Below are 144,179 nucleotides of genomic sequence, written 5' to 3'. Positions count from 1 at the left end.
CAAGGACTGAGTCAGGGGCTTGGCCTTTTGCAAGGCTCCAACTCTGAGGAGACTGGCGCCTGATTAAATACTTGTTTGAAGAGATTTGATTTAGAGATGTGGGGTAGGGGCTTTAAAAGTACCTTTTTCTCTTTCACAAGTGACTCAGTTGGTTTGCAGCCTCTTCTGGAGAAATGGTGGTAAGCAAAGGGAGGAGAGAGAGAGAGAAGCAAAGGGCCATTTCGGAGTCTTTTCTATCTCTAGTTCTTTGTTGTGGAATGTTTCTAACTTACCCAGAGCAATAAACCCAATGACACAGAAGAGAGTATTTGGGGCTGCTGTGGAGGACGTAACATACTGTAAAGGTCCCAACACTAAACGCCCTTGACACATGGAGCTGGAACAGGATGTTCCCAACCAGTGTCTCAGCTGTTCTCACACAAGAGTTACTGTGCAGGACAAGGTGTGGATAAGGCCCACATGTTCAGCTGGCCCCTCCTGCTGACACAGCTGGGCTGGAAGCAGAGAAAACTCTCAGGAAACACCTGAACTGAAAAGAATGGGACAATATGCCCATAACAACTGACAGGTTTCTCACTCCTCCCCTCCCCAAATTTCTAACCAGAATGAAGACTAGGCATGAAGAAAGGTTGAAGAGGATATCCCTTTTCCTAAAGGGTGGCTATCTGTGAGCAAATGCAATGCATGCCTATAAATCCCGTTCCCTGTTCTATGCTGAGCACTCACCATTACCCAAATGCATGTTCAAATTCAGGTGCAAGACAGCAACAGCATTCAGCTTTGTGCCTGTAGCTTCTGCCTGGGCTGGAGGAAGGAGTTTTTAATTAGGGGTGGAACTTGTTAAAGCAAAGCTGCATTCCTCCGGCTGATGTACAACATGGAGGTTACCCTTGATCCAACAGATTCCAGCTGTAAATCCCAGCCAGAAATACTAGTAGAAGGCTTCTAGTAATGCCGTTGCTTTCTTGGCTAGTCTCCCAATATTGGGAATTTAAAAAACTAAGTGTGTTGTGCAATGAAAGAAGCACAGGAGAATAAGAGAGGGAAAAAGAAGCAATTGTGACAGGGCCACAGACCCAAACTTCTTCTGCCCTCAGGTGGCCGTTTATATCTGTAGCAACGAACTAATGCTCCTCTGTTTAATTTATTGTCCTTTTTTGCTTCCCTCCAGAAGGTCTTTTTTATTTTAGGGCCTGGCCTTACCCCTTTTCTCAGGGCATTAGTGAACGCTTGATGCTTCCTGGGCCAGGAGATTCTGACCAAGTAGATTACAGGCAGGCAGAAGGCAATTATTTTCTCTTCCCTTTGTGCTGTCCATGTAAAAGTACTTCCGGTCCACTTCTGGGTTCGCCTCTGAGAACGCGGAGGGCCCCTGCATTCCTTTGGGATGCTCCATGTGCCCCAGCATCGCAGCATTCACAGGCCATGCTGGGACCTTGAGGTATGTAGAAAAAACTTTTAAAGCTGTGTCTATGTCTGAATAGCTGATTCTCCGAATCAGCATTGAATCTTCAGATCTGGATTTGGCCGAATTGAATCAGGGATAGTGATCCAAATCAATTACTCGCATCACTGTCCCTGATTCTGGCTGAATCTGAATCGAATAGGGCCTACTTCGCACACCCCTAGTAAAGACTTAATGGAGCAATGGCTGCTTTGCAGGGTAATTGCTGCTCTACTCATACTCTTCACCCTTCCCACTGAAGGGTAAGGCACCTCAGGTTCCCCTGGGGGCCAGGAAGACAGGGAGCAAAGGGTCTGGGGTCCACACGTTTGGTTCTTAGGCAAGAAGTGCCCTCTGCTTCCCTTTCTTCCCACTCTGGAGCAGTGGTCAGGCTGCAAGAGTGCAGCACATGGCACCTTTTGGAGGTTAAAAAGGAAATCCTTTCCTTTTGGAGGTTACAGCTTTTGGAGGTTACAGCTCTGAGGTTGTTACTTCTAAGAATTCTTTACCAGGGCACCTTGGGATTTGACACAGAACTCGTCCAATTTGGTATCAAGCAAGCTTTATTCACAACCCCCAGGCTGTATACAAATATTATATATATATATATCAGACCTGACAGGCAAGATAAGAGCTTTACAGTAATGGCCGTCAGTCAGCTGAACCTCAGATCCCTCACTGGGTGTGTGATGTTGCTAGGTGTCTCCTGACCCAAGTTTCAGAGGCAGGAAACACAGCAGCTGCATCCATCTCCCCAGGTTCGCAGCATGCTTACACAACCACACATACCTGATCCCTTTTCATACTTGCACTTCTGCAGCTTTTTGGTTGCCGTCACCAATGATCTATTTTTACTATATAGAGAAGATGCAAAGAAATCACTGCAATTGTCATCTTAGCATTTACTTCGGTCTTGGGCCTAGTCTTGCTCAAAACCTTAGCATGACTCAAAAATCTCACTTTACAGAGGTCAACTTATTCACCTTCTTTGAGGAGCAATACCTGAAAGGTCAGTGGGCTCACACCCTTGGGTGTGGGAGGGCTGGGCCCCTAAGAGATGGGCTGCCGTGTCAGAACCTCCCAGCTTGGGGAGATTCTGTGTTTGCCACCTTCAGCACTTGGAGGAGGGGATGGCTCTGAACTTTCACACTACCACCCCACGAAGAAGGAAAGCTCCTGTTGGAGCATGCAACAGTAATGCAGGAAGCTGCAGGGCTGGGGTGGCAGGGTGCCACACAGATGATTTGTAACTCCTAGCCATTATTTAGATATTGAACAACAATGCACAAACCCTCCTCTTTGCTGTGTTAAACGCTAAATAGCAGTGGATGGGCACTGACACCTTCCAGTGGATTTGGCTTAATACAGCTATTGTCCTTCAGAAATGTACCATGTGCAGTGAGATGGCCTCCCTCTGGCAAGTTAGAGGAACAATAGGGATTTAGAAATTATACCCCAGGTAAAATGCAGAGAAACAGGGCTGGGCACAGGTGAGACAATACAGCAGTAACACTAACACCACCTGGTCTGGGCCAGGTCTGGAACGCTGACAAGACACTGCCACCTCGTGGTGAGCTACTGCTGGCTAGGCACAAACATCTCAATGCAATGCAACCCCTCACCATGGCTTGGAGATGTCCTGCAAACTCTGCTGTAAGGGGTTGCCTAGAGACATGCCATTAATTCAGAAACCCCTTCATTGGTGCAGAGTGAGGGGTCCTCGCCATGCTGGTTTGGGGAGACTATCAGAGGATGTGTTCGGGTCTTCTCATCCCTAGCAATTTGATTTAGGAATTCAAAAGGAGAAAAGACCATCCATAACCTTCCTCATAGAGCCTTACCATGGCAAAGAACCTGTCATGCCCTTTCCTGTATCCCCCAGGGCCAGGGCAGGACTGAAGATGCACTGAAAGGACCAGGGATTTTTGTGCAGCCTGTTTCAATAGCTGGAGCACTGGGAATCACCTCTGAGGACCCATCCTGGCTCATATCAACCTTGCTGGGCTTGTCCACGCCACAATTGTAGATCTTTGGCAGCATGGCCATATACAGACATTCAAAAAACCCCAAGCCTGAATTGATTCAATCTTTGCAGGCTAGTCTAAGCTGCGTAGATTGAAGTGGCGAGGAAGTGAATAGACATTCACTTTTTTGAGTCTGGGAATACAGCCACATGCCTGTAGTGGCTCAGGCTAGAAGTGAGCCTTCCCTTTCCTTTGGCAGCAGCCGCAAGGCTGGAGGGAAGCTGAGCTGAAGTGAGGTGGCCAGTTACTGTGCAGGACTAGGTGTGGATAAGGCCCACATGCTCAGCTGGCCCCTCCTGCTGACACAGCTGAGCTGGAAGCAGAGAAAACTCCCAGGAAACACCTGAACTAAAAAAATTGGGACAATATGTCCATAAAAACTGAGACAGGTTTCTCACTTCTCCCCTGCCCAAATTTCTAACTAGCTGTAGGCCAGGCATAAAGAAAGGCTTGACGAGGATCTCTCTTTTCATAAAGGGTGGCTCTCTGTGAGCAAGAGCAATGCATGCCTATAAACCCTTTCCCTGGTCTATGCTGAGCACTCACTGTTATCCAAATGTGTGTTCAAATTCAGGTGCAAAACAGCAACAGCATTCAGCTTTGTGCCTGTAGCTTATACCTTGTGTCTATCCATGTGAGTTTGCTGACACGCTCCAGTGCAACCAGTTTGCCCAAGGGACTACTCTGGGCTCATCCCTAGCACCTGTTCCTGCGTCCTCAGTCCTTCAAGGCATGAGAATGACCACTGGAGACAGGTCCAGAGCAGCCCTAGTTGCAAACTTGTAGCTCTGGAGGACATCCATGGACTCAGATAGGCAGGTCATGCTCAGCCCTGTCCCGTCTGACATCTATACTGCAGGACTGATAAACAAGCCCGTTGCATTTCCCAGAGCCTTCACCCAAATTTTAGCTTATGCTGGACTCCATCCCTTCGTAATAGATTCAGTCCCTCTGTAGGCCCCTCACAAACTCCAGTCTCTGCTTAGAATTTGGACTTTGCAGAAGAATACTGGAGAGAGAAATTAAAGACTGCATGTTGTAGTCTCTCTGGGAGGGAACTTTACTGGGGGAACTTCTGTGTCCAATCCCACTGGAATGCTTTCTGGGATCCCTTTCCATTAATTTTATACTAATGAATGGAAAATACTCATTGCCACCATGCATTCCATTAGTGAAAAATATTGAGTTGCAGATGGGACTTTTTTTTCTTTCTTTTTTTTTTCTGTGGTCATAAGGTCCTTGGCTGCATCTCCGTTAGAGTTCAGACAAAACACACAGTATATCAAACAACAGAAGTACTAGCATGACGACATCAAATTATACATAATCACCATCCTAATACTCATAGACATGTTCTACATTATGAAATAAGTGTACAGCTGAAGCAGACTTTGCTCAGCCTGAGCTAAAGCATATGTCCTGGGCTGAGAGCAGGAAGATCAGGGTTTGCCATTAGCCTCCTGTGAGATCTTGAGGAAATCACTGCACATGTATTTGTCCTATCCATCCTTTGTGGGCTTCTTTGGAGAAGGCATGCCTACATTATCCATTTGTACAGTACCTAAAACTGGGGTTTGATCTGGGTAAGAGTCTCTAAGTACTACTGTAATACAAATGAGAATATTAGTGCCCCATTCCTGTTTAGAAGACCTTACTTTTTACAAATGAACTAAAAAGACAGTCTTAATCCATCCCATACAGATTCATCTCCTTCTTGAAAACCTTTTAAAGAGAAGAGACCTCAACTTCCTTGCATAGCTTGTACCACTTGCCCAGATGTTTTTGTATCTGGGAAGCTTTTTTCTCCAAGATCCGAGTAAATCATTGCATATGCTGTTCTTGCTCCATTGTCAGAATTACAAGACATCACTGGAAAAGTGGTTGACATTAACTTTAACAGCAAAGCCTGCAGAATTTGCCATAGCTTGCCACATTTTCCATTATTGTTGGCAGTGGGCTGCCAACAGTCCCTGCATTAACTAAAGAGTTGCTTTGTGGTGCTTTTTGATGCATCAGTGTTTCCTGTGTATTCTTACTAACTCAGCTCACCTCCAATTCAGTTAGTCTGTAAGGTGCAACTACATCCTGCCTTCTGCTTGACTTCAGATTAACACAAGGGCAGGCAAAATATGGCCCACAGGCTGATTCCAGCCCACCAGGCCATTCTATCCAGTCTGTGGGGCCCCTAGAAAGTTTAGAAAATTAATTATTATCTGCACGTGGCCACCTGTCAAAGATGATAAGGTGCCAGTGGCACCAGGACCCAAGAGTAGCTGGTGGCAGGACCCAGCCTGTACAAGAGTAGGACTGTATAGGACTGTATTTTGAGCTATTATGCAATTGCCTCTAGATACACAATGCAAGCACACATAAATCAGGACAAAAATATTTGTATAGAAAATTAAAATAAGTTATAGTAGATGTTTTATTTTTTAGTATATGATGGGGCGGGGGGGGGGTTCGATTTCAAGATACCAGCACCCTCCCTCCCAAAAGAAGTACTTCCAGGTCAAGGGGAGGGACTTCCAATGACAAAAGTCAGGAGTTAGAGGTGGGACTTCTGGTCCCACAATGGTGACCAGTGGGCGGGGGTGACCAGTCCTGCTAGAAAAGGCCCTGCCAATGCTGTGCTGCCCCCTTCCCCTGCAGGGAGTCGTTTTGGGGGGGGGGAGGAGTGGGGAGCTTCACCTTGTGCTTTGACAGGAGCTGTTGTGTCCCCTGCCCCCCTTTGCAGATTTAGTCCCAAGTTGGTTGGCACACCAAAAAGTATTTCTGCTGCCAGAACCACCGCTCCAGATCCAGCATCTGTGCCTTGGAGAACAGTACTCACCGCTTCTTCTTCTTGGTGGTCCCTGGGCACACCCCATGCCTCTCTCTGCACACCCATCAAAGGGTAGGGCTACCCATGAGGCCCTCAGCAGCTCACCAAAACTTGTTAAGCATCCCTACACTCAAAATAATTGCCTGACCCTGGACTAACATGATTACCTCCCTCAGCTTATAAAATGCGAGTTATTGCTAATTGCTCTTGGGTTTTGAAATATGCATGATAAACAGTTAATAAGCACAAGGAGTCCATTCTCAATAATCCTACAAGGACATGAAAAATGAAGAGCACTTGCTCTTTTGAATGATAAGCAGCAACTTCAAAGAGGTTTGATTCAAATACAGCCAACCACAGCCCTTGCTCTGAATTCCAAAATCAGCCAGAAAAGTTAGACCCATTGACATCTTGCAGGGTGTTACTGTTCCTCCTCTTATCCAAATACTCCACTTTCATCTCAGGAAGTGGAGGCAACCACTTGCTACTCTTTCTTGCTGAAATTGCACACCAGCTTTCCTCAAATCATATGCATGAAAAGGCATCTGCCACTACCACCCCCTCAGCTACCTTCTGTCCTTCTAGACCAGGTGAACTCATCAATTCTGAACAACTACATACATGCACAAAGATGATTTTAAATTTTGTCATGGTCTCAATTCTGGTCTCAATTGCCATAAGGTTTGTGACCATGTTTTTACTGGCTGCTTGGTCCCTGCTGTGACATATTTAGATATGAAATTCTATGCTTGAAAACTTTTCTGTTTTTGAATCTGCTCATGGTAAATAGTTCATCGTTTTACCTTGTGATTACAGTATATTCTGTGCTAGCCAGTATGGCAGCATTCTTACCCACACGAGTAGTTTGAGTTCTTATTTTGCCCTCTATTTGGGAGAGTGCCCTTCCCTTCCCCCATCCCTTTGTCCCCCATTTCTATAGAAGATTCAAGTCCATTAACTATCTTGAGCATGTCTTTATCAAATACAAGTTGTCTTTTTGGGGGGATTGAAACGGCAATATCATATACCACACTTCTTTTGTTAACATTTAAGAGCAATTTCTCATGCAAAGGCCATGTATGAATCAGTATGGTTCCACCTTCACTCCCTGGCTGGCGCTTGCAGTGGGGGGCATCAGCGCTCCTGCTTGCCCCCCTGCCCATTGCCTAAGTAGCAAGTGGGGCCAGTCAGGGGTGCCCTGGCACTCTCAGGGGGTGCATGTGCACCCTCTACATGTCGCCACTGCCCCCAAGTCCCACTCAGGCTAAATAAGCCCAGTTCCCACAGCCTGTCCTCAGAAATCATGTGCCCCAGCTCCCCATAACCCCCTTCTGATGCAGCCTTGGCACCCATCTACCTCTCCCCAGTGCTGGCAGGCATCTTCCCTCTCTCTCTCTCCCCCATCCCCATCCCCTCCACACACACCCTGGACAGTCCCGAAGCCCTGGATCTCCAACCTCTGCTCTCCATGCACTTACCTGCATGCAGCTTCTGGGGCTGACCCCACAGCCCTGCCTGGCTGAGACTGTTAGCAAATTAATGGAATTGATTTAAGTGGATTTTCCTTCAAGACTGTTAATCCATTGATAGAAGAGAGTGTGTGATGGATTGTATAGAATTGAGTCACACATGGGCTTCTAATTAATTGATCAGAAGGACCTGGGTGGGATCACAGTGGCATAGGGAGGACTGCCCTACTTGTTACAAGGGTTATGAGTCAAAAGAAGAAGAAATCAAATAACTTTTAGAAAGTGGTAAGGGTGGGGTGCAAGGCAGGGGCGGACAGTTATTTCAGGTGGAGGGCCGCTTACCCAGTTTTGGAAAGCTGTCAAGGGCCACATGAGTAGACCTGCCCCTTCACAGATGCCCTGCCCCCTGGTCACCATCTTGGGACCAATGTCCCAGGGCCAGTGCTGGCGGGGCCCAGAGCAGGGCACAGGCTGGCAGGGTCAGTGGAGCTGGGCTGGGCTGCACCAGCAGGGAGAGGGGGGAGCTGGCCCAGCTCCATTGAGCCCCTGCCAGCCAGGACTCTGTACTCCTGCCACCCTGCTCTGGGCCCCGATGGTGCTGGCTCCGGGACACCGGTGTGGGCCCACACTCCTGCTGGCTCCCATGCATGCTCACTCCAAGTGACCCACTCAGCCCCACAGTACAGGCAGGGGGCAGTACACCGGCAGAGCTGGTGCAGAGTGCATGGGAAAAGCAGCCCCTCCCCTGTCCCATGGCTGGTGCTCCCTGCTGCAACAGCAGCAGCAGCAGCAGCAAACACTGCCAGCATGGGAAGCAGGGGGGCCTCTTCCCTCTGTGCTGAGCAGCTGCTGCCGTCACGGCACAGCCCCAACAGACGAGCCTAGAGCTGGTGTGGGGCCCAGGCTGGCAGCGAGGGCAGGTTACAAGCTGGTGCTGAGTGAGGGGAAAAGCAGCCCCTCCCTTGCTTTGTGGCTGGTGCCCCAGGCTGCAGCCACTCACAGCCTGCATAGGGCTGCCTGTGCCTGCTCAGGACAGCCACCTGAAGGCTGAGAGTGGCTGCAGCAGGGAGCACCGGCCATGGGGCAGGGGAGGGTCCACTTTTCCCAGTACTCAGCACCAGCTCATTCCCTGCGCGCAGTCCTCCCCTGCCCTTCCCCCCCCCCCCTGCCCCTGCCATCTTACGTGAGTTTCCCATGCCGGTGCAGCCACGAGGATCCACGTGGTCCCAGGCCAGAAGCCCCTGTTGTGCAGGGGCTTCTGGCTGTGGGGAGGGGCTGGGCAAGCCCTGCTGTTGCAGGAGCCTGCTGGGGCTTCCCATGGGTCCTACTGCCCCTGTCTCCTGTCATCTTTGACAGGAACCAAGGACAGATAAATATTAATTTTCTAAATATTTTTAGGGGCCCTGCAGGCTGGGTAGAATGGCCTAACAGGCCAGATCTAGCCTGTGGGCCATATTTTGCCCACCCCTGGTGTAAGGGGAGATGGAGCCCCATGAAGAGAATCATCTGAGGGACAGGCCCAGATTTATCAGCCAACATAACCAGCTCCCAACCTTAAAGAAGATCAAAGTCATGGCAGGAAAGAAACATAACATCAGAGAGTGGCGGTGATAGTGCTGATCTTCATTCTGAAATCGTCCTCTGGTAAGATGTCAGGCAGGAGAGGGCCTAGGCCATAGAACACCTATCCCCAACACTAATATCCAACTTAAACTTCCCTTGCTGCAGCTTGAAACCACTGCTCCTTTTTCTGTCATCTGTCACCACTGAGAACAGCCCAGTTTTATCCTCTTTGGAACTTCCCTTCAAGTTCTTGAAGGCTGCTATTAAATCCGCTCTCAGTCTTCTCTGCCTCAGGCTAAGTAAGCCCAGTTCCCTCAGCCTCTCCTCAGAAATCATGTGCCCCAGCCCCTGAACCATTTTCATTGTTCCCTGCTAGACTCCATTTTGTCTACATTTTTTGTCTAGTGGGGGACCCAAAACTGGACACAGGCCTCCACATGTGGTCTCAGCAGTGCTGAATAGAGAGGAAGAATCATTTCCCTTGACCTGCTGGCAACACTCCTACCAATGCAGCCCAGTATGCTGTTAGCCTTCTTGGTAATGAGGGCAAATGTTGGCTCATATTCAGCTTATTGTCCACTGTAACCCCCAGGTCCTTTCCTGCAGAGCTGCTGCCTAGGCAGTCAGTCCCCAGCCTGTACCAAAGTATCAGATTGTTCCATTCTAAGTGCAGGACTTTGTACTTCTCCTTATTGAACCTCATGAGATTTATTTTGGCCCAAACCTCCAATTTGTCTAGGCCACTCCAAATCCTGGAGAAGATGCTGGAAAGTTGCAAGAGAAAACAGGATAGGTCAGCCTGAATAGGCCCTCTACATATACTCTTCCCCTTAGCATCCACTCTATGCCACTGCATGATACAGGATACTGGGATACATAGACCTCTGGGCTGACCTAGTCTGGCAGCTCTTATGTTCTTAGGCAAGGTCAGTAACTTTCAGCCCATGGATTCAGCCTGTGAAGAGACTAGATCCAGCCCACAGTAGGTCAGGGGATTGGCAGCATGCTGAAACCCAGGATAGGGTCCTACTGTCTGTGTTTTTCTATTTATTCCCTGCTCAGGGTCTGATGACTGCCCAGCCCTCCCTGATCTATTCCTACAGTGAATTAAACCCTTTCTATCACTGTTAGCCACTCGAATCAATGGCAAGGATAAGCACAGGCAGTTTGGGCACTTTAGGGGTCAGAGATTTGCAGCCCACAGGAGTATTGAATGTTGCAAAGAGGTTGTGGCTGCAAAAGTTTGCTGACCCCTGTTCTTAGGTGTGGTCATGTATATGCTGGCATACTGATTTGGACCTATTCACTACTTGCCTAAGCAACTTACCATTCACTTGAGACCTGAGTTACCTAACTACCTGCCCTTAGCTCAGTTCTAGCAACTGCCCAGCTCCATGGGGGACATTGGTGTTCTTTCTATAGTTCTGTTTTTTCCCCTTTTCTTTTCTCATCTGCCTGTAGCCTGACTCTTCTCCCAAAGCTCTCACAGGGTGAGTGCAATGTGGACGTGGGCTAGGTTCTCTCCTTGGCCTGTCTGATCCAAGGCCAAACCCCAACCCACATTGCACCCAGCCTGACTGGGCTGAGCTAAGCAGAGCCCCCAGGAGCTCATGCCACCTCTTCCATGGGCAATTTCCAGCAGGGAGGCCAGGCACTTGCCTGGGACAGATGTGGGTGGAACAGGAAAAGCCATGCCAGGTGCTGGGGGCAGAAGCAGTCCCAGCCCACCTGCTGTCCTGGGTGGAAGCCCCAGGTAGAACTCCTGTGGGCTTCTAAGGGCACCTGAATCTTGGGCAGACAGGGAGGTGTCCCACCTCTGCAAGGCTGCATTACCTGGCCAGCATACCCACCCCAAAGGAGAGGCACAGGGGAGCTGCTAGCAAAGGCCCTGCACATGCTGTGTTGCCCCCTTCCCCTGCAGGGAGTTGTTGGCGGGGGGGGGGGGGGGGGGGAGTGGGGAGCTTCACCTTGTGCTTTGACAGGAGCCCTTATGTCCCCTGCCCCCTTTTGCAGACTTAGTCCCAAGTTGGTTGGCACACCAAAAAGTATTTCTGCTGCCAGAACCACCGCTCCAGATCCAGCGTCTGTGCCTTGGAGAACAGTACTCACTGTTTCTTCTTCTTGGTGGTCCCTGGGCCTCTCTCTGCACTCCCCAGCCAGGAATGCACTCATTGTTTGTTCTACCCCTGACCACTTTCCCAGTGTGACACCTGCCCACTGCCCACAGTCCCTGGCATGGTTGTGCATATGGGGGGCTGTCCAGGGTGCTGCCCAGCGCAGGCTGCAAACCTATTTACCTAGTGAGCAGTGCTAAGGCTCCTGAAGACGTGCACATGTAGACGCACTCCTAAATCACCTTAATGCACCTTAGGCTAAAGTGCATTAAGTTTAGGCACATGTAAATTAATGTGTAGACACAGCCAGAAATTGGCTTGAAAGCTGTCTATGTTTTGAAGCTCCCTTCTACTTAAACTTTTATTTGTGAATAAAGTGGAAGTTAAACTTCCACTTTATTTGCCCAGGATGATCCATCCCTCCATAGATGATGTGCTTTAATTGGATTATGGTCCTTTATAGTATAAGACAACAAAAGCCAAACAAGCAATTTATATGGTCCTGCTTTGAGCAGCCGGTTGGACTAGATGGCCTCCTGAGGTCCCTTCCAACCCTAACTTTCTATGATATGATAAGACACTGCCTGAGCAGCCAAGCTGGGCTGCATGCATCTGTTGTTGGAAGTTAAACAAGGTCTAGTACCTGAATGGGAAATGAACTTTGAATCCCAGGCAACATAGATTCAAGGTGCCAGTTCAAACATTTAATGAATACTAGACCATTGAATATGAATGAATAACAAGGCTTCATTCAGCCCCAGTGTGGCTGATGGATGGGGAAAAAAAACCCCTTATTGATTAGGAATGAAACATGAGAGGGATTCCAGAAACAAAAGGAAGCATTTACTTAAAGTTAACTCCTGAGCACAGCTGCATGTACTGGAATGAAATGCTTTCATGGTTTAAGGATGAATTTCTTAGAGACCAACAGGTCTGGGAATAGGAGAACCTTTCCAGAGGAATCTCCGAGCAGAAATACCTTTGCCAATTAGGTCAATTTTTGATGACAGATCATTATATTCCTATTTAAATATCCCATACAGTGGCTTTGATGGCCCTACCAAGGATGGGGAAGCACTGTTTTCCAATATACAGATGTTCCAGGCTGTTCTTCAGATACAAACAGCCCACCACTTATCTCAGAGAGAATTCCCGCCACAGTTAACCCAGAGGTAATCAGATATAATTGTTTATGTCTACATAAGGCAAGGAAAACACACACACAGGCAGAATCATAGCTACAATTTCTTGCCATCTCAGAGACTAATTAATAAATTATACTTGAGCCTTATTCTTCATTTAATCATTTTTTGCTGCTATTAAGCTGTGGTCACTGATAAAGGGAGATACACTGCCTGTAAATTCATGGGACTAATCTTAATAGGTCATGATGTCCCTTCCAGTGCTATGTTCTTACTGACATTTAGATGATGACAGCTTTACATCCCTTTCCTTCAGCCTTCATTCTTATGTGTTGCCTTGATATTTCTCCTCATTTTGACATTCTTGCTTCAGCTGTGACTGGCTTGGGGCTGACCAACATACAAGTGCTAGTTGGTTTAACAGAAATACCGCCTCCACAGCAGCAGTCTCCATCTATCAGCCCCTTTTATCCCTATGACAGTGATGGTGCAGAAAGGTAGTGGTCCAGATGGCTAAGTATGGTAGAATCTAGTCCAAAGTGAGGTTCCTAATCTGATTCCAAATTGCTCCTGTGCTCCAAAAATGAAAGAAGGCAGCATTTTGACATTTTAGAGAAGAACGACCCAAGCTGCAAGGATGTAAGTTACCTATTATTTTGTTCTTACAAAGGCTTGCCATCCAGCTAATTACTCTTTTGAGGGCTCAGAGAATTCATTTAGTGTCCTCTGCAGTTTCTCTATATTTTTGGCAGCCTTGGGCTCGGATAAACTGGCATAGATCAACATCATCCTTCCGGGGTAAATATTGGCCTTCCTTCATGTCCAAGGAAGGTACTGCAGGAAGGAATGATGCCTAGATTGAAGGTGGACTCTGGTCCTTGGTGTTCATGGTCTATCCATGAACAACCATGGCCTTTATATCTTTGTGCGTGGTGTGTAGACAGGTGTTTTTCCCTGTGGGACTGTGCCTATAATGGATATGACATCATCATCACTTAATACTCTCAGCCACAAACCAAGCACTACCTCCTCATGAGGATGGGATGCTATGCACACATGAGGCTCTGCTATTGACTGCTTCAGAATATTGTCAAGTGTTGGACTCGCACCTACATTTAATTTATACTAGAACAGGTGAAATTTAAGATTAAGTCTTGGAGTTGGCCATTCTTGCACAGGTAGAAAAGGGAAGGGAAGCTAAGGAAAGAGGAACTAAGTATCTGCAAGAGGCCTCATCCATTATGTATGGGTACAGAGAGATAAGATTCTAGTTTATTGCATTCCTGGGACAAGAGGAAGAGGTCAGAACTGCTGATCATCTGACATGAGCTGAAGCAGGGTAGAATCCATTTGCAGCTGGCCCTGACCACTGCTGAGAAAGTGTGTGCGTACACCTTCTGCTGAATGCTCTCTCTAACAGGGTATAATAGTGGCTGACCCTTTCTGTCCTCCCCCAGGGTGCCTGTATCCATTCTGCCTGCCTATGTTCTCTCCAGGTAGAATGCTTCTGTGGATTACACCCCTTCCTCTCCCCATCTGTGCCACAGCATCAATAAATCCACAGACTGACCCTTGAAGTGGTTCTCAAAACCTGTCAGCTTCCTCCAAATGACTTGCTAATTATTAAAAAGCCCTCCCTTGTTCTCTTGCCTCATATTTTTTTTAAAGTGAAGTTTACCATTAAGTGAATTGACTTTATTGGCTCCTACTTACTTCAGTGGGAGCTCATGAGATGCTGATTTGCAGTGAGAGCAGGCAGCATAATGACAGTGAGTGCAGAGAGCAATACTGCTCTCTAGTGCCTAAACCAAAGAGAAGCTAAATGACTTTCATTTCATTCCTGCCACTGGTTTCCAGTGTTGTGGGGGTAACTGAAGAGACTTGCTCTCACTGCAGCTCTTCAGGGTTAGTAGGGCTTTTGGAGCTGTGCTGTAGGCTGCCAGGCACAGGAATTCCTTATGGTATGCCACCTAATTGCTGTTTGAAACTCCTGTGAACCAAGGGTGATACTAGGGCCTAGTGTTACAATACCTAGAGGGGATCTCTACCTATGCTACATAGAAAGGGGTTACATTCCTTTAAGGTTGCATGCACAGAGCAGGAACTCTGCCTCCTTCTATATAAGAAGCCCAGCCAAAGGGCTAGGTAGATGAATGGGAGACACCCTGGAAGCAGGAACGTTGCCAGGAATGAATTCCTGGGGGCTGGGGAGAAAAGAGAATGGCTACATTAAGCTGTGTGGGTGAGCCAAGCCCTGTAGACTGCTTTGTGGAAATATTATCAGTGGTAATGGAGGTAGTGGGTAACTGAGTGTAGGTCTCAAGGAGATACAAGATGACAATTTTACACACAAGTGACCCGAGTGAGACCAGCCCTTACTTGGCTGGGACTACAGTTTGGTGAGGCCTACTCCCTGGGATGCATGTAGAGAAAGCACTCACAATAACTGCTTCACAATTGAACTGAGGGTTTGTAATGAACTAAAACACCAAGATATGGCAAGTGAGAATATGGGCCATAGGGTAGTTGGGGAAGTCAGATGTACTAATCTTAAAATAGAGGGCGATAGTTAGGGGGCACAGGATGAGGGCCATCACAGGGGCACAACAGAAGAGGTCTCACAGACTTTTTGAACCCCAACTTATTCTTCTCCAATCAATTACTCCAGTAACCACAGGTAGAGTGGCTGTGGTTGATAGAACCCACTTTCAACCCAGCAGAAGTAATAACTGGCAAACCACAAACACATTCACTTCGGATGAAGCACCCCAAAACAGCATTTATACAAGCTACAGTGCTAGAGCATCTTTGGCCTACAGATTTAATTGGGAATCTCATGACAGAAGCTTCTCTCAAGATTCCCTTGAGTTTTTGCATCTACCAAGGCCAGACATATCCTAGCAAATTTGTTTCCTTATGGAATTTTGACCTTTGTGACAGGGACTCTGCCATAGGAAAATGAGATACAGTGAAAGGAAAACTGATCAGAATGCTAGCCCTAGCTAGAAAGGTTTAAGTTTAGGACAAAGATCTATATCCTTTATTCCCATCTTCTCTTTCAAAGCTGTTCATGGTCTATACCTAGGCCAATGGTTTTCAACCTTTTTTCATTCACAGACCCCTAAAAATTTTGAATGGATGTTCAGACCCTTTTAAATTGTAAGTGTAGGCATTCACATATTTTTGATTTATCACAGTCATCTTTAGACATAGTCTGTAGATCCCCAGGGGTTCACAGGTTGAAAACCACTGCCCCAGGCTATTGACCTTGTAGACATAGGATCATGTAAGGCTGGAAGAAGCCTCACAAAGTCATCTATTCTAGTCCTCTGCATCTTGTCAGCAACCCCTCCACTCAAGGATGATCTCTACCATGGCTCATTGATAGGTCTTGAGATTACTTAAGAGTCCAGCTCTTGAGCCACAGACCATCTGCAGAAGTTGCTGGTCTTTTCACAGGGGAGGGTAGGCCATAGGCCAGGATTTCTCTCCTTTTCCTTCCTCTGATCTCTCCTTGCTTCTAAGGTGAGACACTTTATCTTAAAACAGTCAGCTGCTTGGTTGAAGTTGCTGCACCATTGGAGTCGGTCAGCAGTCAACTCCTCCCAAGTCTTGATGTCAGAATCCATTTTATTGAGGTATGCCTTCAACGTGTTCTTGTAGTGTTTCCTCTGGCCACTCAGGCTATTACTAAGCTGGGAGTAGTGCACTTGTTTTAAGAGTCAAGAGTCAGGTATCCGCACACAATGTCTGGTCCAGCAAAGTTGGTACTTGAGGAACACTGACTCAGTGCTGGTAACATCGACTTTGGCAAGGATGTTGGTGTTTGTGGAATCTTCCTATTCGATGTGGAGGATTTTTCTGGAAGTATCACTGGTGACACCTCTACAGGCTCTTGAGATGACAACAATATGACAATGGTCACTCATGTTTCACATCTGTAGAGGAGAGTGAGGATGATGACTGCATTGTAGACCTGAATATTGGTGTCTTTCCAGAGACTGCAATGAATAAAGACACATGAAAGCAATTTCCCAAAGGAGGCACTTGTGCACTGGATCCTGTGCTGGAGCTCCTCGCTGTTCACTGTGAGAGAGGTGGCTACTGAGGTTGGGCAAGAGCTTGACTACCTTCAGGGTCTTTCCCTTGATGGTAATTTGTGGAGGGAAGGTCACATTCATGGATCCATGGCCCAGAGCACTTTAGTCTTTTTGAAGTTGAGAGAGAGGGTCAGAAGTTCAGCGGGCTTCTCCAAAAAGATCCAGCATGGTCTAGATGTTTTCCTCAGTGTGTGCAAGGATGGTACAGTCATTGGCATATTAAAAGTCAAGGATGGTTGTTTTTGAGTACTTTGGTCTTTGAGCAAAAATGTCCCAGATTGAAGAGCCCTCCATCCATTTGGTATTCTGTGTCAATTCCAGAAGGAAGGTAGTCCTTAATGAGAACCAAGATGACTGTCAAACAATGGACAGAGTTGAGGCAATGACACCATCTTGCTTGACTCCAGGTCAGAGGACAAATGGATCTAGCTCCAGTCTGCTACACAGAATGGTCGCAGTCCATGGACCATTTTGGAAAAGGCTTAGGATCTTGATGTACTTTTCCAGACATCCAAATCTGGCCAGTACTTTCCACAGGGCTTCACGACTGATGGAGTCAAAGATCTTAGTGAGGTCAATGAAGGCCTTATGCTGGTCTTGGTGTTGTTCCTATCACTTTTATTGGACCTGGTGGACAACAAAGATCATGTCAATTGCTCCATGGGATGGTCTGAAACCACACTGAGATTCCAGCAGGACTTCCTCTGCAAAAGGTAAAAGACAGTTCAGGAAGATGTGAGCAAGGACTTCCCTGCTGTGGAAAGGAGGGTGATATCTCAATAGTGCCTACACACAGACTTATCTCTTTTCTTGAAGATAGTCATGATGTTGGCATTTCTCAGGTCCCCAGGGATTTCTTCATTGTTCCAAATGTGTAGAATAAATTTGTGGGGTCTCAGTACCAGTTTATTACCACCAGTTTTGTAGAATTCAGTAGGTATGCCATCTGGTCCAACGGCCTTGTTGTTCTTGGTTTCCTCTGACACACCAAATTTCTTCTAGGATAGGAGGTTTGGAATCCTTTTTCAGGGTAATGGGGGATTGATTTGATGGTGGTATCTGCCACAGTGGACTCACAGTTCAGGAGTGTCTCCAAGTGTTCTTTCCATCTAGCTTGGATAGATTCATTGTCTTTGAAGAGCATTGAGACATCCTGTGATTGCAAGAAAGTAGGACCGTGAGAAGCTGGGATATATGTGGCCTTCATGGCCTAGAAAAAGCTATGCATGTCATGTGTGTCATCATAGAGATGGATCTCCTTGATTTTGGATCTCCAATCCATTGTTGATTTTTGATTTCCCAGACCCTCTTTTGAGCTTTGGCTTTAGCCTTAAGAAGCTGATATATCTCCTTCTTCTGTTGAGATAGCAATACTAAATGCTCCCCTCTCAAATTGGTTCATCCACTTCACTTTTGAAATGAGTTGCAGAAGAGTGAAACTGCTACCATCAATTCTGTAGATTCCAGAATGAACAGCAAGTAACCAGCCAACAGCATATTCTTCAGCTTCTGGAATACTAATAATGAGAACCCTGTTCATGCAAAAAATGTTGCAAATCCCTCATTACTCTTCTGTATTTTGACTTTTTTTTTTGGCTTGTTGCACATTGAACATTGGCTTCAAATAAATCAGTTGATACTTGGTATAATCAACTTTCTGCTTGCCAATTGACAAGGGACTTTATTAGGAAAAACTTTCTTGTTATTAGAGTTATTACACATTGGATGTTTTTTACCATTAATTTTTCACTGGTTTACAGCAAAATAAAGCTATTAATCTCTTCATAGATTATAATAAACTAGGCATTATTTTTGTGTTTTAATCCACTTCCGCATTCCAAGTAACATGTACCATGTCTCTCAGTAATGTGGATTAGGTCAAAGTTTCTCTAACTAGCCAGGGGATCTGATGGCACCGTGTGTTAAGGCATGGCTAAGAGGTCTAGAGGTGTGAATTCAAACCTTACTCTGGACCTGTGTCAAAGGCCACCCTCAGTTGACTCATTAGTAAGAAGGTCCCTGGTAGTCAGAGTGGGGAACATAGGTGTCTGGACACCTTAACCACACTAACTCCATGAACAGCCTAGACTCAAAGAGGACTGTAGCATGAAAGAAAGGGGAACACATGCAGGCATAGTTTGGGTTGTAATCTAACCCACCTGCAGGAGCTGTCCAACCCTTATTATCACACCTCTAGTATTGTCCTATTGTTCTCTCTGGTGGGTGTGGAGGACCAGGACTCCACAACCACATGAACATGGATCACCATAATCTGTCCTATATCTATTAAACATTCTATGCAATGAATGGGAGTTGGTATCAGCAATGTCATAACCTCAAGGAATGCCAAAAATAAAGGTATGTTTGTTTTGGTTTCATGAGCCAATAACAGCTGCTTAGGCAGCTACTTAGCACTTAGACCTGGGCTTGCAAAATGCACCATCTCTGAAAGTGCTTAGCACAGGGATGGGCAATTATTTTGGGTGGAGAGCCACCTAACAAATTTTAGTGGGCTGTCAAGGGCTGCAAGGGTAGCCCCACCCCATGACAGGTGCCCTGCCCCCTGGCCACCATCTTGTGACTGGAAGTCCCACCTCCTAACCCCTGACCTTTGCCACTGGAAGTGCCCCCCACTTCCCCCCAGAAGTACTCCTTTCGGGAAGGTAGTTTGCCATCTTGGAACTGGAAAAAAAACAAATTATATACTAAAAATCAAACATTGACAATAACATATTTTAATTGTATTTTTAAAAATATTTTTGTCCTGATATGTGTGTGTTTGTGTGGTGTCTATACAGGTGATTGCATAATAGCTCAAAATGAAGTCTTACTCTTGTATATTGTAGGGGAGTGTGGAGGGGTGGGGGGTATAGGGTTTCTGGGGGGTGTTTGTGGGGATGTGTGGGAGTGGGGTTTGTGGGGTGTGGGGAGGGGGAGGGTGGCTAGGGGAGTGTGTGGGGAGGTGGGTGCATATGTGGTGGAGTGTGTGCACACAGTGAGTGGGGCTCCCCTTAGAGGTACATGGGTGTGTGTGTGCGTGTGTGTGGGAGTGCATGTGGGGAGGGTGTGGGTGGGTGCAATGCTGGTGGGGTGTGAGATTGTGTGGGGGAGGGTGTGGTTGTGAGGTTTGCAGGGGAGGGTTTATGGGTATGGTGGGACATGCATGGAAGTCTCCTGTGTGTGCCCCCCTGAGCCAGACAGCACCCACCCCCACCCTGCAAACAGCCAGGAGCCCATGCACCCCAGTACACCCTGTGCCTGCTCTGGACTCACCCCCATCAGAGCAGAACAGCCAAAACCCACACACAGCCCCAACCAGGCTTGCCCCACGCCTGCTCTGCACTCCCTGCCCATGGTGCTTCCTGTTGCTCCCTGGGCACACACCAGGGCTGGGGCAGCTCTGCAGCTGGACTGCCTTTCTAGGCAGCCCAGGTGATGGCAACTCCTTCCTGCTGCCGCCACCGCTCCAGCTCCGTGGTACTAGCAGGGACCCGTGTTGCACAGCCCTGACCCCTGTAGTGCGCAGGTTTGTCATTACCCTGAAATAGAATAGTTTTCTGAAAGCATACTGTTAGGTTTACAATAATTTGGATTTTTAAGAAGTATTAGCTTTACAGCTGAATACAAGGCATGACCTGTGGCCTAGTAATGCAGCTAACCACAAGGCAGAATGATAGCTAGGCCTTTGCTTGTGTCAAATAATCATTTTAACTGCAACAAGCATTTTCTGAGTTAAAAAGTAAATCTGTGTCTGTGTGCTAAAAAAAATCAGCTACAGCTAAAAGTAAGATAAAACAGAGAAACCATTGTTTGAGCTTACTGGTTGTGTCCTTAAGAAATATCTTCTACTGTGTAAGGTTTTGCTAACATAATGTTACTGTTACTTAACTTTTAGCTTTTAAAAAGTGCTAGTTCAGCTTAATGGAAATATGCTGTTACAAAGATTTATAGAGCACCGCCCCAAGTATTGCTTTTTGTTAACCATATAGTCTTGCTTTGTTATAAAAAGTATAAAAGATCGCCTCACCCTTGAGGGGGGGCCATTTTGCCTTTTGCTGGCTTTATGGTCTTTGCTTGAGCAAATAAACAGCTGTCTTTCTTTACCCGCGTTGTCTGTCAATCAAATTACAGCTAGACAATGGACCTTAGGGAGGTTTCTCCCACCACACCCCCTGTGCCCCACACCTGCTCTGGGCTTACCCTCTCAGGCTGTGCAGCTGTGGCCCAGCACAAAAGCTGTTACTCAGTGTGGGGAGAAAGCAGCTTCTGCCCTTCCTGCTGCCAGCAGTTCCCTGCTGTAGCCACCTGGAGCTTGCGCAGGGCTGCCCTGTATCTCTGCTGCTGTCCCCACTGCCCCCAGGTTGCCCCATGAGGCAGTGGTGGCAGTGCAGAGCAGATGCAGGGCAGCCCTGCATGGGTTCTGGGTGGCTGCAGAAGGAACCTGGCAGCAAAAGGGGGAGGGAGAGGGGCTGGTTTCCCCGCCATGCTGAGCAACAGGTTTTTGTTCTGCTCCACAGCTACTGAGCCCAGATGGGTAAGCCAAGAGCTGGCGCAGACCACACCAGGTCAGGGCTGTGCAGTGCGGGTCCCTGCCAATACTGCCAGGCTGGGGCCAGCGGCAGCAGCTGCTGAAAGGAGCCACCTGCCACCTGGGCTGTTTAGGAAGGCAGCCCAGTTGCAGGGCTTCCCCAGCCCCAGTCCCACTGCATATTCAGGGGGTAGCAGGATGCACCACAGCTAGACTGTGCCTGTGCCAAGGAACTGAGGTACCCACTGCAGGCTGAATAAAGACTGCTGTGGGCCAGATCCAGCCTGTGGGCTGTATTTTGCCCACCCCTGGCTTAGCACTTTCAACTGCTATGGAAATTGTTGGTTGCTGCAGCTGCACAGGAGTTTTGAGAAGTCATTCAGCATTGTGCACAGTGAAATGGTGTGGCTCAGTTGGACCATAGTAGAAGCCCCAAGACTTTGTAGAACTTCAGGCATCCATGCTTGCATCAAGCAGCCAGCAACTACAGTGAAACAGTGTCATCCCAGAAAATACATTCAGTTATGGTTCAATCCTAATACCCCTAACTCCCACTGGAGTCTCTGGGCACATACAGATGAGTGTGCACGTGTGGTATGCAATGCTGCAGACCTGTCTGCAGTGCTGCACACTGCATGTACCACACATGCAGGCATTTTCTATGCTGCTAATTTGCAAGGGGGGGGGGAGCTGACACTGGGAAATCTGTGTCAAAAAAACCTGCGCCTAAAAAAAGCAGGGCAGTGCAAATGGTGGCAGCATGCACTACCCAGAACTTGATCCTGGCTGGCTGGAGCCACTCTGGATCATGGCAGCTGCAGCCACCGGAGGCCCCCAGGATCCCAGGTAAGGCTGTTGGGGCCATCCCAGGTGCTGGCCCCAGCCTCCCCTACCCCACCTGGAGCAACATGACATGTACCAGAGTGCACGTGTATGGGAGTTCCCTGGGGACAAGTAACAGCTGTACATATTGTCCCTGTGCTGTTTGTCCCCAGGGAAACTCACTTTCCTGTTTGTGGAGATGCGCTCTCTGGGTGTAATGATAGAGTAAATATCCAATGATGCAGCCCTCCATTAGGTGGTGGCAATCCTACTGGGATTCATCTGGGATGACAGATCATTTTTTCATTTGCACCTCCTGTATTAGAGTTGGTTTGAACAGTCTGAGGCTGTGCTCACAAAAAATGCACTTCAGTTCTGTTCTGTGAACCACTGGTTAAGGAACGGATGTTCTTTTACATGTCCAAAATAACATACCAAGAAAAGGACTTGGGTTTTTTTGCTATTCCTCTGGGTAAAACATTTCAATAATTCAGTCAGAAACAGGAACAAAACCACATGATGTGACCAATCACCAGGGATTCTGGTTTTCTCTGATAAAAAAAAAAATTCACAAACTCTCTGACAAAAATCGCAAATTCTCTGATAAAATCCCCAAAATCCGTTACTAAAATTAAAAGCCCCCTGCAGCCCCCCTAGCCCTGCTGGTGCCCCTCCCCTCCCCTCAATGCTTTCCTCAGCCCTGGTTGTGCCCCTCACTTTCCTCCCCAATGCCTCCCCCAGCCCTGCTGGTGCCCCTCTGCCCCCACAGCAGACTCCCTGCCGTACTCATGCCTCTTGCCCCACCACCCACAGCCCCTTCCCCCTAGCTCTGCTAGAGGGGCCCCCCAGCTGCCAGGCCTATGGGGACAGGGACCCAAGTCTGTAGCTATCTGCCCCCAACAGCAGGCAGCTGCAGCAGAAGCAGTATGGAGACGGCTCCCCCACTGCAGCTGCCTGCTTGGGTGGGGCTGGGGCTGGCTCCCCACCAGCCCAGCCAGTGCCCTCAGCCATGACCTGCAACCCCCCAACCCTGCCAGAGGGACCCCCAGCCCCCTACAAGCCCCACTTACCTAATGCTCCAGTGAAGCTGAGCTGAGCAGACCTGTGGCTGACTGAGAGCCTCAGGCCTGCCCTTCCCCTGCCCCTCCCCTTCTGGGCAGGGCTGGGAGTTTCCCACCCTGTTTGCAGATAGCTCTTGCAGGCTAGAGCTCAACCAGTCTGCAGAGCTGTTTGCAAAAGCAGGGAATTTGTGGGTTTCTCTGCTACAAGGAGAAATCCATGTATTCTCTGATAAAAAAGGAAAATCCGTGGTTTTCTCTATTCTTCCATGGTAAATGGAAAACCTGGATCCCTGTCAATCACACACCACAGACAGCAAAGACCCAAAGTGAGAAGGCCAGGAGCAGCACAGACATTATTAGTAAACAGTTCATCAAAAGAAGTATAAGCAACATATACATTTGTAGCTGGTCAAAAAAATCTTTCTGAGTGGTTCTGATTATACTAAAATCTTTATAGAAAAAATAAAATTTACATTATGTTAAAATAAATAAGTCATCAGCATTTTCATAGGAAAAAAAATTTAAAACCTTGAAACCTAAACATTTTTGCCATGGAAAACCCAAAACATTTTTAGAGGAAAAGCAAGCTTTCATGAGTGGGAAAATCCTTTTATAACCAACAGTTAAAGCCTATTTTCAGAGACTCCAGAGGATTCTCAAACCTCAAAAAAGATTGCTCAAATAAGTTATGTTACCAGTATGTTGCTGAGATCATGTACCTGAGAGCTCACAAAATAGTCCTGGTCACTTGTCACAAATTTTTATAACATGTGAGAACAACTCTTCTGTAGGCAGCAGTTACTGTTGGAGGTTGGTAGGATGCCCAAGAAGGGAGTGACACTGTCAGAGGAAACTGATATTTAGGGACCCATTCAGTTTGCTCAATCAGGTAATTTTTCTTACCTAAGAAGAACTTGCAGTCTGAAACTAGGAAGGCACATTTGGTTTATTAGATGTCTGACAATCTGGCATGGCAGTAAGACCAATGGAGCTACCATCTGCTCCCAGCTACACTGAAACAGCTCCCTGGAATTCAGTTTAATTGTACTAGGGCAGCAGTTCTTAACCAGGTATTGTGACACCCCAGGGTGCCACAAGAGCCTTTTAAGGATGCACCACAATATTAGCCCTGTTAGGTGTGCAAAAAACACTTATACGTGATTCACAAGATAAACCCAGAGATTTCAAGTAGGAATCCATAGCCTCAAAAACATTCTGGCCTATTGTGGTATTTCTGAGATCTCTGCAACAGAAAACTGGCTCTTGGTATTTTTCTGTAGTCAAGAAACGTGAAAGCTAACAACTGGCATTTTCCAAGGGGTGCCTTGAGTCTAGCAAGAGGTGCCTTAACCCTCTAATGGCAATTCCAGGTTGTAGCTATATTGGCCTAGAAGAAAAGGCAATTCTAGGTTGTAACCCTTTAATAGTTGACAACAGCTGTCCTAAGGGAAGAGAACAGGTAGGAAAAGGGCTCCTAGAGCAGTTAACTACCTCAACAACAGAAGAGTGCAGGCACTTCACTGCAGACATAAGCTATTACGCTGCTAAGGATTTGCACAGAATGGCACTTAGATCACTGGGAAGCTTGTGAACTCCAAGTAAACTCACAATTAACAGGCAGCCAGCCTCATGAAAGACACCACTAACAATAAGAGCAACAGATAAACATGACAAGAAATAGGATAAGTCTAGTTAGACTGAGGCATTGCAGGAATTCAAGTAATCCTGGAGAGATGCTATTTCCTCTCACCTTCTTGGTTTTGGTTTTGTTTTGATTGTGTTTCAACAGCTTATCACACACACACACAAACACAGTTTGCAGTTATGCATAGTGGGACCCAAGCATACAACACACGCACAGGACTCCCATGGATACTGATATGCAACAGACTCTCACAGAATTCACATCAGGATGAATTCCATGAAGACTTTTAAACCTGTAACAGTTTCTAGAGAATTTTCTAAACAAAAAGGAAAAAAAAAAAAGCCTATAAAACTTCATGGTCTCTAAGATTTTGAGCTTTCCTGGAGAGTTGTATTAGGGAAGAGCTGGAGAAATAAAGACATGTTCATTTTCTTTAATGAGATGCACTTGTTTCCTTTGTGGATTTACTGCAAACAAAAAGCAAGCCCATATACCCACTTTCTCTACAGTTTTAGTAAATGAGGGTGGTCAAAGTCCAAGGGAAAAGACCCAAAAATATGTCCTGGAGTACTATTCTTACCTGAAGAGACTCAGAGGCCTAGTTCATAGCAATCCTGGAGAGAGGCGTTCAAAAGACCCTGCCTGTCTCCTTGTAGCAAATCCCTCTGAAGGCGAGGAGATCAAAAGCCTATCAACTGTTGGCTTCTCTGACTTTCTCTGAGCATGAGGAGATGGATTCAGCAGAGAAAGAGTTTTCTGGAGCAGGCTGAAAACAGCTGACTTACTTGGGGGCTTGAAAATCTTTATCTGAATGTGGAAGAGTCAGTCATTTGTGGTCTGGAGGACAAATAGTTTATGTGCTTTTTCCTGTGTGTTGACAGAAAAATATCCTCTTTCCTTTGAAACAATTGCTGTATTTTTACCTCATTTTCTCTGTGATGGGCAACACATGCTTGCCCATGTGACCAACTGTCAGGGGTATGCCTGCAATGTGAATGGGAGGGGCTTGGTCCCCTGGTATCAGGAACAGACAAGATCAGAGAACCAAAGGTCTGGACTTGAGCTAAGAGATCAAGGTCAGGCAGGTTAGGAGGCTGAGGTCTATAAGGGACTAGGGTGTAGGTGGTTAACCTGACCAAGTGGAGAGGGTCAGGAACCTGGAGGGCATGGGTCTAAAACTGGTGTCACTAGCCAAGGGGTCTGGAGCAGGCTCCTTTAGCTGCATGGGACCAAGACATGAGCAATTGCTTGGATAAGTCACATGCCAGAAGCCAACTGTCTGAGGACAGGGATCTGGAGCCACAGGGGTCAAGGCGCCAGCATGGCAATCTGGGAACATGAGGGTCTGGGTTAAAGTCTAGAATCAGGAATAGGTAGGCGGGAACCAGGATGAAATCATGAAGCAGGATCCAGGGCACAGGAAACCAGGAGTAGGGACCCAGAGGCCAAGGGCTAGAGAGACCAGTATCATGTTTTGTTGAGTAGCCTGCTGGGCACTGAAAGGTGACTGGGGCCAAGTGAGAGCAGTTAGGCCACTAGCCACCAGGCCAACTGGTAAGTAGGGCCAGCTGGTGGCAATTTGGCTAGCCTGCTGCCCTTACCTCCTGATACTAACCATCTAAGCCTATTAAGTTCTACCAGCTCTGCCTGTAGGTTGCACCGGGTGACTGTAGGACACCACCTATGACATCCCTCTCCAACTGACCTGCAATGCTATGTCCAGAAGCCCTGTGCAAAGTCTATCTGCTTGCTTCCTTTTGTCACATTCTCCTGGGCTGTGCTCAGACTGCACAAGTAGAAGTGCATGGGGGATACAGTGGTTGGCTCCCAACAGCCTGGTGAGTGCCCTTCAGAGGACACTTAGCCAGATTCTTTCACCTCAGGGTCATGATCAGTTTTTGCTCATCAGTTGCTCCACAGTTACTTTCCACAGGAGTCCCAGAACTGTACTCCATTGGACACTGCATACCTACAGCCCTCATCTAGTTTCGGTCAGATTCAGCATGGTTTAATTCCTGTGTCTGTGGGACAGTGGGGTGTATCGGGTAAACAGCTGATATCTTTCACAGTAGTAGTGGCCACATTTGGTGGCAGAGCGAGTAAATTGGAACCACCAGGCTCCTCACATGTAGGATGGCTGTGCTTGTCTTCCCAGGTGGTGGTGGAAGGTGGGTTGGCTGGAACAGCAGCACAGAGATGAGATGGGTGGCGATTCCCTGCACACACTGGGATCCTCCCCTGCACAGCCTCCATAACAACTTCCTTGCCCCATCCCTAGCATCCCCGACACAGCCAAACTTCCTACCACTGGAGTAAAGGAAATGTGGAGACTGGGCAGCATTCAGGAGGGACAGTGAAGGCTGGTCAGACACCAGAAGTCAGAGAATTGGATCTAATAAATCTCTGATTTCTGACACTATGCACTGGGTGATGAGAGCGGAGCTAACTCTGACAAGAATTGCTTTTCCCTTACTAAACCAGGATGGAGAAATGGAGAAACCTTAATGTACAATAATACGTATTTATGTATATATGTATATGTGTGTGTATGCAGACTCCCTATGCCTGAAGAAGGGTGATTGCACCCAAAAGCTTGCTAAGAATTTTTTTCCAGCTACTCAGTTGGTCTAATAAAAGATATATATATGGGAACACGGGGATATATATATCTTTTATTAGACCAACTGAGTAGGGGGTATTCTGGAATTTGACACGAGGGGGTGCTGTCATGCCAGAGTTTCCCAGTATTCATGGGTTACTTAATGCTCTCTAGCCCCTTCCACCATTTCTCAAGGTTTCTCCAGCTTTGCCATCCTCTTAACTGCAGGGGTGGCTGCAGGGAAGGAAGAAACCAAAGCGTGAAGCACTTCCAGTCTCCTTCCTTCTTGGCATCTGCAAATGGGGTGTTTTTTACTAATGCATCCTCTTGCTGAGCTTCACTGAAGGATTGATAAGGGGAGGCAGAGTTCAAAAGAGAGAGGCTGACTGGACAGCAGCTGCTGCTGCCACTGTGCACAAAGGAGCTTTGTCTGCCCAAGCAATGGGTGCTTGACACCTGCTGAGCGATGCATGTGGGCAAGGTGTGAGGAGTCCCTCATAAAGCAACTGGTTGTAGCTATAGACGCAAGTATTCCTGGACAACCTTGATGGAGTGAGGCCATCCAGATACTCTGTGGGCGTATTGGATGGAGCTGGTACTGGGGACCTGATGTATACAGTGCACCTTATGTTTCCTTCACAGGGTGAGAACCATGAAGGAAGAGATGTGCTCTGTAGGGGGACTGATGTGACCCTGTCTGAGGGAGCTCTGAGGAAGGGAAGAGGGTCTGGAGGTGAGAGGCAGGGGGAGGGATCTGGAAGGCAGGAAGCATTGATAACCTGTTGCCACTGGCACCTTCTCTTTGCTGTGGAAACTCAGACTGTTAAGTTGAGGGATATTTCTATGCTTGGTGGGTCAAGAAGAGAGAACAGAAGGGAGAGCTTTAGGGGAGAAAGCTCAAGAGGTCTGGGCCTGCGTACAGAGGAAACTGGCTTATGAGAGAGAGAAATTGGGTCTTTCAAGGAGTGACTGGCAGGAGGAAAAGTGGAAGGAGCTTGGAAAAGTGAGGGAAAAGAGATAACAGTGGTTTTCTATCACAGTGATGGCCACATGTCCATCTCAAGGAACTCTGGGCTGGCCACTGGCCACCCGAGCCCTCTCTATTGCAGTGATAGCCACACACCCACCTCAGTGATCTTTGGGCTAGCCACTCTTCACCCCAGTAACAGCAAGAGCTCCATGCCCCCCAAAAGTGTACAAGTAAATGAAAGGGTGTATGGGCCTAGAATGGAGATCAGGCTGTGTAATGGGCACTGCCAGGAGATCGTGTCCCTGCCAGGAGAGCTGAGAGGAGGTTTCTCATTCTGAGTACTTCAGCAAGCTGTGATCCATGCAGGAGGCAGGAAAAAGCCCATTTTATTGTACTCTGAGCCAATAAATAACACGAGCAGCACGACACCAAAACAAACGGTTACCTCAAAACTTGTTTCCTTGAAACACTGGGACTTTGCTTTGAAAATAGTGTTGGGTATTGTAATATTGAACGTATTGCTTTGAAAACAAAATATAAGCGCTGGACCTCGTAGCAATTCTTCTGCTGTCTTTTACCGCCTGGAATGACAAAGGGACCAAAAGCCAAGAAATCTGTTTATCCCTTGGCCAGCTGGGCAGAGCCAGAGGAGCAAGATACCTCTCATGGCAAACATCTTCACTGCATGTGCTGTGTGGCACTGGGAAGGGTGGGAAAGGCAAAGGTAGAGAGCTCCTCTCCCCTCCTGCCCTCCCAAGGAAAAATCTAGGGACAAAAATCAACAGGGAAGACAGCAGAGGAGAAGACAAAAACAAGCAATTGGACTGTTCAATGCAATGATCTATTAAATTGTCTTTACAGAGAGGTGGAAGTTCTGTGGAGCTGCAGATGGAGCATTGGAAATAACAATACATGGTGCTCCAGCAGAAACTTCCATCCAAACACCTCTGCATTCCCTAGATGTGCTCAGTCCTCTATCCTTTCAACAAGCTGCTGAGGAAAGTAGAGATTAACCCAGTTTAAAACATCAGTGTGGGGAGACACAGAGAGGTGAAGTGACATGCACATGGTTACAGAGTGGGTGGCAGCTCCTTGCTCTTGCCACTAGCTCATGCTGCCTTTGGTTTAGACATTACAGGACTGACCACTGGGGGGGGGGGGGGGGGGCTGTGCTGCTCTGCCTGGTGGCTTAGGGGGTTGGATGGCAGTGACTTCAAATACAGATGGCACATGGCACTGTCTTGGCATGTGGTCTTGGTCTCTACCCATACCCAGCTGGACTCTTCTGTTTCATGATGCACTTGATCACAGTGTCTGTGGAAGGGCAGGAAGAGCAACCACAAGCTACAAAAGGAGCTTGGGGTATGGGCGGGACTGGATGGGGAGGCACTGGTAGTTCAGTCCAGGCAGAGCACAGGGTTCTCCAGGAATACGATCAGCTTGCCTGCCACCAGGTCCAGGTCGCTGGTGTTGGCATACTGGAACAGGTTTGCATCCCTGAGGAAGTAGTGCTTCAGGAAGTGCTGGCTCACACACTTGTGCAGCTTCCGCACCAAGCGCAGGAAGCCCTCCCGGAAGTAGCGCCAGTCCTTGGCACGCGGGTACTTCTCACAGGTCCAGAGCAGCACCATCTGTGTGGGTAGAAGGGAACATTACAGGGCTGTTGCCAAGGGCCCACTCACCTGGGGAAATGAGCTGGGCTTGCAGCCCTGGGGACTGGAAGCTGTGGCAGGGTGTGCTTCCCTGTGGATAAGCCTGGCTCCTGGCATGGACAGCTCACGAAGACAAGGGAATTAGCTCACGAAGACAAGGGAATTAGCTCCATTAGGCAGCCAGCCTTTACCCTTCTCACTGCTGAGCAGGCCCATCTGGGTGCTGTAATGAGTGCTGCAATGTGGACATTGGTGAATGAAATCCAATGAGCCCTTTTCATACCGTGGCCCCAGACAGTCATGAGAGGAAAACAGTCACTACTGGCACTGGCTAGCATGGAGCCAGGGACAAGCAGCAGTTCCCTGAGTGACTCCAAAAGTGTCCCATTGCCTTTCAAAGGCTGTTCCCTTCTTCTGCTGGCCTCTCTGTGCCACAGTAGGTATTGGGAGGATTTTGGGGCTCATGGTGGTAAAAGGCTTTGGCCATACAGACATTTTCCTGCCAAGCCCTGGAGAACCACCAAGAAACACCTCTGCCCTCTCACTTCTGCCCTGCTCTCTCCTGAGCCTGGTAAGTGAGCAGCACATACAACATGAAGCAGTCCTCAGCATGTGCCCAGAGCCACTCTTAGACCCTCCTGAGACAGAAGGTCGCAGAGCAGCACTCTGGTGTGCACTGAAGACCCCTCTAGGTTGTCTACTTTGCTGAATGGCTGGACCCTGGTGTGTGTGGAGCAGATGTAAGTGGGAAGGGCTTTTTCCTTGATGATAGCCCAGGGTTTGGCCATGCAGACCTAGCCTCTGTGATCCTCAGGTGGTGGCATCTGTAGAAACTCCAAGTGCGTTTGTGTTATGTACAATGTTAGTCAAGAACTAGCAGCTGATCAGGCAATTACATGGGGCAGTGTAAGGCACAAGCAGCCCTCTTTCTGGTGCTGCCTGGATTCTGGATCCTGCCTTATAACTGTGCAACTGCTAATGCTTGTAGTTGTGCCTATGGGATGTAGACAGATGGCATCTGGGTAAGGGAAATGGAGGGTAGCACAGTGAGGGGAGCTCCTGGGAAGGCAATGAGGAAACACAGTAGCCATTTCAGCCCTGCTTATTTGTCCTATAGCAGAACCCAGGTCATTCATAACCAGGTGCTTCCTAGCCCCCTTCATTCAAGGCAGATGGCTGGATGAAGGATAAGCTGCTCACCTGTTCATTGTGGCTTTAACATCAAAGGATGCTGCTTCTCCTCTCAGCTGGAGCCCCTCAGCTGAGGGTCCTGCACAGCTCATTAGGGAAGTGGCACCCTTGGAAATAAAACCTTCAGCAAACAGCTGGAGTCCCTTCAGGAGTCCCACACAGCTGTTTGCTGTGGCTAGATATACCCACAGCCCCAGAGGCTTTGCAAACCTCCCTCTTTATAAGGCAGTAAGGAACCTAATCTTGCCAAGTATCTGGGTTCTGCTATCTTTTATTAGACCAACTAGTAGTTGGAAAAATGTTATTTGCAAGCTTTCAGGCACAATCACCTTTCTTCAGCCATTGGGAGACTCTGCTGCTGTTATGAGTTCTTCAAGGTAGAAGAGAAGCTAAAGTAAACAGACTTCTTGTTTATTTTAGCTTCTTTTCTACCCTGGAGAATTCATAAGAGCAGCAGTCTCCCTATGCCTGAAGAAGGGTGTTTGTGCCCAAAAGGTTGCAAAGAACTTTTTCCCAACTATTTAGTTGGTCTAATAAAAGATATCATGTCTACCCAAAGAACCTTGCTTGCATATGTCCTTAGACCAATGTGGCTACAATCAACAGCCTCAGGTTCTGCTATATGTTTCCAGTCGGGAAGAGGTTCCTGCAATGAAGACACTGTTCACCTGCTGCTGGCAGGATGGAAGGCGCTCCGCCCTTGCCTCCCCCATCACTGTGATTGCTGTACCTACTTGGAGGTGGTAGGAAGAGAGAACAGGCTTGTTTCCTTTGCACCAGACGTCTTCCTTCATCTGCCTCATGACCCGGAAGCACTTCATGCGGCACCCTCCATCCTCATCAATGCCCTCCATCAATAGGCGCTCAGCTCGAGAGAAGCCCAGCTGCCAGTGGTAATTGGAGCGGGCCAAGAGGTTAAAGCCAAATGACTGCAGAGGAGAGGGGAGGGAGACAGGATGAGATGCAAACTTGTCCCCAGAGCAGCACAGAACAGGGTAAAGGGAGCTCCCATAGCTCCTGTCTGCCACCTCTCGAGGTGCCTGGCATGGCACCCTGGACCAAGGCACAAGAGACAGACACAACAGACACCCTGATTCCTAGCAAGTGTATCCCCATCTTGGCTGTTTAAACACAGAATTACACAACAGTTTCCTGTACTTGAGCTGCAGGATAGACAACAGGTCAGTGCTGACCTGACCAAGCTCAGCCCTGGCAGACCTTGGTCAATAACAGGACAAGACCAATAGAAATGGGATAGTACGACAAGATGCTTTGCAGAGAAGAAATATGAGAGGAAGAGAGAGGAGACTAAAGCGGCAAGGGATGGTGGATATCAGACTTTGGTGGAGCTGAGTGCACTGCCTCCACCTCTTCCTACTCATCCCTGCTCAGCAAACACTGGCCTTCCTGCAAGAACACTTTGCAAAAACTAGGCTCCTGCCACACACTCCATATATTTCTTGATTAACTGGTTAATCATGCAATACATTTAGACCAGCCACACATGCAAAGTAATTATCATCCCCTGCTCCAGTCAGTCTGGGGCCCAGGCTGTGGGACTTTCATTTGTGGACCCCTAAAAAATGTCGAATGGTGGTGCAAACCCCTTTGGGAATTCTAAATGATGGTGCGGGCCCCTTTAAATTGTAAGTGTGGGTATTCACATACTTTTGATTGCTCATAGTCATATTTTGCAGACCCCTTAGACATAGTTTGAGGACACCCGGGGCTCCACAGACCACAAGTTGAAAACCACTGTTTTAGACAAGAAGGCAACACCCTCCACTACGCCACCAGGCCTCCCATTCCCCTAACACATGGTACCTTCACACATTGCACTTTCTCCTGGGAAGGCCAGCGCCTGAGGCAGCGAGGCCACTGGGCCTTCTCTGGCCAGCAGGTTAAGATCTCCACTGTAGGCACCAGCTCCACCTCTACTTGAAGGTTTGATGTTTCCACAGCAACTCGCACCACTGAGCTGAAGCTCTCCAGAAGGCTGATTTTTCCTGGGAAGGATCAACAAAAAGAAACAATAAAGAGAGGGCTGGTGTTCTGCACAAGCCACCCCAGAAGTGGTTTGGTGCTCTTCATCTAGTATGTGCTCTGTAAGTCGTGGACCCACCTTAGTTCTTACTTTCCAACTGTGGGACCAAAGAGCAAGAAGAGGAAGAGCGCAACACCAACTGTGCCCCTCAACATCTACTCTTTGGCTGTGTGGGATCCAGAAAATCACAAGACCAGCTGCTACTGCTGTGGCTTAAACTTCTCCCATAGCATTGAACCCCAAGAGACAGCAAAGGAGATGACTAAGCCTCCCTAATTTCAAAACAATCCAGAGAGAAGCCTTGCATCCAGAAACCTCCAGTTCCTTATGGACTGTCTAGATCAGTGATTCTCAACCAGGGTGCCTTGAGATCCTTAGAAGTGAGTTGCAGAAAGTGTGAGGAAATAAGGCTCCAGGTATGAGGAAATAAGCAGACAAGAGCAAGCTCAGGTTTCTCCCTGACTGTCTGCTCCCCCACCCCCACAGGTCCTTCTGCAAGGAAGTAACACTGTAATATATAAATCAGTTTTTGAAATGGGGTGCTGCTCAATTCACCAAAATTATGGAGGGTGCCTTGAGCCTAACAAGGAGTGGCTTGAGTCTATAGACATAGAAAACTACTGGTCTAGATCCATACATGAAATTTCTTGTGGGACCTATCATTGCCCTTGGTGCTCAGTCACACTGAGCCTCATGGCCATGTCAGTGCCACAGGGGCAGGGTGTCAGTCGCACCGCTGAGGAAATAAGCCCTGTCCATGCCTTCCTGCTCCACATACACCATGACAAAAAACAGGGTGGTGAAACAAGCCTGAAGAGCATCCTTGGCACTGTGTTTAAGACCTGGGTTTCCAACTGCTTCAAGAGTAGTGGGTTGGGGGACCCCCCCCCTCCTCACACACACACATACCCATCCTTACTGTCTCATTTTTGGGCTTGATGGTCTAGAGATGGACTGGGTGGACAGGGCTTATTTTCTCAGTGGTGTGACTAAGCTCCTTGCTGCTATGCTGTAGACATACCCTAATGAGTAGCTCACAAGTTAGGTGCACTCATATGTCTGGATGGGAACTTGCATACAAGTCATCCCCAGCAGTCTGAGGTGTCTTGGTGTTGCAAAACAGCCCCTCCAAAAAGGGCTGATCCTCAAGTCTGTTTGAACCAGCCACTGCTAGGTATCAGAAAGAAGGAGCTCCACATGGCCAAGGGTTGGTGATTTGGGGACAAGAGGATGGGGGCTTGGTCCCAGAACCAGTGTGGTGAGAGGCAAAGGGAAGAAAGGAAGGGACACTGCATCTACAGGGATCAACGGTGGCATTTCAGATGGGGGTGCTGCCAGTGGAATAGCTCAAGTGCAGCTCTGCTGTTATTTTTGCCACCTTGCTAAAGATATGAGACTGGTGCACCACAAGTAAATAAATAAAGCATGCATGGAAATACAGCAAGGTCATGACACCAAATTTTCAATCAAATGAGACACTGCAAAGGCCCTAAATTTACTACCATGCCAGCAAAGAGGCTACAGTGATATCAGGGAAGTGTGTCAGCAACATTAACTGTCTTTGGTAGGAGAGGAGTTTGTCCTGTTTGAAGCAAGATAATCTCACTGTTTAATTTTATTTCTTCTCTTCTACCATATGCTGATCTCCCCATAGCAGGCTGCAAGAAGGACAGGTCAGCACCCTATGCCCAAACATTTCTTCCATAAGCATAAGCATGGACCATAAGCCAGTGGTCCATGGATCAGCAGCTTGGGAGATTCTGTTTTAAAGAATATCAGACTTTGTCCTTGACATGATGCCTTCCATGTGACCAAAACAGGTGAGGCAAAAAGAGGTCAGTACATTTGACTTTTCTGCCAAGTCACAGCATCTGTTTGGTGGTGCTGAATTTGCATCTCATCACTCTCCTCAATAGTAATCACAATTTTCTAGAAAAACAAGTTGCTAAATAAGCTTGATTTTAACAAGTCTTTCCACTACGTTGCAAAGATCAAAATCTAGAGTTTAAGTTGGGGAGGGAAAATGGCCTTTCTGCATTTGCAGTCCTATGATGGAATGTCATTCTGGACAAAATCCTTTGAAGAGAGGCAGCCTGGTCTGGCTTTGGTTTAGGACAGGGGTGGGTATTTTGGCTGGAGGGCCACTTAATGATTTTTGGTGTTCTCTCAATAGCCACACTTCTCTCTCCCTCCCCACCCCCATGACTCCTGCAGCTGCAGCATGCTGCAAGCCCCGCCCAACCCAAAAACTGCTGGCTGTGTCCTCAGCATACACCAGCACCCCCTGGCATGGCAGAAGCAGCCCTGGCTGGGTTTCAGCATCAGCTGTGGACACAGCCAGCAGGTTCCAGTTGGAGATCAGGGCATTCGCCAACGTCCACAGCTGACGCCACCACATCAGCAGTGGGTGGAAGCAGTCCTTCCCACCTGCCCAGCATGATGGAAACAGCCCTGCCTGTCCAGCACCATGCAGCAGCTGGACCCACCGGCTGCCCACAGGCCAAATCTCATGGGTTTGCAGCCATCCACCCACAAGTTGGATACCACCAGCTGGTGGACTGAATCCAGCCCACCTCTGGTCTAGGAAAAGGCACAAGCTCTGTCCTTCAGTTAACCCAGATGAGAAAAAGGAAATATTTGCCCACCTCAAGTTATGTTGTGCATTAACTAACTGATGTCTATAAAATGTTTTCAGGATTCTAAAAACTAAGCATGTTGACTATTAATAAGGTAGCATCCTTAGCTCTAAAGGAGGGTTTAACACACAAACTACATCCTATCAATGATCACCTCCTCCATTCATTTTGCAGGGAAGGTTGGGATATCAACAATGGCTTTGAAGGTGCTTGTAGCATTGTGGGTGGGAGTGACACCATATGGCATTACCTAGAATTAGGTTGAGAGCATCCTGGGTACAGGGGAAAAGCCAATATTTGAATTAAATCCTAGAAAAAAACTTTCTAACTGTAGAATCAGCAAGACAGTGAAACAAGCTGCCAGGAAAGGTGTGGAATTTTCTTCCTTGGAGGTTTCTGAAAAAAAGGTTGGATCAGCATCTTTCTGGGACGTTTTAGGACCATGGAATCCTGTACATCACTAGATAACTCTCGAGGTTCTTTCTAGTTCCATGATTCTATTTGTCTAAAGAATTAAAGTAAATAACAAAAATAAAGAACAGGAATTTGCCCAAAAGGAGTGTTGCCACCTGGAAGACTATGGACAGCTCAGACTTCTCTAGGGATAGTCTCTTCTAAGTTTGGATCCAATGCTCCATCCCTTTCACAATATCCTTCTGGCTAGTCCAGGTATATCCCTCCTGGGCTAGCAGAAAGACAACTTACTTCTTGTAATTTCACAGCAAAAAAAAGGTGGCTGAATTCTTATGGCAGTAATTCCACAAGGTACTTTGGGGTGTTGCACAATATTAGCACTGTTAGGTATGCAAACATCTACACATGATTCACAAGTTAAACCCAGAGATTTCAAATAGGAATCCACAGTGGCCAAAACTACCATGTTGTGGTCTGAGTTCTTTGCAACAGAATTGCTCTGTTACTAGGGCTGTGTGAAATTTTGCTGTGTGTTTCGTTTTAAAGCTGTTTTGACACATTTCAAGCTCGAAACAGCAAAATGGAAGAGAAACAAAAAGCTTTGAAACAGCTTCAAAACAAAATGAGGGCACTCGAAACTTTTCGAAAATTTTGAAACGTTTTGAGTTTTGAAGCAGCTTGGTGGTAGGAGGCGGGGAGACCCAGGGCTGCACTCCACCTCCTGCCACCTGACTGAGCTCCATGGGGCTGCAGAGCCGGTCGGAGCGCAGCCCAGCGGCAGGAGGCACGGAGAGCCAGGGCTGCATTCCAACTGGCTCCGCCAGCCCCATAGAGATCAACCTGCCCTCCCAGCATTGCCGGACTCCTCCCAGCAGTGTGGGCCCCCGGATCTGTGCGCCGGATGACAGGAGGCTGCCACTGCTGCCTAGGGCCAGCGGCAGCAGCAATCTTCTGCATTAGTGCTAATAGTCCAATTCCCTTCATGTCTCACTACACTCACTGGAGAGATCACAGGTTATAATCGACTTCTCCACCAGGTCCCGGAAGACAGCAAGGACTTTGGCTGGAACAAGATCACCTTCGAAGTTCATATCCGTGTCATGCCACTGCTGGAGGCTCTTTGAAAACTGCTCCACCTCCAGCCACTGGTGCAACTCCTCCGGGTTCCTCACCGAGGAGAGGAGCTTTTCCCCTTGCACAGTGTAATACCGCCAGCGCCGCACCTGGTGCTCCTTGTACCCAGTCAGGCCACGCAGTGGGACAGTCATGAGGAACTGGCTAGGTGTTAAGACCTGGAAGAGTTCAGAGAGATTGATAGAGGAAGTGAGGGCAGATTAACCACCCTGAAAAGAGAAACATGCGGACATGGAGGGGAAAAGCCGAAGTGCAATGGAAGCAGCTCAGAACAGGCAGGTCCCACCGCAGGCTGGTTTGTATGGGAGTCTATGTCATGGTTCCCTGGAGCAGCTTGTGAGACTACTTCTAGAAAGAGAGAGTTGTCATTAGAAGCAAGTCAAGGTGAGGGTCATGGGCAATGCTACCAGAATGGAATCTGAACATACACTGGCTGGTCTATTACTGCAATCTCCATCCTTCCCACCTCACACTTCGTGGTTTCCTAGACTTGATGGGTAATTGCACAAGATGGGATAACTAGCTCAGCAGACAGAGAGAGAGACCAGATTTTAAAATCCAGCAATGGAAGGCAAAATCAATGCAAATTAATACCTTAGTATAATGAATAGGGATATACCTTGAGATTATTAGACGTAATAGCCAATTGATATTGATGTACATTCTCTAGTCTCTTTCATCCTAGGAGCTGTATGTTCTTTAAAGATTTAAAAGAAAAAGTTTTTCTTTTAGTAAAAGAAACTTTTCATCCCTCTTTGTGTGGTTGGGGGAATGCTGGCTGTTCTTTACAGATGGGGAAACAAAAACAGGGGGCACTTCTATGCGAGATGCTTTACTGCACAGTAAATTCATCTACTATGCAGTGAAGCATCACTATGTAACCGTCCACTGAGGTACTGCATAGTAAAATAGGCAAATGTGCAGTAAATCTACTATTTGTATTTACAGGCAGTAGATTTACTGCACATTAGCTAATGTGCAGTAATGCACTAGTAGATGCTGATCAGGAGCAAATTTGCTCCTAGTCAGCCAGACCAGCACAGGGCCAGCCTCTTGCCAGGGGCCAGACCAACATGGCTGGGAGTCCCTCCAGCCATGGGACAGGGACAGCTCTTTAGCTATCCCTGGCTGACCTTTAGACCCTGGGCTTGACCCTGGGGCCTGAGCCAGCTGATGCCTGCCCCTAGCCACTGGGTGCTAGGTGTGGTGGGCACATGCTGATTGTAGCAGCACTGCAGAACCCCAGCCTGACTCCCCCAGACCTCTGCCAGCTGCTCCCTGGCCCCTGGGCACCATGTCCCTGCACAGTGGCACTTGCTGGCTCTAGCAGTCCTACAGGTCATTGTGCATGAGCAGGAGAGGGACCAGGAGGACTATAGGCGAGGTGTGCCTCCTAAGGCTGGGGGGGCATGGCAACCACTCGCAGGTGGTGATGCAGCCATCAGCAGCAAGGGCGGGCTGAGCAGGGACCTGCCACGGGCGGCCACGGCCGGGCGGGGGGGCGGTCCCCCTTCAGTCAATCACCAACTGGGAGGGGGTGGGGCCCGCAGCCAGATGCTGAACCTGGAAGTGCCAGCAGCACTACTTGGGGGAGGGGAGGGCAGCAGCGGGGCACAAGGCTATATAGAGTGCATCTATACATTCATTAATGCACTGTAATTATGGTATATTAAGTTCAGTACCTATAATGAACATGGGTTTTGCCCTGCACATTAGCATATGTTTTGCCTTGCACATTAGCACAGGTTTTTGGTTGCTGCCCTTCTGCACATCGTTTCATGTAGGTGCATCCACAGTGAACCACTCGCAGAGCCAGGAATAGAATCCAGAAGTTTTGTCACCTATGTCATTGGAGTTGATTCTGCTCTTTGACTGGATGAAAATCTTTTTTTAAACATAAGAATAACAAACAAGTTAGACTCATAGGAAAGGAGGGCTGAAAGGGACCTCAAGTGGTCACATCTAATCCAGGCCCATGCTCAAAGCAGGATCATCCCTGTCTAAACCACCCCAGCCAAGTATCTCCATAACCTGCTCTTAAAAACTTCTGAGAATGGAGAATCCACAGACTGTCTGAGCAGCCAGTTCCAATGCTTAACCACCCTCACAGTGAGGAAGTTTTTCCTAATATCCAATCTAATTTCCCTTGCTGCAATTTAAGACCTCCTTGTCATCTCCCCTGTGGGACACAAAAAATGGCTAGCTTTATTTGTATGTTAGTGGGGTCTTCATATAAAGAAAAGCCCTATTGCAATTAAAATCCTACTGGGCATGTCTACACATGCACTTTAATGCATAGTAGCCTATTTTACTGTGCATTAAAACATCACATAAAAAACTGTGCAATTACACTAATATGCAGTAAAATAGACTACTGTGCATTCAGCATCACTTAAAAAGCATGCACATTCATTACTGTGCATTAAGGCAGCCTAACAACCATTTCTTTAGTACCTCACATTTCAGGGCACTTTTACATGTGCTCCAGGGGAGGAGGGTGGCACTTTAATTAAAGCAGCTCCAAGAGCCACTCTAATTAAAGTGCCACTGGATCTCATGTATCAGAGTCCCTGTGCTTAAAAATGGCTCATTTGATGAACATTAGTTCAAGCACCCACACCACCATTATTAAGCATGGGGATGCTGATACACGTGATGCAGAAGGCTGCTGGAGCATAATTGCCATGGTGTAGCAGACTTGTTTAATCAAGTTTGCTCCAGCACACTGTAATTACAGCGTGTTGCAGCCACCTCCACACTTGTGTACTGACAACCAGAGGTACTAAAATTAATGTGCATTAGAAAAAGCATCTTAATGCATGTGTAGATGTTCCCACTGAAAAGCAAATGAAAAGGGGTTCAAACATAAGCAGACCGCATAGCTATTCAACCTTGGTTTCAAAATGTTTGGTCATCTCCACCCTATGGGTTCAAACAGTATAACTAAACCATCTGAATTCTTAACAGTCTGAATTCTGCAGCTTTTTTACTACTTCATCATCTGTCAGAATTTGCTTTGGCATAACTCAGGGACAACTTACTACATAAACTGAATCTAAGCAAACAGCAGTTGCTATTAAATAACTTGGACACCGTACCGTTCTCCAGCAATGCTCCAGAACATTGCAGTAGCACTACTGGTAGTGGTCTAGCAATTCAGCATGTTGCTGTTGAATGCTATAGGAATTTTTTGTATGAGATTATCAGCAGGAAGCAGATAAATGGCAAATACAATTCCAAAAACCCTTCAGTGAAATCCATTCACAGTTTTTACAAGAGGAGGCTGGGAAGCAAGCATTTTAGGAACTTCCAAACAAACTGGCCTCATGATGAATGCATTTTTCTTATTGGTGTTGAGAAACGAGCACGTCCTAATGCAATGAGCACGTATTAATACATGCAATAGTCAAGAAGAAGTGAATACTGCAGCCCTCATGGGAGTACCAGTGGTTCTCACATAGTTTTGTGTTACATACCCCCTTGTAAGTTTGTAATGCTTCTATGTGCTCCTATCATTGTGTTATGGATAGGTATCTACCTAACTTGCAGCAAGAGAAAGCAATTTTTGTAGCTTGGTTGCAGCCCAAAGAATTGATTTCCTGGTCATTTTGCAGTGGTCCTGTCTCTTGGCATTGATTGGTGAAGAGGCCCTGCCCATCAGCTCTGATTGGCAGAGGCTCCAGGGGGATGCAGGATGAAGGGATGACCACCATCTTGACTTCTGCCTGCTCCTCAGTGCTGATTGGCTGAGAGGCACGATGGGGCAACCTCCATCTCGGCTGTTGCCCTTTGTGCTGCCCCCCACAACCAGTGCCTTTCTTTCCTGGGCAGCCTGCAAGGCTGGGCTGCAGTGTTAGTGAAGACTGGGAGCCAGCATTTTATTTTTATTTTGGTTTGGGTTTTTTTGGTTGATTTCCTGGGAAGTGACAGCCAATGCCATTTTTCGCGACATCCGTGGCAATGACCATTGTTCATGGTTTCCATTAAAACTGTGAAACCATGATTTAAGTAGGTCCCTAATTATGTATAATAAAAAGCCTGTTTGTCACAACAACCATACTGTAATATCTGCATTAACCTTGTCACAACCCAGTTAATCAGTGCCCATGCCACTAGCAAGAGATACCATTCAAGTAGTCAACTAAGGGTTAAAAAAGAAATCCTTGCCAGAAGCTCCTGAAACAAAATCCTGGCGGAGAGCTGTATATAATTTATGACCACGTCACAAACAAGAAACGAAACTTAAGACTGGTCAGGGTGAAAGGGGATAGCCTTGTCATAAATCCCTGCAATTGGTCAAGAAACAAGCGTAAGCCCCTCATCGTAACCTCATATGTAACAGGCAAAAAACCTAACCCACTACCTTGTAACCTGATAGCAACCTGAGAGCACAAAGAACTGCTGCTTGCCAGAAAATTAAAGATTCCACATAACGGTTCATCATTGGGTATCTCCATCAGACACCTCTGCCTATAAATAGTTTAGCAGTTTCCGCCCAAGTCGGAGAACCCTGGAAAAATCTCTGAGGAGAAACCTAAGTCCATCACCAGAGTAACTTGGTGGTCTGATCAGCTGTCAATGACTCCCCGTCATCGTAAATCTTGACGTATCAAAGCCCTGCAGGCACGATAGCACGTTTTCGGCGCCACGTCCGTCATTGCTTGGCTGTAACCCGTACGTTTGACTATAATCGATGCAACTGTAACAGAACAAAGGCTCAGCCTGCGTTGCACGTCACTATCTGGGCGACGTAAGTAAACAATCTCCTGTGACCAACACGTGTCTGTGCCTGGTTAATTTCACCCCATCCATCACTACCCGCCTGTCAGGTGAAAGTTTTACTGCTCCGGTGGGGGGGGTCAGAAAGCAGCTGCCGGCCGGCTGCTCTGATGCCCGACAAACCTAAGAGGAATTGTAAAGTTGTTCTTCATTTCCTTCCTCCTTTCCTCCATCTATATTTCCCCCTTCCCGTCTTCTGCTTTCCTGTTCCTTCCTCTCAGGTACCTTCTAGAAGTCTGCCACCAACACCCATCTGAGAAACACTGTCTCAGAGCAAATCTCCTCAATCTTAACCATAAAGCAAAAGCTACAGGGCGTTTTTTTCTTAAGCACAAAGAAAGAACTACAGTTCTTTCTCGGCCTCGGTCCATTCCATAATTTTTGATGTTCTCCATTCTTTCCTGGCTGTAAAGATCCTTTTCAGAGAGAGCTGGCAGATACAATTGCTCCTACCCCAAAGAACTGCTGGTGATCCTTAGGCTAAGAAACTTTGGACCGAAGTGTTTGCCATGGTGTGTTTCAATGAGACATTAAAATTCTTACTTTTTCCAGCTCTCCTGGCCATGGGTTCATGGCTTCCCAGAAAGACTCCTTTTAGGCCACATGGCCACTCCTGCCTTGAAAACTGGGCTTCAGATACCAGCAGGACCTCACTGAATTACATACCAGTGTAACTCAATCCTAATGAATCTGTGCTGACCAGAGTAAGATATTAATCTCACTCCTCAGAGCATACACTTTGTACTGAACAACAACATTGCCCTCCCCACTTCCCTTGCCCAAACTTACAGATATCATGCTAGGCTCCAAAAAGAATGGCATGTTAAAAAAATAAATAAGATGAGGGTTCTTTGTATTTGCCTTCAAGACTGTAAGCCCTGGGAGTGTATTTAGGTCATGCTTTTAAGCTTTTCTCTGCAACCAGGAATACAATAGCAACTTTACATGTTTCCAGTTGAGAGCTGAGCCATTCCCGTAATCACCAGATTCCTGCAGCTGGGACTTTAGCAGAAACTGCCAAAGATTATAAGGTTTATAATAACATTGTGAGAGCTGGCAACAGTGAAACAGGTGCATTCACATAGCAGCCTGCAGGCTAAACAGGGTCCCTATGGACCTTTGTCTTTAATGTGGAGAGACTACAAGCACTAGTATGTCACGTGCTAATTTGTCTGAATCCTTGGAGCCAAAAAAGAGCATTGGATGCTGGGACCTGTGGTCTGTCACCCCTCTATTAAGAACAGTCCATACCAGGTTATGTAAATTAGATGCAGCCCAGTCCTTGGGTTCCTGCCAAAATGCAAAGCATCTCTTAGTTAGGCACGTCAGTCTAGCAAGAAGAAGTTGTAGGTTAGAAAGGAGGGTCTTGTGCCCTGCACATGTACAGAAACACCTTGCAGGGAGGATAGAATAGTCGCAGGGAGACTGGCACAGAGGGTGAGGGATGTGGGGTATGGAGGGAAGGGGTGGGAAAGGCCAAAGCAGGCATGGCAGTATTCGGAGGAGGCTATGGTAGGTTTTTGTACCTGAATGGATGGGTGGAGTAAGCGTTTTCCCCGAAGCAGTGTTGACCATTTGGCCATTAAAGCAGGCTGATCCTGAGAGAAGCAAAGAGGAAGATAAGAAGTGCAGAGAACAGAGAGAAAGCATGTGTTGGACAGGTAGTTCAGAAAGCATTTAGAAGTTTCCTCTGAACCTAATGGTGAAGAATAAATTACACAGCTGTCATCCCCAGTGACTCTAAGTCTAATGCTCATAGGTGGTGCTGGGAGGGTCCATGTTGGTGATTCTGGAGAGACAAACTCAGCTTTCCCAATACATCTTATACACCCCGCCTTACCCAGGACTAGCCACCTCAGCCCTATAAAGAGACCCATCTCTACAGCTGGTTGGACCTTGGCTGCCCACATGCTGACAACTGGGTTTGACTGGGATGGTTTTTGTCTTCTACCATTTTTTAATCTTTTATCTGGAAACTGAACTGTTTTCTAGGACCCATCAAACAGCTGTTAGAGGAGAGTGACTTCGTTCAGCTGTGTCTGAACCAGTGATGTATAAAGTAAAAGGTTTTAGACCTAGTTAAATCTCACCCTACACCAGCCTCGACCTGGGCAGAAGCTATTTGTTTGGCCATTGTGAAAAAGTGGGTGGGATTTTTACATAAAAGATGTAGCTACTAGACTTGTTATTTTCTGATGATCATTTTGGGTGGAAAGTCTCCTTGTGATCACAGTAAGAGGCAGTTACTCTCCTCCATTTTCTGTTTTGTTTTTTTATGTAGATAACCTTTACTTGTGTACCTATATAAGAAACCTTGAAGAACTCTCACTGGCAGTCACATGACTTAAACAGTATGAATACTGGACATGGGAATGAAAGTAAGGCCATTTTATAAAGAAGAAACCCTAGCCAGGCTGGAGCATCTGGTCACCAGACGCAGATGAGATTTTATTTGGTAAGAACCTTTAAAAAACTGAACTGAACAGTTGCTGGACGGAGCTGATAGGGATTTTTTTTCAATTAAATATTTTCCCATTTGCCCATTTGTGAAAACCAGTTTTATAGAGGTTTGGCTTTGATAATTTCCTGTATCCAAAAAGTTTTAGAGAAAACTTGCAAAATTACTAGAATGTCACATTTTGATCTTTTCAGAATAAAAGGGTTTTTTTTTTACAGTTCAAAAGGGTTTTTTGTTAGAAATTTAAGGTCATTTACAATATTTAAAAAAATAAAAACATTCAAAATCATATCAAAACATATGGAACATATGGAAATTATCAAAAAAGAAATATTTTGTTTCACATAACTGAATTTATTCTGGATTATTGCTTTGCAACAATCTTGGGGTATGTCAGTGTTCTGTCCCAATGCAAGATGTGAAAGATTTTCAAAAACTCAAACATTTTCTGGAAATGGGAACATTTTTTTCCTATCCAACTCAGTTTCTGAAAGAACATAGCTCAGAGTACTTAAGGGACTAATAGACAGCATGGATGTGTGCATCTTCTCAAATAATGTGGAACCTCACCTCTCACCCTTACCTTAAAATTCTCATTGTGAATGCCAGAGTTGGAGATGGGCTGGAATCGTATGTCCCTGCAGCTAACTTCTGTGGTCAGTTGCTGGATCATCATCTGTACTTCATCCACTGTTTTGGACACCAGGAGGTGTCGCTGTTCCACCTGTTGATACCAAGGAAGTCATGTCACGTCATAGGTGGCTACAGATAAGCTCCAGCTCCACCCAAGAGATTACCTGAGTAGACCCAACAAACATGGGGCATCTTGACATGTGTGTGTATGTGCATGCATGCATGCATGTGTGTGCACATACATGTGTAGAAAAATTTAAGGGAATAAACATTTCTGGTTTTCTTCCTGACACGTGCCAGCTGATCCTATATGATTTCATAGATTTCATAGACATTAGGGCTGGAAGGGACCTCGGGAGATCATCGAGTCCAGCCCCCTGCCCCAGGGGCTGGAAGTCAGCTGGTGTCAAGGGATCCCAGCAAGATAAACATCCAAATGTCTCTTAAAGGAGTCCAGAGTAGGTGCTTGCACCACCGCTGGTGGCAGTCTGTTCCAGGCCTTGGGAGCTTGGACAGTAAAGAAGTTCTTCCTTATGTCCAGCCTGAAATGGTCTTGGAGGAGTTTGTGACCATTTGACCTTGTCATGACTATGAGCTCTGGCTAGCCTGTATTGGTAGAGCCCCCTCTGCCCATTTCCACACACTTCCATGTCGTCTGTAGGGTTATTGCTGTTTATTCCAGGGACAGGCCAATCAGGCTGTGTGCTCTTGCTTGGCACCTACTGGCAGAGGAACAGCCATGCAGTTCAGAAGGGCTATGTGTGTAAATGACTGTGCTGCTCCTGTTTGTATCTGGCTCAAAACCCAAGACAATCAGGATCACCTCAAATGAGATGTCTCCTTGTAGCCTGGTGTGGTAACAGATATTCTGTGCTGGGGACAACATGATCAGTACTTAGCAATGTTAAAAAACATTTATTGGCTTTGTATCCTGGAGACAGAAGAGATTTCACTTCTATAGGATTATGAGTTTTCTTCCTTGGCTGATCTCAGTTGGAACTACGAGATCCCCTGGAAAGAGCTTGCCTTACTGCATATGTGCTCTGGTCAGGTAGTATCCACTTAGTTACTCATCAGTCATCATTAAGGCTAGGGACAGAAATTACACATAAACCAGCATAAATGATTAAAAACTGGTTTAAATCTGTAACACAACAGAAGTTCAATGCATATAAGCTGCTTTCAAAATGGCTGAAACCAGTTTAAGATAAACCTGGTTGGACGTAGTATCAGATTTAACTGATTTAGGTTAAATCAGTTTATTGTACTTCTATCCCAGATCCTCTCCAGATTCAAGTTAACTCACTGTCCCCCAGTATCCCAGGATGCTTTGCACCTCCCCTGTAAAGCCCCCCTCACAGGGGGGGTTAAAAGGCTAAACTTGGCCCAAGCTGCCTGCTCTAGAAGAGCAGGAAGGCATGCTCTAGCACCCCCTGGCTTCTGCCCTGGGCCACTGCAAGCTTGTGGCTATATTTCTAGAATCAAAAGTAAATGTCTGTTCACTTGCTTATCGGTTCAATCTACGCAGCTCAGACTAACCTGCAAAGAATGAATCAATTCAGCCTCTGGCTTTTTGACTGTCTGTACTTAGCCTAAGAGGTTCAGTGGAACCTGGCCTGTGAGGGACTGAGGTTGGAAAAACTAGATAAAGAACAAGCTTAAATCAGGAACTTCCCATGTGATCAAAATTGCAAAGATCACATGGGGATTATACAAAAATCCTGGAGGAGGCAACTATTCAAGGTTTAATAGGAGAAACATGCAAGGATCACACGTAGTGAAGAATATTTCCATATTCTAAAAAGGCTCCTTATACATTTACCATAATAGGATGGAGGCTTCGCCAAGCCAAACTGTTCTGAGAACAGGTCATTAACACTGCTAAATAAACTAAGTAATAGGTGGCTAATTACTCCTTTGTCCAAGTACCCTTATGTAGGACAATGGAGAAGTGTTGTTCATAGCAAGCCTCCTTGCATCCCCCAGTGCCTCACCCATTTTGGCTGAGATTTTTGCTGCAAGTTCCGATTGGCTTATGTTTTTTCTCACCCAGTGAAATAATCCCTAGCTGGATGGAACAGCAGAAAAGAAACCCAAAAACTGGTAAGTAGAATCAATGGAGCTTGCTGGGAGAAAATGAAACCTGACCACAACCTACAGCTAAAACCCCAACCAAACCACTTAGAGAACTGAAATAACAGGTTGGCTACAAAGAACTGAGTGGTTCAATAGAGATAGGAAATTACCATTGCCTGCATTTCAGAGATGGGGAGATATGAACTGTTTACACTATACTGACCACTGTGGCTACCTTTTATGTGGAAATATGCAAGCTAGCTTTAAAACAGCTTTCTCACACTCTGATAATAGTGGCAGCAAAGAGCTTGGCACCAAGTAACATCATCATCTCTTCATCTCTTTAACATCTTCATCTCTTTAACCAACTAACCACCCAAGTATTTACTCAGCATCTCAGGTGGATTTGCAGCCTATGCTGAACTCTGTGCCTCCCCAGTTACTCTGCTATTGGCATCCGAACCAGCTCATTTGAAGCTAGCTCTGGATGAGCTTCAGTGTGGACATGCCCTGAGTTGCAGTGAGTTACCAGCTGAGGCAAGAATATAATCAGGTCTCCAAATTCCCACCCTGCTATGTCAACCAATGCTACTCTATCACCCTTCATTAAAGGTCTTTTTCATCTGCATGAAGCAACTCACTGACCAGGTCAGACAGAATGGATTTGAGCACCAGTGACAGGCAGCTCTGTTCATTCTTTACCACACATGAACCACTGCTACCACCTAGTCATCGCTTCGCTAGACTACAGCAATATGATGCACATCAGGGAATGAAACCTCAGCACTTAGGAGACTCCATACTATACTGATTTCTGCACATGTCACTCTTACAATAAGGGAAAGGTTGTCTGGATGGGATAAAGAGCTTTTTGGGGGCTGATCTGGGAGCATAGAATAGACTTTCTCAGGAACTAACCTCACCACCTTCCTCTTCAAGTGGAAGGTGCATTTCTTTAACGTATACATAGCAATTGGTACCAAACCAACAAATAATTAAAAAAAGCTCATCTTTATCAAAAAGCACACACTGTTGCCTATATTTCTCTCCTTGAGATGAGGCTGAGAGAACAAGCAACACAAGGATGCCAGAAATGTGGCTTGATACTATTTGTATTACCACACTGATGAATTGATCACACTATAAACATCTTCATAGAGTAATAGCACTTTGTGAATGACTCTTCCTTCTCCAGTGCCATGCAAGCTTTTACTACATCTAGCAGTAGGCGAGCCCCAGGTACCAGAATCTTTGGAGTTTTTAGTACCAGGACAGAAGTTTGGTTGAGAACAGGCTTCCCCCTGATATCTCTAAGGTTATAGATACTGTACTGAAAAGCTGCTTTTATGTAGGCATATAAAATTATAACATTTATATTACAAATTATAATGAATACACTATAATATGTATAATAATGATAATAATATCATAAGTATGTTGAATATCAAAGGAAGGGGGTGGTTTGAGATCTGGGAGCAAGTTTGAGCTGGGCCTCTGTTCAATGTTTGCTTGGGCTTTCTCTGCATAAGTGGAGAAAGGCAGGATCTTAAGGATCAAGGCATCAGACAAATCAGACCATGAATCAGATACTGGAGTGAATCTAACTTGGGAAAATCAGGCAGCAGCTTGAAGGCACAGCTGGTGGCTGGCTGGCTGGCTACTGGCTGCCTTGCCTGAGAGGAAGACCTATGACTTAAGAATAAATAGAAGACAAGAACCCATCAGAGCCACTGAGTTACTGCAAATGGGAACCTGCTGGAAGTATGGAAATATTCCAATGGGACTGCAATTGCTGATGGCTCTGAACCTTGTTTAACTAAATCCAGTTCTGTGTCTTTGTACCCATTGCAGGCAATAAGGCAGTACAATTTCATTAGTCTTTGTGCAAAACTGTTCCCTCTGCCTCCTCAATCATTCATCTACACATAGGGAAGTACCGATCAATAGCTCTAGTTGGAAATTTTTCAACAGAGCATTTTCCATCAGAAAATGTCAATTCATTTAAAGTGAAACATTTCATGAGAATGTCAGTGTTGAAAAAACAATCAGTTAGGGAAAGCAAACACCAAAGGGTTTCTAGGAGGTTGAAATGTTTCCACCATTTCACAACAGAAGGTTTCAGATTTCCATTTGAAAATGACATTTCCATTTTTCCTGTGGTCTAGAATTATAGAAAATTAGGGCTGGAATGGACCTCAGGAGATCATCTAGTCCAAGCCCTTGCTCAAGATAGGATCATTCCTGTCTAAACCAGCCTAGATAAATGTTTGTTTAATCTGTTCTTAAAAAACTTCCAAGGATAGAGATTCCACAACCTCTTTAGGTAATCTATTCCAATGCTTAACCACTGTCACAGTGAGGAAGTCCCTTCTAACATTCAAACCTACATTTCTCTTACTGCAATCTAAAAGACCTTTAACCCCTTGTCCTGTCCCCTGCAGCCACAGAGAGCTGTCTATCACCATCCTCTTTATAACCACCCCTCAGGTATTTGAAGACTGTCATCAAATTGCCCCTGTGTCTTCTCTTTTTCAGAATAAATAATCCCAGGTCTTCAAACCTTTTCTCATAAATCTCATCTCCTGGATGTCTAATATTTGTCTCTTTTTGCTCTCTGCTGGACTCTTTTCCAATTTGTTCATGTCTTTCTTGAAGTGCAGTGCCCAAAACTGGACACAGTACTCCAGATGAGGCCTCACCAGTGCTGAGTAGAAGAGAAAAATTATGTCCTTTACCTTGCAAGCAACACTCCTGTTAATAAGAGTCCAGTATGCTATTAGCTTTTCTTTTCTTTTCCTTTTTTTTCTTTTTTTGCAACAAAAGCACACTGTTTGCTCAGTGTGTGGTCCACTTTAACCCCCAGATCCTTTTTTGTAGCACTTCAGCCTAGCTAGTCATTCCTCAGTCTGTATTTGTGCATGTGACTTTTTCCATCCGAAATGCAAGACTTTGCGCTTGACTTGTCCTTATTGACTTTCATTTAATTAATTTCAGATCATTTTTCCAATTTATTAAGGTAATCTTAGATCCCAAACCTAGCTGCCAGAATGTCTGCAACTCCACCCAGCTTGGTGTCATCTGTAAATCTGCTAACTGTGCACTCAATCCCATTGTCCAAATAATTAATGATTATATCAAATGTTATAAAATAAAGTTGAAATTGGAAAGAAATGTTTTGCTTTTGTGAGGGAAAACTAGGATTTACCCCAGATAACTTTTATTTTGGAATATAATTTCATTAGATTTTTTTATTTTTTTTTGTTTTGTTTGTTTTGATTTTCTGGGGTTTGGGGGGAGGGTTTGTTTGGGTTTTTGTTTTTTAATACCCCATGAAACAGAAAGTCTGGTTCCTGCCTGGCTGTGCTGATAAAGCCAATGCTAATTTACTTATCTAGCACCAATGCTGGGCCAGTTTCAGAAAGTAAGTTGGTTTTAGTTTAGAGAAGTATCCAAAGTTCAGGTAAAGGATTGGTCAGTTTTACTGTATCCACCTCCCCCCTATTTCCTAAACATAGGCACTGTCCTACCTAGGGGCAATCCCAGCAGCTATTTTTTTTTTGTCCTGCTCCTGTTAAGGCAGGACCTTTCAATGGATGGAGTAAGACCCTAGAAGATCTCTTAGCTGTAATCACATCTGAAAGTCCATATTTTAGAGCTTAACTCCCAGGCATCTTTGGAAGAGGAACTGGATGGCCAGTCAGGGAAAAGCTAATAGGCCACTGAATCAACCTCTTATATGGTGTTCAGAACCCAAAGCACTTGACACTCTTATTAGAAATCCTTTTCCCATGAGTGCAGGCCAATCTTATCTCAAGATCCAAGGGCTCAGGAAAGCATCCTGTCCTTGAGTTCTGGATATTTCAAGATCATCCCTGGTTCTGGAGGCAAAGAAAAGACACAGGGGCAAAGTCTTACCTTGGTCTGGAGGTAATACTCTACGTCTTCGTCTGTGAACGGCTTCATGGTAGGATGTCCTTCTGTCTTGCCTTCCTTGTCAGAGCTCTTCCTCTCTTGACTGGCTGGGGCTGTTTCAGAACCACTTGCGCCTTTCTGCCTGCTGCCTTTCTTGTCTTGTGGCTCCCAGACATCTACATCCTCTGTGGATGAAGAAGAGGGGAGACAAACTAGGAAGGATGCCTGTTCTGTCTTGCTCTGCTTTACAACAGTCATTCACAACTCACTAAGAAAACCCCATCCAGCCATTGTTTACAAGCTCTGTGATTACTGCTATTATTTTCAAATAGTGATTCCTGCATAGAGGCATATCTAGAAAAATCCCAAATACTGCCTGGTCTTTTGGCTGAGTTTGAAGCACTTTTCAAACCTTACTGGGCATAGAAAGCTTTCCAGCATTATCGTTTGTCTGCCTGCATCTTATCGCTTAACTAGATCATGTATCAGCCCTTTCCAAGCACAGGGAAGTGCTCCCTAGTTGATCTCCATCCACCCACTTTGTTTTGTTATCTCTTCTGGCATTTTTATACTCAGATCACTCATGTGGGCTGCGGCCTCTGCTCCTTGTTCCTTATATCTCCTTTCTCTCTCCAGCTGTATTGACAGTAAATGTTCAGCCGCCTGTCCCCAGCCGGCAGTTTGCTTTGCTTTCTTTATAGTAAACAGATAGAAAACTGCCTCTTGTTAGCGGCCAGATAACAAACTCACCATGCATCAATCGAAGGGAAAACAATTGATTGGGTTTTATCGACCCAACAAGGCTTGGTGGCTTTTGCAAAAAGGGTATGTCATCCCAGGAGAGGGAGGGGCAGTGTCCTACAGAGATGTGCTTCCAGGCTGCAAAATGCCCCCGGTCAGGAAGGATCAATGGGACCCACTTTAGAACAAAAATAGTCATATCCCCCATTCAGTCTTCACCAAGTCCTCTTCTGTATACTCATATTTTCACAATGCCTTGGCAAAGAAGGGCTGAAATCCTGATTGGGTCCTGAGTGTTACCACAATACTGTTAATATTAGTGTTGTTTTATCCTGGTTATGTATTGATTGTGCACTCAATACTGTACAAAACCCAGCAGAAGATAGGCCCACTAACTCCAGGAGCTTTCTTGTGTGAGACTTTGCCACCCACCTAACCTTTGACCTGGTCTTAGTGTTAGACAAATTATGCACTTATCCCAGAAGTAGAACATGGTAATACACTAATAGCTAAATAATTGAGTATCCTCATGTAACAGATGGACAAAGAAGACTGAGAAAGGAGAAGCAATTTGTCCAAACCAGGCAGTGTCCAAGCTAGATTTGCTGACTCCCAGGCCCTGCTGAAGCCACTACCTGTTGCTGCCTGGTCATTTGCTTAATGCTTGTGAATGCCACTGGGCAAACAGAAAGAGCAGGGGAAAGGGTTTTCTGAGAACCAAATCCCAGTTGATTCAGTTGTGCCTGTTGTGGAATCATGTGCTGCTGTGTGAACAGGCAGGAAACACCATGCACAATAAAGGGAGAGCTTCTGATCTTGGCAGTAAAAATAACAGCAAGCACGGGAGTTTCAACAGCTCCTGCAGAGGGAAAGGATTTGTTTCTTGCCAGCAAGTTTTGCCGTTTGTTGTGTGCAGGCTCCCTGCAAGGATCAACGTTACAGAAGCCAACCAAAAGAAACTTATGATCATCAAATATGTGAAAGAGGGAGAGTCAGACAGACGGAGGAGAACTCTAGGCAGAGAAAGCCCAGAGACTTGGAGGTCAGAGAGTTGAGAAAACTGGCTAGAGAGGAGACTCCTTTTGTAACAAGGCATTTAGTAGAATTTGCAGATTTGTTGGAAACCGACAGGCCGCCCCACGAGCACTTCTGCTATGGCAGGGGTGGGCAATTATTTGGGCTGGAGGGTCACTTAGGGTGTTTTAGTGAGCTGTTGCAGAGTGGGTCAGCACCCTCGCTGCCCCCCTCCCCACCCTCCAGCAACGGCTCATCAAAATACCCTAAGTGGTATATTACTAGATTTGGGAGCAGATCGTGGCTGTGCCCTGGGCCCCAGCCCTGTGCTCTCACCACCTGGTGATCCTGGCCCTGGCCCCAGGGTCTCCATGAAGACCAGTTTGGGACACCCGCGGGCAGGGTGTGCTTGGTTGGGTGAATGAGATGGGGCCACGGGTGAGCAGGGAGCAGAGTCTGGGAGCGAAAATCGCAGGGTGGTGATAGTGTGGTGCTGGGGCCCAGACACAGGGCAGAGCCAGGATCTGCTCCCTGCGCATCCCTGCCCACCAAACTGGCACCTGTCACAGAGACATCCAGGCAGCAGGTCGTGGCTCGGCCCCAGCCCTGGCTCTGCATGGTCACTGCCCTGCCCACATGAGCCCACTGCCCCTGACAATCAGTGCAGGGTGCCTGGGCAGTGGGGCTGGGTCATGCAGTGACAGCAGCTGGAAGGAGCCACTGCCGCTAAAGCTGCCAGGAAGCAGAGTCTGGCTGCTGTGCCACCCCACCCCACCACATGCCCTGGGTGGGGGACCAGCTGCACCTGGACCCGGCAGGGCTGAGGGACCTGCTGTGAGCCAGATAAAATCCCTTGGTGGACTGGATCCGGCCCACAGGCTGTATCTTGCCCACCCCTGTGCTTGGCCTTCAAACTTGCAACCTCTTGGCCGTCAGCTGTGACTCAGCACCTGCGCCACCCCAGCCCCTAGTGAGGAGACACAAGATAAAGGAATAAAGAAAGAAAGGCAGGGGAAAGAGAAACAGCTCAATACAGAGAGAGGGGATGGGGACACAGCCAAAGGGCCTACCAATAGGCCAATGATCTTCAATGCTCTTTCATGAGACCATGCAGCAGCTTCTGTGACAGCAGCAAAATCTCCACCAATCTTCAAGCAGTGACCCTTGCTTTGACTTAGCCTGAATCTGGTCAGAGGCTTTTTTTGTGCCTGGCTAACCTTGGGGGGAAAAAAAAAGAAAAAAAGAAAAAAGAAAAGAAAAGAAAAGAAAGAAAGAAAGAAAGAAAGAAAGAAAGAAAGAAAGAAAGAAAGAAAGAAAGAAAGAAAGAAAGAAAGACTTTTGACTTTTAAGAGACCTTTATTCCCCGGAGGGTGATGACTCGGAGCCAGTCAAAAGCATGTACAAGGACGACCGAAGCTCTGGGCCTCATGGACAAGGCCTGGGCTCGTGGCCTGCAAGGCCTGCCCGTACACGCTAGACAAAAAAAAAAACAACCAACACAACGAACATAAGGACTATTTACAGTATTTACAGTTCTGCCAGCAGGGACAAAGACTTTTGACTTTTAAGAGACCTTTATTCCCCGGAGGGTGATGACTCGGAGCCAGTCAAAAGCATGTACAAGGATGCCCGAAGCTCTGGGCCTCATGGACAAGGCCTGGGCTCGTGGCCTGCAAGGCCTGCCCGTACGCGCTAGACAAAAAAAAACCAACCAACACAAAGAAACATAAGGACTATTTACAGTATTTACAGTTCTGCCAGCAGGGACACCCATGGAGGCCTCCGGGGTCGACCCGCACGAGCAAAAGTCCAGGGCCTCGGCCCGCTTGACGCGTCTCTGCGGCTTGAGCAGCCGGTGGCATCACAGAACGAGGATCAGGCGTCCCGCCTCGACCCGGCACAGCACCCCCTCGAGGGCCCAGCGCTCCTCAAAGGCGGGCACCGTCCGCCGGAGGACAGCGTGCTCAAACTCGAGCGAGAGGCGGGCCCGCACCAGCAGGCGGAAGAGCTGCAGGGCGTCGACCATCCCGGTGCCGCTGAGCTGGTTTCGCCGGCTCTTCAGGGTGGCCATCTTGGCCTGGCCCAGCAGGAAGTTGGCCAGGCTGACCGTGGCCCGCTCGGCCGCCCGGTATGGAAAGGAGTGGACGTAGGCGTCTTCGGAGAGGTCTCGGCCCAGTACCCGAAGCAGTGCGCCCAGGGCGGCAAAGAGAGGCTGCAGCCGGGGGCAGTCGAGGAAGGCGTGGAAAATGTCCTCGTCCAGCACCCCCGGGCAGAAGGGGCAGGCCGCCGAGGCCGCTGGCTCCAAGTGACGCACAAAGGTGCCGGTGGCCAGGATGCCGTGCACGAGCCGCCACTGCAGGTCGCCGGTCTTCTTGGCGATGGGCGCTTATACAGCGTGCGCCACGCCGGGGTCCCGGGCCGCGCCAGGAGCCGCCGCCACGCGGTGTCAGGGCGGCCGGCGAGCACCTGGGCGTGCCGGGTGCGCACCACCCACATGTAGAGGCCCTTGCGGGGCAGGGTGCCAAAAGGGCAGCCCGTATTGCTGCTGGGGGGCACCGGGAGCCTGAGCAGCGTGTTGGGCCGCTCGGCCAGCTCGCCGGGTACCGCTGGGATGACGGGTAGCGGTGGGAAGGCGTCTTCTGCGGCGTCTGCGGTGGGGAGGGGCCGGCGAGTCTGGAGATGGGCTTCCAGGGCGGTCGCTGCCTCCGTCGGGAGGGCGGCCCTAACGGCCCGCAGAAGCCGCCCTGCGGTGCGGACGGAGCGCATCGCCAGCCGGGCAGCCAGGGCCTCGGGTGACAGCCAGTCCGACCGAGCGGGGTCCAGGAGGTGCTCCAGGCGGGTGGAGCGTGCCTCGACGAGAGCTGCCACAAGGCTGGCGGAGGCCAGGCTCGGCACGACATGGTGCAGGGCCGGGTTGTGGACCAGGGGCTCTCAAAGGAGTTGAGGGAACCGCAGGTGCCTGGCCTGGGGACAGAGATGGAAGGCCGCTCGCCAGGCCCGCACCATGCTGCGGTAGAACGGGGCTGACAATGGAACATCACAGCGAGGAACACGCCAGTGCAACTGGTGGAGGTCTCAGCAACCAGGCCTCAGGCTAGAGCCCAACATTTAAGAGTTAGAGAAGTTATATGTAGGAAATACCTATTCAATCAGATCTAGCCCATGACTTTGGCACAGAAGGATCAGGTCCTATACTACTGTCTAGGGCTAGACTCACTGGTTTTAAATATCCAAACAAAGAGGTATCCACTGCTACCTTTGCCTCTTCCATCTAACAGATCTCTCTATCAGGATATGTTTCCTGTTCAGTTTAAATGTTCCCTATGTGAATTGCTTTCTATTTTAGTGCACGTGAGATGCACAGTTCACCATGGTTGTGTGAGAGCCCCTTCTTCTGGGAATAACACGGCCATCAGTCTGACTCTAAGGCAGGTGTTGTACTGCTACTAAGTCACATCACACATCATTGGTTCAGAAATGGGGACGCCAATGGCTTTGCAGTATCAGGGGCTCTACTGTGACAGTAGATCAGGCCTTACCTGAGACCAAAGCATCCTTCTGCAGCTATGCCACATCATAGCTCCACTTTTGCAGCCCTCAAAGGTAATCTGCTAATCCAGGAACAGCATTGCTTACCACTGCTCCACCAAAGCAAGCATGGGCAACAGGGTGCGTTTACAGTGGGGCTAGCCATCATACCATGGCTAGCCCATGGTATGATCCCATCCCCCATCCCCTCCCACTGTCTAAACAGAGAGCCACCGGTGAGTTTCATGGGTGCTCAAATAGGAGACCTTCAAGAAACATGAGTGCTGCAGATAGTACTGCTTGTATTTCCTGGTTAGTGTTTTTTCCTGTGAATTGGTGTCATCATGAGTAAACAAATGAGTGGGGCATTGCAGTTGAAGGTGCTGCCTCACAAAGGATGCATACCACTAAGTATGTAATCATCACTAAAGATGACAGCACTTCTTGCAAAATTAGGGGTGTCAGCTCTGGTGTGTTGGCTAAATTTCAACGTGTGTAATTAGCTGAACTATACCAGTCATTCCTATAGATTGAAGACATAGTTATCTTCTTGCCCTGTCCTTGTTGTGTACTGTTGCTGCACACTGTTGAAGACCTGTCACGCTTCTCCCTGCAAAGGAAAAAGTGATCCGTGTGTGTAATTAGGAATGGAAACTTGCTAAAAATCAGTCCCTCAGGAGGTTATCTAGTTCTCTCTCTCTTGATTAAAGCAGGGTCCGTCCTGCCTGAACTGTCCCTGACAAATGTTTGGGATTCTTTGCAATGTTCTGCAAAGTCATTACTGTACATTTAGCAATGATTGCACAAATGCAGTTTGAACCTTTCCCTACGTCAGGCAGGCTTGTATAAGAACTGTATGCTTGATCGGTAAAAGTGAAAGATCTGAACATTTTGCCTGTTTTATTTAAAAAAACCTCAACCAGACTTGGTCGAAGTGTTGTTTCAGTGACAGTGACCTACAGTCGCTTAGAAGGAAATGGAAAGCTTTTTATTAGAGCTACTAATTCATTGTGACAGCATCAAAATCATAAACAGCTGTCCAGTTGAAATGTTTCTCTTGATCCTGTTCTTTACAGATCAATACTTAACAGCCTTATTAACTCGTTCAGTGTTTACTTTGCTTATTATTTCTGTCTCTGTCCAATACACACATCAATCTACCTCTGTACCCACCTGTTCACATACACATATGTGCACACATGCAAAAACATAAGTGCACCAGCCTGGGATCTGGATGTCATGTGAAATTAATCAGCGATCAAAGACCTTCTCAAATTAAATACTGTTTAGGAAGTGTTGCTGTAGCTGTGATGGTCCAGGGAATATGAAGAAGTCAGATTTATGAGGTGAGGTCATGTCTTTTATTGGACCAACTTGATAGCTGGGAGAGATGTTAGCTAAATGCAAACAACAATGCAACACCTGCCAATGCATCTCCACTGCCACCACAATCAACACTCCTACAGCAAAACCATCAGATTATGTGGATCCTATATATGCCTCTCAAAAAACATGATACACCCTATTCAGTGCATCAAATGCCACAATAAAAACTGTGTAGCAGAAACTAAACTACCACTATGTTCCAGAATGACCCCTCACAGACAAATAATAAAGGATACAAACTCAATCACCAGTGGTTGATTTTAACAAAACCACTGTTTCATCTCTGACCACAGTCTTTGCTCTCAGAGGTAACCTATAGGATACCTTCAGAAGGCAAGTCTGGAAACTACAATTCATCATTTTTCTTAACGCAGATCTGTGGACTTAACACAGGCAGTGGTTTGTTGACGCATTATAATGTACCTGGTCCCTATACTGACTTCCCCTTGATCTACAGGTGATAATAGCCCTCTTCCCCCTCAACTGGTCTCATTCCTTTATACTATTAAGCTTAACTATAGCAACTGTTCCTTCCTTCCTTGTAACCCCCTTCTCATTTTAGGTGATTACATTCAGTAATATAAAGATGGTAAGCAACAGCAATCCTTCTAACTGCTGTTTAGCTTAGGCTGTTACCAACTTTTTCCTAGACCTGAGGAATGGCATTTTGTGTCCAAAAGCTTGTCTAATCCTCTGCTGGTCTAATAAAAGATATCATATTACGTCATTTCACAAATCTTGCTTCTCGCCAACTAAACATAACATAGATCATGTTGTGTCAGACCTGAAAAGTCCAGCAAGTCTAGTATTCTATCTCCATCCATGGCCATAGCTGATCCTTTAGTGGAAGGTGAGGAGAGTGAGGCAACAACCAGTTTGCCTACCCTGGAAAAAGACTGGAGATTTCAATTTTTCCCCCATTTTCACCAAAAGGTAAAAAATGTGAAACTGCACAGAACAAAAAATAGTACAAAATTTCATTTCAGAAACACTGAAATACAGTGTTCCTCACATGAAACATGCTTCCCAGGATCCTCAGCCCTTCATCTGGCAGGCTGCAGAAGAGCAGGATTGTTGGGATGTGAGGCAGCATAAAACTGACATAATTTTTTTCTATAAGTTTCACAGTCGTCTCCTGCTGAACAGTGAGTGTGAAGCTTAGAGGTGGATCCAGTGGGATGCACTTGCACCCACCTGCCTTTTGATTCCTGTTCCACCCAAAGTTTAAAACCAAGCACCTGGGAGCGGCAGCAGCATTTCTGATCAGGCAGCTCTGTGGAAGTCAATTGACTTTATGGCTCATGGTAAACTACTCGATCCCTTCTAAATTCTTTGTTCCGCAGGTGTTAACAACCTTCTCTTCTTTTTAATGGTCTTGATGTTCCACCTGTCAAGCTATCCTTTGGTCTTCAATGCTACTCTCTGTTACCTGCTCCTGGTAATGATGCTCCTATTTCACAGCCCTGCAGATTGTTTTTAACTCATTCCAATGAAGTTATATGCACCAATGCCAGCATCCTCTGTGCAGATAACATAACAAGCATTCAGGCAAAGATCATGCAACATTAACTCTGCTGGTCTGGCCATTGTGTATGGGTGGCTGACACTCATCTCCTGAAGCAAGTCCTCTTTTCTCGACTGAGTCATGGTAAGAGGACCCATGGAGGACAGAGGAAGTCCTACAAGGACACCCTGAAAGCATATCTTAAGAAGGGTGGCATCAGCCTACAAATCAGGAATTGCTGGCTGGTAACAGATCTCAGTGGTACTACACCATGCATCAAGCTACAGCTGACCTCAAAGAGAACCAACTTCCTCAGGAAGACGAGAAACAGCAAAGGAGGAAGGAAAACACGCAACATCCTGGCCAACAGTTGTGCTCCCCCCCACTTCTACAGCATCACTTGTCATGTCTGGGAAAACTTGCAAAGCACAGATTGGACTCCTTAGCTACCTTAAAACTCACCACTAATCCCCCGTGGCAGACATCATCCTTATATTGAGGGATAGCTGCTGCTGCTGCTATTTTTTTTGTTTCAATCTTAAAATAAATTATGCAGTCCTAGGCCCTTAGAATATTAGTAAGGCTTCTAGTTTATATTTACCTGGAGAAAAATGTGTGTTGTTTTAAATGTGATGATGCACCTCACCATCCGCTCCCCTCTTTTCAAAATTCTACATCCGCCCCTGGTGAGAGTGACCAGACTTGTCAGGTTCACAGAGGTCGGGGCAGCATAACCGCTGTTCGGAGGTGGGCTGGTTGTAAAACTGACAAGGAGCAGCTGCTAGACTAGAGCAATGGTGCCCAACTCTTTGGCCCTGAAGGCCAGATGAGTGGTATGGAGTTGGTCTGCAAGCTGGATCTGGTCCTTGGGCCTGATCTGGTGCATGAGACCAGCACAGCTGTAGTAATTCCCTTATACAGAAAGGAGAGGAGAGAAGCATGAAGGGGCTACATTATGCTGAGCCTTGAAGGCAGGGCACTGAGTGGGAGAAGATGGACACAGGGAAATAGCAAACAGATAGTAGCAAAAAAACCTCAGCTGAAAGAGTTAGAGAGATGCTCCATTAGCAGTGCTACAACTGCATCAAAGAGGAGGTTCAGCAGTCAGATTACCAGAGTGCCAGGCATAGTTTAAGCACCTAAATTAACTGTCCAGTCTAGGTTGGTTGAAAAAGGATCTAGCCAGGCCTTTCAATAGACTTCTGAAAGAACTTGACCATGATCTGTGCAGCTACTAATTCCTGCCAGAAGATACAGTTAAAATAGCTGTGGGATGTACTAACAGCCTTCAGCTCAGACAGTAGATGGCAAACAATTAGCAATAATAGCAGTTGAGCAGCCTTTTAGAGCAACCTGCTGTCAAATCAGTAGATGGCAATGGACAGGGCCAGGGTGTTTTTATATGAGCAGTTCTTCCTCCAGCTCTGACAATAGACCATGCAACTTCTAGCTGATGCCAGTCATGGGATGTTCATCCCCTCCCACTTTTATTGACAGCTTTGTGCAGTCACAGCCAAACAGCCTGGGGACACTGCTCAATACTTTTGCACTGCACTGGCTTCAGCGTGGTGACAGAATGTAGGGTAGGTGTCTGGGACCAGAGACTTTGTAGCCATGCCACTGGGAAAGGGATGAGCAGAAAGAAAGGGAGCACAGAGTTTGTGATGAAGGAGCATTAAGAATTTGGAAAAATAGCCTCACACCATTTGGCTGGTGAAAACTAAAATCCGTCTCCTTCAAATAAGTGAACAGCATGAGGAGGTACCATCTCCCAAGCTTACAACAAGAAAGCTAGGCCACTTTCCTCTCATCCATGTAGAGAGTTTGGGTGGGATGAGAACTGAAATACCGAATCAGGGGAAGGGCCAACTTCCACTTCAAACTAGTCAGAATAACAGAGAACTAGGGACATGGTGCAAAACACTTGTCTCCTCAGGTTCATGCTGCTCATAAGAGAAAAGTCCTGTGATCTCAAAAGATGAGCCATTCAGGTGTTGACAGCAGCTTTTGCTTCAAAGGCTGCTGCTTCTCCAGGTAGCTGGAGTTCATTCATGGTTTCGTCAAGCTGATCAGAGAAGTGATGTCCTTTAAAATAAACACCACAGCAAACAGGTAGAGTCCTTCAGTGGTCCTTGGCAGGTATATGCTGAGTCTGTATCACCTCAGACATTTCACAAACGCTCATCTTTGCAGGGGGCCAAAAAACCTAACCCTGTGAAGTCTCTGCTTGCTGAGAGATGTTACAGAAAAGCAATCTCAAGGAGGGGAGATTGCTGCAGTGAGGGCATTAACCAGGGACTCGGACCACAGGATATTGACACTTCATGGATGAATAGGAAAAATATTGCAGACTGAGAGATGCTCAGATCTGATGGGAACAAGGGCTATTGCCTTAGACAAAGATAGCTTTATACATTGGAATTCAGTGTCCTCAGCTGCAACACAGGAAAATAGTATGGGCACCATTTTATATACTAGGAAATTCAAGTGTCAGAAAAGACATGGCAAGGATTTTTGTGGGTGATTTCTCTTATTGGACCAACTTCATGGTTGAGATAGACTTAGACAAGCTTCCAGATATCACAATACCCTTCTTCGGGTCTCTGGGAGAAAAACAGATGCAAAAAAGCTACGTAGCAGATGGAGCAAAGGCTCGTTAAAAAGTACATATATAAATAAAAGAGTTGGCAGAAATTAGCATCAGGGAGCCAACAGAGAAGAGAGATGCAGTAGAAATGGATAAGGGGCAGAGAACAAGACCTCTCAAGACCATTGTTATCACCTGTGATAGTTTAGCCAGGATCAGGTAGATTATAATGGGCCATGAAGTCATCGTCTCTTTAAACCTTGGTTCTTAGTGTCCAATAGGCTAATGGTTTTTTGTTCCTAGCCCTTCTTTCAAAAGTATTTAGTAAAATCTCCCTTGAGCACAAGAAATATGAGGTTAGAAAGGGCGTGACTATTTTGTGAAAAGGGCTCTCCTACCTGTGTTCAACAGGTTCTGTCCTTTATCTTTTCTCTGTGATCATTCATTGTGATGCAAAATTTTTGTCTGGTTTCACCCACATCACTTGCATGGGAATGTCCCCACATGCAGGAGAATGCATTTGCAGTAGCAACTAGTAGCAGCACAAATTTGTGCCACTTTTTGCCCCTGCACGTGCACTTTGGTGTGGGACACATTGCCCCATTTCAGATTTTCTTTTCCCCATTTATCCTGGCTCCCAGTGTCCTGGAGGAGCTGGGGCACAACTAAAGGAGTGGAGATGCTCTGGTCAACAGCCAGTGTCTCCCTGGAAGATCAAGTCTCTGTGTCTGCCGGTGCATGCTCCTGTTTGCATGTGCTGCACCACATTTTTTTCCCCTCGACAATTTTTTCCTGCCAGGATTTCTGGTTAGTACATTTTGCCACCACACTGCAAATTTTCAGTGCAGGGCACTTTTTAATGTTCTGGGTGTGTTGTTTGTGGTGCCACAAAAGGGTTTGCAGTGACACAGATCACATATGCCTGCACATCTAGACGCAGTCCATGAGGGCATTTGGTGCACTGGATGAGGTATAGTATACCACTTTCTGGGATAGACATGTGTAAGGACTGTGGATTCTGGTGGTTTTAACATGGAGAGTCTCGATTGTTGTGGCAGCAGAGAACTAGAAAAGATAAGGGAACCAGTGACAGCTTCAGGCATATACCCTGGAAGCCATTTCTTACCCATTAAACTACCCTGTTCAGTGATTGCCATGGCTGCAAGGCCTTCTAAGATCGCTGTATTTTTCTGTTTACTATTAGGAGCAAGTCGTAAGTGCAGCACAATGTGTTGGGCTCAAGTAGAAAAGGGCTTTGGGAAACATAAACCCCTTCTGCTGCTGTTTAAGAGAAATCACACATTACTTGGCTGTTTTTGTGCATGCTGCTGGTGTAGTCTTGGCCCAAGGTATTAACAACCAAGCAACACACCCTGTGATGCATCTCAGTGAAAGCATAAAAGCAGAAACCCTCAAGCATGTGCAAAATCATATTACAGAAAACAGAAAGGGAGACTATCCTAACAGCAGAGGAAAGATTTCCTCAAGGAGAAAAATGAAATGGAATATAAGCCAAACTGGAGGTTTAGGGCAGAAGGTTAGAGTATTGGCTGACCAACAGCCACTGAAGAAATGAAGCACCCCATATTGAATAGCTTCATCTGTTGCCACAGCTGCAGCAGGTTTTACTCATGTGCTCTTTTCCAGTGCACCATTTATATTCACTTCTCTTCTTTCCCCAGACACAGTGGTGGGAAAGCTTAGCAGCAACGCTGATGCAGGTGCGGGCAATTACTTCTGGTGGAGGGCCGCTTACAGTTTTGGTGAGCTGTTAAGGGCCACATGGGTAGCCCTGCCCCGCCCCCAGTCACCATATTGGGACCAGAAGTCCCACCCAAACCTTTACCACTGGACGTCTGTCCCCTTGCTACAGAAGTACTCCCTTTGTGAGGGAGGGTGCTGCAATCTTGAAACCAGAAAAAAACCAAATCATATACAAAAAAGATAAAACATCTACTATAACTTATTTTAATTTTATTTAAAAAGATTTTTATACTGATTTGCGTGTTTGCAAAATGTATCTAGAGGTGATTGCATAAAAACTCAAAATACAGTCCTACTGTATATTGTGTGTGGGTGGTAAGGGGGTGTATGTGAGGGGGTTAGGGAATGGGGGTGTGTACTGGGGTGTGGGTATGGTGGGTGGGTGTGGAGGAGTGTGGGGTATGTAGTTGGGGTCTGGGCTGTGAGGGGGGGGTTATGGTGGATGGGGGGGGGGGAAAGAGAGAGATGGGGCTGGGCCACTGGCTCCATCATGCATGGCTCTCACAGACTGTGCGCAAACCTCACATAACGCAGCCAGACAGGCCATACACCCAGGCTCTGTGCTCCTGCTGCCCCAACCTGGATCCCCACCAGCCCCAGGGAAGGCAGAGGCTCTGTGTTCCTGCCCACCACCACCACTCCCCTGCCGCTTTCCTGCTTTCCCTCCCGCATGCCTGCCCACCACAGCCACCACTCCCCCTGCCACCACTTTCCACGGCCCCCCTGCCACTCCCCACGCTGCTGCCACTCCAGCCTGGCCTGGCAAGCACCATGCGGTTCGCTGTGGTTTCCCCCACTCCACCCGATCTCATCTGCCTTTCCACTCTGATGGAGGGAGGGTGGGGCACAGTCCCAGGATCACCAGGCCAGAAGCTGCAGAGGCTTCCGGTTGGGGGCTGGGGACAGGGCAGGGGGACATGGTGGAGCCACAAGAAACATGCAGTGCACGGCAAAAGGTTCACCATGCTGCACATTTGCAGCACAGAGCCCAAATTAGATACTAGGAAATCCCAGTATCTTAAAAACAAAAACAAAAACAGAAAAACCCAAAAAAAGCAAGGTGGCGCACATAGCAGCAGCATACACTGCCCAAAACAGGACCCTGGCCAGCCAGAACCATGCTCCAGCTGCCAGCCAGGCTTTGAGTGCCCAGATCACCACTGCTGCAGCCCCGGGAGGCCCCCAGGACCCTAGGTAAGGCTGCTGGGACCAGCCCAGGGGCTGGCCTCAGCATTCCCTACCCCACCCAGGGCAATTTGGTATGCGCCACAGTCTGTGTGGAAGGGTGTTCTCTGGAGACACGTAGCAGCAGCATAACTATGTGCCACAGCTATTTGTCCCCAGGGAAGTGCATGTGTGCTCATCTGGACATACCCAATCTATTATATTTCCAAACCCTGCCATATCTCAAGCAGTACTACCATGTTACTTAAATCCTGCAGGGAGTGGTCACTCAAGCCTGCCCTTAAAAATCAGTCCCCATGATATCCACAACACATACCACTCACTAGATCAGGGATAGGCAATTATTTCAGGCAGGGGGCCACTTAGTGAGTTTTGGCAAGCCATCGAAGGCTGCATGACAGGCAGCTGGGGCAGATAAATATTAATTTTCTAAATTTTTTTAGGGGCCCTGTGGGCCAAAAAGAATGGCCTGGTGGGCCACATCTGGCCCGTAGGCTGCATTTTGCCCACCCCTGCAATAGATGTTGAGTGGCTTGGCCAAGGGCCTGAGAGTACAGTGGGGGTTTGATGCTGCACATTACAGACCAAACCAGCCAGAAGAAGTGGCAGACAGGATGCCCTCCTACAGATGGATCCTGGGATCTTTGCTAGAAGGGAATTGGAAAGGGGCACCCCAAGGGAAGCATATACACTCCCTCCTGTATCTTCTTTGCTTCAGGGACAGGTTAAAGCTTAAACACTACTGTTCTGTCATGTTTCAGAGAAACAGACCCGAGCCATCTCTGCTCTTGTTTTCTTAACTTGATAAATCATGTACATGACCCATGTAATATCTGCTGTCACCACATTGGGAACATCTGTACCAGAATGTTGTGTCCCATGCCCTCAAGCAGGACTCAGGAGTGATCACTTAAAGAAGATTCACAGTGACAGGTCAGGATTGGAGTCCTCTCCCTCAGAAATACAGGAGGAATTTGGCCACAAGTGTGTATCTCATATTTATGCTCCAAGAAAGATGTAAACTGACAATTTTGGAAAAGGCCCAGTTAAGTCTGCTTCAGATATTCACTGCTTTAAAAAAAATGTAGATCTAGGAGCATGCAAAGGAACAGAAAACTTCAGCTTCTATGTTCTCCACTTGAATTTGGTTCAGGTTAGTCATGACTGGAATTCACTACTGTCCACTGGCTGCTTGGTGGCCCATGGGGAGGGTTCACTGCTGCCATTAAAATTAGCACCACTGCCAGGGGCCAGCATGTTTCAAAACATGCCTGATTTCAAGGGATGGTGCTGCTGATAGGCCCATATCTCAGCATCAATGGAAGATTATGTATAGCAGTAATGGAGAAGTCATTCCCACTAAGAGAAAACATACCATAGTCATTCCAATTTCCTCAATTTATTTTCCCTTCAAGTCCCTGTCACACTCCAATCTGCCAGACTCCCATGTGAAATGCAGGGTATGAGAGTCAGCAGGTAAAATGGGCTCCAGTTACAGCAACTGATAACCAACCCAGGCCATAACAGTATTTGTGCAAGGCACAGGTAGGAGAAGCTGCAGTTCACAGCAGGATAACTTAGCTCAGACCCAAACAGACAAAACTGGTTTGTATGGGGGCAGAGAAACACTGGCTTGTCATAAACAACCAATGAGGCCAATTCTCCCTGTAAGTAATGTGACCAACTGACTGACCCTCTTAGTCCAGCCGTTCTGTTCCGAACACAGTTGGTGATAAGGGGTTGGGAAATCTGTACTGGTATTAGCTGAACTGTACTGGTTCTATAATTAGACACCTTCAGAGAGCAGCACTTTAAATCTTTGCCTTTTACCCATGCTATGCTGAAAGTTACAAGGAGAATATACAGAATGTTAGCATAATTACACAAATAAAAGAGACAAGTGCAAAGTCCACAGGCACTTGGAAATAAAAAGGAAAAGATCTCACTGGTTTAGTAACTGAACTAAAGCACTCAAGGGTGTATGGTGATTTTGGTTCCTATGTGCACTTCAGTAATTATGCCTGACAATTCATTTGAGGAATTGGAAGAATCAAAAGGAAAATAAACACCCTAAGCTTTAGAAGTACTTTGTTTTAATTTTTAGAGATTTCTGTTATTTAGCAGTGTATGAAGTAAGTGAACCAATAGACTTGAATGTTGAAATGTTCTCTTTTTCAGAATGGTATAAGAAGAGATTGAATTCTCTCCACCCTCAGAAGTGATTAGTGACAGAGTTCAGACTAGACAACAGGAGTCTGGCTGGTCAGCTTTCCTTAGCCCCACTTTACAGACAGGCAAACAGCAGCAGACTTCAGAGTAAAGTGATCTCAGCTTGAGCCCATAATCTGCTTTTTTTTATTTAGTTTGTATAAATCAAAATAAATATTGATCTATAAAGTACTTTCATAGCAGGGATATTGAATAAGCTATTTAAGGGGAAGTTAAAAACATTCAATTACTATGCATTGGTGAATGCGTTAAGAAGGAAAAGACCCCGTTATTCAATACGTAGAACAGATCAATTATCTCCATTTCCTAAAGCCATATTTGCTAGATACATAAAAGGACTTCATTTATCCACAGACATGATACAGAAAATGGACACCTGCTATCTGAACTCTTTAGGGCACAGCCCGTATTTACATGTGTTTGTGCAGTTCCTAATGCAAGAGGACTAGTATTCCAGCTGGTGTCTGGGGGCACTATCATAATATAAATATTAAGCAATAAAAATACTGGTATTTTACTGTGCTAAATCCCCCAGAGTGTTTCCAGCCTTTCAACATCAATCAGCAACAATTGAGGTTGGTAGTAAATTGATTCTCACATTCCACTGGCTCCTGTTTGTTTTTGTTAGAAATGATTTGTGATAGATATGGTGGGATATATTGATTAGTTCTGACAGTCCCAGCTTCCCAGGCGCTTTGTGGCACTGCCATTCCAAAATGACCTGCTTTCTACCTTGTCAATTTCATCCTGCAGAGTCTGTTATAAATATCTGTTCTATTAGGAGATGACTTCTCACCCTCTGGAAAAGGAAAAAAAAAAAAAGAGGTTCGGGAAAGCAAATCAGTACAATAAAATAGGTTTGCAATGTTCCAGAAGAGCTTATCTTTTATTGAGAGATTTTTGCCTCGGGGAGTTGTGGGGGAGAGAGAGGGAGGAAGAAAAGGCACAAAATAAGTTACAAAGACATCATATGAATTGTATGAGACAGAGGCAGTTTCAGAGCTGTTACAAATCACTTAAAAGTTAGCTTGCCAAGGCAGAGAAGGGTCTACAAAAATCTTAAAAGAAGAACATCTTTAAAATGCTCAAAAGATCATTCAGAAGCAAGTAACTTTTTCCAGAATGTAAAGAGATCACCATATCGATTTCTGGCTGAATTCTACTACCTGGGCTTCCCCAGTCTCCATTTCAAAGTGAAATATACCTGGTAAACATGTAATATTTTAATTAGGATAATTAATTTAAAAAAAAAAATCCGTCATTCCAAAAGGTCCCACACTTGAAGCCAACCTGCTGATTTTTACCTTGCAGAGCTCCAGTGAAATCTAGCAGCTACAGCTCAAACAATGTGCACATAAAACACAAACAGCCCGGGCAGAAGAGAGGTCTTAGTGTTCTGAACATTGTTTTTACATTTGTCACAACAGCTAACACCTTAGTCATTTGTGGCAAAAATGTCTTAAAGGAGATGGACCCAACACAAGGTCACATGATGTAACTGGGCATGACTACAACTGCATTAATGCACCATCGTTACTGCGCATTAAGTCTGTAATAACAGGTTCCAACTCAGTGCACGGTAACTAGCACTACTGTGCAGCAGCACTGGCGCATGCATTTTTAGTGACGCTAATGCAGAATAGACTAATTCTACTGCATATTAGTTCATTAGCACGGCTTTTGCCATGACACACTAACACACAGTAGAATTAGTCCACTGAGCATTTAGTGTTTCATGCAGTGCCCACTGAGTATCACCACTGCCCACTGAGTATCACCACAACTTGACTTCCGGGAGACTAATGTTTTTAGGCCTGAACAAGGGTGACTTCTTGGACAGAGTTCTAAAAATCACCAGCTTTAGCAATACAGCTGTGATCTCAAAATGGCACTTCACAAAAGACTTCTGAATCCCCTAAGTTCCCACATTGTGCTAAAAGGCCTGGCCCATTCAGTACTCAAGCTGAGTCAATGATTTAAATATACACAAACACTACTATTTACTACCAACATCTCTAGCCTTCTACCTGGCTCTGCAGCTAAACATACAAAAATAATTACCCTCCAGCCCAGGCATCTTTTAGCCTTTCATATTACAAGCACTTTTGATTGCAAGATCAAATTCAACCCTGCCGGAAGTAAGTGCAACACGTCTTAAATCCATTGAAGTTCTATGGAGACCAAACGTGGTCTCACGATCCTGAAAAGACAGAAAGTGTGTCCCATCAGCTCCTCCTTTGTGCCAGCTATGGTCCAAATTCTGTCCTAAGCCAGAATCAATGGGTTGCATAAATGTAACCGAAGGCTAAATTTGGCTTTGGATACTGGCTCATGTGCTCAGGGACAATTATCTGTATTTTAAGAGCTCAGGATAAGGAGAGATTACACAGTGCTGCAAAGAAGGACTACTATACCAAGTTCCACCCCACAGACCAGATTTTCAGAAGAGCTAAGTATCAACCACTTCATTTAAGGTCAATAAACCCCCAGTGGTGGTTCAGCCATTCTAATATATTGGCTCAAAAATGTGCAATTTCACTGCAATAATAAGTCTTTCAATTACAGTTGTCATTTACAATTCACATTACATGTTTAAAAAAAAAAAACATTTAAAAAGACAGACAAAAGTCCTTTCCCTCTTGGCTTAAGCAATAGGATTCCTAGCAGCATAAATAAAAGACAACAAATAATTTATGTTCTACAATTTCCTAAAGTCTCTTTAATATAAAATTCAGTAGGAAAGAGGTAGCTTAAAATAAATTATTATTAAGTCAAGAAAGTAAAAGCTGCTACTGGTCAGCAGGTAGTGCAATATAAATGGTAGTCATAAGCAAAAATATATCTGTACAATAACTGCAATTGCAGCACTAACAACATGAAGAAAGATTTGGATTTAGGCTTTCCTTGCATGTAAAGTATTCGAAACAGACCATTTCAGGGATAGAAATAGATTCCTTTATTAACATTGCCAATAGTACTCATTTCTTTTGTATACGGTAAAATGTATAATGTACCCTTTAATATGTATTGATAATATTGACTGTTTCCATAAAGTTTTGTTCTTTTGAAATTATAACCTGAGGCTGACTTCCTCCCAAACCTAGTCCTCACCAGTTAAACCAACTCAAGGCCAAAATCTATGAGCAGCACCTCAAGGATTTCAAAGATCTGTACAAGGCCTTGCCCCATGGTAGCTCTGGAGGTACAATTATGTTAACAGTACAATTGGAATAACTGGCATTAGAATCATCTGCTTGACTATGAATCGTATAAATGAAAAGCATAATAGGGGAAAGGGAAGGACTCAGTAACTTTTTAATGTTAATTACAGACTCAATTTACTCCTTGCAATGTTGGCAATCAAGGACAGGCAGCTGCACAAAGAGACTTGCTCGATTCAGGCCATTTTTTTTATTCTTCGTTCTGATTTTAAGACCAATTACTACTTTTTGGAAATTGAGGGTGACCAAGTCCTACCCTAAGTCCCTCTAGCTGCCTACATGTCTGTTGCCAAACACTGCAAATCACAGGGTTTTTATTTTATGAGTCCTACTTGAAAATTAGACATTCAGTGTTTAGTTTTGTACCCAACTGATTGTGCCAGCTCAACTATCTACTGAATTCTATGAACTCCATGTGACCTTTCGTTCATAATACTGTAAGTCTGATGAGTGTGCAACACGTTCCAACGAACCATCTCATCTAGTTTCTTCTTATCTTTAGGAGTGAGCACTGATATTTGCAACCTCAAACCAAAACAGACCCTGGAGGCTTCTGCATACGTTACAGAAGTGTTTCCAATTATGCAAATTCTACACTTTGTTTTTAATCTTTATACTAATCTCTTTGGTTAGTTACCATCTCTGCAAGCAATGAGAAGGGTTTCAGAAACAACAACAGTTGAAGTGCCCAGAGCCATGAAAAATAGGCAAATAAATGTAGTTCTTCCTTGTGTTCAAAAGCTCCATGGAGATGCTAGTAAGCACTGGTTTCATCAGGTCACATAGCTGAATTCCAAATAAACACAGAAAGAACTAGTTTTAGATTGTTTCATTCCAGGAAAACAATACTTGGCAATTACTTAAACCTTGATTCTATGGTATTGCTCATACATAGAACCAGTCTAAATTGACTGAGTACACTTAAAAGTATAAACCTAGTCCCATTTACACTTTGTCTTAGTACCTTTTATTAGATTTGCAATTAGCACAGCTATTTTAGGATCATACAAAACATTATCATAGGAGAGAGGACACAGAATTTCATAACTTTAGACTGCCTCTCAGAGGCAACCTTAAAATCAGTTCTGAAAGCTACTGAAGACTGGACAAAGCACTGTAGATGATATGGTGAAGAACGATCTTCTGCAAATGCTTAAGTGAACAAAATACAAAATACACCTTTACCAAACAGTTGCTATTATTATATTTGTTATATTTGGTATCTAATGTTTTTTCTTCCGCCTGCTAAACCCTGCAATTAAACCAGAGTAATAAGATCCTGAACAGAATGAGTCAGGGGGAAAGCCATACATAAACACCTGCCTGGACCAGGTGTAGGTATGTATGGACCTACTAACTTCCAACATGCCATTTGGATGTTTCTCACAGATGTTTTGGCATATGTATTGCCAGCCAGAATTTGACTCAACGCTGATGTACTGGCACCAAAGACCTATTATTTTCAAAGCATGATTAAAGAAACTGAAATGGGAAGGTGGAAAGAACTATAAATAGCAGAACCTCCTTAAGTAAAAGCAAAATATTAACCTAAGTCAGCATGCTCCACAAATTAGAACAGAAAACTCAAGAAACCAGAGTTCTATTCCAGCCCTCTTTACCCGCTTCCTGCAGCCCTGGGATAATCATTTCAACTCTCTGCACACCATTTCCCACCTCCTAACACCAAAACAAGGATAACTTTCTTCTGCAAAGTCATCCAAAACCTCCAGATAGAAGATACTGTAAATATAAGCAGGCATCTGAGCAATACTTTCTAGACACAGGATGTCTTGACTGCATTCCATGGAATCTTGCAACACAAATGCCCCTGACTTCAACAGCAAAGACAACTGTGCAATGCCCCATCCTGATCTAAGCAGGGCTTGCTTGTAGTCTTTATGGGCTGCAGGGTCATCTTGAGATGTGCAGGGTTGACATTAAGGCAGTACAAACTGGTTAACAGCCCCTGTAGCCATTAACAGCTTTCAACTTCATAGCTGTAATCAATATTGCTGCCCAATAAAGAGCATGGGCTCTATACTTAACCTCTGTACAGGCCCCCTGATCCCAAAGGGTAAATCGTACCTTTGAGGAGATGACTAGCTGCAGTCTGCTCCATTCTAGGCAAATTTTATGTGCCTTTAGAAAAGCTGTCTATGCAGTTGTTCAGCACCCTGAACTACACACTGGTTAACCTCCAACTAATGCAGTCTGTCAGATTGCACTGGCTGGAGAATTGCTGGGGGAGTCTACAAAGCACCCGATTACTGTTTAAATCACCTCGAGCTGGGATCCAGTTTTATGTTAAAATAGCTAGTTAAGGAGGAAAGACATGGTAAATTATTTTAGGGAACCAAATAATGTAAAAGAGGAGGTCCTGTTAGCTTCAGAAAGGTGGAGGAACAGCACGCTGCTGGATGTATAACACACAATAAGAAAGAGGTATTTCTGAAATGCTAGTCTTTCTGCAGTGAAGCCAGCAAATGAGAGTCTGTGCGTTTCTACAGCACTTTCCCTCAGATGATTCTGAAAGGCTTTCCAAACTGTAATGAGTAGTCTCAAAAACCCACGCTGGAGCGTGACACTAAGATCATCATAAACCCTATTTTTCAGTGGGAAACAGAAGTGATCTAGGTCACAAAGCTATTTGATAGAAAAGCCAAGTCTGGAAGCAACCCATTATTCCCAAATCCCACTGCATCTTAACTGCGAACTAATCCTTCCCTCATACAGCAGTAGCAAAGAATTATGCCAACTCAGCCCCAGAATGAAGAAACTGGAACAGTACCAACCCACTTTTTGAACCAGGTGAAACTTTTACAAGACCTGGAAGGAGTGTATATCAAGGCAAAGAATGACAAGGACCCTCACACATCACCAGGTGCTACTTTTCTCCTTGCCCTCTTACCTCCCTGTGAAGTGCTTCAATCTAATTTTCCTTCTTCCCCTCTGGTTGATTCTTATGCTCTGCTTCATCTGTCTCCTGACCCAACACATCCCTGCCTTTTTCAGGTTTGTTCCCACTGCAGCCCAGCTTCCCTCACAAGAAGCTGAGAAGGAATGGGTCCTTCTGGAAGAGAGGTTAACTGGTAGCTGCGCTCAGGAAGGGTTCACTCTTTTCCATCACACAAGCGTCAAATAAGCTGGCTTCAAAATTACGTTTCCTACACAGTGGGTGTGTCTACACAAGATGTTAAATGTGCAGTAGCACGTCACAGCAGAAACAGTGCTAATAAGCTACTGCGTAGTATTATTGGGCTACTGTGCAGTAGTCTCAATAAAAAAGCACGTACCAACTCTACTGCAGAGTAATGCTGGTTACTGCACTGATTTAGTACTCAATTATACAAGTAATAAATTGAATGCACAGTAACTATGGCACATTAATGAATATATAGACGTGCCCAGTGTCAAGCACAATAAGCAGTTCAGGTCACTTTCCATGGAAAATTAACTTAGCAAAGGAATGGATAAGAATAGGCTGGGGACTGTCAAAGGATATTATAGTACAACTGTTACATGAGTGGTGTTATTTTATTGTCTATAATAGGAATATTTTTACCACTGTGCTAGCAGGAACTCCGATAGCTTCCTTGGGCAGATTTAGAATATGCGCTACACAACCAAAAAAAGAAGCAAAACTGGGTCTGTATTGAACTGTTAAATAGTACTTGGAAGCGGTGGAGTAGACCCAAATGCTATGGTTCAGGTATCTAACTAACATAGGCACAGGTTGCAAAGTTTGAAAATAGCATATGTTGCCATTAGAAGACTTTTCCTTATTAATACTGGTCAAGTTTCTATGCACCACATGCTCTCTACACATCCTATGGAATTCTGTGCATCATATGTGCCCAACAAGTGCTAAATATGACAGAAATATTTGATGTTATAATGCCTTACAAACACTCTGCACAAGGAAACAATTATTCTTTAAGGGTCAGTGGCAGAAAGTCATTTTGTATCAAGTTAGCTTTTCAAAGGGAACTCTACTGCTAATCACCAGGGAACCTAGAATATGGAGCATGTGGAGGGGAAGTTGAAGTGCTCTTTGTTAAAATCCTGCTGGCAGATGACTGAAATCTGCTAAAACAGGACTCTGCCTACAAGACAGTTCGACATACTGGCGTGAAAAAAGTAAGCATTAATAAAAACAATGGTGGAAAAGGGTAGGACACAGATAAAGAAGGTAGTCATCTCAACTTCTAATGGTACAAACATGGGGTACAGACTATGAACATAAGTCTCCAAAAAGTGCAGTTAATCTCTTCAGCACAAAAATCTCCTTCATCCTCAGTTTTGTGATTGTGTGTGTACCATTTAAGTATAGAAGTACTTGAATGAAATGGAGATACATTTCAGAGTAAAGAGAAAACTGTCACAAAGGCTGAAGCACATCCTGCAGAGATCCCCTAAGCTGAACTGTTATAACCATGTGGACTCCCAGGGGAGTGCTACGCAAATGACTCTTTCCCAGGGCTGGGTTCCCATTCATAGTTGGGTTCAGCCCTTTCATATGGCTGGGTTGCCTTTGCACAAAGATAAAACCCAAACTACCAGAAAGGCCAAAAGCCCCAGTTTAATGAGAGAGTCACTACTACTATCCGACCCAAAGCCAGGCAGAGTCAGGAAGTACACTGCGGAAATTACTCCCCAATAAACAAAGGTTTACAACCGCACAGATACAACCCCTGAGTTTGGCATTAACATTCTCTAAGCAGCTTTCATATATTTAGAACCATTGTAAGTCAAAAGCCACACCAAGAAACTAGAGAGAAACCTTTCCTCAGATTACATCCCTGCAATTTAAAATGCAACTGTAAGACTAAAGAAAACATATTGAAAAAATAGAGTCAAATTTACTAACAGTCCCAAGAACCTCACTCCAAGTAATCTTCCTATGTAAAAAAAAAGAAAAAGAAAAAAAAAAGCTAAATATGGAAGAAAGAAAATCCAGACGACTTAAAATGTAAAATGTTCTATTAATTTTGCCATCACATTTGGAAGAGCTGTGCAAAGAGAGAGGGGAGACACCAAATTAACCTGAAAATGGCCCAGTGTGATTATACTGGTCAGTAGTTGCCCTGATCTTCCCTACCAAGTACTGGCTGTAGAGGCTACAGCTCTGCAATTTGCTCATAGGATTGGTTCAGTAGAGGATCTGTTCAGACCACAATGAAGCATTATATGCCGGAACCAGGAATGTTTGGAGACCGCCATCTACTCTCAAGATGGGGATGACTGTAGCAAGTTCCATTTTACAGGTTCTGATCAGGCAAACTTCAGGCTGCTTTTTTTTTTTTTTTAAAGTGTTAGTTTGATTTAGTATTGCTTGAGTTTAACTCTTCGATAGGTTCAGTAACTGCCCTTTCTTCCCAATTGCCTGATCCAGTGCTATATTCCAAAGAATAGCCTTACACATTCTTTGCAATCACCTTAATATGAAATCTGAGCCAGCAACTGCCAAGAATTACATAAAAATCAACTCTCTAGGAATGCTGAATTGTTACACAAAGACTTCATCTTATTAGTTGGCAACACTTCAGACACTCAACATCTTTAATAAAGCACTTTTAAAATCACCGTAAAAAAGAGAATAGTTTTCCCTCAGCAAGGTCACGTAACCAACTGAAAGTCGGCACAAGCCACTTCCAAAGAACTTTACCTGTACACAAAACTTTAAAATAAATACTAGCAGCCTTCTTCAAATAACCTCCAAGATACTAGCAGCAGTCTGCAGAGGCAGCAACTACAGTTCCTTGTGCCATCGTAGAGGTCATTTTCCGCTAGCTATAATCATGGACAGACCACAGTAACACAACAGCTAGTTAAACTGTGCCCTCACAATTAAATTACCACCCCAAAGACATTCACTAAATGCAATGGAAAGACAAGTCACACTCCTTCAAGTTTACACAGCAGAGTGGAGACAAGGCAAAAGCAGCAAAAGTAACACATGCAACTGAAGGTCAGAGATGTCCTAAAACTAGACAGACATGGCAAATCTGTGTTTGTAACAGCCAAAAGAATAGGAGAGAAAGATTTGGGAGACCGATGCAGGGAGAATAAATCAGTATTACGGAGGACTTCTGTTCCCTTAAAGCTTTTTTGCCCATTCTAATTTGCTGGTCCTTTCAACCTTCAATGGTCCCTCTAGTGCTCCACCTACCACAACTAAATATAGGTTGTCAGCTGTTGGTGTACCCCATCCCACAGCACCACATCTTCCAGACTCTGGAACTCCGTGACAGTATGTGTATGTAGAACCTGCACAGATTCCATAAGCTCAATGTCCCCGCTGTGCTGTAGGCATCTTAACGTGCAGGGTGTCAGAAATCTGTTCCCCTTGGGCTGGCACAGAGAGCCTTCTGTCACCAGTTAAATCCTCTAGGTTTTATCTGTCTGAAAAATATCTAGTGACAGCTTTCAAGTTTTTGGATTTAAGTTGGTTCAAACGAGCTCACCTTGAAAAAACATGAGCTCACTTTGAAAAAAATAGGAACAGGTGAAATGGCAATCTTCCCAAAAGGTGGATCAGTTCTCAAATGCTTCAAGTTTCAGAAATACCTTATGCCACCACCTCTGTGCTCAGACTTGGTTTGCAATCATACTTCTGAGCCGCAAAAATTTAACTGTTTCTCATGTGCGAGAAAAAAAAAATCAGCAGTAGTCACCAATCAAATAAACGTAATGAATTTGAACAGTACTCTAACTCTTCTAAAGCAGAGGCACTTGCCCTGTTGCATCCATCTGCGGATGGTCCCTTTTTTCATGTTTTTAATTCTTACAGGCAGATGTGGCTGGACAAGTAAAAAAATAGGCATAAAAATGAGCATTTCTTCTTCTTGTTACTTGATCATCTGGGTCTCTTCATCAGCATCATAAAACTCCTCATCCTCACTTCCACTTCCTGCAGAGCTGTCTCTGTCTCCAGACTAGAAAGAAAAATGAAATACTTGCTTAATGTTCAGCAGGCATCAAATTTCACACACCCCCAAAAATGTTTTTCTGCAGCACGTTTCAGAGCATCTTGATGTTTTATAAACATGAAGCAATGCAACCCTACTGAGATGCAAGTGAGAACTTCCACTATACATATTCAGGAAACTGATACCAAAAAGTTAATGACTTGCCCAGGATTACTCAGACTTCTCAGATGCAAGTAAGTGGCTTTTGGATCCATATCTCATTGGATTCTTTAAGTGATGGTGCACCTGATGACACCTCTCTGCTCTCACCAGTGGAAGACGAAGGTGCAAGCAGGAAAAAAAAAACTAACTAGGAAACTTCTCATTTAGTGAGCTACAAAGCTTCCTGACAGAAATGTTTCTGCACCACGTGACTGTGAACTGTTCTACACTGGGCATTTCCACACCATGCTCCAGCATGTCTGGGAAGAGACACTCATGCATGTTCCCTGCACATTTGCTCCAATTTTTGCATGTGTCAAGCCTGGAAATGTGCCAGTGAGGCTGCTCAGAGGGCTTTCTCACAGTCACTCAAGGCCTCAAACTCCACCATGCTTGAGAACCACCTTTGGTGTGGCTTCACCACTGCATTCTGGGGTTGGCAAACAAGACTAGGTGAGTGGGGATGTAGTGTAGACATACTTGTCTAGTGTCTCCAACCCTCTCTAACTACTAGAAGTAGTCTCAGGAAGTAGACTGCCTTTCTGTTTTCCCATCCTTAATTATTTGTAACTGGTGTTTGTTGTGGACATCTTCCTACATGGATGTTATTACAATAAGATTGAGGACACGTGCCAAGTTTATTTGACATGGTAATCAAACAAACAAAACTTGAACTGGCCAGAACAGCAGAATTAAAAAAAAAATGCCTAAACAAGTGAAAGAAAGACTCCAAGGATCTAGAAGATTTTAGAAACTAACAGGACAACTGGAGCAGCAACTACAACTAAGCTACCACAAACTATAAAAAGCTCAGCGTGCCAGGTATCAAGGAAAAGCAGAGGTGCCACAGATGCTGAAACTGCTGTAAAAGGGACAATGGTGAGGTAGCTGTGCTGGTGGGCAGTTTCATACCCTTGGCTTCTACAGCACCTGAGGTTGGGGGAAACATACATTTATATGCTGTGTTCACATCTCATAAAGGTTCTGTGCCAAGCAACGTGTCTATGTTGGGATAGAATTAAGATCTGTAAAACCCATTTGTCAAAGGAGAACTGCATTTAAACCTCTTTATTCTCACTCATGAATTTTGACAATATCATTCTTCATCTCCCTGCAGCAAAAATCTGAGTAACATTAAGAATAAAGATCCATTTTAAGTTCCTTGTTTGGGTTAACAATATACTTGAGAAAATCTCAAGTGGAAAGCATTCCCACAGCACCATGCTAGGATACTGGGTTCTGTAATGACTTGAGTGGATAGGAGAGAGCACCAGATCACTAACACCACTTCCAAAGTACCCTTGGCTCTCACTGCACGTCACTCATCCACATTATGAGCCAAACTAATCCCTACTTAGATTCCAAGATCAGGCAAGTGGACAGGTTGCAGTGGCATGTTCCTGCTTTTTAGGATACTTTTTGATAATAAGGTTATAGTCCCTTATACTGTAGTGGCCCTGGAAAAATTATTTCATTTTTACTACCTAAAAAATAAGCCACATGTAATTACATAAATAGGAGTTGGCTTCCATAGACTCCAAAATGCCCCAGTCCCCAAAAAACAAAATATCAAAGAAAGACAAAGCTCTCTGGGTGACAGCAATAACCAGTCAGCACACAATACAATAGCTTTATAGTATTGCAATGATTCCTTTGCAAGCAATTTTCCCTCACTCAGCGTATGCATCTTCCCAGCCTACAGCACTAACAAAAAATGATGGCTCCTATGGAGAAAGAGAATTATTAAGACGCTTGTGTGTCATTGAATCATGCAAGTCATGTTACTTTGCTCACCCCAGAACAAAAGTGTTGGTCATTTTTTCTATTATCTCCCATTTCTCTCAAAGCCTAACAGAGAAAATGTGACAAGACTTCAGTTTTTGTTGATCAGAGTGGCTACATTCAAGCCTTGTCTACCACTCAGGTGGATTGGTGGTATTAGCTAAACCAGCACATCCCTCTAATAAACGTGCAATTTCTATCTAGAGTCTTTTTTTTTTCCTAGCATAGCTTATACATACCAGTTCCCCTGGACTTTTTGCCAGTATAAACTGCATCTACCCCACAGCTATTCCTCATAACAGTGGTATCAGGGGAGGGTTGGAGGGTGGGGGTAGAAATCACTTTCCTCACCGACATGAAACAGCAGACTCTGCTGGTATTTGGTAGAGCAATGTGTGATTAATGTTAAACATATCAAAACAGGAATTTTAAACATCCTGTGCAATAACCCAAGAAATATTAAGAAAAATGGGTTATGTTGTTTTTTTGCATTCCTCAGGATCATCTCAGAAGAGCAGGGCTGTAACTGAATGCTATTCAAGATGAATTTCATATCCTTGAATATGATCAGGGGGAGACAGTCTCCATTTTGAGGAGACTGACTACATCATGTCATGAAGGAAGGACAATGGAGTCCACAGGGATAACATAGAGTATAAACAGCAAGACATTCAACCACACCCTGTAAATCCTATGGCAACTCCACTAGGTCTTTCCATGGCCTTGCCAGATAGACTATCAGCTTTTACTTTTCTGTACATTTTCTCATGGGAAGATTTAAATTAAACATGTAACGGGCCAGGCTCCATCCTGGGTATAACTTCACTGAAGTTAAGCATATTACTATTGACATCAATCTGGCACTTTCTGTAGCCTCTAGATTCAGCCATCCAGTATTTAAGTAAGCATATTAATTTATTTTTGTTTGATAAAATGTACCCTGCTAGTACAGAGGTACAGTAACACAGGGTCCAAGAGAAATCTTTCATCTCAGGAAATGACTGAAAAATGGACAAAACCTACTTAACAAGGGAAGTAAATGCAAGAGTGCAACCAGCCTCATTGGGGGGGACCAATGAGGTCCCCGCTTCCACAATCCTACACCATGGTGATACGGAGTCCTAGCCAGGATGGGCCCAAACATGCATAGCCTACCTGAACCCACAAGTATGCCCTAAGCCTGTAAATTTGTTGGCAAAAAGGCTCAAAGGTAGCTTCCTGAGGCTGCTCTCAAGGCCCTGAAAGCTACCACTAGGGATAAATTTGGAGTAATGTCACCAGTGAACTTCTGGGTTTGGAGCATACCTTCAGGCATCAGAGAGGGGGACGTGGACAGGGCACGTTGCAGACCATCCCAGCCAGGGCATGCTGCTATTTCTGTGTAGACAAGCCAAAATCATCTTCATGATTATGCCTTGGGACCATGAGCTCCAACATTTCAACTCATCTCAGTGACTAGGATCAGTACAGAGGCAGATCTCAGAGTAAACTAGGCCCTAACCAAGTTTAGGCCTTTATAAGTTAGAACCTACCCCTTATAATTGAACCCAGAAAGAAATTGAAAGTCAGCACAGATCACAAAACACAGGTATAGAATTGCTTTTGAGAAACTTTCACCAGGGTCATGGGGAGGTTTTGAATGATCTCAAAAACTAGCTTTGCATGAAGCATAATGCAACAATCCAGCTTAGAGGCAAAGCAGGCAGATAACTTTGCTAGGGTCTTTTGTCCTAAAGCAAAAGTTTGCAACCTTCCGGCTAAGTACAGTTTCATGGACTGAGCTGGCCCAAGTAGTATTTCAGGAATACTCTAGAGAGTATTTCAGAAACAATGGTAAGATCATGAACCATTTCCTATGTTTCCTTGGAACCTGTCAACCACAAGCTGAAAACCACTGTCCTAACCTAGTTAGGGTGCCCTATTCAAGTTGGCAGCTACTAGCAACACAGTACAAATCTGAAGAAGTATTGACCAGAAAGCTGGGATACCTGTGAGCCATCTAGTGCTTGTAGTGACATGGCTTCTTCCCCAAGTCTCCAATATGAGCACACCTGCAGGTCTGATATTGTCTCTAGCAAAGGGCTGTTCAGTGTTTCTGGCAACAATAAACTCAGGAGCCCAGAGAGAAGGCCAGTAACTCCAAACACAATATAGGGCAGAGACCACTGTACAGATTTCTGAAAATTAAAGAAAAAAATATAGTTTAACAGAGTAGGAGTCCTTACCTACCATTTTACATATTCAAACATTTAGATTTTATTCTACCTATCACATACCTCAGTAGACTTAGATGCCTAAGGGTGATCTTAGTCCCTGAAAAACTTTTTGTTTTAACAAGTACTTCTCTATGATTTCAGTGAAGTAGATGGTCCTCCTCCAATCTGTTCCACCAGAGAGTCAGGGGCCCACCATTTCCCCCAAATCTGGTTTTATGGATTTCAAGTTCCCTTCTGGGACTATTGTGAAGTTCCCAGCATCTCAGGTCTCCATACCAATACCAACACTTAAGGCTACAGTGACTGGCTATGAATTTTAATTTGCATGTATACAGCAAGGTACAGTGACAGGAAAACCAACAGAGGGCTGCCCCATTTTTTTCTTTATTAAGATAATAAGGATTGTTACACCTCCAGCTTTAACTGATGACTGCAAGTGTCAGGATAAAAGGACATTTGCTCACCCCCTACTCATAAACTGTGCATTGAGGCACTTTATATGAGGAGATTCACCTTTACTATGAGCCATTTACAGAAGGTACTATAACCACTAAAGATACAAGGCAGTGATTTTATATGATATGATAAATCCTTCACTATTACCCTTTCCCTACCTGGAGTTTTATGCCAGGCTCATCAGTGTGGTATCTGAGCATCTCAATGTAGTGAAGCTGCAAATCTGTGGACCAGTTCTACAAATCCTTAAATGGATAAAAAATACCTAGTAGACTAGATGTTGGAGTTTTGTCTAAATAAAGGCTAGATCCTCTGTCCTTAACCTTGTATGGAGAAGCACAAAACATTAGATCATCCAGTCAGCCTTCTTGGCACATTGCACTGATTTAAACTGTACTCATACAGTCTAATCTGTCTCCCTCATCCCTCCAATCATCTGACACACCACAGTCAAGGGAAAGAGAATGTAGATAAAAAAAAATAAGAGGTGCAGACAAACCAGCGAAGGGACAAAAGGAGCAATAATCCCACCAACTCGGGAAAACATGGAGCAGGCACCCATTCCAACATTCCTAAGAAGAAAAAAGCAGGTGTCAAGCACAGTATTTGCATTAAGAACTAAAGCATCATTTAAAAGTGCCAACAAGCAAAATCTTAGCCGTAGGACACTGACTGATAAAATGCACACAAAACTTATTGGAAAAATCATCCCAGAACTGGAATAGATAGTACACAGTGTTGTTTACACTTGGGATTTCATTCATTACTATAGTTGTCCTAGCACAGACAGACAAACTACCTACAAACTAAGATCTGGATCAGATCATTTTAAATCCTACCTGAAACTGGGCATAAAACAGCACCATTCCGAGATGAGAGATTGCACTGGTGCAGTGACAATAGTGACTGGTCACTGATGGCTGCACCTGGCATAAATACCCAGTACAGCTGCATCTACATGCTATAGTCATCTATTCACCCAATTATAAGTATGCATGCCCCTGCTCTCTACTGGATGAAGCGTCAGAGCTGCTCAAGTAGTTTGAAAACAACGAAGTCACTCTTGCTGACTGCAGCATGCTAAACATATAAGCCACAATACTACTGGCTACACTTTCAGGAATGTAAACACAGCTGCCTTATGTTTATACAGCACCATGTGAATTTTTGGTGTGGCTACTATACAAATAGTAACATTGATATTGCTCACCTGCATTATTGCAGAGAGGGATGCGACTTTCCTAAGCATGCTGGACATTGCATTTTTATGTTCTGCATGCCTACTCTGAAGGAACAATCCATTCAGAGAAGAATTTTAAGTCAATTTCAGTCCGTAAGGCTCAATGACTAATCACGACCATTTCCCTTCAAGCAAAAGTCTCAGTGAGAAGGTACAATTAATAAGGAAAAAACGTAAGAGGCAGTAATAAGGTGGCAAGAAAACTACTATTGTAAAGTGAATTGGCATTACCTGATTACTGTAGGATAAAGTTCTGATGTGTAGATATAAACAATGTTAAATGCTGCACTGATTGTCAGTTTTCCCAGTAAAGACAATGAACGGCTGTTCACAACTGCAAATACTCCCGTGTCTGAAGAAGAAAAATTGAGCTTTGTAAGGATCCATAGCATATGGAAATGTCTTTCAGTAATTATTTCAATTACACAGGAGAACTGAAAGGAATCTGTTGAAGAGTTTGTTACGCTACCAGAGTTCCTTTGTAGACAATATCTGTCAGAAGTACACATTCATTGATTATCTGTTTCTCCTGCTGAAACAAATATTTATTGGGCTACAAACAGAGAAAGACTAACTCTACACCTCAGTGTTTAGGGCACTCATGTTGGATGGAGGTTTAAGTCCATGTTCCCAGACAAGCAAAGTAGAGATTAAACCTGAGTCGCCAATACCCCAGATGTGTTACTACTGAACAACTAGGTTTCCTAGGAGCAATTACATAGCTGTTTTAGTACTTAACTCCCAGATTAGTTCAGGATCCAAAGTAGAACGAAACACTTGTTTGGCTGAAGATGTGGGTGCCTATCTTTAGCCAGTTAGCTGCTAAGGCTCTGAAGCCCTCTCCTTTCCTTTGTATTTCAGTTCTATCTAGCGTAGGCAGCCTTCCCACCCAGCTGGATGCTAAGGATCTCATCCTCAGGCATCTAACTCTCCTCATGTCCTGTTTGGGTATCCCAGATACCTCTCTTGGAGCTTACAATTCCTTTGTGTGGAAGGGTGCCTAAACATTGCAACACCTTTAAGAATATTAGCTTTGGTACTGTACAGATGCTGTAAACTTAGAGTAGTTCTATCCATATAAAAAAAATCTTATCTGTTACATTCACCACCATCTCTTGTAAGTGGGCATATGCACATTATCCAGATGTTTAATCCTTTTTTGAATCCTGCTGAATTCATCTGATAACTGAAGGCATTTATATATTCTGACAGGTACTTTCTAGGTATATGTAAGTATGTTTACGAAATAATTTATATGCCTTGCTTTCCAAAGGAAGAAATCTTTTCCCCTTAATATTTTCTGTTTTTACTTCTGTGTAGAACACCTGAAAAGCAAGACCATGCTGGATCCTTGTATGGCTTTCTGAACATATAAATAAGTTTAATTCCACATTCCTACCATGCTTTTCACTTCAGAGGATTCCCAAAGTGCTTTGCAAACTATACGTGGTTTATATACCCTCTCTTGAGCATACTGCATAGCTGTGTGGAAGGGGAAAAGGAAGACTTGACCAAAGAGACAAGGGCGATGGGATTTTTTGATTTTAAAGTTCTCCTTCAGAGATGCACACACAATTTGAAAGATACTCTTAATTACATACCTCTGAAAGATGAATTGATGAATCAATTTTGCTGGAACATTTGACAAATACAGGAGTGGGTCTTCAATGCCTAAAAAAGCATGCGGTACTGTTTGGCATTAAGTAGAAAGTGTAAGGCAAAAATGGGAGGTGGGGGCTGGTGTTGTGATTAAAAGCAAAGACTGGGACTACAGAAATGTCTTGTATTCCACTCTTTCACTGACTCATTCAAGGCCTTAGGAAAGCTCTCTGGGAAAGCTTCTAGGCTTCAGTTCCTGCAGCTGCATAATGGAGGTTGGCCAGATGGGTGCTATAAATCTGCATTCACATATATTTGCAAAATCATTGGATCCTGAGACAGAGGATATTATGGAGGTCCAGAGTACAGTTATCAAATTATCCAAGAAAACACACAAGAAGTTATTTACCTTTCTTTTCTGGGAGAAACATGACAATAAGACAGGCTAGCCCTCCCAGGAACAGGAATGCTGCCAATGTTCGCTTCCGACCAAACCTGATGGGTCAGAAAGGAGAATGCTTAGTATGACCTCAAAGCAAAGAGCATTCTAAATTCACTCAAACTCACGCTGGACTCCCAGTTAAAATTGCTGAATGCCATCTCCTGCAAAGTTTTTGTTTTCACCCTCCATTTTTTTTTAAAATATAAGTTTCTATTCCTCTCATGATATAGACAGTGCATGAGATTGCACATTTAGTACTTGACAAAGAAAGAACTCCATAAATGTGGCTGAAAATTCGTAGATTTTTAGTTTGCTTTCAAATGTTTGTGAATGCAGGACTAGGCAGAGGGGAAGAAAAGAGGAAGCTACTCGGAGGAAGTGTGGGAAAAAAGTGATCTATTCAGAAGGTTCTGAAATGACTTCAACTGGAAGGAGAAAAAGAATAGAATACTGCAGCATGGACCAGGATATGTGACCCAGTGTTCAGCCACCCTAAAGCTTAAGCAGCACAATATGCCAATGTGGAAGATGCCCCTAAGGAACAACACCTTAGTTCCAACAGAATATACAGGGAGCTAGCTTAGAAAAAACAAGGGGATTCTTTGTCACAAAATCAGAGGTGTGAAGGAGTGCCATCTTGTGTTAGTATAGAGTCAGAGCAATTGGACTATCAGGAGCTTCAGTTTCATCACTGTGCTAGATCTGAATGATTATTTACTAGTTCTCTTTTCCATTAAGATCCATTTATGTTTATATGAATGGAAAAGAGAAATAGTAAAAAAGTTACACATATACTATTTTTATACAAAAATGCTCTGCCCCAGGAAGACGTACTGAACTGGGATGCTTAGCAGTTCCTGCAAAGGATTACTAAACCCTGGGTGCATGCTCCTGACTGTGCAGTTGGTACTGCGCAGTCATTTAGTACTTGCTGGTACTGCGCAGTCCCAGTGGTGCACAGGTCGTTTTTGACCCTACCGCACAGTCATGGCAGCATCACAGTAAGTGCCCACCAATGTCGTCATAATTCATTGCTACCATGACATACTGTCTTGTGTTGACATGCCCACTGAGGACTGAATTTGTATTCAGGAAATATATCTTTGGGAAAAAATAAGCTGGATTTCATGCTATTCAATACTCACCACTTTTGGTTAATCAAGTAGATGCAGATTGGGTAGGCAGGTATCTCTATTAGCCCAGATAAGGCCAAGTTGGTATAAATACTTCCACCCAAGTCACCTGCATTGAGGGTGAGACCATAGTAAACCAAGCTGCACACAAACCTGTAGGTGGGTAAGGAAAAAAGAAAAGAAATCAAGTGTAAGACTATAAGATTTCCCCTGCCAGATCACTCAGTCATATCAGTCTACTTCCATTTAACACATCTAGCATAGTCACTTCTTGCTGTTTACAGAGGAGGCATAGGCTCTTAAAACACACTACTGATGTTTTATATGAAGCAAAATTATTCTTTTTTTCCACAAACCCAATCTCTGACATACTATTTTCTTAATATGAAGATCAAATTACATTTAAGACTTATTAAGCTATTTAACACCTTACTAACATAACCACAGTATGAGCGTGAAAGACACAGTATTTGACTTGATGAAACTAACAAGACATATGACTTCAAAGTTCCAAGTTCTGCATATCCCTTTCACTCCCAAGTTTCTACAAGCCCTTGATCCAAACATTTAATTGTTTGTCCTCTTGTCATTTTTAAACTCCTCCCACTTTATTAATTCCTCCATTGTCTCTCGCTCCCTGTAACCATCCATTGGCATTTTTCATTGGACTGCTGCAGTGGTAAGCAGCTGGTTTCTTTCCAGACATACACAAATGACAAACTCATTGATCCTTTCCTCAGTAAATGAACTTTATGTCCTCATGCCTTTGCATTTGGACATTTGAAGTCTGCTGCTCTGCCTGCAAATTTTAGAATAGCAATGCAAACAGTTATTCCACTAAGCTCCAAGTTTTCCACAAATATAAAAATGCTTTTTTTTCCTTAATGGACAAATATAACCAAAATAAACATCCTAATGTGAACCTCAGTATTCGAGCTCTAGCTGAACCATGTCCCACTTCTAGGTGGCAGCAAAACACATGGTGACCTAGGTGTACGAAGTCAAACACACATCTTTGGAAAGCTGTTTCTGCTACTGACTAAAGACAGCAGGTGCAGGGGGAAAGTGTCATACAGCAGTAATCCTGAATGAGCAGCCACCTGCCAGTGCCAGCATCCCTTACCAACACAGTGAGGAAGGTCTAGTGCCACCAGTTTATGCAGACCACATGAGCAGGGACTGGATAAAGCTCCTAAAGAGTTTTGTTAATTCACCTCAAATATAAATCAGTAGGTTTCCTGCAATTCTGACTCTGGGATCCTGACTAAGCTTTGCTACAGCACTTCCCACTCATGACCTACAGCTCTTCCCACTATTCAGCAGTTAGCTTCCTAGCCCATCACTTCAGTCCACAGTTGATTCCTTCCTATTGCTCTTCAACTTCCAACCCCAAGTTCTAGATGCCCATCTTTGCCTTCTAAGCTCAGCACAGTATTGTAACCATTTACACCTCTGCTTCCTCCTATCATGTCCCACCTTTATTTTCTCAAATGTTATACCTACAATTCAGTCTTCTTGTTGCTTTTGTTTCTTTCTCCTGCCTATCTCTGGGCCTTCTTCCACGATGTTCCTTATTTCTGGGATAAGCTCCCTGTTCTACTGCCTTCATATTATTTCACATCTGCTAAAAAGTGTTCAAGATTTGGTAGCTTAATATAGTAAAAGTGGATCTTTTAAATACCATACAAAGGGCAGAATCCTATTTCATATTACACTTAACTGTGTGTAAGTGCCAAACAACTAACAATCTTAGTTTGTGCGTGATATGGATGCACAAGCATCCACATGGCTACTGAGCATGTAGAGTAGGCTGCACTCCAGATAGGCAGGCATGCGACTCCATGTGTGTGTACCTGAGGCATATGTCTGTGTTCACTTTTGGCCCCCTCACTTCAAATAAGATTAGAAAGAGCCACGTGGAGAGTGACAAAAAGTATTAGAAACTTGGGAAACATGACTTAGAGGAAAGGATGAAACACCTAGGGTTATGTATTCTGGAGAAGAGAACACTAAAGGGGGATTTGATAGTAGTCTTCAAATACCTGGAAGGTGGTTATACAGAGGATGGAGACAGACTGTTTTCTGTGGCTGCAGGGGACAGAACAAGCAACAACAGTCTTAAATTGCAGCAAGGGAAATTTAGGTTGGAGGTTAGGAAGAAATTTCTCACTACGAGAGTGGTCAATCACTGGAACAGGCTACCCAGGGAAGTTATGGAATCTCCATCCTTGGACATTTTTAAGAACAAGTTAGACAAACACTTGACTAGGATGGCTTAGTTACAGACAATCTTGCCTTAAGCAGATGGCTAGGCTAGACCTGAGGTCTCTTCCAGCCTTACTATTGTATGATTCTAGGACGTCCCAAAAATGTAGCAAGGCAAAAACCAAGGAGGGGAGGGAGGACCCTTCCATGTTTCTGCCCCAACAGCCTAGTGGTTACATATAATATATACTTTACGCTATATATTTGCTTGCTTACATGCATATAGATAGCATATTCTCCCAACCAGCAAGAAGTACCACCAAACTTAAAAGCAAAAGTCAGTGAAAAACATGAAGCTTAGTGGATTTATGGACAATGGTGTCTGCCTTGCTGCTCCAATAGCATTTCTTCTGGAATATAACTACAAGTACATATATAAAACAAGATTAAAAATAATTACATGAATCGAGGCTTCTGACTTGCTGCCCCAATTCAGTTTAAAAAGATGCTTTAAAATTGGGGCTGTGCAACTTCAGAAGGGCTGGCAGCTGCACATCATGTGTGCTGGAGGCTATATGCTGTGCAGGCCTCCTTACTGTGCCAGAGGCACTTCCATACCCCATGGAGCCTAAAGACTGTGGTGGCAGCAGTAGCAGTTGTCTTGCTGGAGCAGAAGGGGGAGTGCTGCCCAGGTGGGGGCCTGCAGGCTGCACATTAACCCCCTGTATGTCATGCAGACCACAGCTTGACCAGCCCTGCTTTAAACCATTGATTTTAAGAGCAATTCACCCTATTTTTAACAAAGACAAACACCTGTCTTGGCACTATCACAAAATAGCTGTTAATTTAAAAATGAAGACAAAGCACTGGCTAGTACAGGGAACAAGAATTCATTCCCAACTGTGCCAATAAGACACTTAATTCCTCAGGGTCTCAGTTTCTTTATTTGAAAAATATGATCTTACCCAACTTTAACTTAGACTCTGTAGAGACAAACCCATACTTCATTTTAAGTATGTGGGTAAATCTCTGCAGGATCAGGAGCTTTGTAAAGGGCTTTAAGCATCCTGAAGGAAAAAAAAAGCTCAATATCATAATTTTTTTAAAGCAGCTCCCTCAGCAGATCTATCTATATCTAGAATATTATAGCACTAAAATAGAACTGGCTCAGTGTCCACATGGACCCAATAATTTGGACACCAAGAGCCCAATAAAGAAAAAAAAATACTTATACAATCTTGATCCAAAGAGCAAGGGCAGCATGGCTAATCTCAGCAGCCTTGGAAGAAAAGGTAGTGCTCAATTATTTTCAGATTTTTAGATAAAAAGCCCCACAGATATGCAAAGATAAAGTACCTCAGGCCTAGATTATTAAAATTACTTCAGGTTAAGAATAAGCAAAAAGGTAAGAACCAAAGAACTTCTTTCATGCAAAATGCCCCTCGTAATAAATAATGAGCCAAAGCATGGTATGCATGATGATTTGGCTATTCAAAGACTTTAAGCAGCAGCAGCAGTTGCACTTGCAAGAGCTGGGCTTTAAAAGGGACTGTATGTACCAGATGAACATCATGATTAAAGTGCGTCCCAAGAGGATCCTGTATCGGAATAGGTCCAAAAAACTTCCAGCCTCTCTGTGGCTCCTATCAGCTGGGAGCTTTAATGAAAAAGTACACTTCTGCTTGCAGTTCCTCTTTGCAATGAGGTAAAGGGCATCTTCTGCTTCATTCAGTCGACCTTGTGAATACAACCAGCGGGGGGACTCGGGAATGAATCTGAAACATAGAGAGAGTTCATTGGTAATCTTAGGGGCCTGCTATTCTTGAAGACTGGACCTGCCTATCTGGAATAAAAAATGAAAGATGTTTCAATACAACACAACATTTTTTTTTCAAATAGCATTACCTGAATTTTCAAGATCAAACATGCCATGGTGAGAAATGAGAGTTTTACAGTTTCATGGGTTTCTAATTTGCAAAACTTTGCACTGTATATTAAAATAGCACTTGAAGTTAACACAATATTTAATGTTAGGGAAACTTCAGAATTCAGGATGTGACACAGCATTACTGAAAATCTACAGTACACAGACAGCTGCTGCTTCTAACAACTTTCATTTACCAACCTCAAGTTATCTTCTGACCTGCTCCCATCACTGTTCCAAATTCTGATGTGCAGGCCGTAAGCAGCAGCTGCATAAAGGCTCTGTTCTCAGTCCCGAGACAGCATCTGGTTGGTAGATCTGCAACACCAACCCTGCTTACAAAAGCCTCTTAAAACTGTTTCCACTTGCTCATGACTTTCTGAAAATTTTTCACATTTTAGCAGAAGGTTTTCAGGTTTGGTCTCTGCTCAGAGGCTTTATTTATTTATTTTTTATGATTTTGAGCAAAAGTGATTCAGCCGCCTTTGCATAAAAAAGTCTTTGGAATAGCACATCTTTATTTTCTCTGCACATAATAAAAGATTCTTTCACCTTTTATGCACAGTAGAAATATGAAATAACTGAAGGAGATGGAATATGGTATGGAAATTGCATTCACTGTAGAGCAGAGTTTTGAAGTTGAGAGAGCAATTTTTTTTTTTTATATGTTCTGAAGACAAAGTGCTGAAAGTGCTGGACTATTCTTTTCAAATAACTGCTTAGGTTTTTCTTTTCTTTTAACTTTAGAAACATCAGAAACGTCAAGTCGGCTTTTTTTCTGAGGGAAGAGCCCCTAGGATCTCTCGCTGAGACCTACTTTATGAATTCACACACCTCAACTGCATGAGAGTGTGCAGTGAGTCTTTAATCACCGTTTCTTTGGATTCAAAATGAGTAATGTTAGTGAGTTAAGATAAATAGAGGTTGGGGAAAAAAACCCCAAAAAGTGTAAACAGTGATTAAAACTTCCTTCCCCCTCAAAATTGCTGTATTTTCACCTGTAAGTACGTTTGAAACTAGGTGAAATATAACACGTGATTATGTAACCACAGATTAATCTCTAATAGTAGATATACATATGTAGCATTTGGTAGTATACATGTACACCAGAAGGAAGTCAAAGACAATCAGAAGTACACAGCAAACTGTTCTTAAATAGCGTGCTAAGATTTTTACTATCCTGCATAGTGAAAGCATTAAGTTTATATGTAGGTAAGTTTGCAGCACTGCTGTTTAAGGGAAACATGATGCTGACTGGAGTTTGGGAAAAGTTACCATTACCTTCACATACAACTCTACTTTATCCTTAAAGAAATCTTTACCCTATTTTTCCCACAATTCTCATTCTTTTGATGAAAGTCAGTGAAACAGCTTTAAAAATAACTTACAGAGATAGAAGAAAGACTACTGTTCCCTCCAAGTTAACCACAATGGCTAGAGTCCTCCAGGAGCGGATGAAGTACCCTAATAAAGCATATTGGGCGATTCCCACTGCAAAGAACAGGCCACCAATCGATCCTAACATATTGGAAACATAGGGGAAACAAAGAAAGATATGTTACCAGCCATTCTATAATGTTGCTCTTCTTCACTATGGGCAATCAGTCAGATTAAGACTTTGTTAGGAAAGCGACACATTATGAAATATGGACAGAAAGGGTTACTTGACCCAAGGTCAGGGATAAAACATTTTAAAACTGTGCAACAAGCTGTATTTAAATTGATACAAAAAGAGGAAAAAGACAAAAGGAAAAAAAGCAATGTAAATAATTACTTAGCCTTTCTAAGAGCATTTTTATCTAGCAATTTCAAAACACTAGAAACCATTAGGTCTTATAACCTCAGCTGGTACATCACAACTTTCCACACATGAAAATAAATGCTAAATGTCACTGGAAAGCTAACATTTTCAACTACATAAAACCTGTTTGCAATCCTCATGGCACGTGATATATTATGCTTTAAAACTGTCAGTATACTCTCAGTCTAACACTGCTTTGGTCATAGTCAAGGACTAAGTGTTGAGTTCTGGCCTTGGAGCACTGTAATTTGCATGCGCTGTACTGTATGATAGCTTAAGTACTAACAACATTTATACTGAAAGGGTATCTAAATGGTCCCATTATAAATTTTTAGACTTATTAGCATTATGGCAAAACTAGCTTAACTGCTTTTGACACGAGGCTAGCGGATGAAAAAAGCAATTCTTTCCCCATTATGTAAACACTCTTACAATTGCTTTCTGAGAACAGACAGGTATAGAAAAAATGAAATTTGGCAGACAGTGGCCCTTGAGAAGTGTATTCCAGGATGCAAAATTTCAAGCGAAGGCACTCAGTGTCATGCACACACACTGGTATAGGTTAGCTGTGTAGTGTGGAAAGAAAAGTTATTTCAGATAACATGCATTGGTGGTTGTTCAGTTTGAGAGAGGCAGGGATATAAAGGGCCCCAAGTCACTGGTTATGGTCTTCTAAAAAAAATAAGGTGACCACATGTCCTGGTTTAGCTGGAACAGTCCTGAATTTCAGAGGCCAGTCCTGGCCAGCTGTTGAGAATTATAATGGGCGTCCTGGAAATGCAAGGGTATGGGGAACAGTCTGGCCAGGAGCTGGAGTGGCATGGAGCACCTTGCAGGTGGGCAGGCAGGCAGGCAGGCACCACTGCAAGCCCAACATACTGCTGGCGCAGGGGTGGAGGGAACTGGGGGTGGGGTGGGGGGACGGGACGACAGCATCCTGGATGAATGTCCTGGATGTCCCAGACTTCCTTATGGTCAGCATATCCAAAAAGGTACATGGAAATGGTACATGAAAGACTGTGCATGTGTAGAGAAGTGCTCCTTGCAAGTTTTACAGTACTGTAATTAAGAGCACTTTTATAGCACTATAAAGTTACAGTCCTCTTAAACATGACAGAAGTGCAGCGTTTGGTGGGGGTGGGTGGGAGGGGCCTCTGAGCCTCCCTGCACTTTCCAGGCAGAAGGCACTCTGCAGCCTCCTGAGGTTTGTCCACTGCTCAGAAATCTGACAGGCATATATAAGTTATTTAAAGTGCTGTAGGTTGCTAAAGTGCTGTAAAATACAGTACTTCATCGATTCACAGATTGTAAGTTTAATATTTCGTTAAAAATGGGTACAAGTGTTTTAAATGAACCCTTGTTAAAAGTGCTGTAAAGCTGTGCACTTGTTAAGTCATGGCAATACTGTGCTTTAGATGGTGAAAAAAGCAACTTCTGTACACATCCACATGGTCATGCATGTGTACAAGACAGCCAAGTTAAATCTGCAAATGCAATGTTCACTTTGGCATTTCCAGGTATGAATGTATACATGTAATCTATCACCAGAGTTTTTTAAAAAGATGCTGCAGCCAAAGCCATACCTGCTAAGGCCCAGTAGGCTGTGCCCACACATTCATTCAGCAGAACAAAGGCCACAAGTGACATCCCTCCATTCATCACTCCCACCAGGAAGCGAGAGACTGCAAAGAATTCATATGAGGGAGAGAATCCATTTGCAATGGCAAAGACAATGTCGAGGGCAAAACCTGGAAGACAAAAGCACAAAAACGCATTTCAGAAAATAATACCTGAATGAGAGTAACACAATTTTTATCACAAGCATTACTTGACACTGAGTAAAACCTTGTCCTAAGCAATCACATTCTTGACCCACAAAAAGCCAGTTGAGGTGACAGGGGAGAAAAGTAGTAAGTACTTTAGGTCAAGCTCATGAAGGGGAATGCTGAAAAAGGAAGTCTTCTATACAGGATTCATTGTACTAACACCCTTGTATTAGACAAACCGCTGTGGGCAGTTTTTCTCTTCATAAAACTCACCATCACATGACACTGTGCCATCTGTTAGGCCCGTGCAAAGCAGCAAGCAGCTGCTTTGGATTCAGATTCCGCAGGACAGTGATTCAAATCACTGTCCTGATTCGACTTGGCTGATTCAGATCCAGAGATTCCGCGTTGATTTGAAGATTCTGCCGTAGACTAAATAAGCAGCAGTCCTCCACCACGCTGGACACAGCTGCCTCCAGCTGGTAAATCTGTTGCGGTGAGTGGACTGGGGAGGGAAGGGGCATGGGGGAGTGGGGGCAGATCAATGTTCCCACAGCAAGGGAGGGTTTAAGGCTGGGACAAGCTGCTCAGCTGGGGGGGGGACACATGACAACGACAACTCAGGGAGTGGGGCTCCTGCCACTGCATGCTGCCAGTCCAGGAGCTGCTCTTCTGGTGGCTCCTCCAGCAGCTCTTGTCACCTATCCAGGAGGGCAGGGAAGCAGGCGTGTGCCTGCAGATCTGCGCAGGGCAGGGCTGGGCAGGGCTGGGCTGCACTCCTGGCGGGCGGCAGAAGGCGCTGGGAGCAGGGGCTATGCCCTCCTGCCGCTTGCCCAGCCAGGGCGGGGAGGCATGAGACGGTGATGCTGTACCACCTCAGACAAGCAGTGCATAGAGGCAGAAGCTGCTCCAGCCTCCCTGCACCTCCTAAACAAGCTGCAACTTCACCCCGCCCCAGCTGGGCCAGCAGCAGCAAGGCATAGGGGCAGGTGCGTGCACCCAGGTTGAGGCAGGGCCAGTGGCAGGGTGCAGTCCCCCCCATAGTCCCCACTCCATTACACTCTGTGGGGCAGGCGAAGCCAGGGCTGCGCTCTGGGCTGCAGCTGGGGCTAGCCACCCGGAGTGCAGGCCTGGCTTCACCTGCCCTGTGGAGCGCAGCCCGGTGGTGGGCAGCTGGGACTAGCCACCCAAAGTGAAGCCCGCCCCAGCCCGCTCCGCACAGATCCGGGGGCACACGTCCGCCCCCATGCCCTCCCAGACCAGCGGCAAGAGCTGCTGGAGAAGCCACCAAAAGAGCAGCTTCCGGACCAGTGGCATGCAGTGGCGGATGGCCCCCTCCCCAAGTCCCATGCTCCCCCGCCCCAGCTGGGCAGCTTGTCCCAGCCCCAATCCCTCCCCTGCTGTGGCGGTGTTGATCTGCAAACCCCTCCCTTCCTCCTCCCTCCACAACAGACTTACCAGCTGGAGGTAGCTATGTCCAATGTCTGTGAGGACTGCTGCCTGTACCTATGGCCGAATCTCCAAATCTCTCCTGAGGCTTCCGAATCGATTCAGGCCTTTCAATGAGTCTCCCAATTCGATTCGGATGCGGAGATTTGGCTGCCGAATCTCCTCCGAAACAAATCGGCTACTGAAGCTTTGCACAGCCCTTCTATCTGTTAGCAGTCTGAGCAGAGAAACAAAGGACTGCACAGGCTATGACCACAGCTTCTCTCTCATCCTTAGAAGCCTGCACTGCAATTTGTTCTGTAGCTACTAGGCACTTTCAGTGTATAAGGTCAACCTTGAACATCAACCTTTGGCAGTACCAAGTCAACGCATGGCTTTTAAAAAATAGTATTTCAGGTTTCTGAAAACATAGAGTACTGATTGATTTAATAGTATATACATTTTTTTCCTTCACATACAGGTGTAGTGCATTAAATTCCCAGACAGAAAGTCTGTGGATCATGTTCAGACCATAAAGTCTGTGAATTTTAAAACTCAGCTTGGATGACAAACATCCAATAATAAATAAATGACTGAAGATGCAATGACAAACTCACAGCTGGAACTTTTAGGAGACTAGATAGCCAAGTGGAAAGTAAAAAACAGTTGGGAGTTTGTGAAATATTTGGGGATCATGACCACAAGAACAAACAAGTAGACCCATTTTTTAAGATTAAGCATCTACAGTGGGATCGCCTACTCAAACTGGGTGCCTAAATACTTCTCAGACCTCTCAGGGATGAGCTGAACACTCAAATAGGACGTTCTTGTCCTAACTTGAGTCCCTTGTATGTACTGAAAGAAAAAACAACCCCCTCGTGTAAAACTCAGCACAAAGCAACAGATTTCTACAGAATCTGAAAATCTGCCATAAGCTCTTCAGAGACAGATCCTCTCTGAAGGAGTAACAAGACACTGACATTTCCCTCCATTTGTTTTGTTGTGGCTGCAACTGATTACCTGTGAGATAGACTTTTTTCCTCCCAAAACGATCCGAGAGCTGGCCAAAAGAGATCACTCCGACGAACACGCCACTGAAGAAAAACGAACTGGCAGCACTGACTTTGTATGATGTATTGCCAATTAAAAACCACTAGGGGGAAGAAAAAGAAGCTTTGAGCAAACTCAGAGAGACTCACAAGAATCATGCAGTTTGGAGGAGGGGATGGAGGGTAGTGGCAGGAACCCTGTCCTTTAGAGAACATTTCGGCTAGATTCGTATTTCAGTAATTAAAATACCAGCTGTCCCTGCTCCCTCCACAGCCATGCACCCAACCAGTTGGGGATTTTGGTCCATTGTGCAAGTTCTCCCAGATATCCATCCCCCTCACATCTGAGCTGGATTCCTCGAGGGGACATCCGATTTTGTGTTGGCTTTTTAGCCTTTCCATCTGTTTGCATATATTTCTAGTACACTTGTATTCAAGGTATCTATATTTTCTATGCTCGATTGTGTCATAATTTATGTCCAACACAAAACTATAGATGTTCCTGCATTACAGCCTACCGTGCAAGTAGGATTCATTTGGTGGCTTCAAGCAATGTTTCTATTTTTATAAGCACTTCTTTATCATAAGAACAGGCAGCATACCTATTTCCTTTCCCATTGTGCTTATTGCATGCATGCTAAGGGTAACTTTGACCTGCAAAACTATTATTCAGCTTTTTGAACCACTCTAGACTTGCTTTTAAATACGGGCAGCAAGTTTAAAAATAATGCTGTTTGTTTATAAGCTGTCATGCTGATAATTTCTCTTTTATGCAGATTACATGATGAAAATTTGACACTTTTGGTGCCACTGACCTCTAAAAATTTAGATGCCAGGAACTCCTGTGCTACAGTAGTTTTTTGTCACTTCAAAGATTTACGGGCATTGAAAAGAAGAAGTAAAATTCTAAGTAAAGGCTGAGGCAGTCCCTGTCCAACAAAAATGACTGTGTGCTTCTCTGCATTTACATACCTGTGCCCTGTTCTTGGTTGCTGTGTAGGCACTACCGTAATAGAAATGATTAAAAGTAATAATCTGAATTTGTTTGCCGATCTTGGAAGAAAGGCAACATTACCACTGTGGTGATCTTATCTGAGAATTGCACAAGACTTGGTATTTTTTTGTAAGGTCCAGCTGACGGAATCCTTTAACAAGATGAGTATATGATCTTTCACTGAAAAAGTATACACCTTTTAAAACACAAATTTATACTTTGTAAAATGAAAGTATAATCATTTTGTGTGTGTACCTTCACAACTGAGAACCTATACAACAAATTAAAGAATAATTTTGGGATTCTTTTGTAAGTCTAAGTTTTTGGGGCCTGACTCATTAATCATGAACTGTTAAGGTTTGTAATAATGGAAGAGGAACTCTAAGAATGATTTGAATGAGGAATGGCTGGGGAACTGAAGCAGTGCTGCTGAGAGCTTATTCCAAGATAAGTATGCAGCATGGGAAAAGATACTTAATGCAGGAGGGGAACAGAAAACCAATGCAGCACTGAGATTGACCCTGATGGCCAAGAGAAGGGAAATGTGAGGGAAGAGTGATACAAGACTTCAAAAATGAAGATGGGAAGTTCCATTATTCTCTGTGAGAATCAGTTCTGCTCATATTTATTATTCACCTCATAGGGTCCTGAAGGTTAGGAAAACTTAATCAGTGTAACAATTATTACCTCCATCAATCACACAGTCCACTTTGTTTCACCTGCAAGTCTCTTCAGTGCCAAAAACCCAGTTTTCATTAGTGAGGGTGCACTGATATCTCAGTTGGCTATCAGATCGGCACCAATAAAAGGAGAAATGATGTTATGGGTTATCAGCTTTTTTGGTCACTGTAGCCGATAATTACAGCTTCGTGCCTTGTGCACCCTGGTGAGCACAGTCTGGTCCCCATGCCCCACTCCTGGCCCAAATCCATGGCAGACTACAGGTCCCAGCGAGCAGTGGGAGGAGGCGCCAGGGAATGGTCACAGGGTGCTGTGCTCAGCAACAAAGGGACTGTTACCAGCTCCTGCTGCCGTCACGGCAGCGCCACGTGTGCAGCAGGGGCCTGAGCAGCAGGGCTACCGCAGAGATGTTGGGCTGCATGCAGGAAGGGTACAGTGCCACACAAGGGACATTCTGCTTCACCGGGTGCCTTTGCAAAAGCAGCTTCTCCCCAGCAGCTGCAGGAGCTTGGCTGTGTGGGGCCTGCTGGCACTGAGGCATCAGCATGCTCTGGGGCTCCAAACACGCCCAGCATTGCTGTGTACAAGAGTCTACCCCACCTGCCTGGGACAGCAGCACAGGCTGTGTGGGGAGCACGGCTACAGGTAGGAGCCATGGGCAAGGGTGCGATGTGTGGGGGAATAAAGCAGTCATCGCCTTCCTCATTGAGGGCCAAAGCAGGCAGAAGGCATGCGTGTACGTTTATAAATGCAAAACAAACAAAAAAAGTTTATTTATGTCAGTAGTTTAAAATGCCTTGCACTATTACTAAACATCAGTTATCGGATTGGTATCGACCAATATGGTTGGTTAATCATCAGCTATCAGTATTGGCCAAAAAAAATATTTATCAGTGCACCCCTACTCATAAGTGAGATACCTACGGACCATGTTTTATCTTTATAGCAGCTCTACATGTTGCAAGAGATCCAAAAAAAATTTTCCACACAAAGGAATCCTAGAATGAATCTAGAAAGTGTCTATATTGTTCACTGATACTGTTTATTCTGTATGCTCTCTAACACAATGCACTGCCTTATTTACTTTTCCCTTCTGATAGCTGCTCTGAATCAGGTTGATGTTTCAATATTTCCTCTTAATACTGTAATTCTCAGACATTTTTCCTGACTAGTTGGCTGATGATTATACTATTTTCCCCTGAAACATTTCACCACTGGCCTTTTGAATTGCCTTCCCTCTGCTCTTCCTTCCTCCCACTCCCTAGTCCATTTTATATTGCATTTCCAGCAGAGCTTAAACTATTTGGAAGCTTTGCAACGAACTGCTTTACTGGAAGCAGCAGAAACATGTAATCAAAGCCCACCCATAACCAGGGAGTTGACAGAATGAAATATTTCAGGGACACCATGAAAATAACTTGTTTTGTCCCACTGCATGTGTCATTCTGAATTACTAGCAATAGGTGAGATGTGCATGCTGTTATAGTTGGTGATATGGCAAAAAGGAATCCAGATGCTTACAAAAAAATAGCTTCTGAAGCTAATTGTTGCCATGCATTTTTCAAATGGTTCTTGAACAGTCTCCATATTGTGCAAATGTACTCAGAAAAACAATTTATAAATTAAGAAAATATTTAAGATATTCTACTTCAAAATAATCAGTGCTTTGTTTCTGTGATCTCTTACAAGAATTACACTCTTGTAAACATCTACTCAGGCTGACATTAATGTGTCTCACTGATATATGACGCTTCCTGAATCAACCACAGCTGAAGAAATAGTTTGGATATAGTAAGCTAATTTGCTCTCTAAGAAATGGCTAAAACTTTATTTAATGTATTGAAGTCTTTTTAGTGCTTTTTTCACCCTGTATAAAGCATATAACATCCTATCAGTCCATGTCAGCTTTTAGACAAAGTAATATATTAGAATTTTTTTCAGCATAAATTTGGGATGGCTATATTACTAACAGTTGGCAAAATTATAACAGTATTATGAAGACTGTCTCAAATAAGTACTGATAAAACCTTTAGACCACATTATTAGGTATTCCATTCAATTATATATATTTTATGGGGGGGAGGGGGAAACAAATTATTTTAGAAAAGTATTCATGGATTTGAAAATAAGATTTTTATTATTTCTACTTGTAAAGTCAAGTATCATAGTTCCAGTGAGTACGAATTAAAATGATTTTAAAAGAAATAAAGTAAGGACTAATAGCTTATACACACACATAAAAGGGTGGGTGGGGGGGGGGGTGTACCCCGCCATACCTTTAAAATGCATTACATTACGACCTTAAATATGGTAAAGCAAGTATTATATTCCAGTGATATAAAGCTTTCATTTCTCTGACTACACAAAGTCTACTACCTTATAAGCACTATGGCAATTCAAAACTCATCAACGGAGGCCTAGATTTTTCACAGGTGACATTTTCAGTACTCATTATTTCACACCTGATAAAGGGCCCAACTCTCACATTGCAGTTGCTCTAAAATGTCTTTAAGTCAGGTTCCTTTACGATGCTGCAGGTTGGACATCCACTCAGAATAAATCACAACAATTATGAAAAATCTAAACCTTTATATCCTAACCTCTGATTCTTTGTGTTCAAATTCACTGTACTGCCCTAGTGGACTCTAAAAGAACTGTTAAATTAACCAACACTGAAGCACTCTGGATTCTTGTCAAGTGAATTTCTGTTGCAAAGTTTGCATCAAATTCTGAAGTTCTCCAAAATGCAGATCTGAAGTTTCTATGTAGGTATTTTTGTATTTTATTTTATTAATGTATTTATTCTTTGTTTTCATTATGAAATAAATTAACTGTAAAACCCATAACTTAAAACAAGAGATGAGGGCAGCAGCACCCCCCTGCCGGCCACACAGATGCCACCCAACTGACCAGACATGGGAGAAGGAAAGAGCTCCCATGCGGCGGCCACCATTATCCATCACCTTGCACTGCCATGGCACACTGCTTTTCCACAGGCAGCCTCACATGCAGCTCTATGGGCTGCTGACTGGCAGCATGTAATTGGCTGGGTGCAAGGCTTCTCAGCAGCCTGCGGAGCCACGCATGCAACCAGTTGTGGGAAAGTCAGGTGCAGCGGTGGCATGGGACAGTTGGTGGTGGCGGTGGCGGCCATGTGCAAGCCCCCCCCAGCCACTGCCGCCAGAAGGGGTACACCTCTTAATATAAAGCACTCTACATAAGGCTGCCCCTGAGGACCACTCAGAAGCTGCAGCTGGTACAGAATGCAGTAGCTTCCCTTCTGACAGGTGCAAGGTTGCCAGGAGGACATAACTCCAATGAGTCCGGAGTCTGCACTGGCTTCCAGTAGCTTTCTAGGCATGATTCAAAGTGCTGGATTTGACCTATAAAGGCCTAAGTAGCCTGGCTCCTACATACCTAAGGGACTGCCTTCTCCCTTATGCCCTATCTCGATCACTAAGGTCAGCCATGAGTAGCCTCCTGCAAATACCTGTATGCCAAGTTTACTTGGCAAAAACAACTGGGAGGTCAACCTCAGTAGCAGCTCCTATGCTCTGGAATGCCCACCCCCTTGTGGCCTGCCAGAGCCTGTGCCTGGATATCTTTATAGAGATTTGGCCCCACCATGAGAATGACAAAAGCTGCATAAGAACAAACACCCCCATGCAGGACTTGGAACCCAATAATGAAACCAGTCCTTTTCTTCTACTCCAATCCAGTCTTAGAAGTTGCAACAGCTCTTAATATACAACTCCCATGCGGGTAAGCTATTTTAAAGTTTTGGAGGAAAGCCAGGTGAACAAGATCTACACAGCTAAACAAGGCTGGGTCCCTGTTGGCAGGTACATATTTGAATAGATAACCTGTATATTTCCAAAGCAAAACACACATTGATTTGGAAAAAAAGAAAGTGGTACAACCAGACCTCCCTTCCCCCACCCACATTGCATGAGATGTTTTACTCTTGCACCGGGCTGAAAAAACACAAATTCATTACTACCTCTGAGGCTATGGACGTGAAGCTGCTGCTGAAGTGTACATGCTTATGAACTTCGCTCCCATTGGCTCTCAGGAGCCATTCCCCAAAGGCTCTTCCTTCACTAGTTGACTGGTTGCTATGGCTTTGATTAGCTGAGAGCTCTTCAAGGTCCCAGTGGTAGGGAGGTGTTGCCCCGACAAGCGCGATGAGGATTGCTTCTGTGGCTACGTAGAGCTGAAAGAAAACACACGCAAATCAAAAAAGGCTGCCCACAAACTGAAATAGCAATATTTCACCTGCATCTATATCCTGTAAATATTAAACTCATTTTCATTGCTTATTTTCATTCCCTAGGTGCTACTGATAAATGCTCCAAGTAATCTTACTGAATCTTACACAAGGAGGTACCAAGATTCCAGCTCAGCGATTTTTAAGCTTTTAGACTGTTGACCACTTAAGAGAAACCCTCTTATGGATACCTCTTCTCCCAACCTCAGAATCTCAATCCCAACCACAGCAAATAACTTCTCAGATATCTGAGTGCTATATTAGAACGCTGTTAAGGAAATAAGATAAAAACTCCTGAAAGGAGGAAGGTTACGATCCTATCCCTATCTCTCTTTGCTTTATGCCTGTGCCATTCATACCTGCTTGGATGACACAGCTGGCTATGTGAACCAATTCTCTCCTGTACTGGCCAAAGCTGATGCCCTCCCCACTCCACTCCCAACATTGATCTCTAAGCTGTAAACAGACATCTAATATGAGATGATCCTGACTGTCCTGGGTTTTGACCTGAATCAAAACAGGAGCAGCATAGCTTCCAAACTTCATTGCTGCTCCTCTACCAGTAGGTGAACAGTGAGAGCACACAGACTGACAGGCTTGTCCTTGGAATAACTTACAATTAACTTGAATGACCACCCACAATTAGAGGAAGACAGCAATGTCCTGGAAAATTTTAATTTTTTTCTCCCATACTTCACAGATACTTAAAGCAAGACAATGGACTTGTAGTCTTGGGACAAAAGGCTTTCTCCCTGGCAAAATGCCACCACCTCTTACAGCCTCAAGGTTCCCTTGAAGTTTAATTCTGCTTGCTGTCTTTCTAGTGTCAATGTTTTCTGTGCCCATATTTTACACCAATACACACCTACAGCACAGACATGAGGCAGAATCAAACGGAGAGTTTATTTAGTAAAATCACACAGGAAATCTAGTTTCACTACGGATTACAGCAGGGAATACTGCTGCTTGAAGACCTAATAACTCTGTCATCATTGACAGAAGAAGGTCTAGAGACCACCAGCCTAAAAGCCCAATGTGCTTAGACCAGAGGTAGGCTTTCTACAATGGCACGTATGTGGCATTTTAGCAGCAAAGGGCTTTGCCTAGGCAAAAGGGAGAAGTGGCAGCTGAGGCTTTGGCATGGGTGGGCTGAAAGCAGCCTAGGCTTGAAGCTAAGATCCGTTAAAGCAGTCTCCTGGTGCAAAACATTGATGACCTCTGGTTTAGACTACGGCTTAAGAACCATTATTCTAGATTCATTTAAAAATAAAAAGCCCGTTACTTCTCCCAAAAGGAAACTAGAAAAAACTAAGGAATGTTGTGACACCACATCAGGGATGCTCAACCTTTTTGACTGGTGGGCTGGCTAGACAGTGGCCAGGCCAGCTGCAGGCTGGATCCAGCTGATGATCCTAAGTCAGCACAGAACAGTCACAACAGGGCCCCATCTGGCTGCAAAGAAGGGGACAGGGGGTATCCCAACTGCAACCTGGCTGGTGGCTCAGCCCAGTGGGGGAAAGAGGTATGGCTCAGCCCCAACCCAGCCCCAAGGGGGGAGGGGGCATGCCCAGTTGCAACCCAGTCCCATGGGGGGGAAGAGGCCTTGACCTAGCCCTGCAAGGGGGAAAGGGGCAGGGCCCAGCCCCATCCAGCCATGGAAGTGGGGGGAGGGGATGTGACTTGAACCCAAACTGCTGCACGGGGCTTGGGGTTTGGGAATTTAACAGTGGGGAGGGTGGCCATATTTATTCCACCTCTCCCTCACTGCCAAATTTCCCAATCTGTGGGGAGCTCCATAGGCCAGATATCCATGGCTCCACAGGCCATATATGGCCTGTGGGCCAGAAGTTGAGCACCCCTGCACAATACGTTATCATCTCCTTGGTCTGCTGGATTGTGCATTCTTATTTAAATGGCACCAAATAAGATTAGTCTGTATAAAACAACTGAGAATTCAGAGCCGCACGTAATTCCAATGTATAGTTACTACAAGGTTGACAGCAAGAATCCTTGAGTTATTTATAGTATATTAAAATGTGTTCCTCCATCCTCTCATTCCTTCTATCAAACCCAGAATGCTGAAAAAGATCACCCACTCCCAAACTGATGATTTAAAAAATATTTAGAAAGCTATTGCTCCTTCCAAAATGTTTTTTCTATTAAAACAAACTATTTAAAAATTGAAAAAGGTATAAAGAGAAACACATATTCCATCAATGATGCCGCTGTAGAAGGGAAGCTTTTAAAACAGACATCATTAATTAAAAAGAGAAATTCCTCATTTGGTGAAGAGGGAACACGAAGCACCACTTACTGAAAAAAGGGAAGGAGTGAGAAGCTAAGGAAGCAGTGCTTGTTAGGAGCCAAGGGTGTAGCATTTTTATACAGTACCAACTGGACTACTAAATTCTCCAAAATTTGAGAAATCAAAATCACCACACGGTTTTAAGTCAGTAACTATCCAATATCCCTGCATTGTGACTGGCTCCGACAATTCCATTTCAGTATTAAGTGAGAATATCCTCATCTTTATCTTGCACTACAATTGTCAGATTTGGAAGTAGTTCAGGAGAAAAGTGGAATTTTTCACGGTTTTTGCTTTAGGGAGAGGAGGAGGGGGTGGGGAAAAACATCACCACACTTCTTCCATCTTCAGTTTTCCTTTAAAAGAAATCCACTGAAACCACATCGGACTGTCATCCAAACAATGTATGGGTGAAAGTATAGAAAGAGATGAGAGACGTTTTGCTATGGAAAGATTTTAGCTGGAAGCTTAACTGGAAATTACGGAAAACATGGAAAAGAATAATTTTAAAAAGCCTATTAGGAAAAAAACCCAACTACCTTGGATTGGTCCTAGGTATCAAAACATATTTAAATATTGGGCATATACAATATCCAAAATAAAATATATTTCAGTATTACAGCTTACAAGGGCCATCTACTCAGAAAACTAGTTGTACCCTGTACAACAATGCTGCTGACTGTCCTAATTTTATTGTAAATCTTCTGACATTCAGGTTTTCTTTAGGTCCAAGCTCCTCAACTCTTGTAATATATGAGAATTTCAAGATTAATTTATACCTATTAGGGTCAGAAATTGTTTTCAGAGAAAACCTTGAAAATATGGCCCAAATACTCATTGTAGGTTTTTTTGTGTGTTTTTTTTTTTTTTTAAAGACAACAAATTAAAAAAGGAGGTTTTAGGGGAAAGGTTGGGAGAGGAAGGTGGAAGTGCTTAGGTCTCATGGTTTTGCTGTCCTCGCTCATGAATCTTAAATACATGGTGTTGGCAATAGTATACAGTCTTTTAGATACACATATGGCAGGTATAAAATACTGCCAAATTAGAAAAGTAATATTTTATAACAACTGGCAAATCTGGAAAGTGCTCAACATCAGAGAACTAAGCATTTTTATCTTTAATCTTGTGTATAACCATGCAATAAAATATAAGTCAAACACGTTTCTCCACAGATTACTGTGGGACTGATCTATATTAGTAGACATGACAGCCAAAGTCAGGGAAAAGAGATTTCTGGCTTTTTTCTTCTCCTTTATAATAAATTAGCCAGGCCTGAAAGATTTGTTAGTTTGGTTTACTTTTTAAATTAGAAATTCACATTCTGTCTAGACCCCAAGACTCTGGTGACTGGAAAACCTATGAAACATCAGCATCTCAGAAGCCAAGAAGCTGAAAACTTCCCAGTTAAGAGGAAAAGTGATATTTATCATCAAGCAGCTGATAACCATCGTGCTAACACATTTTAAAAGTTTATGCGAAGATAGGGCAGAATATATATATCCAATTAATTAATTAACCTTCTTGGGAAAAAATCAGTATGTGTCCAAAATCCCATTACCTCTTCACCTGTTATAAAGGTATTTGCACTCTTAATAAACCAGATCTGAGAACCTGGAAATCCTCCGAAAAAACAGAGCTAAAACTTCTAATACTGTGTTGCAGAACACACACACACACACACACACACACACACACACACCCCCCCCCCCCCCTTTAAGGAAAAAAAAAATCAGGCTTTTATCTACCACAAAGTATTCCATAAAAAAGGCAGACAGCGTTTGTTTTTTATTAAGTCATCCTAAACAAACTTTAAGGTTTGAAAATGAAGGCATCTACATGTCACTCTTCGGAAACATAAGCAAGGTGGTGAGCATTTAAAAAAAACCAACAATGAAACTGCTCTTTTTTGTCCGTTTCATAGTTATCCGTACCTCTCAACTTCATTCTGAGTTCCTATGTACAGCAGCAGAAGTGTAAGTGATCTTGTTCTCTTCCTCTGAAGTATGTTTTGTTATTTTTTCATCATGTTCTCTACGAACATGATGAAAAAATAACAAAACATACTTCAAAGGAAGAGAACAAGATTTTGAACCCCCCCCCCCACATTTCATGATGCAAAAACAACAGAAAAGATGAACGTCGCTTTGTTGGAAAGACCCCAAGAATCTGAAACACCTATTAAGTGTAACCTGCTTTGAAAGTGAAAAAACAAACAGTCTTGATAACTGGAGGGTTGCCAACATAATTCCAAACTTTCAAAAGGGCTGCAGAAGGGATCTAAGAACCTACAGGCCAAGGAGATTATCTTCTATTCCCTAGAAACTAATAGAAGCAATAATTAAAGAAAGGACTGTCCAGCACATGGATGAGCAGGATTTGGTTGTGTGCAATCAGTATAGCTTTTCTAAAGGGAAATCAAGCTTCACCAACCTATTCAAGTTTTTTGAGAGCATCAACAAGAATGTGGACCAGGGTGATCCAGTTGAGAGAGTGTATCTGGATTTCCAAAAAAGCCTTTGACAAAAGCCTCATATCAAAGGCTCTTAATTAAATTGGGCTGTCGTGGGATTAGAGTTGTGGTTCTCCACTGAAGTGCTGGGGCACTCTAGGATGCTTCAGGACCCTCTCAAGGGCGCTCCAACGCAGGTGCTGCCACTGCAGCAGCAGCTAGGTAAAACTGCTTTGCATGCTCCTCCTGCACTAAGGCTCTCTGATAAGCAGGGATCCTGGTTTTCTCTGTTAAAAAAAATCCCAAATTCTCTAATTAAAAACCCCCCAAATCCAAGTTTTTCCAGAATTAAAATGAAACACCATATACACATACATAGATAAGTATCAGTTGAACACAATGTTTTATTGATATATTTATTATTTTAAAACAATTTGGAAGGCTCCCAGTGCCTCAATTATTATAATAAAATAAATTCTAAATACCTATACATTTTGGTGTTTGATTTTAGTTTTTTTAATCATGGAAAAATCACAGCTTCCCCTGCTCCCTTCACTCACCAGGACATGAATCCAGCTACAGCTGTTCCCCCAACTGATTTGTGGTGCTGAGCACTCCTGATATGCTGGTGCCCTGCCCCTGCCCATGCCAGCGTTCCTCACCTGTAATTCATAGTCTCTCACCCCTCTGCAGCCCTGCTGGTGTCCCTCACTACCAACACACTGCCCCCAGCCCCAGAATGTGGGGAAAGGGGGGGTGTGGGGCAAGGGGTGGGTGTGGGGAAGAAGGATGGGTGGGAATAGGCAATGCCATTGGTGATGCATCAGAGGATGGGGGGGGGCGGCACGTGAACCCGCAAATTTCTGCACCCACCACAGGGTATGGGGCTGCAGCCTGGCTGGACTGGAATTGGGCAGGAGCTGCCTCCGGGGTTCAGCAGGTGGGCTCTGGCATGGGAGGGAGTACCATGCTGCCATGACTACCAAGAAGGCACCCCCTGCCCACCTGGCAGCAGCTACGGGGCACAACTCTACACTGCTACTGCCAGAAGCCCCGCACCACCCGCACCACCATGGCTACCAAAGTGTGGCGCTGTGGCAGCACACAGTTCATAGATTTCATAGACATTAGGGCTGGAAGAGACCTCGGAAGATCATCGAGTCCAGCCCCCCGCCCAAAGGGCAGGAAGTCAGCTGGGGTCATAGGATCCCAGCAAGATATGCGTCCAGTTTGCTCTTGAAGGTGTTCAATGTAGGCGCTTGAACCACCTCCGGTGGCAGGCTGTTCCAGACTTTGGGGGCTCAGACAGTAAAGAAATTCTTCCTTATGTCCAGCCTGAAACGGTCTTGTAGTAGTTTATGACCGTTCGACCTAGTCGTCATCCCTTGGGGCGCTCTGGTGAACAAACGTTCCCCCAGATACTGGTGGTCACCCCTGATAAACTTATAGGTGGCCATCAGATCACCCCTGAGCCTGCGCTTTTCCAGGCTAAAGAGCCCCAGGGCTCTCAGCCTGTCATCGTAGGGTCTGCTTCCCTGACCTCTGATCATGCGCGTGGCTCTTCTCTGGACTCTCTCAAGCTTCTCCACATCCTTTTTGAATTGTGGAGCCCAAAACTGGACGCAGTATTCCAGCTGTGGCCTCACCAAGGCCGAGTACAAGGGGAGAACGACGTCCCGGGATTTGTTTGAGAAGCATCTATGGATGCAAGCCAGCGTTTTGGTCGCTTTACTAGCCGCAGCATCGCATTGCAGGCTCATGTTCATCTTGTGCCCCCTTGCTACTGCTGGGCAGGTAGGGGGCACGTCACCTTGGTGACCATGGCGGCACGGTGCTCCCAGTAGTGGTGATGGCAGCAGCACCAAGCATTACCACCCAGCTCTGACCTCCTGTGCTGGGTCCTGCCCACTGGACCACAGAGGTGGCTCCTGCCCGGTGCTGGTCTGGCCACACTACAGCCCCATGCAACACTGGGGGTGCAGAAAACTGGGGGCCATGTGCCCCCTCCCCCCCCACACACACACTGCCTAGGGCTCCCCCACAAACTTACCTGGCAAGGAGCTGGTATGTGAATGTGTGCACACGCATGTGCACATGGCCCCCCCTGCCTCTGATCACCCTCCTCTTGCTTCCCCCCAGCCCCAAGCAACCCCTTGCAGGCTGGAAGTCTGCCAGCCTGCAAGGGGAAACCTGTGGTTTCCCAGGTTTCTCCCTTTTAAAGGAGAAAACCCACAATTTCCCCCTTTAAAGGAGAAAATCCATGTTATTCCATGGGAAACAGAAAACCCAGACACCTGATGATAACCCTAAAGCAGGCAGGATCTGGCTCAGGCAGTAGTTTTTCCTGGTCTGGCCCTCTCCCCCAGTTCCAGCCAAAAAGGGCTACAGCATAAGGAGGCTCCTCCTTGCTTTAGGTTGATCATAAGATCATTGGATCATAGGAAAGTAGGGCTGGAAGGGACCTCACAAGGTCATCTAGTCCAGTGGTTCTCAACCTTTTTGGACTTGAGGCCCCCCTCACTCCCAACCTAAAACCCTTGGCCCTGCTGGTGACCCTCACTCCCGACCCACTGCCCCCTAGCCCCAGCCTCCCAGTATGAGGAGCAGGGGAAAGGTATGCACAGGCCCCTGCCCACCCCCTACCCCCATTTCTGAGCCCACAGCAGGCATGGAACTGCAGCCTAGCCAGAAGCAGCCTCCGCTCCCCAAAGGCCACCGGCTCTGCCCCCCACCCCACCTCCCTTCTGGGGTAAAGTCACAGCCTGAGGGGAGCAGCAGCAGTGGCCGTGCCATGGCAGTGCAGTAGAGCTCAGCCTGGCATGTAAGTGGCTACACAGGTAAGGACAGCATGACTCCCACCCCACCCCCAACCTTCTGCTGGTAGTACAGTTGTGAGGGTCTCAGTAGAGAGGCAGCAATAACTCTCACCAGCCTGCTCTGCCCTCCTGTGCTGGGTCCTGCCTGCTGGGCCATGGAGGCGGCTCCTGCCTGTGCTAGTCCACACAGGCTGCAGCAACCCCCGGGGGGGGGGGGGGGAGTACATCTGCCCCCCAACACATTGCCTGTGCCCCTCCCCTTCCCTCCCTGTGGTAGTACGTCGGAAGTAAGAGGAAGACCAGAGAAACCATAAGTCTCTTACAGAATATGGAAGGTAATCTAGAGATGATGCAAAGAAGGCTGCAGAGTAAATTAATTTACTCCAGCCTAATACATGTGTATGTGTAGACACTGAGATGTTTACTGTGCAGTTAATTAAGATACTAATAACTAATTAGTTTACTGCACATTTAATGTCTAGTGTAGAGGCGCCCCAGGAGTGGTAACAGATGGCCATACATTCAGGCGCTTCAGGCCATATATTCTTGCCCTGTCCAAGAAGCAATCACCACATGCTTCCATCTCTCTCTAGGACTCGCACATAGCTCAAGAAGATCCAAATACTAACCACAGTTTATGCCCTTTTGCTTCCCTTATCCCTGAATTTTATAACTGATAAAGCCCTAGTCTAAAGGGAGCATGAAATGATACACAAGAAAAAGATGACTTGGTCCCTGGCCAAACTCCTGTGCACTGTTCTGCCAGACTAAGAAAGCTATGGCAGATCGAGCAATCCCGCAAAGAGGATGTTTACCCATACAAGGGCAGTTACTGCATGAAGTCCTTCATTCTCTTTGAGGATAGATTTCATCCTGTTTACACCTCCATGATTCCTAACAAGCAAGACATTAGTACTTATCACTACAACAGCACAATTCCATTAATTCAAACTACAGAGGTCTTCCCTTATAGGCAAAATATATTAATTTATATTATATATGAATAAATAATTGTGTGTATTTGACTGCTGCTGAAGGCATGAGATCCAGACTAACAAAAAGAGCAACAAAAAAATAAAGAAAGAATATCTTTGACACTGATTTGCTACTATTTGACACACCTTATCAGCATTTCACAAGAAGCCTAGTTGTTCTCAGCAGATACCAGCTAAAACATGTAGTGTCAAATTAAATGCATCTTGAATCTTTGACCTTTCTAGTATAAAGAGGTTAAATCTACAGCTTGGGGGAAAAGAGATGAAGTTCACAAGAACAATGAAAGGCATGCTCTTGTAGGACTCAGTGCTGAAGAGCTGATACCGTTCTATGGAAGGTATCTAATTATTCCTCTTGGGGAATAATACAAGTAACAGGATGCTAACAACCCTTCAACTAAATAAATCAGCCAGAGGCAGGCAAAAAATAAAATGCAAAATTATAGATTTAAGCCTGAAGGTATGATTTACTATTATCTGGAAAGTTATATAGACCACCACCACAAAGCTTGCTTCTGGAAAGCATCAAAATCTCCAGGAATATGATTAGTTTAATCAGGCTGTTTGAAAGACCTGGAGCAGGGAAAAGATGAAGATTTTTAACACTGCCAGCTTAGGCAATGCCTTTTTCACTTAAGGAACTTCAATACTGAAAACACCTATGAGCAAGAAGGGGAACAGATAATGATTTGTAGCCCCCATAGGTAGGGACCTACTGAAATCACAATATTGCGATTTTTGCGGAAACCATGATTTTGGGCAGGCTCCATGAAAAAGCATAGGCTTTGCACTTTTGGCATGCTCCCTGGCAAAAAAAAACCTTACCAACAATAAAATGCTGCCTCCCTCTGGGGAGCCAATAGTCCTCACAGCTGCTGCAACCCAAATGCACAACCTGGCAGGTGGGAAGACCAGGGGACTGCCAGCATGGCAAGATGGCCCTGCCCATCATGTGGCCCCACCCCTCCAATCCACGGCAAGGAGTGGGGGCATGATGGACAGCCCTTGCAGCCAATCAACGGTGAGGGATGGGACTACTGGGGCCCTTTCACCAGAGGCATTGTGGGGGGTGGGGTGCTGCACTCAGGCCATGAAGATAGCTGCCAGCCCCACGGTCTGCCCACAAAATGGACTGGCAGCTGCCTCGAGTTTGGTAGATCCCTACCCATAGGATACTCTATCTACTTCTGCACCATAAACAAGTTGCATTTAGTGAAGACCTTTGGCCCTCGCCCCTGCACCCTGTTTATTGTTCCTTCTCTGCCCAGCTGGTACCTTTCGATACCTTTTTTTATGCAGAAGAATGAATAAACACCATCAGGTATGTTAACTCTTCGCCCTTACCCTTCTCTCTACCTCCTTCCCCAAGCAGAGTAGGAATCTCGATCAAGTCTTCACTGGGATTACTGGCCCATATTCCAGTCACCCTACAAGCAGAGACCATTTTAAGATTCAATAACTTGCAAGTCACCACAGCTACAAATAGGTGCTATAGGCAATTGGAGAAATAATACTCCATGTTTTCCACTACACAGTATGCCTATTTTTTATTTTGGCTAGTCATGAGACAGCAGGCTTTTTTTCATAATATCCTGATTTAGATAAATGTTTTTTGAGAAACCCTTTAAAGTATACGACAGTCAATTAGATCTTTAAATAAAAAAACCCTACATTAATGTCAGCAGAGGACAATTTTAAACATTCAAAAGTAAAGAAAGGGTAACATTTCTTTAACAAACTTCAATTTGACCCCAGTTTGTCCATCAAATATCTGTGCAACTTCCACTAACATTTATTGTTTGCACATGCATTCTTCAAGGCAGAGTTATACCATGTATTAAAATTAGACTTAAAAGCATGGCTACTAATCCAGAGTACTCTCTCTGTATAACATGGGCCAATTAATGTAATTTGAGAAAGCATCCCTGTTGAATACTTAAAGCAGCAGCCATGACATTGGGGGGAGAAGGGGAGGTATTTGTTTGGGGGTTATTTTGGGTAGGGGAGACAGAGACACGGGAGAGAATTCTTGTCTACAAAACGATTAAAAACTACCAGGTTTAGTCAGATTCCAAAAGTGTGCAAGTACCTCTAGAGGTCTATACAACTCTGTAAATTCTATGATCAATCCTATAATAAAATTTTCAGCACTCCCCTACCATTTGTGAACACACAACAATACCAAATATGCCTAAAGGAGACTTTTGAGAACAGAACATTCAACTCTGGTCAATACAGACCACCTGAAGGTGAAGTGATGTAGATCTTTCTTATCTCTGTGGATCTAAGTGGGTAGAAAAGTTTGCAACTCAACAGAGAAAGGAAAGCAGAGCTCTTTTTGTGAGAAGAGGTCCTTCACAAAGAGACTTATTTCAGAACAGCCATTCACTTTAAATTCACCTTACCTGATTCCAGAACGAGTCTTATGGATAAAGGCCTAAACTGTCTCCTCCTGGCAAAGAGCGGTAGTTAGCTCTGTTAGACTGAAGTGACACAGAAGTAAGCTGCTGCTTATGAAAGCTCGTGCATCTCTGATTTAGTCTACAAGTTGCACGTCTACCCTGCCTTCTTCTGCTAACAAAGCTGGTATTGGCTGTCAACCAAGCTTGGCAATATTCCCTCTTTCCCATACTGCTAGGATGAAAGAAGCAACAATATAAAAGGGAAGGAGGAGCAGCTCTGTGTAGTATCTGCAGGGCAAAATAACACACCACTTAAGTAGAAAAAAAAATATTCTCTGGAACACTCAAATTCCAATCCCTATTTGAGAGGAAATATCATACTACTGATTGAGATTTAAACTCTGTTGCTCATCATCACCTATAGCAGGGGCATCAAACATGCAGTCCATGGGCCAGATCTGTTCCACCAGGCTACTGGTGGACCACTGGAAGTTGGGGTTGTAGCAAGGGAGGAGTGGACTGCTGCAGAATCCAGGGCCCTTAGGGCAGGTGAGAGCTGATACAGCCCTGGATTCTCTGCAGTCGCCACTGAAGTGGCCCAAGCTCCTTGGTCCTGCACTGACACTACATGTCGCGCACCACAGCCTGCACTACGTAAAGCCACGTGTTGCCTGATGGCCAGCAGAATGCAGCTCCTACCCCATCACTGATACTCAGGGACTCTCTTCTACACCTGTCTGTGACTACTGCTCTTGCAGGAAGATCCAGGGACTGGACATAGGAAGCATCAAAAAGCATTCCAGTTGCCGTTTCTTATAAGAGAAAAGCAGCAAGGAATCAAAACTGTTGCATGACTCAATCACAACGAATTCCCCACGTGCACACCATACTTCTGATGTAGGATCACATCATCATGGAGGCTTGACAAGATCAGCATTGGTTCTGGAACTGCATGCGTCAGGTCATGCAAAGACGACGACCCTATTCTTGCCAGAAGCAGGTCACTGCTGTCATCTGAAAGATGAATACTGCAGAATGCTACATATCTGCAGCTACCCATTTTGATGCTGGCACATCAACTGTTAACGCTGTGTTAAAAGCCGCACGTGAGAATTTATCATACAGTTTGCCAATAGACAGCAGATATAGTTAATGAGCCTAAAACAATAAAAGCTGGCTCTCAGAGAATGGTCATTCCATAAGCACTGTACCCATAATCTGCCAATCAAAAAGTGACACCTGAATACACCGAGAGAACTATACTACTCAATTATGCAGGCCTTCGTTAGGTGAGGTTTCTGAGTACTAACATGAGGTATAGGAATAAAAGCATGACAGAGTGATGATGAGATCTAATGGGGTTTTTTTGTTTTTTGAGAAACAAGGACCTTAGTTCTCCAATTGACATTATCAACAAGGTGCCTATGCACACCTATTTGGAGAGGACCCCAATTACCTCCTATCAGAGAAAAATGAAACCTATACCATAAAACCCCTGTCAACATGTGTAATTGCTGTGGCAAGCAATTACAGAATAACAGTAGAGTACACATTTGGCAGGCTGATGGCAACATGACACTACCTACAAAACTGTTTGGTTGCCAATTTGGCCAATGTTATTTCATTACTGGGCATAACCGAGTATGCCAGAAGGGCAAGAACATTCACATGAAGTGAAGACACTTAATGGGCAACCAGTAACAGAGCTCAGGATGACAGAGCTGGGGAATGGTAAGCCAAGCAAATAAAAAAACATTTAGCATATCCACATCCTTGTATCATAGGACAACCTGTTTCAGAACACATGACAAGGTGCTGGGGGAACGTGATGCTAAGCACCATTTGTTTGCTCATTATAAATCACAAAAGAAAATAGATGCTTTATTTAAAGTTTCAGATACAGCTCCTGGCTCTTTCTTCTTTACCCAATTACTTACACACCAATGCATTATACAACCAACAGCCAACTGACAAATAAAAAGCTATTTAGTTAATGAGGCGTATTCTGAAAACTGTGGCAAGCATCTCATCTGCCTATATCTGCAATTAAGAAAGCTAATATCAATAAAATGCCATTAAGTGAAGTACAAGGGTGTGGTCTTACCAAGAGTGCAACTGTATATAATACATGTTTCTGTTCCCTCCTTCACCCAAATTATATGGGTTATATAGGAGAAGAGTGAATGAGCAACATCTATTCATTCCAGTTCATGAATAGCTCATAGCCCACTCTGCTGTTCAGTGAACACAGAATATAGTGGTATAGAGGAGAATCTCCAGGTGTTAGTGATGGAGCAGGAGCGGCATTCTCCTGGCCCTCTGGATGAGCACCTCCTGCTGCAATCAGTGCTGCTCCTTTGACAGTGATCAGTCATGTACTCCTTCATTGCAACTTTGCCCCTTTTCCGCCCCCCGTGCTCCACTCCTCATCTGGTAGCCCAGATGAACATTTGACATACTGCCAATAGCAGGCTTCACAGTGGAGCCTTTTTCTTTTCTCATACTGGCTCAGGGTCTTCTCCATGAGTCCAATGCACATGCATCAGATGCCTCTCCTGGACCGGAGTTGAACAAGTCCTGCCAGCACAATGGAAGAACAGGATTTATGTCCAGAAAATCTGTCTTACATTCAGCATCACTCCAAGATTGGAGCTTAACTTTCTAATTTGGTATGCTTTTATTTCATCTTCACATGCTGGCTAGTTTGCAAGTGCCTCTTAGTACAGCACACAAACCAAAGACATACTACAGTAAGGATCTGAGAGTTAATTCACACAAAAGGTTTAAGAAAGGTGTGGGGGGCACACAATGGAGGTGGTTAAGAGTGACCAGACCTAGGTTTTTTTACTACAATTGTTTTTAATATTATTTCAGGTGAGAGGAAAATCCAAGAATGGAAGAAGGAAAAAGCTTTCCAGGCTCTTGTTGGAATTCTACCCACCCATGCAAAAGGATTTTGTTGCTTTCTGAGTGACCAACATATCAAGAAGTAGGGAGGGCTCAAAAGCTGTAGAAGCAGCTTCTGAAAGTCTGGCCTGCCAGGAAATTTCACTAACTTTTAGAATGCATGTACAGAAGAAAATCAAGAATAACCTGCCAGGAACAGGAGAAAATGCACTTGAATATTAACAGGGTGCCAAGTCTTAACAACGTAAGAACCAATTCCCACCTGACTCCCAAGAAAACATGCTATAAACAGACAAGATCAGGATTTCCCATATTGATGTCTCTAAGGATCTCTCACATTTAACACAAGTGCTAGAGCAAACAAACTCAGATACTCTGGGATAATATATTAGACTTGTAGCAGGCTCTCTGTCACGTCACTGAGGTGGCAGCTGCTTAATAAGTGCTTAATTTTTTCTCCCACTGCTAGAAACTATTCTGCGGAAAAGGGGAAAGGAGAGCAGGGAAGCAGTAGGTCTTCAGACCTCAACTCAAGCTGAACCCATCCCACTACATGCAATATCCTCCAAAACAAGCATCTGACTGATCACCACCTGCAAATTTCTTGCATTTTTTGCTGCCATTTCCACCATTCTAGTAAAGATGGCAGCTGTCACTTACCTGGCCACAACTCTTGGGCCACTTCCTCTCCAGGCTGCTCCCTGGGCACAGCCTTCAACATATCCTTGGCACACAGCCCCCAACTTGATGGGCAGCCAAATCCAGAACCATTGTCTGCTCCTGCAATTCCACCCTCTCTTCATGCCAGGTCTTCTCTGGTGTCACCCACATCTACTCTTATCCCACTCAGAGAATTGTACCGTCCCTGTATCATGCAGATAGGGAGCTGCCAGATTTGGAGTTACTGTGTTCTACCTTGCAAGGAGACAGTCTGCATATTTTTCCATGGATTCAAGCAATCTACAGCAGCCAACTTCACCCCACCTGTGTCACACTCATCAAGATGCTGTCAGAAATGCAGGTTGTGGATGCTGTTATAATTCACGCCAGAGATTAACCAGAACCAAGACATGCTCCTTTCAGCAGCTAGCAGCATACTAGGCAGGCATCTTCCAAAGGTAAACTGTGCAAACACTGAACAGCCCTTGTGGAATTAAGGGTTAAATGCCAATCAGGTGTATAAATCAGCAGGTGCCTTCTGGTGCCTCAGAGAGAAGTGGGAAGTGAATGGGCAGGATGGCTACAATAGGAAAGCCCTAGGAATTGTGGGATATCACTGAATAGCAGACATATGGTGGGGAAAATTTTCCAGTGCTTTATTTTTCCGTGGGAAATTTTCCATTTCTAAAAATTCATTGTTTCATAAAATTCATTAGTAACAATGAATGGCTGCCAATACAACATTAGGCAAGCTTGGCAGTTTCAAAGTTGTAATTAATGTTTTTCAGGTGATTATCCCTAGGAAGTGTGTGAGAGAGTGCATATATGTTTTACTGATTTGTAAAGAGGAAGGTAAATACACTTACATAATAATCCAAACCAAAAATCAAGTTATGAATTCACCTAATTGGCTGTCCAGGTCAAATCAAAACCAAAGCACAGCACATCATGCACAGTTCTTTGGGTGTGCTAAAATTAGTGTCTCAACAGTTTTCAGTGTCTTCATTTTTTTTCTTAAATTTAAACAAAACGTAAAGGAAGTACATGCTATTGTGTATTGTCTTTACATTTTTACAAGTATTCCAATAAAAATAATTTATTTCCACATAAAGCTTTGAATATAACATTTAAACACATTAAATGTGCTGTATTTAATTTTTTTCCTAATCAAATATTTCAGTTCAAATACTTGTGGTTATTGGGACATAAAATTTACATGGGGGTACTTTTTTAGTTTTGTTTACTAAATAAGTCAAATAAACATGCTAAATCAAATCACGCTCTATTTAGGGCATTAGAAAATTTTCCAATTCAAAATTTTCCAGAAAACCCACATCTCTGCTGAGGAGTAAACACAAACTTAGGCGTGTACACTTTGGCTGCATCTGTCCTGCACAGTGGGTATGCAGGAACCTGCTCTGAAATGCAACAAGGGTTTAAACTTATTTCCCTCTTCCCCCCAAAAATGACTACATGTCCAAAGCAGAAGAGCACTGACATAAGGTTGTACATCTGGATGGCAGGTGGGTTTAAGCCGAAATAGAATCAACTGGAAAAATGTGTAGTGTAGTCATACCCTGGAAAAAATTGAGATTTGGGATTTTTGAACAAGAACAGTAGTTGGATGCTTTTGCTAAAATGATGGGCAATGAAATAATTAATATTGACATACATTTCCACATTGTTTCAGAGTTAAGTCCTCCACTGATATAAAAAGAAAGAAGGTCACACACTTCTGATTGTATTCCACAGAAAGCCAGAAACAAGACAAAGCTTCATCAGTTGAATTCAGTTCACTTTTCCAAGGTTACTCTCACAACCACTGTGGTTACTAGCAATTTCTTTCTTTAAATGAAAGCCTTAGATCCTTAAGCATGGTAGTTCCACAGCCACAGAACATGCATGGCCCCATTGCATTTCTAGCGCTCTCAGTAATTTTATGTTTGACCTTGAATAAGTCAATCTCTCAATATATCAGCTTCCCTGTACACAAGACAAAAATGAAAAGACTCCATCACACGGATGCTAGGAGACCTTAGATGACAATTAAAGTACTATAAGATTAAACGAAAGGTGATGAGCAAAAATTACTTACATTTTTACTCTATCAAAACTTTATGCCCTCTATCAAGTAACCAAACAAGGTTGGTTACTTGATAATCACTTAAGTTTTACCACCACAATTCACCAGGTTAAGAGCATGGTTTACTGAAATAGTTGTACTAGTATGAATGCAGCTAATCATTAAGGGATTTAATACCAACATAGTTTACAGCCTTTCTTGTACGGGAACAAGCTATATGGGAACAAACACTTCTGTTCCAATATAACAGTGTCCACATTAATGGATCACACTGCTACACCTTTATGGGTACAATTAAGGTTGTATAGTTTGTGTGTATGAACCCTGAATAAGATGCACTCTGTACCTTCCCACTCATAAAATTCTTACCTCCAGAAACTTAACTATAGACTCCGTCCTTTTATTTTTTTTGTATGTGCCATGTAAGTCAGCCCATCCTGAAACTGACTGTGGATTGATACGGCTTGTACTAATTTAGCTTTTAAGGAACTATCAGATTTTATTTGTTTCTTGGTTTGTTTGTTTTTGCTATTGCTTGGTCAAACAATGGACTAATTCAATTGTGAAGGATAGCTACACTTTCATTCCTTTTTTTTTTTTTTTTTTTATTACCCAGCTTACCCATGAAACCTACACGTTCTTGCATTTGAACAGCAGTGTATGTCCAAGGCAGTATAAACTTCTGAGACAGATCCCAGCTCTCATAATCTCAGCTCTAGCTCCTGATAACATCTCAAGTTTTAAGGGACTGTGGCACAGGCTACTTTTCCTTAAATGATTCATCACACTTCAGATTTGTTTCTTCATACCCCTCATCTGTCCAATGAGAATATTAATTAACAGTGGAGATTAAGTAATGTGTCCCCACCCCTGAACAGTAGGCTACACTGCTTTTGTTAGAGGCATTTTATAACATTCATTATGTTGGATTCTGACCAATAACATACGGAGCACCCTCTCAGACTCTGGCTAGCATAAACAGTACAAAATGACTCAGTGATGGAAGACTTCATAGAAGCAAAGATACTTAAGTTGTCCGATGGTATCTTCTACCCTGCCAAAACATAAAATTCAGTAAAACACAGCCTTCTAAAAGCCACTTCAACTACAAAGTTAAAGTACACACAAAGGGAATCTTTGCTTGAAAAAGGGTAGGTAGAGTTATGATTCAGAATGTCCATAGCTCACACCCATGCAAATAATATGAAAAACTTAGGGAACAGTTTGCCCTATAGTTGTCATGCGGCCCCACACCACCTCTCTCCTGAGCAAAATTTGTGTTCACAGGAGCTATTCTGAACAAAAGCTATTACACCAGCCTTATCAAACACAGCCTACTCCACAGAAACACCATACCTAGTCAATTTTACAGCTTTTACAATGTCATTTAATATTGTACTTTTATACTGAGCAGTTTACCTTATGCCATGCTCAACAGCCACATTTAATGCAGTAAATGCAGCTGGAGTGCATACAGATGAATTTCCAGGGGCTATTGGTATCTTCAGGGAGACCAAGTTAATACTACATTGGCATGTACTTTAACTGGATTTCCTGGTTTTTGGAAATCTGAGTTTTGCTAAACCTTGTATTCTGGAAGGGACTGAGATACCATTGGGGAACCTTAACTCTGTATTAATATCTTTGGGCCTTTACTTTTCCTTTGCTTTTATAAAGCTATCTTTCATGGCTCAGTCTACCACAGTCAGGCATCCCATGCTTTAAGATCCTTGGCAGTGATTATTCCAGCCACAGAATGCACTGGCTGTCTCTCCCAACGCTTTGCCTGTCCAGCACAGCCTGGTACCTCTCCACAAATGAGGCTGAGGACCTCAGGGATGAGGCTGAGGACCTCAGGGATGCACAAATAGTGCAAGGACTGATGTGGAATCAGTGGCGATGTTTTTTTCAAGGGGAAGAGACATAAAGGAGCATGATAAGAGGGACAGTCCAGTGGTCAGAACTAGGACTGGGATTTGGGAGACTTGGAAGGTAGAGGGGCTGGGATATAAGACCAATAAAACAGGTCATAACCTTGTGTATGGGGAAAGAGCTCTTCACATCCATTGGCATGGGAGGCAAACAAATAGCCCATTTGCCCCAGAGATAGTCTCAAATGAAAGTGATTGCCCCCTAGAGATGAGCACAGCCTAGAACTGTCTCTGAGACACCTAAATTGCTCCATCCATCTCAGTGCGCGTTTGCAATCACCTACAGCAGAGGTTCTTAAAATGATCCATGGACCACCACTGGTCTGTGAACTCCATTCAGGTGGTCTGCAGAAAAGCTGGGGAATAATTGAGAATATCTGTACTTGTAAGGTAAGACTACTGATATTAAAATTTGAGTCATGTGCTTTGATTTGTAGAACAAAAAAAAATTAAGTGGTCCACCGAGACCCTCAGCAATTTTCAAGTGGTCTGCGAAAAAAAAAAAGTTTGAGAACCACTGACCTAGAGCAATAGTGCCCAATCTTGTGACCCTGTGGTCCAAATGAGTGACATGGGCTTGGTCCATGCACCTGATCTAGCATGCAGGGTCACATTATCTGGCCTGTGGGGGCCTCCCATGGGTTTAGAAATCTGGCAGCAAGGGAGGGGCAACTGACACTGCCATCACTCCCATGGCACCACATTTTCAGACCTATAGGGAGTCCTATGGGTTGGATAATGTAGCTTCAGGGGCTGGATCTAGCCTGCGGGCTGCAGCTTGAGCACCCCTGACCTACGGCAGTGTACCTCAGCTCCATACCCATCTATACACTATGCGCTTGGTGCACATCTATCTATAATGCCCCATTCAGAGACAGAAGTCCCTCTCAATGATTTATGCCCTGCCCCTAACTTCAAACCCTGAACATGCACGCCTTACACAACTCAAACACATGTTCTCCGAACAGCTCAAAAGGTTTAAGCGGCTAACCATTTTATAAGCCCCACATTTTAGGAAACTGGACATCAAAAATGCACTGACCTTCAGTACAATCAAGTGCCTTGGCACAGGGAATAGGACTACAGTATTCCAATTGTTTTTTCTATCTTCCTTCTAGTCAAAAGCTAACTGATCAATCAATGCTGGGGGCCTGCTTTAATTATTCCCCAGGTGGAAGAGTACCAACATCACACACAATCATTTATATGTATGCACAATTCATGTGTAATTTATTATCTTTCAGAAATCAGTCATCTCTGAATTAGCAGTACACACTAAGAAGATGCATTTCCCAGAAGATTTAAAAAAACACCTCTTTAGAGACTTATGGCAGCACTATGTCTATGCTCATTCTCATATTTCTCCAAGCAGAAGGTAAGACAAGGTGGTACCATAGAGACTAACTGATTCAGAAACATAAGATTTTCTAGGTGACAGCCTGCCTTGCCAGATGCTAACTACTTCTCTCAAATTTCTCCAAGGGAAAAATCTGAACTTTGTGCATGAATGTAGCTCCCATTCAGTACCCAGAGCGTATCCCCTTTAGCCACCCATGTAGTCTGACAATGAGCTGCTTTAGCCTGAACATTACCACAATTCAGAATGGCCTTACACAACAAAGAACCAACAAAAGAAAAATGCAGAAAGGAGTCAGCTCTTTCAAGCAACTGGCTATGGAGCTACACAGCAAATTGTCTTGCCAAAGAATATAAGACAGTAAACTTCACATTGGCATGCACCCATGATACCATGTGCAAAACCTGAAGTGACCAGACCTATCAACCAGACCAATGTAAGGGATAAGCCTAGTCATTAGAAACTAGAATATTAATGATGACCTGAGAGGGGGAGGGAGAAAAACCCCACAACACACTCAGACCTCCTCTCTTCTTCCTGCTCCTATTTGTTTCTTTATAGTTCTTGAAATTAGCTTGACTGGTAAGAATCAGGCCTGCCTCATCTCTGTCCACATGCTTAGGAGCAGATGTAATGAAAGTTACCAAACTCCTGCCAATTTCAAACCAAACCAGGTGCCTAAATCAAGTTTATGAAGTCAGGTAAATTTCAGTTAATCTATTCTGCTCCTCTGAGAAAGTATGGATACAGACAAATCAAAGCAGGAAAAAAAGCTAAACACAACTAGTTTGCAGAGGAGGTAGCTTCGTCACTCACTCTCAAAATCCACACAAACTTCCTGCCACGTAAATCCTTGCCTGGTTACCATGCTGACAAACAAAACAGGTTATCTCATGGCAGCAGCAAACAAAGCTCAGTACTTCCTGCACAACCAGAAGAGTCTCTGGCTTCTTAAGAGGACATGCCCATGGCTCACCTGTATAAAGGTAATGGACTGTCCAAGGGAAAGCAAAGGTCATGGACTAACAAAGCATGAAAAGAGCCACAGGCTCTGACTATCTGTTGACAAGCGGAGTTTATTTCCATCATGTAATCCCACAATAACTGGTTGCATTAATATTCTTGTGCCCCCGACTGGACTGCAGGACTCGAAGGGGGCTTCTGGTCCCCTGAGCCCACAGCCCCCTTTGCTTGCTGGCAACCATACATCCAAAGGACCCACAAGATCATCCAATTTCCACCCTTCTCGCAGAGGGCTGGCATAGTGCGCTAAGCACACGTTTGACAGCCCAAAGGTCGCTAGCCCAAGGCCATGGCAGAAGTGCTCTTGGCACAGCCTTGTCATCCTCCAGTGAATCTGTGAATTCTGCTAATATCTCATCATGGACACAAGAAAGGAAAGGACCCCTCTCACACACACCCAGAAAAAAGCACCCAGGGGGTGGAAATCTTATGACATGCAGCATGCAAGGAGCAGAGTAGACAAGGAAGCCACCACTTCTTTGGACTCTTGTTACTCCTTGTTCAAGAGACCTAGAAAGAGAGCAGTCCCTGTGCTATTACTAATCTGAGCTGACAAAGGTCTTGCCTCCGAAAGCATGTCTAACTATTCCAGTGTCATTTCTGGACCATTATGGCTACAACAGCACTCTTGCACTGGGGGGAAGCAATGCTTTCCTGACCCACGACCCAGTCTCCGCTGGCATGGACACGTGTCACGATGCAACAGCAACTGCTGGGCAGCAAAGCGACCTGCGGCACCCAGCCATGCACCACCTGGCAGGGCACGTGCACTCGGGCCTCTGCACTGCAGGCATCGAAGCCTCCCTAATCACTCACCTCCCACCTCACACACCCCCTGCTGCTGTTGCCTGGCCCCTGCTCCACCAGCTCCCACCCCCATGGAGACCACCAGCCCTGCGTCTGCACCAAGCCCCATAACCCCGCCCCTTCAGACCCTTTCCCCGCAGAGGCTCACCCACTGCCCCGCCCCCTCCCCATAACCCCGCCCCTCCCCCCGGCTTGGGCGGCCGCCAACCTGCAGCAGCACGGCGAGCAGCACGCACAGGAACACCTGGTAGGGCCCCATCTGCCCCACCAGCGGGAAGGCCTCCTCCACCTCCATGTCGTCGCCACAGTGCGGGGGGCCCGGCCCGGCCAGCCCCTGCTCGCGGGCGGCGCGCGGCGCATTCCCGGCATGCAGGCGGGCGAGCAGGCGGGCAACAGGCTAGTGGAGAAGGGGGCGCTGCGCGCATGTGCTGGCGGAACAGGAAGGGGGGACTGCGCATGCGCGGCGTGCGGAAGGGCAGCTCGCCGTTGGTAAGGGGGGAACCTAGCAACCGGGATGAAGCAACGCATGCGCGGTAGGGCTGTGCGGGGGCGGGGCCGTGGCTGAGCGCTTGGGAGGGGCAGAAGAGGGCCGCGCTTTCCTGCAGCGCCCCCGCGCGGTCCGGCGGTAGCACCACCGCGGCGCTGCGCTGCGCCTCACGGGTGGGGCTGCGGGACCCGCTGCGGACCTGTTGCATGCACCTGTATGTACCTGCATGTACACAGCATATACCTACATGAATGTACGTATTCCCATGTGTATGTACGTAGCTACATGTGCATGGGTGTATGTGTGTCTCTGCATAGAGAAAGAGAGAGAGTTGCACCTTATAGACTAGCCGAAGTAGATATAGTGATTTCTATATATACCCGGCTGTGTTAGTCGGAAGGCTGGCAGTAGTTATATCTTTATGTGTGTACATGCACCTATACATGTATATATGCATACACACATACCTATGCATATGTACACATGCACACATGTATATATGTGTGTGCATGTATGTGTATATATAACACTAAGGCACAGCAAATGTATATGTGTGCATGTACAAAATCTACTTTATTTAGTCTATGAGGTGCTAATCTACCCTGCCTTCTGCCTGGGGATGTGCGTGTGTGTACACATATTTGCACACGTGCACACACACACACACACACACACATACACACACACACGAGAGGTAGTCAGCAGTTTTAGTCTGAAGTCAAGGAGAAGGCAGGATAGATTTGCCCCTTAGACTAATCAAAATAGATAGATGTGTGTGTATGTCTTTATCTCTAGCACAAGCTCTTATGGGCTGAAGCTCACTTCAGCAAATGCTGTGAAAGGGCATACTCAAAGCTGTGTACAGGAAGAGAGGCATTTGAATACTCAAATTCAGATATTTAGATGTCTCTCTCCTTAGATACAGCTTTGGGCATGTCCTTTCACAGCACCTGATGAAGTGAGCTTTATCTCACAAAGTCCATGCTAAATATATACATCTGTCTCCTTTGATTAGTCTGTAAAGTACTAATCTATCCTACCTTCTGCTTGATTTCAGACTAATGCCACTACTGACATCTCTTTATCCACATGCCCAAGAAAATTAGATGATACTAATGATTTTGTTGCTTGTTCTCAAGGGATGTAGGGCCAGAAAAGCTGTGTGCCCTGGAGGTAGGGGTTTTGGGCAGAAATAACTCCAAAATGGCTGGACCAGGTTTGCTCAGGAAAAAGCATCTTTGGATCAAGGGCAAATGAAGTTTCAGCCCCGATGGAGCATGCAGTGGCAGCACACTGAACTCATACCCTGGCCTTCCAGTCAGCAGCATCAGAAGGAGCTGCTCAGCTGTTTGCTGCAGCTTTTACTTCAAAGGATGCTGCTTCTCTGCTCAGCTGGAGCTCATCAACCATCCTGCATGGCTGATCAGAGGAGAGGCGCCCTTGGAGATAAATGTCTCAGCAAACAGCTGGAACCTCTTAACAGTCCTGCAGCTGCTTGATGGGGATGTGTATGTACCCCCAGCTGGTTTGCAAAACCTTCACCTGTGCAGAGAATCAAGCGACCTAACCCTAAAAAGTATCTGGGTTCTCCTGTGTAAGTTCACCTAGTGAAAAGCTGGCATGACATATTGTGCAAGATGCCGAGAATTGCAGATGTCCAGTGGTCATGAATCTGCTACGGTATATTTTGACATGATTTTTTTTATTGTAAGACTCCAAAAACACAAGACTATCAGGGTTTTAGCTTGTGTGAGACTCCCATCCCACTACCCCTAACAGAGCATAGAATGGCAAGAGCCATTCCTGGGATGAAAAGCCTCTTGTCCATTTTTCATGGTGTCAAGGTGCGAGTAAAACAACCATAGCCTCCAATTCTCATTGTGGTAAGGCTAACCTAGCATATGACTAGTTCTTCAAGCTATAGCTTTGGAGGTCTTCACTATTTATGTAGGGTAGGTTAATTGGTATGCTGAACTAGATCCTCACTCCCACTATGGATAGGCTTCTTGTGTCCCTTGGCCTGGCCAGACCCCTATTAATTCTGTTAGCATTGAGAAATACTTGACTCCACTAAAATCAAGCCTATCTACAGCATTTTCTATACATGTTTTCTAACCCCCAATGTTGCTTCTTACTCATGGTTTTCTTACACTCTCTCAGTCTGTTTATAAAATGCATAGAAACACCCCAAATCTTTAACAGGCCACACATTTAATATTCGGCCCCTCTGAAGTGAGCATGTCAGTTAGAACCTGCCCAATGCTATTTACCGGTATCTATCTCCACAGGGCATTTGGATCATGGATCTGTGTCGGTGTGACGGGGCAAGCTCAGGGCTGAGTCTTGAGTCGGCCTGCCCACCTGTCTCGCCTGCTATGACTTTGCTGTTCCATAACTGGTGGAAAATGCAGGAGACTACCCATTACATACCCTGATGCCAGGGAGCGCTATCCACCACTTCAAACCTCCCCTATGCGGTGGTGCTATCATGCCTTGCCATCATGCCTCGCAGATGGCATCCAGGATGACATTATGCTCTTGGCCTGAAGCTAGACCAAGCTTAGCCCTCGCTGTTAGGCCTCTTTCACACACACATTCACACTGCTCTCCTCTCACTAGGGCCTCTTGAACTCCACCCCCTCTCACAGGGTCTCTCTTGCATTGATAACTTGTTCCGCCCTGCTCCTTCTTGGAGCGGCTCCCGTAGGTGTTGGGGATTTATCCAGATCACGCCTTGGGTGGCAGATGTACAGTCTCTTGGGCCTCTCCCGCGTCCCCCACCAGGGTAGTGGCCAACCAAGTTCCCAACCCAAGCCAAGCCTGCCCTGGCCCCACTGGGGCAACTCTACAACACAAACACACTGGGCCCCTGGCCTCAATGTACTGGGCTCCTAGCCCTCGGTTCCCCCTCACTGGGACTCCACACTTCCCTCGACTTGTTCCTCCGGGGTTTGGAACATGTACTGCCCTTCAGGCTGTCCCACAGCCCTACTCAACCCTCATCAGGGCCCTCACTACCACACCCCCATCTGGGGCTACATATCTATCCCCTCCCTGGGGCCTCCAGAGTCTCATTCCCCTGTGGGGGCTCAGATGGCCATAGCCGTGCCTGGCCCCCTTATACCCATAGAGTTGTGGGGGCTAAGGGTTACTGAGGTGCCCCGGACCTCTTTTCACTGGGGAGGTGAGTGGTCGTGGTATTTAAGGGGGGCTGCCACACCACCGGCAGTCCCACCAGGCCTCCCTATCCTGGCAGGGTGCAGTTTTAGGTCTTGCCCAGGACCAAGAGCCCCCTGCTCTTTCCTGCCAGATGTTTCACAGGGCAGTTCAGCCAAGCAGTGTCTCTGCCTGGCTGCCAGCAGCAAACTGCTGTGTTTATATAGCTGCCTGTGTTTTAAGACAGCCACCGCAATCCAGCACCTGCTGACTGCCTGACTCAGCCCTTAAAGTGGGAAGCACTACAAGTGCACTGCCACAGTAAGTGATTCTCAACCAGGGTGCAGTGGCACCCTGGGGTACCTTGAGATCCTTTTAAAAGTGCCACAAGATGCCACACAATATTAGCACTGTTAGGTGGGCAAACATGATTCACAGGATAAAACCAGAGTTTCAAATAGGAATCCACACCATCAAAAACATTCTGACCTGTAGTGGTCTGAGTTATTGGCAACAGATGAGCCAATATATTATTTTTTGTGGTCAGAAACAGAAAAAAACTAAGAGCTGGCATTTTCCAAGTGGTCTATTGAGGAATGCCTCAAGTCTAAAAAGGCTGAGAACCACTGGTATATGTAAATACAATGGGAATGCCCCTCCAATTTGCCTTGTACTAGATAGCAGCAGGAGGAAGGGCTAACACAGTTCCACAGTCACTTTCAGCCCCTCAATATTATATGCTAACAAAACAGATTTCAGATTGAATAGATCATAATATGATCAAATAATTATACCTCTTCTCTCTTGTATGCCTTAATCAACAGCCGAATAGTTTAAAATGCTCACTTTTTTAAATGCCACAGTTATATTTCATAGCAAATGACTCCCTAAGTTGAATGGCAACAGTTTACACTTTACCTTTGAGTTGTAGTTCCAGGCTGTCTGCAGATCTGAGCAGCCCAAACTTCAGTGATTACATCCTGAAAGTCATTTTCATTGCAATAAGGGCTAACAGCATTTTTGTTAAACTGAAAAATCTTGAACGCAAGAGAGCAACAACTGAGTAATAGTCACGGCTCACTATAGTACCACAGATTTAAAAAGTGATGAAAAGTCACCACAAGCTTTAGCGACTGAAGGATCTGTGTCTCCCACATTCCTGGTTATTCAGAAAGGTATCCTAGGGAAAAAACATCCATAGCACTGGCAGATAAATGTGGGTTTCCATATGCAAGCTTGATTCTGCTGCCCTTTTTCAGGGGAACAGTCTGTTAAATTTAATTGTATGACTCCCACAAGGAAAGCTCTACCTTCCTAGTTCCATGCATTGAAGCCAGATGTGTTTCTATGCATTTAGTTTGCCAGGGGCATTTTTCAAGTTTGCATCTCCCTAAAAAGATAGGCAAATCAACCTGAATGTAGCTGGGAGACTATTACTAGCCATGAGGATTTAGGCTCACAATATGCAGTACCCATCTTAATTAGCTCTGGGGAACCTTCCTTAATGGAAACAGAGCTGGGGTTCTTTTGGCTTCCTTGCAGCACATATTCTGCAGTAGCCTGATATTAGTAATCTGAATTGTCATCAGTGAGGTAAAAATGCTACCTGCCATGAATCTTCCTTTCCTTTCTTTCCTATCATATCTGAAAGTTGTTCTGACCAGACTAAGCAGCTGTATGCTACAGCAGGCTTACCCCGTAATACTCTGCAAACCTAGCATATGGCTAATTACAATACACACTAAGTATTGAGCCAAACAATCCACTAAGGCCTTCTTGTTTCTCTGATGTACCACTTTGCCATTTTTGCAGACAAAGCAATAAACAACTCCTTTGGAAGTACTTTCCAATTTTAAATAAGGATCTGGGATGATGAATTTCTGGCTAGGATGTGAATGGTGTTAAATGGAGGATCCCACCATCCCTTCTGGGTGGATACCAATCCAGGACCCACATGTGTTGATACTTCCATTTCACCTCTGGGTCTGGGTAGCGACTGGGTTTTGGATGCAGGCTCCCAAGTGCAGACCCATGTCTGACATCCTTCCTGGGCAGTAGAACCCTTCTGTGTGGCCACTTCAGGACCTGAAACCAGTGCCTCAGCCTTTCTGAGTCTCCCTGGTCACTATAAAATATATTCTTTCAGAGTCTACCTGGTTAAGGGATCTCTGATCTCTCCATAAACTTTCTAAAAGCATAAAATAAAGTCTTAAGAAAGTAATCACAAACACTTATTCTTAAACAAGCACACAAAAGAGTTATTGCTGTTTTTCAAAAATCTGTCTTACCTAAAAGCCTATCATCCCTGTCCAGGTCCTTTGAATGATTATGGTTCCCCTTCCTAAACCTGTCAGCATTTGGTTCTTCTTTTGAGCCTCATCCAAATCAGTTCTGTAGTTTGCCTGAAGATAGGAAGCACAATGTTCAAAGCTGATAATCTTGGCGTTGTCTCTTAACAGCCCCTCTGTTTGTGACCTTGGGTCAGTGTGGACCATCCATCTTACTCTAAAGACTGTTCATGATTCCAAATTTGATATACTAATGTACCTAGATGTGGTTCCTCTAGCAGAGGGAACTGTTTAATCCATTTTGGGTTTGTAAGTAAAGAAGATATGGCAGGAAGCAGCATCCTCATATTCCTTGATTGTGCAAAAGGTTGCTGATAAAGCACTTTGTAAGATATCAATGGCTATTCTTTCCCTACAACAGCCCCGGAGATGGAATATGCTTCTCTGCTGAATATGCCATTCCCCCAAATGAAGATTTGGATGTTTTAGTAATTTACAATGCACACAGGCTAAAGCAGGAACAACCTTTTCTTCCTGGAGAAATCCACGGGCTAAAGCAAGGCTTTGTCTCCTGACATATTGCTCCCACAAGGAAAATGAGTTATATTCAGAACCTCAGCAGTATGCACGTGAACAGAGCCAGCGTTAGGGGTGGGCAACATGGGTGACTGCCCAGGGCACTGTGGTCAAGAAGGTGCCACACGCACACATACACGCGCACATGTGAGCAGCCCACACTCACAGCAGCGCTGTGTCCCAGCCCAGCTTGCTCTCCAGGAGGATCCAGGTCATGTGGGCAGCAGCAGTGGTGCCTGCCTGCCTGGCACACCATGCCACTCTGCCACCCTTCCAGACTGTTCCCTATGCCCCTGCCTGCCTCCCTGCCTTTGCCTGCAGCAGTGTTTCTGACTTGGGGGCATTTGTGGGGGGTGGTGCAAAGGCATCTGCAGGAGAAGCTTCTCATTCTGCAACATCAGAAAGAGACTGCAATAAATTCAGTGTCTCCTGGTAAAGAAACACATAGCCTAGGCACAAAAAGGGAAGAGAGTTTGAGGGACATCCTGGTACCTGAGAAAACTGGAAATTTTGACCCATCCTGGATTCCAGAGATCTCTACTTGTAAGTGATAAAGAATAATTAAACATTTGTTCCCCAAGAACAGTTATTGATCTTTATAACAGAGCACAGGGTGTGCTCTGTTACTGTAAGGGGCATGAGCAAGCAGCTTGCAGGTGGCTGCACTCCCAATCAGGCCCAATTACCTGATTGGGAACAGGGCCTAGCCGTTCATTATAAGAGCAGGGTCCTGAGCAGTGTAGCCAGCAGTCTGCTGCAAGCAGCTGAGAGAAGAACACCACCCAGCTGGAGCGGCTGCTCATGACATCTTGGAGGTTCAGGGTAGGAGCTATAGGGAAGGTGGAGGCTTCTGGTCCTAGAGCATGACCTAAAACTATACCCTTCTGGGGTTGGATGGTGTGGTGGGATTGCTGGTGGCGGGGGCAGTCTCCAGGAAATGCCACACCTGGGCATCCCCAGTGAAGAGCGACTATGGGGTGTCAGAAAGCCTCAGCCCCCACTGCCTTGTGGGTGACCCCATGGAGGGGAAAGGCTAGGGAAGCACACCCTGAAGTCAAAGCAGGAGCCCAGGCTCACAGTGAGTCCTGAGGCAGGGCCCAGGTCAAGAAGGAATCTGAGGCAGCTTCCAGGCTCACTGTGAGCCCTGAGTTGCATTTAGGGAGTCAGGTGTGAGGTTCCAGGGGGGTGGGGCCCTGAGCTTACAGGGAGCTAATTGTGAAGCTCCTGGGGCAAGGGGATAAGGGGATTGTGAGTCCAGTGTTGGGCAGGGGATTGAGGCCCAGTGGTAGGCAGAGGATGAAGGCTCCAGTGGGGCTGTGAGAGGACCAAGAGGGTTCCAAACCAGGCTGGGAGCCTGAGGGAAAAAAAGAGGGGCTAGGAGCCCCGATTGAGTAAGAGACCAGGCTGGGAGCCCGAGGAACAGGGAGGGGATAGGAGCCCCAATTGATAGAGTGACCGTGTGTCAGACCAAACAAGTTATAGGCCAGGTGTTAGGCCAAGTAAGCTACAGTTTGGGTATCAGGCCATGGATGCTATCTGTGAGGCATGGGACATGGTATAGGGAAGGGTAGAGCTGTGTCTATAGGCCGTTGGCATCTGGGCAAGTAAATGGGCAGCCTCCTACCTTGTTACTATCTCTTAATTACGATCATCAAAGGCATGGCAGGTGAAGTAGGTGGGCAGTTTGCCATGAAACAAGTAGGCGAGCCAATGTTCAGACCCACTGGGACGCCCACTTGTTACAATCTTGTAGAAACAACTGACTACTCTGGGGCTTGTGGACATCTGTATGTACTCAGAGACATGTATTAGCCACCCTGGGGTATTACTTATGATTATTTGTTACTACAGGAGTGCCCAGATGAGGGCTACAGTGTCTAGGATGTTCTACAACCACAGTAAGAGACTGTGAAGAGTTGCTCTGAAGAGTTTACAACTTAATCTAAGACATGGATCAACAAGAGGAATGGAGGAAGGATGACTAGAAAGTTAGTGACATGAGTCACATAGGTACGTATAGTATCTGAGTACACATCTAAGTGGTTTTGAATCAATTAATTTTGTTAGTAAGAGAACTATGGTAAGTCTTTACCAACCTCCACTTAGATGCTATCACCTGGCTGTTTTCCACAAGCTTTAGGGTAGAATTTATACTTGAGGAATATTTTGAAGAGCAGGGTAGCAGCCGGATGATTAGTTCAGGGACAGCACAGTAACAGGCACAGAAAAACATTAGGTTTTTCTACACTAACATGAAGGTTAGTGTAGAAAGGAGCAAGCCCCCTTTGCAGGCGTCATTGGCTGAGCTAAGGAGTAGGAGATACAATAGATTGAGGAGAGTCTAGAGGTGGATCCAGGGGGGTTGCAGTGGTGCAGTTGCACCCCCTGTTTGGTTCCTGGTCCACCCTGTTGCAGTGCATTTCAGGTGCCTGACACTTTAAGAGGTCAGGCAACCTGCAAAGCCACTGGCAGGTGCAGGCCAGGGCTAAATGGGAGTCAGCTGACCCAGGGAGCTGGCAGGTGAAACTAAGCCTGACAGGGGGAGTCATCTAACTTGGGAGGAAAGCTGGACTTCGAGCAGGTATATGCCCAGGCCCTGAGAGAAGCTGGCAGTAACATCTTGGAGCCTGCTGAGAAAACACCACCTCAGCCAGATGGCTGCAACTCCAGAAGGACAACATGGAGAGTAGCACCTAAAGCAGTCTGGAGGTTTGGGAAGGAACTAAGGGGAAGAGGAGGTTCCTAGGGACTCAGAGGGGTCCGGAGCCTAGAATGAGGGCTGAGATATGGGACCAGTGAGGGTCTAAGAGCCTACTGAGAAGATGAGAGTGTGGGACCAGAAAGGGTCCAGGAACCCCAGAGGAGGGGCTAAGTGAAAGAGAACATCAGTAAGGATGCCATCTGTGGTGCATGGTGCAGAGGAGGAACAGAGCCATACACTTAGCCCATAAGGCAGTGACCTGGTGGTCATTTTGAGAGAGCAATTTGGGAAGCCTTGGGGCAGCCTCCCTCATAAAAGTAATAAACATCTAGGTATGGCAGACAACTGAAGGGGTGAGTGCCCAGAAAGTGAGGGCTGCAGGGACTCCAGGGACTTCACTGCCACTCCTGGAAGGACGTTCTGCCAAACACCCAACATTTAAAACTAGCTGCCAGGCAGTGGCAGAAGCATTTCTATTTAGGCAGCAGCGTGATGCTCAATTGACTTCATGGCTCATTATAATCTACCTTTTTCCTTCTAAACTCTTTATTCTACAGGTGTTAACAATTCATTCTCCCTTTCAGTGATCTTGATGTTCCACTAATCAAGCTATCCTTTCTTTAGCAATTGTGCTGTCTGTTAGCTGCTCCTGGTCATGTAGCTCTATTTTACAGCCCTGCAGACTTTTTAAAACTCTACTTAAAACATTTATTCAGTTGTGAAAACATTAACTCAGATGAACATTAACTCAGGTGTAGAAATAACTTTCAGTGAAGCATTGCATGTGCTGTCAAGATGCTCAAGAAGGCTTGATTTTGATTTGTGAATTTGAAAGATATGTATTTTTAATTCTAATGGCTACAGGACTAAAGAAACAACATCTCTTGATTATTTTACACCTAGTTTATTGTGTTTTTAATACATATATGATACTGCAAATTAATGCTCATTCCAATAAAGTTATATTTGTTTTTGCTTCTTAAACTGAATAATATAGCTCTATGTCCCCAGCATATTCTTGTAGTCTCTTTTTTACCTGGAGAAAAATGTGTTGTGTTATATGTGATAATATACCACACCATCTGCACCCCCTTTTTTAAAATCCATGGGAGGGCCTGTCAGGTAAAGACAAGAAAGAGCTCAGATTTGATGTGGTGAGATGATGATGCAGTCAGGACAATGAAGCAGGGAGATGTCTGATGGCCTCAACACTACTCGGAGCACCCATGGCCCTCCTTTACCAAATGCAACCTCATGGCTGCATCCAGACACATGGACTTTTGGTTCCACAGGGACAACTAGCAGTGGTGCACTTTGCACCACCACTACTTGTCTCCAGGGAAAGTCCATACCATGCATACTCTGGTGTGCAGCAAGTTACCCCAGAGGCAGTAGGGGAGGCTGGGGCCAGTGCTGGGCTGGCCCCAGCAGCCTTACTTGGGGTCCTGGGAGCCTCCCAGTGCTGCAGCAGCAGCTATTCTGCCACATGGAGCCTAGCTGGCAGCCAGAGCACGACTCTGGGTGGCCCAACTCTGCTTTTGAGCAGTCTGCACTGATGATATATGCGCTGCTCCACATTTTTTCTCCATGGGTTTTTTTGACTCCTGGATATTCAGGGGTCAAAAAAACCCTCTGTGCTGAACATGCAATATGTGGTGCTACAGACATGTCTGCAGTGCCACATACCACGAGGCTGCACTTGTCTGGACGCGACCTATGAGTCTATATAGTCAAGGGGAGATGTACACATCCCACCTCAGTTGCAGACTATCAGGAAAGCTCTCTCACATGGTAGCAGTCCAGTCTGGACCAGAATTTCTAAATAGCCCCATGTTTGCAATGGATCTATTCCCACAAATTCTTGTAAACTCAATTCTGCCTTTAGGCCTGAATCTTTCTACTGAGCCATACCAGAACTCCACTTACCTTTGAGAATATCAGAATTCAGGACCAAATTTGAGCTCAGCAGCAGTAGGTCCCTCTTTTTAAAAGCATGGTCACAGTCACCTTCCACATCCAATGTAACCCAGCCAATTGTGTCACTGTCAAGAGTGATAATAAATTTCATTCCCAGGCTAATTAAGAGTGATGTTACAGGAATCAGCCCCACTAGGAAATTAAGCAAGGGGACGAGTATAATACTGATATGTAAAAGTAGATACTCCCTATTATTAATATTCATAGGTCTTGCCAATCTGCCATGATGGAAAAAGGAGTAGTAGGGGGAAAACTGATGAATTTTGATGAATTTTTAGGTAGAAGATTCTCGGCAGAATCATAGGCATAAGTTATTTGAATGTTTGCTCAAGGCCAGTATTCTCTGAGTAACACAGACCTATGAAGTGTAGGCTTTGTTGCCAGAAAAAGGACTGCACAACTGAACAGAAGAAGACATTTTTGTCATTTCGGGGAGAGGAAAGAACTGTATTTTCTCTACTGCATTTACAAATGAAGAATTGTTGTGGAACAAAGAATTCCTGCAGTTCTGTCCTTATCCACAAGGGGTCACAGAAGTTCTGCACAAACCATATCTGCACAGTACAACTGCCTAGAATAAGGGAGCAAGAAGTGAAAAAAATGAGGGGAAATAGCAGGCACAGATTCAGCAGTAGGCATGCACAGGTATTTATAAGGTAGACAAGCATAGTTGGGCCAAAATTAACCAATCTGAATTCTTGGAGGGCAGGGTGGAAGCTGAATTTTGCAGCTCATCCCAGCTTTGGTAAGGTCCAGGCCATATCCCCAGCTATGAATATCTCCAAAGCTTATTTTTGACACTCTTCAACCTTTTCTGCTTTCCTAACCCCTCACTTCACACCCAATGGCCTATTTTTTCACTACATCTAACTTACATCTCATTCCTGTAAAAATGTATTATTACTAAGAATAGGAGCTATCTTTAGTCATGCTGCGAGTGGGGCATTGGCAGTCCAAAGTAATGGTTATAGTGGGATTGGCTGTAAGAAGTCTGGCCCAGAATCAAAGCCCAGGAAGTGAGGAGAAGGTCCGGAGCTGAAGAGACACACCAAGGATAAGCAACTGGGGATGATGCTGGACCTTAGTGGGATCACTTAATTTCCAGGGGAGATGCACTGAACAGCCACCTGCCCATAATTTGCTCAATTCTTTTATGGCTGACTATAAGGAAGGGACCAGGTTGCCTAAGGCAAGGTCTTATATGGGGTGTGGTTTAATCTGTTTACATTGTGCAGAAGACAAAGTCATAAGATACTTGCTCAGATATTGGCTCCTCGTAACTGGGACTGGTAGAAGTTAGGGGGCAGATTTAAGGCAGCAAGTCCTATATCCAGTAGCAAGCATTTTTGGGGTCCTTGAGATTATACAATGGTTGTGGGAGGGGTCTTGTGGGAGCTAAACTTCAATGACAGTATGATTTTTTACATGTCTGTTAGATGTCATGTGCAGTGATGCATACAAATATACACTGGAGTGTTTTAAATCTGGATCTGAATACTGTAGTTTAGACTCACCTCTGGACAGGAACTAAAGAGATTTAGAATCAGAAAAATATGACTGGAAGGCACCTCTGGAGGTCATCTAGTCCAACCCTCTGCTCAAAGAAGGATCATGCCTGTCCAGACCATCCTTGTCTAATCTATTCCTTAAACTACACAGTCAATCCTGTCACACAACCATAAGACATAGCACCCTAACCTGCCACAAACAAAGCAGGGGGATGAGAGCTGTCAGTATCCTACTACTGCAAGGTTTAAAATGCAGTTGAAAGATCCGACAAAGAGGACCATGCCCCAAGTACAGAGGAAGGCAGAACCTCCCACAGTCTGTACCAGTCTGACCATGGCATAGAATAACTTCCTGATTCCTAATGTGGTGATCAGTCTGACCCTGAGCAGAGAGGCAAGACTCACTGACCAGGAACCTCTGGGTTTTAATCCCAGCAGGAGCATTGACCCAACCCAGTCAAAAACTCCAGCTTTTTGGAAGGTGAAGGAAGCCCCTGACACCTATAGCAACCGGAGGGGGAAACAATTCCTTCCTAGTCCCATATGGCAACCAGTAAAGCCCAGAAATACGGGAAAAACATAATGCCCTCCATTCTGCTCTACATTCTGGAGACAGCAATCAAAACTCTACCCATCATGCCCTCTAACTGGACAACCAGACCTTTGTTTTCTATATCCCCTCCGTAAACTTATACCAGTTGGTTTAGTCTTCTGTCATAATTAAACCCATTGTGGAACTCTGCATTATTCTCCTTCTGAGCATGATCCTCTCCAGTATCTGGGCTGCAAAATTCTTCTCATCTCCCAGCAGCATTGAGTATGTATGTGTTGTGGGGGGGAAGGGGGAAGAAAGGTGTTACTCCTGGGCTTCCAACTTTTTACAGATCATTCTTAGATCATCCCTGATCAATGCTTATCCAGCCTCTTCTTGAACACTTCCAAGGTGTGTGGGCCGGGCCCCGAGCCCGCCCTCGTCGCCATGCGCGGCGGTGATTCCGATCCCATTCTGGCCGCCATGGGCAGGCCGTGGGCGAACTGGGGTCGTACCGGACCTGTCTCCAGTGCATGCGGGCTGTGGCCGGCAGCCCGGGCACGCAGAGTGGGAGAAAACCGCGAAGCGGCTTGCACACGTGAGTTAGAATTAGTCACGGAGGCGTAACGATTGATTGAAAAGATTATTTACTTACACCCAAAGATGGTATCGGTGTAGGCTGGACAGGTTTCCAGGCACAGCTCCCGCTTGAACCCTCGTTGGTGGATTCTGACAAAACGATTGCTCCCACGGAGTTTGCTAGGCTCCGTGGGTCCGGTTAAGTTGGGTTCGAAAAGTTTCCCCGGAGTTATTCAGGCTCCGCGGGTCCGATAAGTTTTCCCCGGAGTTTGCTAGGCTCCGCGGGGTCCAAAATTACAGGAAAGGGATACGTCTAGGATTGCGCTCGGCAACGGGGAGAGGCGAAAAGCGAAAGCTCCGTAGGTTCAGTTCTATTGCCTCTCTTGCCTGCTTAGGGGAGGCGCGTCAGGTCCGCGAGGGTCCACAGCGCTTGGAGATCTTCACACAGAATCTCTCTCTCTCCTCCCTCCTCCGGCTTGGGCGGAAACTACCCAAGCCTTTTGTACGGCTAGCAAGCCAATCGCTAGCTGCCACGTGTGCCTAAATTAGGAGTCGGCCAATAACATGGCGCGGACCCTAATACAAATGGCAGGAACTTCTTTACAGCGTGTATCACTACGATGCAAAAGAGATGCACCCTGCAAACAAGCTGCAATTCGGCGGGAAATCCCCCGTTGCACCAGAGCTCTCTCTAGCAGCAGAGAGCTCTACCGTGCAAAGAAAGTGACAAATTTGGCGGGAAATAATTTAGCAGTGCCGAAGCGCACACACAAACAAAAAGTCACAACTTTGGGTTGTGACACAAGGATGGAGATTCCACAACTTTCCTAGGCAGTCCATTCCACTGCCTCACTTGTCTAACAGTGAAAATGTTTTTCCTGATATCCACTCTAAACCTACTTTGCTTGTTTCTTGCAAAATAGTCATGAAACTATTGTATAAATGGACATTATAGTGGCATTATAGTGCTTTAGTATATTTTCCATTTCTTACTACCTATTACCACTGTGCCATCTCCATAAGCATTGAGTCTAAAATAATCAAATGTCTGCAACATAAAATGAAGGCTGGGTCTCATTTTTGTAACAGAGGTGTCAGTCGGCTGCTTCCAGTTGGGCTAGATACTTAATCAATGAAAAGCAATGTTGCATGTTAAGTAGTAACTCATTAAGTGATTTCTGGGGGGCATCTTGTCAAGTATTTTTTACAGATCTTAGCAACATGATATGGCACAGAAACAAGCTTGCATTTTCTTAGTAAACTCAAGAACATCATCCATAATGTAAGGGAAAAGTTGCACAAGGGCTGTGAAATTTGAATTCTGTTTCCAAATTTAAAGGCTTTTAGAAGCGTCAGGATAACGCAGATGTCAGAGAAAGTCATCCTTATCCCACCACAGGAGGAGGGTGTACCCTCCCCAACCATCATGTTGGGGGTACACACCATTCTAGTGGAATCCAGCCTTGTAATAGAAAGAATTTTGAATGTAATCAAAGAAAAGGTACACAACTTTCCAGTCTTTCAAGATCTGAGTGAGTGAGAGAAAAGAAGGGATTCACTCTACTGATACTTTTTGTCCTGGATAAATTTACTATGCCATGCTTCCAGAAGAAGGGAACGCCCACCCAGAGGGAGCCTCCTCTTCTGTGTAAGCATGGGATGGTTTGATACAGGACTTTGATGACTTAGAAGGGGTGAAGGCAGGTGAAAATGGATAAATCCTGGAGCATCTTAAAAAAAAATAGCCCTCAAATTTGTGAATCAGTGGCCACGTACATGAGATGCTGACTGTGCAGTAGCGTTGTGTGGCAACAATCATGACGTGACACTACTGCTTAGTAGTGTCACAAAAGAGACATTCATCGGCGCTACTGCACAGTAACTTGGGCTACTGTGCAGTCATTTAGTACTTATATAAACAAGTACGAAATGACTGTGCAGTAATGACTGCACAGTCAGCATCTCGTGAAGATGCAGTCAGTTTGACTGGGTCCTCTTTCAGGGTCTTAAATCCAGAGCTGAACTTTTGGGACCAAAAGGAAGAGGATTCTATGTTAACAGCTCTGTGCTTTTGGGATGACTTTAGCACAAGAGAAAAGAATCAGATTGACAGGCCAAAATATACAACTGCGATAGTAAAGATACATATATAGCTAACACCAATGCCATGTCTCCTATTCCAAAATCAATGCCTGTCCAAGTTAAGGGGTAGTTCATTTTCTGTCACTCATCCAGACACTGATTGAGACTGCCAACCTCAGCACTGGGTATCACTAAAGGACAGTGCTTTTTTATAATGCAGAGCTACTGTTTCTCTGTTAGAAACTAGATTAGGGTGGCTAACTAACCCACTGAATAGCCATAGGATGCTAACAGCTCCATTGAGTTTTGATGGTATGAGTGCACTTACAGGCTTAAACAATATTAATCCGCCTTGCTACTCTGTCAAATTTGCCATGGGGTATGACTTCACTGCATGACACTCTAAGAGGATTTGGCATTTATGACTAGTTTGCTGGCCTTAACACCAGAGGCACAGAGAAAACAGGAGTTTGTACAAGTCTCCAAGTGTATCTCTGACACCTTTAATGACTGCAGTCAGCAGAGCGAATTGTGCTGTAGGTGAAAAAGGACCCGGTGGAAGGGATGAGGGCATGCCCAGGGAAGCCAATGTGCAAAGAAAGGCATCACTGTTTGTTGCAGCAGGAAAAAGGGAACTCAGCTTACTAGCAGAGATAGATCTTCTTGCTTCCGTGAAATCCATTTTATGATCCAGAAGGTTGGAATTTTTTATCCAGTTTGTTCTGGATCACCTGCTTTCCCATGAGGAAGAGAAGCCTGGAAAAGGTGACCATGAGGTAGCTGAGTGTGTAGCAAATTAATGCACATAGGCAGCTACCATGGTGATAACTGGCCTTCTCTGAAAGACTCTGCTATGATCATACCTTGAATGTTGGACAAACAGTCCCAGGCATCAAGCTGCACAGAGACATCAACATACTGGCAGAGAGTTAGAGGACAGCAGTGAAAAACAGTCTCATTTCACTATCTGAGGATGGCCAGGGAACAGCCTCCTCTGGGCAAATTCTTCCAGCAGCAAGAGCCAATAGGAACCTAAACAGCCTAGATCAGGAACCTAAAAGAGTTTCACTGGTGTAAAATGAGCAGGAAGTGAACCATGACTTAGCCCCCTTACATTATATTGGTTCTAACCATCCATGATACCATCTACAGGACTTGACACGGTCCCTTGGGGTTAGAGCAGATTGTCCCAGCAAGGATGTAACCATTTAAGTTGATCTCTTAAATGTATTTTAGATGTTTTCTGTATTGAACATAAACAGGGAGCTGAACGGGAGAGATTTTTTCCCCTGCATACTGCACTATTACATTTCTCTGAGTCTACTTCCTACAGGGCAGCTGCTATCTGGTGAGGCGTGGTTGATGCAACATGTTGTGGAAGGGATGCTCTCTGCGCTCACTGGAAGACACCTTGTGTGCTCTCTTATCTTTTCATAATCAAAATTTGAAAAGTCATTCAGGCTTTGAGGCCTTGTTTACAATAAACTAATTAGATTTTGGGGTGGGAAATCTGCCGTTGTTTCACTGTTCTACTCACAGTAGCAAAAGTTGGAGTAGTTGTGTAGACAAAGGAAGGGGGCTTATTGCTAAAACCTTATCTGGATCTAGAACAGGGGTAGACACCACAGACACCAGCAGGCAGTCTACACAAGTGTCCCCACTGCTAAATCTCCACCTGTGGTAGTAAAACAGTGAGAGATTATCTAAAAAATGGTACATTTGGCATAGCCTGTTAAGTTGGTTTCTATTGTGGAAAGACACCTGAAAGTGATGAAACAAAAATACATGCTATACTGTGTCATTTTACTATGAAGAAAATATTCCATATGAACTGTATCCTTTTCCCTTACAGGCTGAGTATAACTGAACAGAAAGAACAACTGATAGATGGTAAAAATGGTATAACTGCTGAGGTGGATTAAGATATATTCCTATCACTTAAAGATGACCCTCACCGCAAAATTCAGAAGAATCAAAGAATCAAGCTGGAAGGGACCCCTGGGAGGTCACCTCTTCTACTCCCAGCTCAACCCAGAGCCATACCTGTCTAATCCTCCCAGACATGATTTTGAACATCCACAAAGTCAAGTGTTCAGTTCTAGGGCAGGGGCTGTTGGAACAGTCCTATACACAAAGAGGGGCAGCATCTAGGGAATTTGGTTCCTGGTTCTGGGTTCGGAGGTCAGACCCTTCCCAAGGGTCAGAGGTGGCAGAGCCAATGTTTTTGGATGGCATCCAAAAGGTTGACTGGACCTTCACCCTCCTTTGCTGCCCTTCAGCAGAGTGCATCTGCCACTCCCTCCACACAGTGCCATCATGTCAAAGCAAGACTGCTTCAAATAAACACTCATTAGTGGTTGATTTCTTCCAAGTTTCAGTTGGACTCACTGATTGCGCTTACATTCCATTTCCAATTATCTGTAAATAAAGCATAACAGCTACACAGGCAACCAGGGAAGGAGTGGAAGGGGGAAGAGGAACAAAGAATAGTCAAGGGAGCTCTTTGGATTCAATTAAAATAAGTTGATCCTTAATTCACATAACACCGAATCAGTTTGGGGTTTAGGGTTTTTTTGTGCGTGTGTTTTAAATTGGAAAATTTTCTCCTATGGGCACTTTATTTGCAGTTCAGCTTTGAGGCATAGTGCATTTCACATTGATTTGTTCAGAGGTTTTACATTTGTCACCTAATTAGCTGTTGCTTATTAAAAATATATTTACCTAGCTTGAAACTTTGATTCCCCATGTGGCCCTGGGGCAAGCTATTTCACTGTCCTGCCTCAGTTTCCCAGTTAAAAAAGGAGATTAATAATAATAAAGCTTGCCTGGCTCCCAGGAGTTTTGAGAGGTTTTGTGCCTTCATGTGCTTATTGAAGTCTGGCAAAACTCCCACAGGCTTCAACCATACAAGATTAGGATTTAGATGACTTGTCCCAGATCTTACAATTAATCTGTGGCCTAGGCAGGAAATATAAACTCTCACCACTGGCCACGTGCATCAACTCTAAAAACCACAGTCCCTCCTTAACTTGATCTATTATTGCTCATTTTTGTTTCAGCCACCGGGTAAACACATTACTGGTATTTTAAGCTTAATTTTGTCTGCCTCTGCTTTACCTGCATCTCAGCAATGCAACACTTAAAATATTAGCCGCAGCTAGTAGTCAGCCTCCACTAAGGTTCCAGAGACCACTTAAGCCAATGGAACCAACCAGCCTTTAGTAACACGACGACAAAATATCCTGAAAAATGTCCTTCATACACCCAAGGCTTTAAAGCTTTATATTTTAGCACAATCTTTCAGTAGTGAGCAGATGTGACCTGTCCTGGAAATTCTTGGTGTTTTGATGAGTGCATTAACACACGGGGTTTAAGTTGTCAAAATCATTTACACATCCAAACAAATTTCTCTTGCCATGCAGCAAGAAGAAACACTCTGAGTATCCAAATACAGGCATTGACCTATGTGTACAAAATAACCACCTCTTTGAAATATGGCCTATAATGGTGCCTGTCAAACCAGAACAAAGGTAGCAGGCCCTGCCTTAGAATGATACGTAGCTTGCGCCAAGCATGAGTGTCATTTGTTTCTTTTTCTGGATGAGAGGGTGTGAGCCACAGGCACAGAATTACCTAGACTGCTATGTTTGCTGCACGCCAAGGAGGAATAAGGCATTGAAATGACACGCCTGAAAAGCAAAGTTCTGTTTCCATTGCACCAGGGCCATGTAAAGCAGGGGTGCCTAACCCACAGTCTGAGCTGCCTCTGTATGGCGCACAGCAGACTGGGGAGGGGGCATGGAACACAGTCACAGATAGGACAGGGAACAGAAAGCAAATAGATCAGGCAAGGAGCATGAGGCAGGAAGCAGAAAGTAGGTGGCAGATCAGGCAGGGAAGGGGATTGAACTGACATCTGGGGAAGGTGTGGAGCTTACCTTGTGGCATGCCTGCCAAAAAGTTGGCCCCCACTGATGTAAACTGTGGAAACAATTATTCCTAAATGATTGCTCAGCACCTGCCAAATTTCATGACAGGTATTCTTGGTGAGTTAT

General features: G+C 45.0%; 2 protein-coding genes and 1 long non-coding RNA gene across 4 annotated transcripts; 1 reads left to right on the top strand and 2 right to left on the bottom strand.

The window, feature by feature from the left end:
* Positions 1-28,670: 28,670 nt before the first annotated feature.
* On the bottom strand, positions 28,671-52,905 carry MAB21L3 (mab-21 like 3). The gene is made up of 6 exons (XM_019476333.2): positions 51,235-52,905; positions 45,194-45,334; positions 37,240-37,531; positions 32,970-33,151; positions 31,880-32,074; positions 28,671-29,933 (listed from the first exon to the last, which is right to left on the bottom strand). The coding sequence occupies exons 1-6, from the start codon at positions 51,487-51,489 to the stop codon at positions 29,700-29,702; spliced, it is 1,299 nt and encodes a 432-aa protein (XP_019331878.2). The 5' UTR covers positions 51,490-52,905; the 3' UTR covers positions 28,671-29,699.
* A 15,118-nt stretch (positions 52,906-68,023) lies between these two features.
* Positions 68,024-124,722, bottom strand: SLC22A15 (solute carrier family 22 member 15). 2 transcript variants are annotated; one of them, XM_019476332.2, is made up of 12 exons: positions 124,475-124,722; positions 102,237-102,449; positions 96,533-96,665; positions 93,902-94,066; positions 91,906-92,035; positions 90,153-90,368; positions 86,401-86,541; positions 85,223-85,308; positions 83,446-83,566; positions 82,474-82,546; positions 81,291-81,479; positions 68,024-77,325 (listed from the first exon to the last, which is right to left on the bottom strand). In XM_019476332.2, exons 1-12 carry the CDS (start codon positions 124,694-124,696, stop codon positions 77,239-77,241), a joined length of 1,776 nt encoding a protein of 591 aa, XP_019331877.1. In that variant the 5' UTR covers positions 124,697-124,722; the 3' UTR covers positions 68,024-77,238. The 2 variants fall into 2 exon arrangements, with proteins under 2 accessions (XP_019331877.1, XP_014459450.1); XM_014603964.3 differs by having other exon boundaries at positions 124,447-124,622.
* On the top strand, positions 124,413-142,969 carry LOC109280382 (uncharacterized). The gene is made up of 3 exons (XR_002086679.2): positions 124,413-124,485; positions 132,597-132,755; positions 141,977-142,969. It is a non-coding gene; the product is annotated as an uncharacterized LOC109280382 (long non-coding RNA).
* The last annotated feature ends 1,210 nt before the right edge of the window (positions 142,970-144,179 follow it).

Source organism: Alligator mississippiensis, chromosome 1 (assembly GCF_030867095.1).
Source record: "Alligator mississippiensis isolate rAllMis1 chromosome 1, rAllMis1, whole genome shotgun sequence".
Lineage (NCBI taxonomy): Eukaryota > Metazoa > Chordata > Crocodylia > Alligatoridae > Alligator > Alligator mississippiensis.
The sequence above is the reverse complement of the archived record's forward strand: the minus strand, read 5'-3'. Positions and strand labels throughout refer to the sequence as shown.

What these genes read in the sequence shown, in the direction of transcription:
- MAB21L3 (XM_019476333.2), bottom strand. Translation starts at nt 51,489, where the DNA reads ATGACTGTTGTAAAGCAGAGCAAGACAGAACAGGCATCCTTCCTAGTT. An exon ending in AGAAAGTGCAATGTGTGAAG is followed by an intron (nt 32,075 to 32,969) that starts GTACCATGTGTT and finishes TCTCCTCTGCAG; the next exon opens with TCATTTGGCTTTAACCTCTT. An exon ending in TCTCTTCCTACCACCTCCAA is followed by an intron (nt 29,934 to 31,879) that starts GTAGGTACAGCA and finishes CTACCCACACAG; the next exon opens with ATGGTGCTGCTCTGGACCTG.
- SLC22A15 (XM_019476332.2), bottom strand. Translation starts at nt 124,696, where the DNA reads ATGCGCAGTCCCCCCTTCCTGTTCCGCCAGCACATGCGCGCAGCGCCC. An exon ending in AGCCTACTGGGCCTTAGCAG is followed by an intron (nt 92,036 to 93,901) that starts GTATGGCTTTGG and finishes CCAATATGTTAG; the next exon opens with GATCGATTGGTGGCCTGTTC. An exon ending in GTAGTCTTTCTTCTATCTCT is followed by an intron (nt 90,369 to 91,905) that starts GTAAGTTATTTT and finishes TCTATGTTTCAG; the next exon opens with ATTCATTCCCGAGTCCCCCC.